The following is a 144,179-nucleotide window of genomic DNA, read 5'->3' as shown; positions in this document are numbered from 1 at the left end:
CTGCACAAACCGGGCCTCACTGATTGTGCAACCCGGCTCTGTAACTTTTGGGCCTTTTTAGTTTAGAAATAAGGCAGGTTGAGGGGGGAGATGTTAGAGGTGTATAAAACCATGCACAATGTGGATCAAATGGATAAAAATAAAATTTTCTCCTCTTTTAATATTAGAACCCAGGGTCATCCATTGAAGCTAAATCCTGGGAGATTCAGGACAGACAAAAGAAAGTACTTCTTTACACAACATTTAGGTGAACTATGGAATTTGCTACCAGATGTGATGATGGTGCCCAATCTAGATGGTTTTAAAAGATAAATTCATGGAGGATATGGCTACTAGTCTGGATAGCTGTATATTTCCATCAGGATCATAGCAGGCATGCCCCTGAACACCAGCCACTAGAGAACACCAGCAGTTACCCTTTTTTACTCACTTGCGGGCTTCCCTCCTGTACCTGGCTGGACACTGCATGAAGCAGGATGCTGCACTAGATGGCCCCTTGTGATCCTGAAGAGCTTTTCTTATGTGCTTATTTATTTATTTATTCAGTTTTTATACTGCCTTTCATAACGCATCTCAAGGCAGTTTACAAAAGTTAAAATACAATAAACTTATGTTAGAAGTATACAATACGTATAAGCTTCCTCCCAAACTCCTCCCAATATTTTGCACAACATGTTCTTGCTCCAATGATCAAATGTTGTTTGGGGCAATCATACCTGCCAACATGTCCCTATCTTTCCCATTCAGGATAAGGTGCAGATATGAGCAATTCCTGTATATCAAGACCAAGAAGAAGAGCGGGGTCGATGGCAACCTCAGGGTAGCCTGCCGCCAGTAGGCACTGGCAGAACAAATCACCAGATGGCAAATTCTGGAGTACCTTTAAAAAATATATCAAAATAAATAATAGACAGGCACCTATTGCTTATTTTATTCTTGTATTTGTACCAGGATGAAAGGGGCAACGTTTGGCTGTTTCCAAGACCTAAATGCCTGTGGACAAGTCTAGTTTTTTCACTAAAGTAATGTCTGCCATCGAGTCGATGCCAACTCCTGACGACCACAGAGCCCTGTGGTTGTCTTTGGTAGAATACAGGAGGGGTTTACCATTGCCATCTCCCACGCTATATGAGATAATGATGCCTTTCAGCATCTTCCTATATAGCGGGGATTCGAACCGGCAACCTCAGGCTGGCTAGGCAAGTCATTTCCCCGCTGCGCCACTAGGTGGGCCAATAAAACGCAGGGAGGGCCGTGACAGAACAATGGCCAAAGGCAGTGGGTCGGCGCGAGCATTGTTTTGTCAGGGCGCTTCCTTGGCCTATAGCAGCGGGCAAACCAGCCTTGCCCAGAGACGGCCCAAGAGCCGGTCTTTCTCTTGACAACCGCCGCTTGCGAGCGAGCGAGCCGCCTCCTTTCCTCTTCACAGTCGGCGGACGGGAGCAAGGGATGAGGCGGAGAGAGGAGTTGGGCGGCTCTCGGCGCGGCTGGGGCCAGGCTCCCTCCTCCCCGTCAGGTGACTGCAGGCGGCTGCCTGGTCCTTGGCTCTCTCTTGCACGCAGCTGCCGGGCCAGAAGCGAGCGGAGCCATGGAGCTGCTCGGAGCGCTGCTGCTGCTGTGGTTCTCCTTGCACCAAGTCCGCGCGCGCGAAGCCCCGCCTCAGCTGCTGCTCCAGAACGAGGAGGAGGCGCCCCTGGGCGAGTCGCCCCCCTTCGGCTCCCTCTGGCCCCTGCCCCGCTCGCTTTCCATCTCCCCAGCTCGACTGCAGCTGGCTCCCAAGCGGTTCCAGATCGTCCATGGCCCGGGATCCTCGGCGGGGTCGAATTGCTCCTTGCTGCAGGATGCCTTCCGCAGGTGAGCTGCGCCTTCTGCGGCCAGCGGGGCAGGAGACGCCCTTTCCTCCAAGCGGGAGTCCTCGCGGGCTGCTTGCCCTGCTGGGCAGGGCTGGGCAGCGAGAATGGACGGGTGGCTTTCCCTCCCCTGTGAATTACTACGGCGTGGTTGGCAGCTAAAAGGGAAGTATGTCTGCAGCTTGTCACTTGGAGCGCCTGCTGTTTCTTCTTCCCTTTCCCCGCCCAGGTCTCAGTCTTGTGCTTTCACAAATGACATTTGCGGAAGGCACAAGAACGGCTGTATGGTGGGAAGGGGCGGCTGCAGCGCGCATGCATGCAGAAGGTCCCAGGTTCAGTCCCTGGCATCTCCACTTAGAACTGGGGGGAGCCCTGGAGCGCCACTGACTGAATCAATGGCTTCTGAGCAGTCCTTCTGAAATCTAGCAGTTCATCTAGTAGTTCTTCGGAGTGATTTCTGGGTAATACTATTGAGTAATTTAGCTGTAAACGGTAACGATGACTCATCAAATTAATTATTTCAATTTTCATATTATATTCTGAAAAATTGTTCTTCTGTTTTAAACTTGTTTCGTACTGGCTTTTAGTCATGCACAATACAACTCCGGTGATGAGTCGCTTTGTTTGTTGTCGGCAACTGCCAGCAAGTTTTGACACAATACTAATCTAAAAATGCAACAGTGTTTTGACTCTGTATAAGGCCGCTGCGTGTCTTCATATATGAGATGCAGAAATTTGGCCATGGAGATGGCAGTGAAGGCTAAGAATGGTCTTGCTGGAGCAGACCAGCATTCTGTTTCCAGCTGCATGCCTCTGAGCACTCTCCACTACTGGAATGTATAGGAATTTATTTATTTATTTATTAAAATTTTCTTCTATACCACCTCCTCCCAAGACTCTAGGTGGTGAACAACAATACCAATAACAATTTTAAAATAAATAAATAAATAAATAAATAAATAAATAAATAAAAGGCCAATGCCTGGCGAAACAGGTAGGTCTGGAGAAGGGCCTTAAAAGCAGCTAAGGAGGGGGCTGAACGAATCTGGTGGGGGGAAAGAGTGTTCCAAAGAAGAGAGGTGGCCACAGAGAAGGCCCTCCTACTGGCCAAGGCACCATGCACTGCACCAGGGCCTGGGACACTCAGGAGGGCCAGCTGAGAAGACCTGACAGAACGGGATACAACCAGCCGAGAGAGGCGATCCTGGAGATATACAGGTGCTAAGCCCATAAGGGTATTGAAGGTGAAAACCAGCACTTTGAATTGGACCTGGAAGCGAACAGGCAAGCAGTGCAACGAGCATAAAAGAGGTGTGGCACGATCAAATCTACTGCCACCCATGAGGAGGTGGGCCGCGGCATTTTGGACTAGTTGAAGCTTCCAAGTTGTTTTCAAAGGCAACCCTAGGTAGAGAGCATTACAGTAATCCAAACGAAAGGTAACAGAGGCATGAGTTACTGTTGCCAGGGCCTACCGGTCGAGAAAAGGATGTAATGGGCGAACCAGCCAAAGCTGGGCAAAGGCACCCCTGGCCACAGCCTCCACCTGCTGTTCAAGCAGAAGCCACGAGTCCAGAAGGAACCTCAGATGGGGATGGCCTCCCCCTAGTGCTTATACCCAGCACCTGATATTCAGCATCTGGACCAATGTACATGGAAGCTCCTGGAACACTATTGTTGGTAGATCTGGTCTCCATAATCTTTTTGTTAAAGCTGTGGATAGAGGCTAATGGCCATCGCAACAACTCATGGTAAGCCAGCAGCCATCACTGATGGACTGTGTGGGAGAATCTTGGCCTGGGTGCTTTCCAGCATTGGTCCAGATTTGGGCAGGAACAGCTTTCCTCCCCACTGCAGTTCTCCCCATCCCTAGCAGAATTCACTTGTTTACCTAATTTTTAAAGGTACAAAGTCCTTGCCGGTTTTGAATCTGTGCAATCAGTAGGGCATTGTATCAATATGAACACACATAAGAACAGCCCTTCTGGATCAGGCCCAAGGCCTATCTAGTCCAGCATCCTGTTTTGCACAGTGAACCACCAGATGCCTCTGGGATGCCACAGGCAAGAGGTGAGGGCATGTTCTCTCTTCTACTGCTACTCCCCTGCAACTGGCATTTAGAGGCATCGTGCCTCTAACAGCTGGAGGTGGCCCACAGCCACCAGACTAGTAGCCAATGATAGAGCTGTCCTCCCTGAATTTGTTTATAATAACCTAAGAACTGGAGGATCTGTTCTCCAATGTTGAGTGCACTGAATGTTATGTAATTTCTCGTATCAAAGTATTAAAAAAAATTCATATGGAAATTAAACGTTGATGTTGAATAGAAGGTTTCCAGCTTCTTGAAGGGTTCATTAGAAGTGTCTTGTTCATGCTGCTTGTTTTCTTCCCTTTGAGTGAGTAATTATGCAATATTCTTTCCCTGGAGTAACCTGGGATCATAGGTTGAAATTGTCTGAGACTCAGTATCTTCTAGCAAGATCAAAGGTCTAAGCTCTTTCACCTTAGGATAAATGGTTATATAAACAATCATAGGATTGCCTGATTGGTGACATTACCCATTCTAGGGTTGTCTGGTTGGTGGAGTTCAGTGGTCACAATCTGGCTCTCAGGTATACTGTACCTAGGCACATTGATTAAGAGAGAGAGCCAGCGTGGTGTAGTGGTTAGAGTGCTGGACTAGGACCGGGGAAACCAGAGTTCAGATCCTTGCCAAATACTTGCTGGGTGACTCTGGGCCAGTCACCTCTCTCTCAGCCTAACCTACTTCACAAGGTTGTTGTGAGGAGAAACTTAAGTTTGTACTACACCGCTTTGGGCTCCTTGGAGGAAGAGCGGGATATAAATGTGATAAATAAAATAAATAAATAAATAAATAAGCATTCCTAATACTCTCTGAACTGTGGCGGGTGTCAGTGATCCAATGAGAGGGGACAGGTGTAGGAACATCCTGAAAAGTACACACACAAGGAGTTTATCATGTTACGATTCCAATCCTAAAATTATTATAATACTATATTTGGATCTTGATGGTATAAATTGAGCCAGTGTAGTGTAGTGTAGTGGTTAGAGTGTTGGACTAGGACCAGGAAGACCTGAGTTCGAATCCCCATTCAACCATGAAATTCACTGGGTGACTCTGGGCCAGTCATGTATCTCTCAGCCTAACCTACCTCACAGGGTTGCTGTGAGGATAAAAATAACCATGTACACTGCTCTGAGCTCCTCGGAGGAAGAGTGGGATATAAATGTAAACAAATAAACCAGGAACTTTCAAACTTTTGACCATTAAGGAGTGCTTGCCATATTGACTTGTCTGTTGTGGGACCTCTGTGCCATGTAGAAGGTTGTGAGGCATGTTCTTAGGGAGCATATCTGTTCAAATGAAGGGCAGCCGAGGCCTATGGGAACCACCTCATCAGCCTGTATGAATAAGAGTACATACTAGACCAGTAGCAGCTCATCTTAAGAAGGTGTGTGTGTGTGGTGGGGACAAGCTGCAGCTGTCTCCAGTTCCTGCGGCTCTGTTGCTCCTCTCTCTCTCATTCTGCCCCACCCCATAGCTAACAAGAACTGCACCGACTGCAGGCTGCCCATTCTTTAGGTAGAGTTGTGCATGCTGGCTAATGATTACAGCTCTACCTGATGAATGGGCCGCCTGCAGACAGCGCAGCTCTAATTAACTCCAGGGCGGAACAGAATGAGAGAGAGGAGCAATGGAGCTGCAGGATCTGGAGCCAGCTGCATCTTGTTTTAGTGCCCCCACTGACTCATTAAGATGAGCCACTACTAGACTACTAGTAGTACTAGACTACTTTCTCCTGTGAGTTGCTGGAGAAGCTTAGTAGTGGTGAATTTCTGTTCTTCAGAGAAGCTTGTCTGCTTTTCACCTTCTCATTGAGAGACCCATAATATGGTTAGAGGAAACCCCTGGGTTCCCCAGGACAGAGTTTGAGAGAACCACTAATCTAAGCAATCCTGCTTCCTCAAAATTTGTTTTTTAAAAGTTTTACTATTTTCATTGGACATATAGAACAAGATCCATCCATCCATTTCTACTCCAGGTCAGTGCACAGTGCAAGTTCATTTCAGCCCGAAGACCATCCCATCTGTCACTTCAGTTCAAAAACTACAAGCTGTCTGTGTTTCCTAGAAAACTCAGTGGAGAAGCATTCTTATAGTTGATACAATGGCAACACAATACACACGATGGATTAGCTACAATACTTCTGTGTTCTATGCCCCACCGTTTAAAATCCACACTCATATCCAAAACTTTCCCTAATCTGATTATATATCTAATTAGTACATAAGAGGAGGGGGATAATTCACAGCTGTGCCTGTTTAACACTGACATGGAGAGATAAAAACCAGGGAGAGGGTATGAAACAAAATGTTACTTGCACCCTTTAATGGCCTATGTACTTTAAGATTTCCTTCATTTTCTTCTTCACCACTGACTTCAGGCCATACCTTACCCAAATATAATGCTTCCCTTATCTTTCTTTTAAGTGTACAATGTTCAGATTCTAAAATGCTTATTTTGAGAGGCTTTGTTATTCCGTTATGTTTATTATTCATCTGTAAGGACCGTGGTCTTTCCCTGTTTATTATATTTAGAATCTGCTAGATGTTCTTTGACTCTGGTGACTAGATGTCTTCCTCTTTCCCCTATGTTATTTTCACCGTTATGTTTTAACTTATGCAATAAAAATAAGGTCTGGAGAGAAGTATTGTAGCATTCTTATAATTAAATGACAAAGGCTCTCTTTCTAGTTAATGTACCAGTCTGATTAGATGATATATAGAGGCACCCTATAGAACTGAGTCTATTCCAGGAAAACCTCTATTATCTCTGATATTGATAGAAGGCAAACATCTTATGGTGAATTTCTGTGCCTTTTGATTTGCTTTCAGGTATTACGAATACATCTTTGGGTATACCAAATGGAAGAATCAAGATGAAAAACCTCTCTGTGAACCTGAGCTATTCACACTTCAGGTCATTATCACTTCAGTGGATTCAGAATGTGATAAATATCCAAGCATTTCCTCAGATGAGGCCTGTAAGTATCTGATGAAGTATCTTAAATATGCATGTACCAGTAGAAACCTTCTCCTTCCCAACTGTTGTTCATTACGGCATCCTGTGAATTGCTTCTTTCCTTGAACTTGTTTATTATAAAGGGGACTGGTTTTTCAAGCATATAGGATTGACTAATAATCTCCTACTCATTTAACAGTATGTATTTGGAGATAATGGCTTGGCTCAACTTAAAAATAGCCTTGAATGTTACTTGGTGAGATTAATTGCTGTGTTTACCGTGATTTATTTTTATCAAGGAAACAGGATGGGTTGAAGTGCTAAAACACAGCAGTAGACACTGTCTTCTGAGTAAATTGTGTAACACTTGCCTTGCTCCATGATTCTGCATGTTAAACATAAACCTGGTACATTCAGATAAATCACATATCTGAATGTATTATGATACATAATACTTCTGATTATGTTGGTTTATGTGGATTGTTCTGGTGGTTCTAGCTTTTATTTTTAGGCTAGCTGATAAAAATCATTGTGTGTTTTATTTTGTAAGCCACTTTCAGGACTCTTTGACCGAAGTGGTATGTTGTGTTATTGACAGGCTGCTGTGTTGGTAGTGAAATCCTGAAAGCAGAGGCCATTTTGGCAAAATATCTTTGATATGAGAGCCATGAACTTTTTCACACCCGGTTTTTAGTTTGCATCTCCTTTATGGAATGGAGGTATGCGTTCACATGTAGCCCAAATTTACCCCAAAGTCACTGTGAGCTGTCTGGGAGCACTTCACACACAATTTGGGGTTTTCATCACTCATTAGAGTATAGCCCGATCTATAATTGGGGTTTAAAAAAATCTACTTTTTGCATCAGTTTTTGGGGCAACTTCGAACTCTCAGTAAAGCCTCACAGAAAACCTGTGGTAAAGCCTGCTCTCTGAGAAAGTGCCATTTCTCACCGTGCTGACCTCTGCACAGTACTGTGTTTTTCTCAGCACTGAAAAGGCCTTTTAAGGGAGAAGGAACTCTCTCTTAAGGAAAACACTGGGAAGGGCTACACTTCCCAGCACTCTGTGCATGCCTTCTAAGATGGTGCAGGAACTCAAAAGCAGAAGTGTTCTTATCCCTGGACCTTGGGGCCCCGGTCCGTGGCCTCCAAGGTCCGGGGGGCCTCTGCCGCTGCTGCAAGTTCTTTTGGCCGCTGCCACGAGGCCAAACCACCAATCTTGCCAGTAATTCTAGCCACCATGTGAGCAGCCAGGGGGTGGGGAGTGAGTCAAGCAGGCATCTGCCCCTGCTTTGTGGTGGCAGTGGTGTGAAGAGCAGGAGCAGCTGCTGGGCCTGGCTGTTTGGCCCAGCAGCCCTTGATTACTGCGAGGCATGGAGTGCAGAGCGCCTTGCAGTTCTCAAGGGCTCCTGGGCCAAATGGTCAGGCCCGGCGGCTGCTCCCGCTCTCCCCACCGCTGCCATGGGAGGAATGCCTGCTCGACTCACCCCCACGCACCCCCAGCCACATACATGGCGGCTAGAATTACTGGCAAGATCAGCGGCTCAGCCTCGCGATGGGGGTAGTCTGGGCGCCCAAACTACCTAGGTGCGCCACTTCTCAAGAGGGCTCTGTTTCCCGTAAAGGAGTCCCAGCTGTGCTGGGCAAAGCACAACACTGCACAGTGGGAATAGTTACCTGCATGGTGCCTGAGGGACTCTGCAAAGTCTTCAACTTTGGCTGAAGTTTCACAAAGGCCCAATAAACAATTGGGGAGTTGCAGTTAGGATTGATGGAGACTACCACTGGCCCCCGGGCCTTACCCCATGAAGAATGCTATCTAGGAGTAAGAGCAATTATTCCTCTAGTCACAGCTGCAGCCCTGCACACAGGATACTTGCCCCCTTGAGCCGGTGTGGTGTAGTGGTTAGAGTATTGGACTAGGACTAGGGAAACTGGAGTTCAAATCCCCATTCAGCCAGGAAACTCTTGCGACTAGTCACTTATCTCTCAACCTAACCTACCTTACCTTGTTGTGAGGATGTGCATAACCATGTACACGGCTCTGGGTTCTTTGGAGAAAGAGCAAGATATAAATGTAAAAGGAAAATAAATAGATATAAGTAGCATGTGTGCGGGCCTGAAGCCCAAAGTCATAACCATGTTCTTCGTAAGTGGATCACTTTATGTAATCCCTTTCAGTAATAATAACTATAGTTGTCATTTTCCCTTAAAGATCAGCTCCACGTAGCACAACCTGCAGCTGTGCTGAAGGCAGGCAAAGTTTGGGGAGCTTTAAGAGGTGAGTCGTGAGAACATAAGAAGAACCTCTAAGATCAGTCCATCCAGTTTCTAGATGCTTCTGGGAAGCCCACAAACAGGACCCACATCTTTCCTTGTTGCTTACCCCACAGTATTTTCTCATTCATTCATTCATTCATTCAGTTTCTATACCGTCCTTCCAAAATGGCTCAGGGCAGTTTACATTAAGCTATGCATTGTGTGAAGAAGTACTTCCCTTTTTCTATCCTGAATCTATTGTAGATTAATTTCATTGTCTGATCCTGAATGTGAGGGGGAAGAAAAATCTCTTCCCCACATCTTTAATAATTTTATCAACTTTTATCAAGTTCCCGCTTTTCTTGTCTTCTGATCAGGGTGCAGCTCACCCCAAAGTATTTGAGAAGCTTATTTTACTGATTAACCTCATTTTACTGACTTCTCCTCTGCTCAACTCCTCTTCCTTGGGGAGGAGAGCTGGTTTTGCGTTAGTGATCATGAATTGTTTCCTTTGCTACCCTGCTTTTTCCTAAGCAGGGTCTGCCCTGGTTTGTATTTGAATGGGTGACTCTATGTGAGCACTGCCTGCTGTAAGATATTTCCCTTAGGGGATGGGGCCATAATTCAGTGACAGAGCATCTGCTTTGCAAGCAGAAGGTCCCAGGTTTACTCCCTGGCATTTCCAAGTAGAACTGGGAGAGACTCTTGCCTGAAACCATAAAGAGCTGCTGCCAGTCAGTGTATAGACAATACTGAGCTAGATGGACCAATGGCCTCACTCATTATAAGGTAGCTTCTTATGTTCCTAACTCATATTTCTCCCAACAAAGTGTATTGCCAAAAAAATTTGAGAGAAGTTGTTCATCAAGCTTTCCCTCTGTCTGCACCCCTGCTTCTAATATGTTTTCACACGACACTTCCTTTTGTACAAAAGTTTTTAGTCTGTAGTCAGTCAAGCTGACTGTCTTTCAACACCGATCATGTGGGCACTCACTCATGCTTGTGCTGAGGGCTGTTTGAAGTTGGGCACATTCAGCTAGCACACACACACGCTGCCTACATTGATAAACAAACCCAAAATGTTGTTGTGTGAATCAGCCCTGAGTGCTTTGTGCATCAGTGAAATTAAGTAACGGGGTCAGGTTTTCAGATTCATCACGTCTCCCCCCGCTACTTCAGATATTCCAGGGAAGCATGACTACTTGTGCCTCATCATTCTGTGCTCCCTTGGCTCACCGCAAATAGAGAAGTGTGTGTATCTAGTGGGGAAATTATTATTCACAATATTGATATGCCACTTTTCAACAAAAAGTTCTAAAAGTGATTTGCATAGCAAAAAGTATGAAAAAATGGACTCTTGTCCCCAAAGGGCTCACAATCTTTTAAAAACAAAGCAATAGCCAACCACCCACCCTAGCAGGCACAAAGGAGATACCAGCAATAGCCACTGGAAAGACACTCTGCTGGGTTGAATAAAGACAGATGCTCTCGCTCTGCTAAATATAAGACCCAGCACTTTAAAGGTGCCTCTTTGCCTATTTCGCAGTCCTTGTGCTGGGACAGAATGTACATCTCCCCTCGTCAGATACACTCACCCTCCTTTTAATGACATTAATGAAACTTAGTGAAAGAAAGCACAAATAATTGGTTTCTTGGAACATCTAAAGTGGCTCGTGCATGACATGAGTGTTTCTTTGCCAAATGTGATTACAGTTCAGTCTGTTTGGCTTCCAGGTTTGGAAACATTCAGCCAGTTAGTATATGAGGATGATTATGGAAGTGTAAGTATTCTTCTCCATCGTACAGAGGACTACAGCTACCAGTTTGTTCTTTTCCTCAGGTTTGCACCAAGCAGGTGTGCTATTAATGTCTTTATAAACTTCAGATTTGGTTGTTCTTTGCTATGAAGTTGCTTCATAGACTGTTGGAAGGCTGCAGCCTTGCAGAGCTTCCTGAGGCAAGTTAAAACATGTTCCACGCAGAACCTGCACTGGCTTCCCATAGTCTTTCTTGCAAAACAGGGTTGCCTTGTTTTGATCAGAATTTTAACATGACTGCAGTTACTCTTCATCCCAGAAAACTTTGTTTCCAGTGTGACTTTCTGAATATTTGTAAGATCTCATTTTTAAAGAAATATGTCTTCACTTAATGTTAAGACGGGCTTCCAGAATTGTGGGGAGAAATCTCATAAAGACTCGGAGATTAAATAAATTCTGGGTAGAACCTAAACCTGCACTACAGGCATAGTTGAAAGTATCCCTTAAAGATCACTGCAGCATGTTGGAGTGGACATCAGTCTTGTGCACCTTTATTTACTGAAGCAAGAGGCTACAATAATGTACAAGCCAGGGTGTTTTTAATGGTTAAAGGTGTCTGCTTGATTATTTTCTTAATACCCACAAACATGAATATCTGCAGTGCAGTCTGTGGATTTCTTGAGAAAGACATCCACTTGTTTAATCTTCTGTACATTCCTAAAAACGCCTGGTTGGTTTTCTTCAAATTGCTTAAACCAACTGATGTTAAACTTTGTAAAATGATCTCTCCAAAGCATACGGCTGTGTCCCAAAGCACTGGGAAGAGCAGAAGGTTTCAAGTTCCCTCCCTGGCTTCTCCAAGATAGGGCTGAGAGAGATTCCTGCCTGCAACCTTGGAGAAGCCGCTGCCAGTCTGTGAAGACAATACTGAGCTAGATAGACCAATGGTCTGACTCAGTATATGGCAGTTTCCTATGTTTCCTATGTTCATTTTAAGAACTTAGCAGAAGTAGAATTACTCACTTAATTGATACTGAATGTTGCTGTGGTCTCTGCAACTTGAGCACTGGGTACCTTGGAGGCTTCCTCTGTCCTTATGGCCCATCTGTGTACCAAGACTGAACAGACAAACTAACATTTCCACCAGCTATTCCCCTGTTAGAGAGTTTTCTTCTGCTTGCATTTACCAAAGCTTAAGTATCTTCCAAACGTGACACGAGGGGCGGAGCCACCATTGTGCAAATGGGTTCAAAGAACCTGGGCCGCCAATAGAATGGGCCGCTGAAGCCCACAGCCAGGTGTGGCTTGGGCTCTGGAGAGCCCCGAGCAAGTTCTCCCTTGACAACCTTTCCCCCTCCCTTTCTAGATAAAGCGAAATAGATGATGTCAGGCAGCAAGCACTGCCTGAAATGACAGGGGAGAGCTTACTTGCTCAAGGCCATGCCCCCTTTGCATATGATGTCATGCGCAAATTGGGCATGGTCTCGAGTTCCAGAGAGCCTGAGCAAGCTCTCTCCAGAGAGAGAGAGGGGGGGGGGACATCTATTTCTCTTTCTCTCCATTGCTGGAGGGAGAGAAAGGGAAATAAAAGTCTGTCAGGCTGAAAAGGTCAGGGGAGAGCTCGCTTGGGGCTCTCCAGAGCCCGGGCATGAGTGGGGGGGAGTTCTCTAGGGTCTCTCATCTGGAGCCCGAGACTTGCCCCGTGCACGTGACGTCACATACACGGGACATTGCTAGAGGAGCTGCCGGGCGGGGCCGGACCCAGGTTGCCATTTGGCTGGTTCTGCGCCTGCGTGAAACATGGCCTTTATGTCTGAAATGGCATTGAGGACTAATCTGGTTGTATGTATTTGTTTAATCTCCTTTTAACCAACTTGTTGCCATTCTGGCCCTGTGGCATATGATGGTTCACAAGTTCCCTCTCTGCTCTGCCAAGCTTATATTTCTACTACTTTGCAAATACCCTGGCTGCCCAAACCATGTCTATACCTGGTTGCTACTTTTGGATGGAGACCTGGCCTTCATGTGTTCTGCATGGCAGCGTATAAGACCCACCAGCTCGTGACTGCCAGGCCGTTCCCTTGCATCAGCTCTGCATTTTAAATCGCTGACTGTTTTACCTTTTTTAGTGTTCCTATTTGGGTACCTTATTTTATATACCCCGTTTTAGCCACCACCTTTTGCATTTTATATATTTCACATTTTATATGTTCATATTTTTTAATACAGCTGTTTAATAATCCCATAGCTACCCTCTTTTCTGAGGATAGCAGCTTTATAGTATTATAATATAGCTTTATACTATTAGAGTAGTAATTTTAAAGTAATAAAGTTTTAAAGTTCCATAATTTGTTTTTAATCATGCTCTACTGTTCTATCTTATGCTAGTCTTGGACCAAAATAAAGATGATTGACTGATTGGTTCACAAGCTCAAATATAAATATTGGAAGAAGACATTGTTGCACATATTTCTTTGCTGTGACCATTGGTGATGGGTCATCACGGAAATATATGTAATACTTGAGTTTAGATATGGACTTGGTTTATGTTTGGGTCCATTGTATGCATTCGTTTTATTAGTATCTTACACAAAAGCTAATTTGACCACCTGTTAGACCATTTTCCCTTTCTCTCTTTTGTTTTAACAGTTTTTTATCAATGAATCTGAGATTATTGACTACCCAAGATTTGCTCATCGAGGGATCTTACTTGACACATCAAGGCATTTTCTGCCCTTGAAAACTATTCTAATCAATTTGGTGAGTTTGACAATTGAGTTAGATTTCCACCACTACCCGGTGTTGGGGGTAATTAATTACCCAGTGTTGGGGGTAATTAATTAATTATATAGCAGAATATTTCAGGAGCTCGCTCACTGCCATTACAGCAGAAGTTAACAGGGTCTCAGGGGCAGCAGCTTGTAAATCATGAGCATGGAAATTCATGTAAGATTAAACTAATCTACTTTATTCTGAAATACATGATGATAGGAAAAGACTTATATCTAACTTCTGGCTACATGTTGGTCAGAGAGAGACCTTATAGAAGTATGGTGCTCAGAGAGAGAAAGCTAAAAGCAATCTGGGAAGAAGAAGAAAGAAGTCACTCTCAGAAAGTTCCTGAGTACACTGTATCCATTGAGGGGGTCATAGAGGCAGAGATAAACAGGAAAGAGAAGGAGACTATCTCTACGGACTATCTCTACTCCTAATGCCCCTAGTGGTCATTAGGGTTACAGGTGCAAAAGATCGATGGCATGCCATCTAGAGTTGGATCTCCTACACCCTGCATCCCATCTTCTACTGTTGCTGTTGTAGAAGCATAGAATGTTAGAGCTGGAAGGACCCCGGAGGCCTTTTCGTCCAACCCTCTGCTCAGTGCAGGAAACTGCTCGAGCATCCTTAACAGATTACCATCTAGCCTCTGTTTGAAAACCGATAACTACAATGAATATTCAGTGAAGATGAGCAATTGCACGAGGCAAACTGTTCCATCGTCAGCTCCACCACAGCAAGTGTGATTTAAACCATCTGCTACCTTACTGAGAAAATATTAATGTTAACATCACTTGAAATACTTAACAGATATTTGTAAGCCCTGAAATGGTTGGATGTCCTACAATTCATAAGACTCCGATAGTCATCCAGCACATGATAGATCCTCATCACCCCACTGCTGATTATTATAACAGATGAAATTCTACAAATACATTGGGCTATTTCCCCTCTGTAGCTTGGGGCAGCTGTAGTGCACTGAAACAACAGGTCAAAGCCTCGTTACATTTCCTTCAGGCACAGGACATAACAGCTGAAATGTTGGGCTGGATGAGAAGAAATGTTATGCAAATCTGAGTACTTTCCAAATTCCCCCATCCTCAAAGCAGCAAAAGTTCATTTTCACATGTTAAATGTTCTGTCTTGCAGAAGTACGAATACAGGCATTTTGTAAGAAATGGTGAATCTGTCCTTATTGCTCAGTAGTTGTGGTTTGCGAATAATTGTTGCTGGGATCTCTTATCTGCTTTTCGGTCTTTGAATGAGCATTGGGCAACTGTTGTTGCAGTAACCTTGTATGTTAGGTTCTGGTACAGGTCTGGTTTTGTTGTGTTTTTTTAAAAACAGGAATCCTTCCTTAATCATTGTACAGTAAACCAGTCATGAGACAAAACTTTAGGAAGCCTTCCTGCTGTCACTTTGTAGGTCTGTTCAGTAAATTATCAGCCATTCTAGATGAAACCAGGTGAACTCTTTTGGGGTCTGGTTAATGAGGGCAGGTGGAGCCAGGGCCGGTACCAGACTATTTTGCACCCTAGGCAAGGCTAAGTACTTGCACCCCACCCCAACCCCTACACTCTGCACTTCTCTGAGGTCTGCGCCCTAGGCAGCTGCCTAGTTGGCCTAATGGTAGTACTGGACCTGGCTGGGGCTGTGCCCCCCTCTACCCCCCAAGGAAACAAATGCACTTGTTAAGAAGGGAAACTTGCAGCCTAATCAGAAGAAAGAGAGAGCCATTTTCTCTGAAAAGAAGGGAGCTCACTTCAACCCTCCTCCCTGCTGCTGGAGCCTCCTCTCTCCCATAATTGAACAGAAAAGGTGCCAATCAAGCTGTCCCATCTTCTGATTGTTTGGTGGCTCACCGAAACATCACCCACCCCCAAAGGAAAAATGCGCAGACAGATTGCAACAGCCTGTGGGTTGTTGTTTTTTAACATGCAACAGCCTGTGGGTTGGTGGTTTTTACATGCTCCTCCACAATGAAAAAAAAAAGTAAAAATAAATATGCAGACTGATTACCACAGCCTATGTATTATTTTTCCACCCGAGGATCAGGCCATGTATAATTATTTTTCCTCAGGTGGGATTAGACTGTAAGTTTTCCTTCTTCACAAGTACATTTGTTTGCTTGGTTGCACCCATCTTGCCTTTACTGACTGACTATTCCTGCCCAGTGGGGTTTTCTTTTCTTTTCTTTTCTTTGCAACCCCCCTCCCACTCTAAAGGTAAAGGTAAAGTGTGCTGTTGAGTTGGTATCGACTCCTGGAGACCACAGAGCCCTGTGGTTGTCTTTGGTAGAATACAGGAGGGGTTTACCATTGCCTCCTCCCACGCAGTACGAGATGATGCCTTTCAGCATCTTCCTATACTGCTGCTGCCCGATATTGGTGTTTCCCATAGTCTGAGAAACATACCAGCGGGGGTTCAAACTTGCAACCTCTGGCTTGCTAGTCAAGTCATTTCCCCGCTGCGCCCACTCTAGCTACTCTTTTTCCATTCCATTTCCCAATGGAGTTCAGTTTTTCTGCATCTCTCCCACTCTAGCTAGCCCTTTCCCCTTCTCTTACCCAGTGCCCAAACTCCAGCTACCCCTTTCCCCTTCTGCTGCCCAGTAGGGTTTTCTTTGTTTTATTTCCTTCTACCACCACCCACCACCCCTTCCACCTTCTCTTGGCCAGTGGGGTATTATTTTTTCTTCTTCTTTCATCCCCACCTCTCAGCCACTCCTTTTCCCTTCTCTTGCCTGGCTGGTAGTATTTCTGTGTGGAGATTTTGCTGTGTGTTTGCTGTAAGAACACATTCAGAGACTCAGGCTTGCTAGCCCGTCCAGCTGAGAACAGTTGTGCAGGTCAGTCTGCTATGAAAAAGTGTTTGCAATGGCACTGAATGGGGTGCTTTATGTTCCCAGGAAGTCCCAAGGGATTAATAGCTGGGATGTACTAAAATGCATGCCAAGATTGTCCACTGAAAACAGTGGGTGAAGGTCCATTGGCAATACTGGGAGCCATGAATACCAAGTGACATGCCTGGCCTCTCTAGAAGTAAAAGCATTAATTCGTAGTATATCCTTTCATAACAATGATAGGATAATCACAAAGTAAGGTCCATAAAACAATAAAAACTGAAGGTAGCAGAAAAGAGAGCCAGTATCTATTGCATGGCAAAGATTATACTGATATCTCTTCTCTTCTGAGAAGAGATACCTCCTAACGGAGCAAAAAGGCACCTTTTAAAAAGTGGTGATTCTCTTTATTTAGCAGAGGGAGAGCAACTGGCTCTACCCAACCCCAACACAGCACCCCTCTAGTGGCTGTCTGGTGTCTATCTTATGTTTCTTTTTTTAGATTGTGAGCTCTTTGGGGACAGGGAGCCTATATCTATCTATATCTATCTAAACTGCTTTGGGAACTTTTTAAGAAAAACACTACATAAATATTTTTTGTATTTGTATTCTGCCCTCCCTGCTCTGGTGACCACTGACCAGCAGTCGCCATGAAGTAGCTCTGGTTTCAGTGGCCTGTATCCTTGTCCCCAAAAATGAAAGTGTGGAAATTAATAATCTTGCCTTTGGTGGATAATATATCTCACCAACCCCAACTCCAGACTGTAGGAGATGTGCTCCAGCAATGGAGAGGGCACACAGCTACCAAAAGGCGGGGGGGGGGGAACCTGATTAAAAATCAAGATTTGTTTAAATGGCATTGGTGCTCAGGATATCATGGGTTGAAAGAGAGTCTTGTGATACATCTTGCAGTGATGTTATAGATACTGTCCACTAGGTGCCCATGATATTAGCTCAGCCATGATTCCCTCCCACAATGAAGCAAGTTTTATAGTGGTGGTTTTGGGCTTAACGGATAGCTATTTTCTAGAGAATGGATTTGCACGCACAAGGGAAGTGTTTGCTGGGAAGACATCTGGGGAACTCATTTATGGTTTTACCCTTCTATCCCAGCAAACCCACAGCATCTAGAAAGGCCTTTAAATGCTTGCTTTGGCATTTGTATTATTGTCAGTCCTCACTGTGATCATGTTCACTGGCTGCTTATAGAAATGGAACAATGTGTGTCGAGGGGATAAAAGCATCCTGAGGGCCTTCCTGAAAGGTAAGTTGCACTGAAATTAGTGTGACTTCTGTGTAAATGTGTTTGAGATTGAGTATAAAAGCTTGCTTTTGTTATGGCCTTCCAAGATCAGGAGGGGTTGGAAAAGCCATTATGAGATTTGTTTATATTTATTTATTTAAAATATTTGTATTCTGCTCCTCCAATTCAATACTGCTTAGACACACACACACACACACACACACACACATATATATACACACACACACACACACACACATATATATTATATATATATATAATATAATATATACATATATATTTTATATATATATAAAATGTCTGGCTCAAGGTGCTGCAAAAAACTACTTTGGTAATATGCCTCTTCAAGAGTTCACTTATGAATGAAAAGTGCCTAACCAAAATACCATCTTGCCTTCCATGTTGTAGGATGCCATGGCCTTTAACAAGTTCAATGTCCTGCATTGGCACATTGTTGATGACCAGTCCTTTCCTTACCAGAGTGTCACTTTTCCTGAGCTGAGTGCCCAGGTTAGTAAAACTGTAATGTGAAATCTTCTGATGATTCCCTGCCTTTATATTATATTATATTATATTTATTAATTGATTTAATTACTATCTTCTATCTATATATTTAATTCTCGAAGGCATACTCGTAGCTGCCGGATAGGCTAGCTACGGGATGGGTGGGAGTAGAAAAAATGGTGATAGTGTCAGCGGCTGGCTGGCCAGCTGGCCAATGGAGGGGAGGGAAGAGTGGTGAAAAAATAGTGGTGGCGACGGGCAAAAGAAGGTGGCGGGGATGGACAGGGATAGGGAAGAAGGAGACGGCAACAGACGGGGGGAGGAGAATGAGGCAGAAACGCATGGGTGGGGGAAGAAGGAGGAGGCAGTAGGCTGGGGGGAAGAAGGAGGCAGAAACGGGCGGGCGTGGGAAGAAGGAGGCAGAAAAACGGGCAGGAGACAAAACAACAATGGGAGGGGGCGCGGTGACAGGTGACAAACTAGAGGCGCAAATGCTCTGCGCCCGGCCCAACTAGTTATTGTTATTATGGTGGTTGTTTAAAAACTTTTGAGGAGCCATGGTTCACATAGTGTGCAATGCAACATGGACATTGCAATGCTGTGAGCACGCAGTTACACAGCTGCATGAATTGTGCAAAATGCATCCACACAACAGTAATCCTATTGGAAATAATAGCTGAAATGCATTTTGTGCAGTCCTTGTCTCTGTGCAACTGTGCACTTGCAACATGCACATTATGATGTGCAGTATATTGGCCATGAACGCTAATCATATATGTACTAGTAGAAGTTGTATTTAAAGGAAAGTTCCTTGATTGTTGCCCACTCTCCTTAAGAATGGCATTATCATAGTATTTGTAGGGATGCTGGTGACACTAGGTACAATCAAAGTGCCTCTTCTCACTCCCTAGTAGAGCAACACTATTGCAGCATGGCTCCCGGTGGATCACTGCAACAGAGTGGATGGTCTGTAAGCTCCCTACCAGTCAGTTGGTGGGCAACTCTGTCTACCATAGAAATGCTTTAATTTGTTAACAATGGCAAACCTATCAAGCAAGTCTAGTGAAAACATTTTTTCCTTAGGATATCTCCCAGCTGTCCTGAAGCCTTGATGTTTACCCTCATGACTGCCCCTTTTTAGTTAAAATGAGCCCTGCTGGATCACACCAAGGATCTTGCTCACCAGAGTGGCTAATCAGTTTAAGTTAAAGAATTCAGAAACATTGGCAATGTTGTTCTTAATATTTGCATGCTGTTCCAATCAACTTTGTAAAGTAGGCTGAGGTGGGCTTTAACTTTTAATTAGAGTCAAGGGCTCCAGACTGTTGTACAATCATTTCTTTCTAGCATTCAGACATGAACACGTGGGCCATATCCATTGCCTCATTATATCAAGTTGCATCTGCAAAACCAAAGTCTTATCCCCATGATAGGTGTCTGCTTGTCCTACTTCAGGCCTGGATAACTTGTAGCCCCCAAGGGCAAATGCAGATCATTGGCCATGAATGTTGACCACCAAGAGTAATGAAACTAGTCAGTACTTCTGGTTGCTTTCCAGACGGCAAAGTAACATTGCTTTGCAATGTATAGGCTTGGTGTGCGTGTGTAGGATCTGGGTTTTGACACCATCTTGCATATGGGAAGAATAAAGTGCTGATTGCACAGCCTGTATTTGGATCTTCTTTTAATGTTTCAGGTTTAAAGCGTTGTATGTGTGTTACCAAAAAAACACCCTGATTTTTTTAGTTTTGAGAACAGTTTGCAGGCTTCCTGGGTTTACTCATGATTCAGTTGAATATGCTTCCTCTCAAGTAAGAGTGTATAGGATTGCAGCTATGAAAATGTGGCTTGCACAGAGGCAGACTATTTTTCACGATTAAACATATATATATTTGCAAAAGTCTGATGCTCTTGCTCAAATCGTGATGCAGCATCGTGCACAAATTGGGGGTGAGATTCAGTGGGGTCCACTCAGCGACACAGCTATGGAAAGCGACTGTCAAGGTGAGGGGGCACCTCCTCACCCATGCCCGGCTGCAGCGGGGAGGCATGGTGGACAGTGAGCCCCTTAGTCAAGGAAAGATAGTGCACAAATTCACCAAGGGAAAGCCTTCAGTCACCTGCCCATCCTCCTCTTCTCTCTCTCTCTCTCATTGGGGAGGAAGTGGTGTTAAATCCAATAGTGGCTTCAAAATGTTAGGTCAAAAGCTGTGGGATTTTACACCACTTCCTCCTGCAATCTGGAAAGCACCCTGGAAATTCAAATTTACAGAGAGACATGGAATTCACTTGTGGCCATGAGCAAATCATTCTTTGTCAGCCAAAATGATTTCATAAGGTTGTTAGAATAAATAATAATCCCAGGGTATTTTTTTCCAGTTGGTCTAGAAATGGCAAATAACTAGCAATTCCTGATGGCTATAATATAATATGGCTCTATCAGCAGTTCACACTTATTGATGTTTTCCTGACATAATGTTAAATGTGGGCATTTTTCACAGGGGGCCTATTCATACCATCATGTTTACAACCCTGTTGATGTCCGTCTGGTGATAGAATATGCTCGGTCACGAGGAATTAGAGTCATCCCGGAGTTTGATACTCCAGGGCACACAAAGTCTTGGGGGAAAGGTAAGATGTGTATTATTCTGAAATGCCCCTGGTAACTGGGCAAAGAGCCACCTTTCAAAGTTGTGATTGATTGATTAAGTGCCATCAAGTCAGTGTCGACTCTTAGCGACCATATAGATAGATTCTCTCTAGGATGATCTGTCTTCAGTTTGGCCTTTAAGGTGGTGCATTCATTGCTTCGTAATTGAGTCCATCCACCTTGCTGCTGGTTGTCCTCTTCTTCTCTTGCCTTCAAGCTTTCCCAGAATTATGGACTTGTCAAGGTAGCTGGTTTTTTGCATAATGTGTCCAAAGTATGCTAGTTTGAGCCTGGTCATTTGTGCCTCGAGTGAAAATTCGGGATTGATTTGTTCTATGATCCATTTGTTTGTTTTCCTGGCTGTCCATGGTATCCTCAAAAGTCTTCTCCAGCACCAAAGTTCAGAAGTGTCTGTCTGTTTGTTTGTTTGTTTGTTTGTTTGTTTTTACATTTATATCCCGCTCTTCCTCCAAGGAGCCCAGAGCAGTGTACTACATTACTTGAGTTTCTTTTTCACAACAACCCTGTGAAGTAGGTTAGGCTGAGAGAGAAGTGACTGGCCCAGAGTCACCCAGCTAGTGTCATGGCTGAATGGGGATTTGAACTCAGGTCTCCCCAGTCCTAGTCCAGCACTCTAACCACTACAATGCTTTTTCTGTCTTGCTTCTTCAAAGTCCAGCTTCCGCATCCATAGACTGATTTTTCACGGGAAAAATCATTGTCCGACAATTCTAAACTTTGTAGGTGTAGACACGTCACCGCATCTAAATATCCAAGGTCTTCATTGCAACCCTACCAAGTGCTAGTCTGTGACATATTTCTTGACTGCTGGATCCTTTGCTGTTGATGGTCGATCCTAAAAGGCAGAAGCTATCCATCACTTCAGTGTCTTCAGGGTCAATTCTGAGGCTGGTTGCTGTACCCGTTTTCATTAGTTTAGTCTTCTTTACATTTAGTTGTAGTCCTATTTTTTCACTGTGCTCCTTGACTTCCATTACTAGAGCTGTAATGAAGTTGTTGTTGTAGCTTTCTTATATTTAGCAGGGGAAAGCAACTGTCCCTGGTCAGCCTCAGCATAGTTTTCCTCCTGTTACTGGTGTCTACTTTGTGTTTGTGAGTCCTTTGGGAACGATCAGCTTATTATTCTTTTTCTTTGTAAACCGCTTTGAGTGCTTTTTTGTTGAAAAGTGGTATAGAAATGATAAATGCTTATTGCTATTGAAAAGGCTGCAAGAATAATCCCGCAAGAGGACTGCATCCAAAGTGAAGGGGAAAAATCCAGTTACTAATGTACATTTATTGTGGAGTATATATCATTTAAATCTAAAACAGTACAGTTATCTATAGTTCACAGTTCTCTTCACACCACAGTTAAATGAACTGCTTCAGCTTTGTTTAGTTCTTGATTTAAATATCTCCTGATAGAGCTGAATGCAGCTGTGATATGGTTGAAGCTAATTAACACTGTTGCCCTAAATCTGCTTTTTCACTCTGTTACTTCATATTGATAAGAAACTCTGTCCTCTCCTATGCATATTTACTTTGAAGTAAGTTATTTCAGTGGGACTTAGTCCCTAGGAAGTGTGCCTAGATTCCAACCCCTGTTGGTTGGTAATAGCTTTGTTCTCCTAGCACACTTCACAGAATGAAGGCTCTGGAAACTCCCTAGCATGAATTAGTATAGACTACTTTTCTGCCAGTGCCAGTGATTACGGTTTAGGCAACTCAGAGAAATGGAATCGAGGCTTCAATAGCCTTGAATGCAGAATGCAGGGTACTAATCTGTGGGATAAAATGATTGTGTCAAGTGAACTCAAGCCTTTTGTGAGTCATAATTTCCCAGATCTAAAATTCTGTTGTAATTAGTCACTCTGTTGTGTGTATCTTTGAAAAGAAAAAACTAAGAAGCACTAGCCAACATCCAGGCTAATGCCTCATGCATGGAAGGATCTTTCACACGTACAACATGTGTTATATGCCGCGGTTCTTAGTGATTTTTGCAATTTTCCGTGATCCCTCCCCTTGCGTCTGTAGCCGACTGTGCCTCCCAAAACCTGCAGCCCTCAGCGACATATGTTTGGGAGATTCAGACAGCTGCAGAGGCAAGGGAGGATTGCTGAAAACTGCTCCTTTCCTGTTGTGCAAAATGTTCTTCTGAGCACATGACTTCAGCCTGGATGTTGTCCATTTTTTGAATTCTTGACCATATTGGGAAAAACCACTTGTATTAAGGTTACTGGAATTGTTTGTTTGTTTGTTTTTAACATGGGGTGTGCACCTTTTGTATTTTGTAAAATTACATGCATGTTCTGAGGGTGTCTCATGTGTATGTCATTTTGCTTTTGTTTAAGGTCAAAAAGATGTCCTCACACCATGCTACAATGGAGAACATCCAACTGGTACATACGGACCTGTAAATCCCATAGAGGATACAACTTATGCCTTCATGGCTAAATTGTTCAGTGAAATTAGCTATGTATTTCCTGATGACTACATCCACTTAGGAGGAGATGAAGTGGACTTCAGTTGTTGGTACAGTGTCGACATTTAAAAGTCCAAATGCCTAATACATCTTAAAGGAGTCTGGCTGGCAAACGCGACAATAGGATAGCAATATTGGGGAGGAGAGTTGGTCTTGTGGCAGTGAGCATGAATTGTCTCCTTTGCTAAGCAGGGTCTGCCCTGGTTTGCATTTAGATGGGTGACTTCATGTGACCCGTGTCTGCTGTAAAACATTCCCCTTAGGGGCCATAAGCTTAGCAGTAGAACACCTACTTGCATACAGAAGGTCACAGGTTCGATCCCTGGCAACTCCAGGTAGGGCTGGGAAAGACTCTTGCCTGAGACCATGGGGAAGACACAACCAGTCAATACTGAGACAATACTGAGATAGAAGGACCAAGGGTCTGACTTGGTATAAAGCAGCTTCCTGTGTTCCTAATATTATCAGTCAGGTTTTCTAAAGACGGTCCCTTAGGTGTGCACACCCTGGTTTCTTTTCCTGACTTGGACACATTACAGTGCATTGGAGGTCACTTGCAGAATTCTCCTCTGACTGTAGTTTGTTAGACAATGTGAGAAGCTGCTTTTAGAAAGAGCAGAGAAGCTCAGAAGCGTTGCCTGCCCTTTGGTGTGTAAGCATGGCCCTTTGAGCTCCTGGCTGTAATCTTCCCCACTGAACTAGGCTGTGGCTGAGGTTTCTTGGAAAAACCTTTGGGCCAATATAATAGCACCATAGGTATGTTTCTCTGAAAACAAACAAGTGCAGTGCAAGGCTATGCAAATTTACTCAATAAGTCCCACTGTGTTCATGCAATGAAGCATGTTTAAGATTGCAGCCTTAAAAATGAAGAAAATCACTGGGCCCTAAAGTGCTTTATTTTTGCTGACTCATGCCCTCAGTGTGTTTAGGAGGTGGTTAAGGCATTCAGTGACACATTTATGGATGGTAGTGGCCTGTACTATAAGTGCTTTAGATGATCCTAAAGTCACTTTAAGGATTCTTCCCCTTGGCAAACTCTATTAGGTTGCTGCAAAATGTCCAATTGCCACAGTTTAGGTACCAGATTCCAGGCCAAGCCTTCAGGTTGCCTGGCTGGTGCTTGATTCCAAGGGGCTGGTGCACTCTTACCCCTGGTAAGGCGCTCTTACCCCTGGACTTTGGGGCCAAAGTCCACACACCCCAGGGGGGCCCCAAATCCTCTTTACTGTCCTGGGTGGTGTGGTTTGCGAACTGGGCAATAACCCCTGCTAACTGGGCAAAGAGGCACCTTTTTAATGTGGTGATTCTCTTTATTGAGCAGGGGGAGAGTAACTGGCCCTATCCACCCCCAGCACAGCATCCTTCCAGTGACTGTTGCTGGTGTCTGTCTTATGTTTCTTTTTTAGAATCTGAGCCCTTTGGGGACAGGAAGCCATCTATCTATCTATCTATCTATCTATCTATCTATCTATCTATCTATGTAAACTGCTTTGGAAATGTTTGATGAAAAGCGGTATATAAATATTTGTCTTTGTTGTTTGTGCCCTCAAGAACCTACATGTTAAAAAATGTTTAACTTGCAACCGGGGGTGGGGCTCCAAAGGCCTTTAGGTCCAGGCTCCAAAATTACCTAGGTGCACCTCTGGGTGCATTGTGCTGATCTTGCATTTAAGTATGTGCACAAGGTTTGAGGGATGGTAACAGGAATGATTACAAGCCAGCCTAGTAGCATCCTGCCACAAGAATTGCAGAGCTAGGCAAGACCAGTGGTCCGTCTCACTCAGGAATCTCTCTACAGCTAGTGGTCAAAAGATACTCTGAGGAAATTCACAAGCAGGGGCAGGACTTAGTTCACCTCAAAGCACCTGACAGTCAGAGATGCAATTTCAAGAATTGGGGACAGCACGCAAGACCTGCAAAACATTTGACCCACTGAGCCAACTACCACTGACATGTTGTGGTCTGCCAGGTGCTTCACAGCCCTCTCTTTTTTGTGGCAATCGCAGGCAGCAAAGGTTTATGAAACCTCTGGTGCATTACCGTACATGGCTGGTAAGCTGTGTTTGGCTCCTTGGATCACAAGTGCGCCTACTACCATTGGCCGACATGCCACACTGTGTACCGTAGGGAGTTCTGCACCACCTGTGTTGCTGCAGGTATCTAAAGCAACACCAGTGCTGTTGCGCAAGGGCACGCTTGTGTTAAAATGTAAAATTGCGCATTCATGCTTATGTGACACTACGGCCATTGGAAATAAGCACAAGCGTGAAGAGTGCTCTTGCATAACGTCAGTGTTGTTTTAGACTCCTGCAGCAGTGTGGGTGATGCAGAGCTGCCCATGATATGCTGCATGGCATATCAGCCATTGTTTACAGCTACCGACATGCCTTTCCTCCATGCATTTATTATTCTCCAGGTGAACAGTCCCAGCATGCTAGAGCATATGAATGATATAGGCTGTTATGTGAAGTATTTCCTTTTCATTTGTCTTGTCTGTTTCACAGAGCGATCATAGCTACTTTTTCATTCTTCCCCACAACTCTTTTCTTCAACATCTGCCAGGGTTTTCCTGTTACAGGAATCTCATCCCTTATAACAAGGAAACCCTGGCAGATGTTGAAGAGTTTTTGCATGTACTTTTGCACAACACCTATGTGTATTGGAGGATTCTGAGGATTGGGGAAGTCATTTATAATGTGTGCTGGTTTATATACTGAGCACACTATTTATTAACTCAGAACCATCAATGCATAGTTCTTTAGCATGCTGTAGATTTTTGCAAGAAACATAGCTATGTTTCTCTTCTTTTTTTAAGGAGGTCCAACCCTAATGTGACAGAGTTCATGAAGAAACAAGGAATGTGGTTCAGCTATGCTAAGCTAGAATCCTATTATATTGAGAAGTGAGTTTCTCGCTTTCAAGCAAGACTTCTTATTATGTTCTTTCTGTTCTTCTTTACTTAACTCCCCTCCCTTTAAAAAAACATAAGAACAGCCCTGCTGGACCCGACCTTAGTCCAGCATCCTGTTTCCTACAGTGACCCAGCATATACCTCTGAGAAGCCCACAGGCAAAAGGTGAGGACATGCCCTCTTCTTTGCTGTTGCTGGTATTTAGAAGCATCTTGCTTCTGAGGCTGGAGCTGGAGGTGGATAACTGCAATGCTATTGTCAGCAATAAATGTTTGCAGGCTAAAGAGGGTTAAGAATGGGGATGTGCGAAACGTTTTCGGATACAAAACGTTTTGTACCCCAAACAGCCTGTTTCGGGTGTTTTGTAGACAAAACAAAACACCCATTTTCCAGATCCAAAAGTTTTGTATACAAAACAAAATGCCCCTGTTTTGGCTACAAAACGTTTTGTTGTTTCGGACCTCCATTTTGTAGTGATCTCTGAGTCAGTCTCGATTTTGTGTTTGACATCTCTTTGAATTTCCCACCCTTCCAGCCTTCTGATCGGTGACCTAAATCATGGGCTGACCTGCTGACAATTCCCTCCTTGTTCCCCATTGGCTCTTTTGCTTCTTGCCACTCTTTACTGACCCCACATTGCCCAGGGGAAGGGTTGCTAACCCATGGGGTGCTGGGTTCTGTTGTTTCTGTGGTGTTCTGAGTGTAGATTCTCTGGTAGCATATGAGAGTGGATTCTTGTTTTTCACTGAAAATCTCATATGCTACCAGAGAATCTACAATGAACACCTCAGAAACACAAAACCCAGTACCCCAAGGGCTTGTGGGTATGGAGGTGGTTGGCACCCTATGTGCACTACACAACCCCTCACTCTGGGAAACCCCAGTGCCCCCCAAGTGGAATTATGGGGCTGCTGAAACCTCTATTATTTCCTATGGGAGAAATCTTAAAAGGCACGTAAACTTCAACAATTCACAAAAGATCAGCCCTTTGCCCAATGGAGAGGAGAACTGGTCTTGTGGCTGAGCATGATTTGTCTCCATAGCTAAGCAGGATCTGCCCTGGTTGCATATGAATGGGAGACTTGATGTGTGAGCACTGCAAGATATTCCCCTCAGGTGATGAAGCCGCTCTGGGAAGAGCAGAAGGTTTCAAGTTCCCTCCCTGGCTTCTCCAAGATAGGGCTGAGAGAGATTCCTGCCTGCAATCTTGGAGAAGCCGCTGCCAGTCTGTGAAGACAATACTGAGCTAGATAGACCAATGGTCTGGCTCAGTATATGACAGTTTTCTATGTTCCTAATTCTTTTGAGATAATTCTGGAAGTTTCCTTGCCCCCATTGGGCACTACCATCCACTACACGCCGCTCTGGGTCATCCCTTTCCCCTTGATTTGAAGCGATACATTTGCTGGAATCCCCATTATTCCCTATGGGAAAATTCTTAAAGATGTGTAAACTTAAAAAATTCACAAAAAATCAGCCCTTTGCCTAATTCCTTTGAAATTTGGGTGGTAGCTTCCACCCATTGGACACTATCACCACCCCCCACTCTTTTTGCCCTGGGACCCTTTTTAAAAATCCAAATCGATTTGGATTCGGAAAATTCAGCTACAAAACAAAACAGGGCCGATTCGGATTCAGAAAATTTGGGTACAAAACAAAATGGGGGTGTTTCGATTCGGATACAAATCGAAACAAGAAAATTCCAAAATGCACACCCCTATTTAAGAATGTACTGTATCTTGTGAGCATCATGCATGTTAAATTTCAAATTGCAACTTCTCAATATTGTGCTGAGGCTCAGTCTGTTTATGTTCAGCATACACTGAACCTGAAGGCCACAATTTACCACAGAATTAGGATGCATGAAATCATTGAGATCCTTGGGCTTCATTCTGTTGGATTACATAGGAACGTACCACAGAATTAGGATGCATGAAATCATTGAGATCCTTGGGCTTCATTCTGTTGGATTACATAGGAACGTAGGAAGCTGCCATATATTGAGTCAGACCATTGGTCTATCTAGCTCAGTATTGAGCTTCACAGACTGGCAGCGGCTTCTCCAAGGTTGCAGGCAGGAATCTCTCTCAGCCCTATCTTGGAAAAGCCAGGGAGGGAGCTTGAAACCTTCTGCTCTTCCCAGAGTGGTGGCTCCATCCCCTAAGGGAATATCTTGCACTGTTCACACTTCTAGTCTCCCACTCATATACAACCAGGGTGGACCCTGCTTAGCTAAGGGGACAAGTCATGCTTGCTACCACCAGACCAGCTCTCCTCTGCCACAGAATTAGAATACATGAAATCATTGAGATCTTTGGGCTTAATGCTGTTAGATTATAGCCAAATTCTGGAATAAGATTATAGTGGGAAGGGGGTGGGGTTGTTGGGTCAACTAACGTCTCCCACACCCATGTTTTCTTCTTCATAAAGTTAAACTTAAAGTTATTTATTCTTAATGCAGTCTTTTGCAGTTTAGCAACAAGCATGATCACAGCTGTAATGGAGGGCTGTAAGGACCATTTGAGGGGGTAGGCAAGAAGGATAATGTGATTGGAAAAGGCATTTCCAGTGTTCAGAAAGAAGAGCTTGAGACTTTAGCAGACACCCTGTATGTCTGTAAAAAAAATATCACTGCCACAACTGCTAGTAACTTAAAAAGAGGTACCTTTTAAAAGTGGTGATTCTCATATATTTAACACGGAGAGAGCAAATGACCCTATCCAACCCCAACACAGTAGCCCTTCAATGGCTGTTGCTGGTGTCTACCATGTATATTTTAGATTGTGAGCCCTTTAGGGAGATGGTACCAGCTTATTTTTTTTCTACATGAACTGCCTTAAGAACTTTTGTTGAAAAGCAGTATATATAGGGGTGGAGCCACCGTTGGGTGAACAGGTTCCAAGAACCCAGGCCGCGCCCAATCAAGGGCCGTGCCTTGCGGCCTCAACACGCCCCCCGTGTCTGACATCAGACGCGGGGGTGCTGGTTTAGTTCCCGAGCTGGGGCTGTGCGCCCCCGTTTGGGAGTTAAATGGCCACTGCATTCACAGTGCAGCCAGGAGAGCAGCTCTTCCCTGCCTTTAAGGCAGGGAAGAGCTGCTCCTGGCTGTGCTGAGAATGCAGCGCCAGCCCAAATCTAGCTCCCGAAGGGGCTGTGCGGCGAACGCAGTGCCGGCTGGACTCCAACTCCCTAACGGAACTGTGCAGCTCCGCTCAGTAGCCAGACTACGCCCCCCACATCTGACATCAGATGCAGGGAGCGGAGTGAGTGGGGCCGACACCGCACACAGGCCACTGGCAGTCAGGCTCCGGTGCATATCCATAATAGTACTAACTTGCTTTTCTTAAAACAAAAGCTATAGCCCTTGCTCAGATTTCTTCATTCTTGTGTATGTAATGCAAACCTAATGTAGACCTTCTGAGAGTTCATAGGTTCTGGAAATAGCAACTTCTGCAAGGTGCATTTCTCAGTTTCTAATAGCAAAAGTTACAGTGACAAAAACCTGTGAGCTCACAGTTGAGTTTGGATGTAGGAAACACAGGTTCAAATTGGGGATTTCACAGGTGGCCTTGAGCAAGTCACTGCTTGTTACTCGGACTTCCTTCACAGATGTTTTTTGGTGGCTACACTTAGACCCTTGGAGAAAGGGTGGAATTCAGATGTGACAAAAAGACTGCCAAGAGTCATTCACTTGCATAAAGTGATGCAAAAATGCACCTGCTCACATACTGGCCTGGTTCAGATGATGACAAACAAATAAACAAAATATAGACTGTGAATAAAGAACAAGAAGCCCAAGCGCTCTCTCTTCTCACCCTTTCTCCTTCCTTCATGGGCCGGACTCAGTGGAAAGCTTCCTGGTTGTTGAATAATCTATGTCCATTAAAAGAAATCCAGACAATTTATAAATGGTACATATCTGGCTGAAGGCAAGAATTGGCCACTTTACGTTTCTAATGTAGTGGAGCAGCCAAGACATCTGTATGTCAAGATGTACACAGAGGAGTAGTTCCTAGAATTACTCCTAGTTTATTCTCTGCCCCTTTTTAGTGAAATTGCTCTATGAGTGTCCATTATTTGCATAACCAAGCCAAAAAGACAGTGTTGTCTTTCTAAATTCATGGTCATCTACTGGTGATCGAAAAATGTTATATACTTGTTAAATTATGTCTTTGAACCAGAATACTGGACATGGTGACCTCTGGTAAGAAGAAATCTATAGTCTGGCAGGAAGTCTTTGATGATGGAGTGAAGGTAAGGTCTAAGAGAGTGATCTGATGTGCAGTTTTCATATGCAAGAGCAATCCAGCTGGCTTCTGTAAGACTATCTGCAAATTAATTCTTTCCAGAATTGTGGTGTGATCTGATCTAGGGTTTGTGTTTGATAAAGTAATATAAGAAGTGAACCTAGGAAGCTGCCTTGTACTGAGTCATTGCTCCATCTAGCTCAGCACAGTGTTTCTCAACCTTTTTGGAGTCAAGGACCGCTAAATTCGTCATGCAGAGTTTCAAGGACAGCTACATTTTTTGTGTGCAGTTTCTAGTCCCAGACCAGCAGTTAGCAAAGGGGTTTCAAGTTTATCTGTTAGTACAGGCGTTCACAGGTGTTCACCACTCAAATGTCCTGATGGGCCAAAACTAACCGTGACTTGGCTCATGGGGGCCGAGGTCAATTTTTAGGGTGCTGATTATTAAAATAACACTTAATCAATCAATTAAATCAAAGTGAAATTAATGAAAATGAATTAAATCAATATATAACTTTTGAAGTTCTGGCTCAAAAGGGGGGAGGGAGGAAAGGATGAGACATCATGGCTCCCTGGCACCTGAGATTTGTCCAGTCCAGATTTAACATTACCATATTTTAAAAATAGGTTGCAACCTTACACTCCATTCTTCCAATTCTGTCTTTTCTTACTCCTCATCTATTTTGCATATAAACATGCAGGCAGGAACTTGTGTCAAGTTCCTGTATACATAATATCTTGCTTCTTAAATGCATAAAAATAGTAATTTAATATTGCTTTTAAAATAGTACTCTCTCTTACACACACAGTACTCCCCCTCCAGCTTTCCTCCTCTCTTCATTTGGTAATCACTGCCCTTGCTCTCCTTAGCAAATGGGACAATGCATGTTTGCTACCATAAAACCAGCTTATCAACTTAATTGATAGGATAGCTTAAAACATGACATCTCATATCATACTGGAAGTCTGTAACCAAACATCATCCAAAAAACCTCCAAGCAGTACACTCAGAACTAAAACACTCATTACCTTGAAAAGGTAATGTTATGGTAATGAACTTTACACATCAATATGGCATCCACATTAGGAAAGTAAACCACAGGGAATGGGGTGGGAGATTTAACCCTTCATACCACACATTCATATATATCCAGGTTTTTACAACTGTAATGATTTTTAGGCAGAGGTTTAAGGGAGGGGGGAGTACTATGTACTCACACATGAGTGGGAAGACTTTTAGTGGGTCTCTTCTTCATCCTTCTTTCCCTCCTTCTCTCTCCTCTATTCACCATTTCATACCTTGCTACACCCAGCCCCCACTCCATCCCCTTTCTCGTGATCTCTTTTTTCCACTGGTTTTCTCAGTTCACACACATTGCACTAGCTCTCTCTCCTGCCTGCATGTTTGCTTTTAAAAATCCCAGTTTGTTAGCTTCATCCCCTTTTTGGTAAGTCAGTAGCTCACCCTAGCCACCTCTTTCTTCATCTCCCTCATCCCCCCCGCCCACATTTTATTTCTCAGTTCACACAGATTGTACTTGTTCTCTCCTGTATGCTTGCTTTTAAAAATCCCATTTTATTTGATCTTCATCCCCTTTTGTTGAGTCAGTACATGATCAGCCCGCCCCTCACCCCCACCCCTTTCATTCTTCTTATCTTTCCCTTCTTTTTTCATTTGTTCAGCACTGTTGCTTACTTTTGTTTGTTTTCTTATCTTTTGCCTGCCTACCTTCCTCTGAAAGTCTGTTCCTCCTCTGTAGTAGTTCAGAACAGAGTTTATGCATGCAGAAGTTCAGAACAGAGTTTATGCATGCAGCACTCCAGCCAAGCCAAGCACTCCCTCTCACTCGCCCTGCTACCTGCCTCATGTGTGTTTCACCGGCTGCATACCAGTGACGTCACTCGCTCTCGCTATCTCCTCTCATCAAAGAGACTGGAGAGATTAACTGGGAGTGAGAAAAGGCTGTCTGGAACTCCGGAGGAAGACAGAGCCCTGCAGCGAAGGCTGCCTGTTTAAAGATTAGCTCCAGGGAGCTGATCTCCAGGGTGTTAAAGGACTGGCATGCTTGAAAAGGAGGGGGGTGTTAAAGGACTTTCAGGGGCCGGCACTCAACCCCCTGGGGACCGGCAGCGGTCTGGGGACCGGCGGTTGAGAAACTGTGGTCTACACTGTCTAGTGGTGGCTTTCCAAGAGTTTCAGTAGGAATCTTTCCCAGCCCTACCTGGAGATGCTAAGATATTCCCCTTTAGAGGATGGAGCCATAGCTCAGTGCTAGAGCAGCTGCTTTCCCTGCAGAATGTCCTAGATTCACTCCCTGAAGCAGACAGTGCTTATAGGTAGTCACCCATAGAAATACCAACCAAGGCAAGCCCTGCCTAGCAAAGGGGGCAATTCATGCTTGTTACAAGACTGACTGGCTTATCTCCATAATATCTGACTGATATCTAATGTGATTGTTCTGTGTATCTCAAAAGAGTATTGTACAATGTAGGAAAGGTCATACATACTGTGCAGCACCCTACCAATCAGAGCGGAGTGCTCATGCTAGTTCCATGCATCTCCACACCCCATCCACACTGCTGTTACGGTCCAGGCCTGATTTATATACTAAATATGCTCATTAGCTAGCATACAAATTAGGCCTGGCTCATAGTGTCACCAAGTGACCAAGTTCTTTTATATGGTGACCATGTAGGATCTGGGCGCATGGAAGAAAGGAGATCAAACCAATCCTCAAAGATTCAATGGGCTTTATTGAGTATAAAAGAATAACAACATCAATTCTAGTTGAGCAGAAAGCAGAACACTCTATCAATATTACCAACAGTATTTAAACAGAACATCCTAGCCAGTACCAATATTCAACCAAGTGTTCCTAACTAACATATGTGTGTGCATTAAATCTTCCTAGAGTCTAATACAATTCAGATATAGATGGAAAAGGGGGGGGGTGTAAGGAAAGCTGAGGGCTGGCATGGTTCAGGGATTAGTAGAGGAAAAGGGTGTGGGGAGGAGAAGGAGGGGAAAAGATGGAGGGACCCAAGGCTTGTAAGGAGCAGCATATTACCCAGGACCAGAGACTTGAGAGCGGTGGATCTCTTCAGCTGATGGAGCGAGGCTTCTTGGCTGGAGGCAGGAGCATTTGCAGTTGCTCAGATCACGGCTGAGAGCCAGAGCACCATGGCTGGGGAAGTCTTGACTTCTCACTGCACAGTAGAAGTCACAGACAGCTCCTGTCCATGGACAGAGTTCCTGCTTGTTGCCCCGCGGCTTAACAGCAAACTCTGGGATCCTTGTGAGCAGCTCTTACTGGAGGCAAAAGATTGCCCGTAGGCACAAGACTGCCTGTAGGCAAAAGACTGCTAATCTGCCATGTCCAGAGACTCCTTCTGATAGTGGTTCCATCCTTTGATGTCCATTTGAGTCTTCTGGATCACAAAAGGCATCTATTCCTGCTATCCTCTGAATATTGTCTTTTAATTACCAAAATTAGCTCAGGATATTTGGTCAGTCCAGAGAGATCTCAATCTCATCTTCTGTTAGCTGCTATCTTGAGGAGGGGAAATTGCCCAAAGCAAATCTGCATCCCAGATTTGCTAGCCTGGTCCCAAAAGGTGTTAAAAGTCAGGAGTTAGTGAGAGAGTTAGTTCTATTTGTGTGAGACAGCAATTACATTATATCTTGTGTACCTCTATCTAGTGTGTATTTATAACAAAAGAATATTCAAAGTAACATCAAAAACGGGCACATGTGTGAGGCGAGTTAATCAACACCTTTAACTAAGGCAGAAGCATCCTGTCAGTGAGGTAAGGGGATTACAGGACAGCAGGTTAATTTCAGCAATGTGAGAATGGTAATAAGCCTGACCCATTGTGTCTCAGTGAGTTTCCACAAACACTGATAACCAATGCTAGATTACCACAAACACTGATAACCACAAACACTGTTTACCAATGCTAGATTATGAGCCCCTGGTGGCGCAGTGGTAAAACTGCCGCCCTGTAACCAGAAGGTTACAAGTTCGATCCTGACCAGGGGCTCAAGGTTGACTCAGACTTCCATCCTTCTGAGGTCGGTAAAATGAGTACCCAGAATGTTGGGGGCAATATGCTAAATCATTGTAAACCGCTTAGAGAGCTTCGGCTATAAAGCGGTATATAAATGTAAGTGCTATTGCTATTGCTACCCCTGCCTTTACAAATCATTTACCAAGCATTACCCAGGCAGATCTGGGCATCATGTTCACCTCAAGTTCAGGCATTTAATTGAACTCTTAATATAAATGAAATCAGACACAGGTCTACATTCCATATACTTCTGGGCTGGTACCTCTGGTTCTAATATGTTGGGGTGGGCCGTCCTCAGCACTGCTAGCGTGATGACTAAGAATTCCATCAGCACTCTAGCAACGCTTCTCCCATAATTGTCACCAGAGTGCTAATGCAATTCTTACTCGCCATGGAGTCTCTCCATGCTCAGTAGTGGTGTAGATGGGGTTTGGAAATGCAAGGCTGTCCCTAGGGGAGGTGCAGGGCTGGGGGCAAATCAGCATGTGCTGGGCCCCATTTAATATGATTACATTTCATATGCTTGCAGAATCATATTGATTGATGGCATAAAATGTAAATAGTATGAGTAACTTGAGTAAGGTTTTTGGACATGTCCAACCTGGTTGCATATAGTACATTTGTAAAGAAAAAAAATAAAAATAAAAGCACAACACATGTCCCTTTCTTCACAGTTCTCACTTAGACCTTCTGGATTGAAAACCAACTTGAGCACAGTACCTTTATAAATAAATAAATAAATGTATATTCCAGATGCTTCTGTAATTTTTGGCCATGAAACAAGCCACTTGTAGGACTTTTTTGATGGGTTATTTTTAATGTTTAAAAAATATTAAAAACCCACAATTTGTTCAATCCACTTCAGATTCAATATGCAGAGCCCTCCCACCCTGTCCTATATCTGTGCTCCATACCAAAGCCCTATTCTGTCATTCCAGGTGATCTAAAGGCTGGGGCAGAAAGGGGAGGTGCTTTGCCCTTTTTTTTTATGAAGGCAAAGGGCAGATTCCTCCACATGGGGTGAAATGATGGCCTAAGGGGGGACTTCAGTTCCAGACATTTTTGTAATTTTCTGCCATTAAAAGTTCACTTATAAGACTTTTTTGATGGGTTTTTTTAAAATTCAAAAAAATATTTAAAATAAACAGATTGCCCAACCCATTTCAAATTAAATATCCAGAGCCTTCCCTATCTGCCCTCAATCTGTACCTGATATCAAAGTCCTATGGCAAGTTGTTCCATATATATGCGAAGGGGGGACAATAACCACAAAAAGGAAAATTGCAGTATACCACCATTACAAGGTCTGAGGAGTCTGACTATCAGCTGGCAAAGGCAAGGCAGCGCAGAGGAGGGTGTGCAAAGCACTGTGATGGGCATGGGCAGCCAGTGCAGGCCACTCTGTCTCCTTTCTTCCTTCCCTGCTGCCTGCAGCAGGCAGCCTGCCAGCCAGCACTGAAGAGCTTCAGGCTTAAGGGAGGCCAGCAGCGAGAGGTCTCTCCGGAAGTCCCACTCACCCACTGAACAGCTGAGAGGCGGCAGTGGAGAGGGAAGGAACTGTAGCAGCATATGTGCACCGTGTAGAGAGTCTTTCAATAGCAAGCCAGCCGGCCAGCCTGTGTGGTGCTAAAAAAAAGGTGGGCTCTCCTTGGCTGTGTTGTGGTGGGGGGAAAGACAAATTGTTGGGATTGGGATAGAGAGCAGGGCAGGCTGCAGTGTGCCCAGAGTGGGGCCTGTGCCAACACGGGGCTTGGGGCAATTGCCCAGATTGCCCCGCCCTAAGGATGGCTCTGTGGAGATGCACGGAACCAGTGTGCATGCCCTGCTCTTCAATTGGCAGGCACAAAACGTTATGTAAGCCATTGGTCTTTTAGTTGTCTTATCTAAAGGAGCTAGAAAGTAAACCTTAGGATTGTTACAGTAACTCCTAAAAGGAAGAATATCTAGGTTGTAGACTAGTATCTACTGGATCACTTGAAATTTTTAAACATTTGAGCTGCTGTTGCCTAAAATAAGGAACGAGGTTAAGAAAAAACAGGTGTTGTAAGCAGGTTGAATATTAACCTTCACACTGAAAACATTACTTAAATCGAAATTGCTTTGGTTTTGTTTTGTTTTTCTAAATCTCGTTTCTCAATTTTTTCAGCTGCAGCCAGACACAATAGTTGAAGTGTGGAAGCCGACTCTATATAAAGAAGAATTATGGCGAGTAACCAAAGAAGGGTACCAAGCCATCCTGGCAGCACCTTGGTACCTAGACCTCATAGGTTATGGCCAGGACTGGATGAAGTACTACAGTGTTGAACCACTCGAATTCCTTGGTTTGTTGAACTCTTAGTTATATGGGTATGATCCAATCCAAGTTAAACATATTTAAGGTATACTGCATGTCCTTGCTACTTTGGTTAGCCAAACAGAATTAATGAATGCATTGTTGAAATGCCTGTGTGCAACTAGTTACAGCCTGATTGCCCAAATTAACTCTCCAGTTACTGGAGAGAGAAGGGAAGAGACTGCATTCTACTCTGTTTTTAACTGGGCATAACAAACTTAGCTTTTTGATAATATCTGTGGTTTAAGAGAATTGTTTGCTATTCATATGGAATTTTTTGAACAGTCAATAATTTAACTCACACTAATGACTACTCCCACACAAATCAAGCCTGAGCTTTCCAGTTTTAGAACTGTATCAAGACACACCTTTATAGGTATGAAGTGAGCAAAAGGTTTACTTTTTCTTTAAACACAGGGTGGAAATTGAAGAAAGACCTGGTACTTGGTGGAGAAGCCTGTCTTTGGGGAGAATTTGTAGATGCAACTAACCTCACTCCAAGACTCTGGTATAACTCTTCACTTCATTCTTCCATCACAAATTTTAATGGTCCAGAGCAAATCTTTTTCAAGCGATTGGTTCGGCCCTTTCCAGGCCTTGCTCCTGTCGCGGCAGCCATTTTGGAGGCCGTTGCGCAATGGGCCCTGTGTGGCCCGTTGAGCTGAACGGGGCGGGGGGGGGTTGACTCAACATTAAGCCATCGAACTGAACCAGTTCAACTTCGAACAGGTTCAGAACTGAACCCGTTTGCACATCCCTAAGGAGGATGTGCAAACAAGGAGCTCTAGGAAACATACTATTGTGCCTCATGGAGCAGAGCAATACACTTACTGTATTGCAGTACTCCTATGTATGCTTCTACCTGCATTTTCATCAGGATCACTGTCTCAGGAAAAAAGGATTATTTAAGTTTTCTCACATTCAGATTTTCTCATTTTTATTTCCTGGACAAGCATGCTTATTAAATCAGTTACAACAAAGCATATTTATGTAACTAAATAAAAGCGTCTATAGCACCTAGAAGCATAACCCAAAACCTCTGGCCATACAGCCCATATGCCTTTTGTGCTACAGAATTTATGTCTGCTTAAAGGGGCAATTGTGAAATTAAGAATTTCTGCTTGGCGCTTTCTACACATATATAGAGACATTAAGCAAGATCTCTTACTTGAAACTGAAGTGCCCAGAACTTTCCAGAGGGCAAGGGCTGATGGTAACTGGGCAGAACACTGCTTTTTGTGATGTAGATAATTTAATGTCTGTGATGATTGACTGACAGTCTGACTATTCATAATTTGAAAAGAATTACTGAGTTCATGTAGCATATTTACAATGCTGGATCTTGGCACATTTTTGCCCCTGGTCTATTCTCTTACATGGAAAAGCAAGATTCAGTTCGGCGACTGACATAACTGTGCGGTGCTTTATCTGCCTTGCAGCGTGCAACAGAGGGCCATTATTTTCACTGGCCCTCTATCCTCTAGCCATGCTTGTGCAATTCTGCAGTCTTGTGCAACAGTGTTCTTGTGCAACCGCACAAATGCACGGATACAAGACAGAGTATTGTGCAATATGTCAGCCATTGTGTGATTTGGAGGCCATAGATTCAGTTTTAAGAGATGGAGTATGACCTTTAATCTGTTTGGATTGACTGTTTTGAAGTGATACTAACACAGAATTCTAAAATTAATTTTAATTCATTCATTCATTCATTCTTTTCATCCTCCTGTAACACAAGGCCTCGGGCAAGTGCTATTGGTGAGAGACTCTGGAGCAATAAAAATGTGACTGACATTGGCGATGCTTATAGGAGGCTTACTGAGCATCGTTGTCGCATGCTTAGGTAAGGAACTGATCAGCTAAATATTGTAGTCTTAGTTATTTTGTGAACCATCCCAAGCTGTAGTGTACTGGAGGGGTGGGGTCAAAATGATGGTGCGGCCACACTTGGAGTACTACGTACAATTCTGGTCACCACATCTAAACAAGGACATTGTAGAACTGGAAAAGGTGCAGAAGAGGGCAACCAAGATGATCAGGGGCCTAGAGCACCTTTCTTATGAGACAAGGCTACAACACTTGGGGCTTTTTAGTTTAGAAAAAAGACAACTGCAGGTAGATATGATAGAGGTCTATAAAATCATGCATGGAGTGGAAAAAGTGGATAGAGAGAAATTCTCCCTCTCACATAACACTAGAACCAGGGGCCATCCCATGAAATTGATTGCCGGGAAATCTAAGACCAACAAACAGAAGTACTTTTTCACACAACACATAATCCACTTGTGGAATTCTCTGCCATGAGATGTGGTGACAGCCAACAACCTGGATGGCTTTAAGATGGGTTTGGATAATTTCATGGAGGTCTATCATCGGCTACTAGTCAGAGGGGCTGTGGGACACCTCCAGCCTCAAAGGCAGGATGCCTCTGAGTACCAGTTGCAGGGGAGTAACATCAGGACAGAGGGCATGCCCTCAACTCCTGCCTGTAGGCTTCCAGCAGCATCTGGTGGGCCACAGTGTGAAACAAGATGCTGGTCTAGATGGGCCTTGCACCTGATCCAGCAGGGCTGTTCTTATGGGGTATAAATATTTTAGATAAATACTACTCTTCATATAGTAGTACACAGCTCTAAGCACTGGTTGTGACATTCTCCACAGAGTGAGTGTGTGCACAGGCACAATTTCTGCTGCTCTCTCCTTCCTCCAGAACAGTTTTTCTATTCAGCCGTATAAGTCCAAGCACATGGAGACTGTTCCACAGGAGCAATTTGGCTACATGGGCTCACGATACCTCTGTAAAGCATAGCTCACATGGCTTTACATTCAGCCTGAGAAGGATTGGAGGTTCCATCTAATGAACCATTACAAACAGCCCCCCCCCCGCCTCCCCACAATGGTGCATTCTCCATGTAGCTTGACTTACAAATCAGGCTGAAACTGAAATGCAACTATTTGAATATGTTAGACTTATTGGAGTGTCTGATCTATTGGTTTTGTGAGCTATCAAACTAATTTCAACTCTAATCTAAATCAGTTACATAAATCCACTGAAAGATTAGTTTCAAGGCTGCCATTGGGACATTGCTAAGGCTGCAGGGCTCTCATGGGGGATCCTGGGAGGAGGCAGTCATGCTAGAGGTTCCTTGCACCGCTGCAACGTTCCATTTGGGGACATCCCCATTTGCAGATTGGGAGCAGGTGCAAGGAGGCAGTAGTGCAAGAGATGGATGATGCCAGTGGCTCCTTTCTCCCAGCATCCTCCATAATTATGTAGGGGACTCTGGGAGGAAGGCCTATTCATGGGGTGATGTGGGGGATAGAGGAGCTATTGCCGAGACTCAGTAGCCACTTTTTCCTGTTGTCCTTCAGTGAACAGAGACACATGCACACGGTGGCTCCTCAAGGATGAGGAAGAGTGGCTGCCATGGCATCATCTGCCATGTCCCCTTCCTCCCCTTCAGAGCACCATGGGAGCCCTACTGTAGGGTTTTGCCCCAACAACAGTTGCCACCCCTTAGGAGTTAAATACTTGAATACTTCTTTGTAGAAATACAAATTGGTACATGGTGCTTTACAAAGAATAAGAGGGCAGGACCCAGCCCTAAGGGGCTTACTACTGAGACCAGGAGTAGGCAAACTTGGCCCTCCAGCTGTTCTTGAACTGCAGCTCTCATCATGCCCAGCCACAATGTGGCTGGGAGTAATGGGGGCTGTAGTTCAACAACAGCTGGAGGGCCAAGTTTGTCCACCCCTGATCTAGACAGACCCAAGGGGAACGTAGGCAAGGGAATGCTTGTTACGCATACTTGAGCATAGTTACAATAGGGAGTGAGGACTAAGGTGTTGTGCACACGGTTTAGTTAGCTGGTAGAATGAGACTCAAAAAACCTTAAGTCTCTCTAAGCATAGCTAAGACACAGTTCGCCTATCCCAGGGCTGCATAACCTTTGCCCTCGAGCTGTTCTTGGACTACAATTCCCATCATCCCCAGCCACAATGGCCAATAGTCAGGGAGTATGGTAGTTGTGATCAAACATCTGCAGGAGGGCCACAGATGTGCAGCCCTGGCCTAGCCATTCCCATTGTTACCTATGAACTAGAGATGCAAAGCTTTGGATCTTATTATTATTACATTTATATCCTGCTCTTCCTCCAAGGAGCCCAGAGCGGTGTACTACATACTTAAGTTTCTCTTTCACAACAACCCTGTGAAGTAGGCTAGGCTGAGAGAAAAGTGACTGGCCCAGAGTCACCCAGCTAGTATTATGGCTGAATGGGGATTTGAACTCAGGTCTCCCCGGTCCTAGTCCAGCACTCTAACCACTACACTACGCTGGCTCTCTTATTTCACAAGGCAGCTTAGCTAGTCTAGTAATTACTACTGTCCTGGATGATACTAGCTTTCTGGCCTTATCCACCCTCAGCATAGTACCTCCCGTGACTGTGGCTGGTGTCTATCTTATGTTTCTTTTTAGATTTGATCCCTTTGGGGACAGGGATCCATCTTATTTATTTATTATTTCTCTGTGTGGCCCTGAGCCATTTTTAGAAGTGTGGTATAAATAAAATCAATGTCTTTTTCTCTTCTACAGGCGTGGAATAGCAGCTCAGCCTCTGTTTGTTGGATTCTGCCGTTACGAAGCGAGAGGCCTGTAATAGCTGTAGCAATAGGACATCACCAGGAGTGCATTTCTGGAAGGAAAACCTCCATGTTCCTCATGGAGTATTTGCACTGAAACAATTTTAATTTTGAAATGCTGGAATTTTTACACTTAGAATTACATTTTGTACAAGTTTGACATTTTGCTTAGATGTTTCAAAATGGATTCTAATGGATTTTTAAAGAGAAATTAAAGATAGTTTTAATGAATCTGACAGATTCCTGTGTGATTAAACAGTATAAGAATACATCAGTTATTTAAAATATTAATACCCCACCCCTCCAGTGCACTATTGCTTGGGGCGGCTCACAACAATAATAGCTACAATGTAAAATAAAACTATATAATGAGCCAAATTAAGTAAACAAGTTAAGTAGAGGCTAAAACTACAACCAGAATTAAGTTTCAAATGAAGTTATATTAAAAGCTAAAAACTGAATTATAAAAACTAAAAAGAACCTACCAGATATAACCAAAGAGGGAGCATTAAAAACCTCTTTTAAACTATGTTTTTAGTTTTTTAAAAGCACTGAGGGAGGGAGCATGGCGAAGCTCTTCAGAGGGCATGCCAAAGCCAAGGGGCCACAACCGAGAAGGCCCTGTCTAATCCCCGCCAAACAGCTCTCTGTTAGTGGTGGGGCCATGAGCAGGGCCTGAGATGATGAGCCCTGGCAGCTTCATATGAGCGAATGCAGTCTGACAGGTAACCAGCTCCAAGCCATGTAGGTCAACACCAGCACCTAGAATATAGCCCAGAAGCGGCCCGGTAACCAATAAAGCTGCCGCAAGATGGGTGCGACACTTGTGAAGCGATTTGTGCCCACGAGCATCCTTGCAGAAGCATTCTGGACCAGCGGAAGCTTCCAACCCTTCTTCAAGGGTACAGAGTGCGTTGCAGTAGTCCAATCTGGATGTTACCAAAGCATGAATGAATGAACTTTCACTACTGAATGACCTGTTTAAGGGCCAGCTCCATGGCAGACCAGTAGAAAGAGACAGCATTTACTGAAGCCTCAAGTATGAAAAACTGCAAGGAACTCATTTCTGGTCTGATGTGGCCAGGACTCTAACCTGTGTACCTCAGGATGGAAGGCAGAGAGGGGGAGTCAATCAGTCAAGCTATCAACTGTATTAATAAAGAAACAGAAACTGAGTTATATTGAGTCAGACCGTTGATAAGGGATGTGCATGGAACTGGTTCCGTGCACCCCTGGGAGGGTGTAGGGTTGCTTTAAGATGCAGGGAGGGTGTCCTTACCTCCAGCGCTGCTGTCAAAATCACTGGCGTGGGGCAGCTGTATACCCTCTTGCTGCCCCAATCAGCATAATACCAGAAGTTACTGGTGCACATGCAGGGAAATACAGCGGGGGAGGTAAGGACACCCTCCCCACCTCCAAAACTGCTCCAACGGTGGTCTTTCAAACCGGTTTGGCGGTCTGTGAATAGACCACTGAACCGGTTCGTGCACATCCCTTCCATTGATCCATCTAGCTCAGTATTGTCTACACTAACTAGGGCTTTTTCCCAGCTCCAGCTGGGGATGTCAGAGATTGAACCTGGGACCTACTGTATGCAAAGCAGATGCGTTACGACTGAGCTACAGTTACCCCCATCCCAAGGGGGTGTATGCATTTATTCCAGGCTGAGCAGTAGAGCTGCAGGAGTAAAAAGGCAATATAGCTGGATGAAAGAATGCTACTGAATATGAAAGTAGGTGCAGCTTTGGTGAGGCCAGTGCCCTGCACCACAAACAAACAGGGTTACAGCTGTCACTTTACAAGGGATTATCCAGGCAACAGGCATAAAACAGGTACTTCTTCATTTAGATTACTGATTCCCAACCAGTATGCTATGGGACACTGGCCAATGTGCCATGCTCGCTTGCTCCAAGTCATCCCCCAAAGCCAGGAGTTTAAGCTTCTGCCTCAAGATGGTTTGCACCATAATGTACCAGAAATGCACCTGGTGCATAAGGGAGAAAACTAGCTCCAAAAGCCAGGAGTTGAAGCACCCTGCTTTTCAAGATGAAGTGCTCCCTTAGGGCTATGTGTGCCCAGCAGAAGGTAGAAAGCATAACTGTGCAGTGGCTTTGCCACCACTATAAGATCTGTCTATGCTGGGGGGAGAGGGGAGTGTGCTATAATTTTTTTGTTAATGCAAGTGTGCCTTGGGATGCAAAAGGTTGGGAAACTGATCTAGATAGCATAAGGAAACTATGGAGAGGACACTGAGTGAAAGATATACAACATGATAGTACTTTTATTTTCAGTGTCTGCATAATGCAAATCATGGCCGTCTTATCTCCAGTAGAGGCATGTGTTCAAATGCATTGTGCAAGACACTTGCCAGTTCTTGTAAACATACCCAAATGTTTCCACTGAATTAATGGTAGCAGACAGTTTCAGCCACACACGTTGATCTTGGCAAAATAGCAGATATCATTTGCTTCCTCATGCTAAAGCACACCTCCATTCAGCCACAAGGTTATGCCAAGCCACTCTTCTTGTTAAGCAGAGCCGTTTGCTCATGAAGGCTCATTGTTTGATAGCTTGCCAATGCCAGAGTAAAGGTGGCTGAGCCAGAAGTCAAAGAACGCAGAACTGTTGAGTAGCCCTAGGACAAAACCAAGAGATGGCGTCAGTAACATGCAAGGCAAAATTCATATAGAAAGCATAATCAAAGAATATTTCTGCATTATGCTACAGAAAGCATAATACAAAGGAAAATAAATCTATTCTACTATAACTATTAAGTAGTTCTTATCACTAAGTTGAGATAGGATAACTTGGTGGTGAAGCTTTGCGTAGAGCCAGCGAACAGGTTAAAGGCTCAGGTAGCACGACTGGGAAAGACTGAGGCCTTACAGGTACTGCCAGTTAAAACTGGACAGTATTCAGCTCAATGAACCAATGGTTTGGATGCATGATAATACGGCATCAAATGTTAAGGTGGTCACACCTACATACAAGTGTTTATTAGTTCTCCTTTCAGTGGGTTACATGAAGGGCAGTGTGATGACTCTGTGTAACACTGTGCCCCAGGGGGGCTGCAGTTTCCTGAGGCAGCCCCAACATCGCTCGGAAGCAGCATTTCTGCACGTTTCCCTATTTGCAACAGCCCCAAGGTGCAGCATTACAGAGCTGTAATGCTGCACATCATGACTGCCACCACTGTTCCCTCTAAGACATGCCCATGTGCATGTGCTCACACATTTTCTGATGCCCGCTCAGTTAATTTTAGATTCTGCTCGGGTTGAATCAGGAAGGCCCCACTCTGAATACATGTGCGTGCACACTGCCTTGATACTGCCATCCAGAACAAAACTCATTCCGCACAGAGATGAAAAAAATTAGAACACTGATCGCCCCTGCTAACAGTGCAGTATTGGCATCACAGAGTTCTCCTGCTGAGAAGAGGTAATCTCTGGCTGGATCCCCACTGCAGTAGTAGAATGGCATCAGCAAGTTTAGCCAGACAACATGCTGCTTTGCCTCTCTTCTTGAAGCCTGCCATCTTCTCATTAAGGGTTTTGGGCTGGTCCAGGAAGAATGCCTCTTCCAGATCAACCCTCTCCCACCTAAGATGTGAATGGGGAAGAGAAAAGGCTGCTGTTCCAGGTGGTCAGGCTCCTTACATAAGGAGGAGCCCAAGCAAACCCTGTCTTTCTCCTCACTGGGAGACATGTCCTGCCTTACTCAAACCTTAACTCCACCTCATGACTCATAATCTCCAGTGGAGATACTGCTGCAGCTGTGACTGAGCAGCCATTCACAGGAGCAACAGAGATCCACCTACACAGCAGCACAGGTCTGTTCCTTACTGTTCCTTGCAGGCAGTGCAGGTAGGGTCTGCTCCCATCCTCCATTCTCAGCACAGTATGGAACCCACTATAGTTCTCACATTTCTTCGGGGACAACCAAAGTTGTTACACTATTAATAAAGGAATGCCTTCGCTCAGTTGCCAGATTGGCTTTTTAAAAGCCAAATTTTGAACCTGAGTGGCAAGACGTCCCATACAGCAGAGATGCTGAGACCTCTACACTTATCATGCTCTCATTTCCACAAGCTTGAACACATACCATCATTTCTGCTAGTGGGACAGATGCAATCACAACTTTGTTATCTTGACGACTCTGAATTTCCTGAATGCTGCCTCTTCTCTGTGCAAGGTCACCAAGTACCACACCCAGGTGATCTTCACCCACAGTTATTTCCAGGTTCATGACAGGCTCCAACATTTGCTGATCTGCTTTCTTCAAAGCCTAAAAAAACCAGAAGTGACAGGATTCTTAAAACCCCAAAATCTTCAAGGCAGACGTCAATATGTTTTAACACCTTTGCTTGCCATGCATAAAGAGAAAGAATATCATACTCTATAAGAAACAGAACCCACTAAAGTTAAGTAAACAAACCAATGTAAATAAAAGGGAAAATGAGTAAACAGAAAATACAGATATAGTATACACACATCTTAAACGGGCAAATTAGGATCCAGAAGAAACAAAAGCCATGGTTTCAGAATTTTGAGGGACCACTCAAAATGACAGAGTTGTGAGCAACAAGCCTTTGAGTTCTCTAGAACTCTTTATCAGGCTGGAAGCCAAGCAAAGCCTGTAGTTAAGATGGAGTGCAAGAAAAGTTAATAGCCTCACATGGTGCTAGACACCCAATTCCAGAATGCACCTTAGGCTTCTGGGACAAAGGGACAATAATAGCTATTCTCCCATTTTTAGAAAAGATAAAGCCCAGCAGTAACCACCAAAAGCAAACTAACTTATAGGTACAGATGTCCCAGACAAGAGTATTTAGCTTCCCCTTGTACCTTTTGCACACAACGAGAAACACAAGCAGAAACCATTGTCGGAGATGTATCAGAGTGTGCCTCCAACGAAAGCACTGTCACAATTATATCTTGCACAGGGAAGCCTAGAAGTGGTCCTAGATGTAAAATACAAATAATGCATTCATATTTTAGATACTGAATTAACTTTTTTAGGTGAAGCATGAAGAGAACATTTCTTAACTGCCACATTAGTGTTTGACCACATCACCTATTTAATGTTACTTAGTACCACAGCATGCTATTTTAGAGATATCTGATGACGGCAGGTTGGAGAGGTCTCAAGAACAGCTGATCATCCCATGGTTTGGCAATTTACTGTTAATGTACTCTATCACAGTAAGGCTTTGCTTGAAGTCCACACAGACACCCACACACAAATGTCAACTCTCCTGTGTTCGTCTAAGCTCATTTGTGACATTAAAAAACTCCTAGTTTTTCTAAGAGTTGCTCTTTCATGCTACTCTCCTGCCTACAATGAGTTTTATAGGAAAAAGAGAAGGCGTATCTAAATGCAGCCTTAGTGACAACCAAAAAGCACAAGACTGCTATTCCAGAAATAAACATGGCCCAAATGGGAACTGGAGCAGAAAGCAAACTCTACTCTACTGACAGAATGATACCAGGGAAAATGACAACAATTCTCTCTCTAGCACAACTTCCCAGATCTCCATGTATGCTTCTATAAAGAAGCAGATATTTTGCAGATCACGGCTCTCCCGTGCACGACTTGTTGCCAAGCGTATTATTTTACAGTGTTAGAAAGATTTGTTTCAGCCCCTCAGTGTATCAGTGGATAGAAGACCTCTCTAATCTGGAAACTTTTGAACTGACAATTTACCGTCGTATGCTGAAAGAGGACTCCCATACCAGGATTTGGAAGGATTATTTAGAGTTATTTATGTAATTACCCTGTTTATTTCAAATGAATAACTGCGAACCCCTTCATCCTCTCCTTTCCACTCCCCACTTTTCTGTTTTTCTCTCTCTCATATCCCCACCTTTTTGTTGTAATTACTTTGTTATAACATGAAAAAAAAATTGAATAAAACTGTTAATTAGAAAGAAAAAGCAGAAGTTTTAACACAAGTTGCTTCCAATACAGTATGAAAGTATGCAATATTCTCAATGAATCATAGTACAAACTACTTCATCTGAATTTTATTTCACTAGTTGCTGGTTGTGCAATTGATAAGATGGGGTGGCCACAGCTCAGAAGTAGATAACTTAATTTCCTACATCTCTAATTTAAAAAAAAGAAGGAAGGATAAGATTAATTCTTTAACATCTTGAACAATGGCTGCCAAAGCAAGAAATTAGCCAAGGTCGACGGCTCTCACTCAGTATAAGCAGCCTTTAAAGTTTACTGTCTACTTGACTCTTTAGAACAAATACTAAAGATACTAGTCAAGTCAATCTGAAGGGGCATTTGCATGGTGGTGGTAGGTCAATTGTCTCATCTTGGCTAATCAGAGCTAGCTAGGGATTCCAGGCTTAAAAGACAGAAGGTAAGTCTTGTGATTGGAAAAGCTTACAGGGGAGGGAGTGTGTGTGTCCGCCCTTCCATGAGGCAAGCCAAGGCAGCTGCCTCACATGGCAAATTACGGGAGTGCCAGCGGGGTGGCAAAATATCCTTCGCTGCCTCACACACCTCCATGCTTCTGAGAGTCTTAAATGAATGACCTTACATGCAAAAAGTCTGGGGTTTTATCATTAGTCATGAAAAAAATAAAGCCCGTAGTAAAACGTCCCCAAATCTTGTAGGCAGAGTTTCAGCATTCAAGTCTGAGAAACTGCCTTTAACAAATAGATTTTAGCCTCTGAGAACTCAAGCCACAAAAAACTCTAAGGTAACAAAGGACTTTTGCTTTCTGATAAAATTTGTCTGTCATCTTCATTTTGTAATAAAGTTTCTTCAACAGGTAATTAAAATTGATACCTCTCTGGTCAAAATCCATACTTTCCACACATCATGGAGTTTGCACAAGAAAAACAACATGCTGTGTAATATATGGGTTTTTAATAAAGTTATATAAATACTAGCTGGGCCCAAAACCTATTGGTAGCCAATTTGATTGTTTTAAAACAGGCATAATATGGTCTCTCCGAGACACTCCGGAAAATGCCACTGCATTTTGAACCAATGGAAGATTCCCAGCTACACACAAAGAGCGTATTGCAGTAGTCAAGCCTAGAGGTTACCAGAGAGTGTACCACAGTTCTGCGATCACGATCTTCAAGGAACAGACACAGCTGCCATATCAACCAAAGCTGATAGAAAGCATTCCTGGCCATAGCCTCAACCCAGTGCTTCTGGCCTGGGTCCAGAAGCACTCCCAAGCTACGTACATGTTCCTTCAGGGGGAGTGCAACCCCATCCAGAACAGGAAGATCTATCAACGTTCCTTGAAGTATGACCCCTTAAGATTGATTCATAACAAGTAAATCAAGTTCATCTTTGTGAACCCTTGAATTTAAGGCAGCTCTAGATGTTCATATAAGAGTATCCTAGTCATGAGTCTGTCCACATCTGAGTGAAAATACATCAGTCCCATAACTATTGTATGCTTTACAAAGCTGACATGGAAATGTCTTTGTATACTTTACAAAGCTGACATTTTCTTTTGTGAAGGTAGGCAATTTTGGCTCAGGGCCCAGTATGAAGCTGTCCCACCAGTTTGAGCCATGAAACGTGCCTTTTAAGTCATGATTCAAATGTCAACATTATTAACACTTTGCCATTCAAAAGTATTGCAAATATTACAAAGCCATTCGCGTCTTGGCACTCAAATGAGACAGCAGGGCCCACTCCCTTATGGTGTTATGTGACACCAGCAAGCACACTACAGTGCATATGCTCAAAGCCGAGGGACTCATCAGACTGTATCTCCAGCCCATATGTCAGGGAAACCTGAGGGCAGCATTGTATGCTCATGTAACGCATACTGTTGTGGTCTTGGTGGAGATGGGAGGAATTGACACCCCCTAGTTATTATAGTCCATCTGGCCCACCCACTCAGCATCTGGAAACCTTCTGCCATTTGGACATTAATCAGGGGTGTGAAATATCAAACAGAACAAGACACACAGCATGAGAGCAGGTTCGTGCTTGGGGTTTTTTGGGGTGGTTTTTTTTTTTAAGGTCACATGAGGTAAGCTGTCATCGGTGATATTTCCAGTTATTTGGGAAGCTATGAAAAATCTTTTATCAACCGGGATGCTAGGGAAGGGGCTAAACACATCCATCCACTGTCTTCCCTGCCAAATTAGTCAGTTCCATCACAACACAGTACTAAAATACAATGGAAGATGGAAACTCTGCTGGGGGGCAGAACCTTAGCAGTCTCCTTCATAATATTTAATTATAATGTGGCTTATCTTTTATCTACTATAGAACTAAATGTGTATCACTCTTTTGCATCTCTTTAGATTCTAATTAACATAAGAAATGGTGTTGTGGCTCTTTTACCGTAAAGGTAGGAGGTATTAATTCCATTTTCTACAGCCTCACGAAAGTCTGGCCGGAGGGAATCGTGGATGTTTTCTGCATACTCAATGACTGGTGCCACTGGTGCCATTTCTCCTCCACCTGGTCTCACTTGCAGGTGGGCAGTCACCTGGTGCCGTTTCTCTCCTATAGTTCTGTCCAGCGTATCTGTGGTAAGATGAAGGAAATTTCAGGGTGCACACCAAGCATCATGTTTAAGAAAACTAAAATGTTAACTAACAGCAAATTATAACGAGCCCAGCTGCAGATTCAGGGCAACAGTTACCGTACCTGTAGCTTGAACTGAGTTTTGGATGGTTTCTCGGTAAGCCACCTGAAGAGGTCCAAGATAGGTCTCCAGTTTGTATTCTCGTTTGATTCGGTCATGAACGATCTCAATGTGTAGCTCCCCCATGCCACAAAGGACAGTCTAGGGAAAATGTGAATGCAAGGTGAAAGTATCCTTAATAGCTATATCAAGAGTGCTGGGTAAGTGGCTATGGTTTTTCAAAGTGTGTTACTCGATTCACTTTCAAACCAGTGTCATTAACTGAGGCTGCAACACAGCAGTAATCAGACTACATGACTTCAGTCTGCACTGGGTGAGCACCACCCATTTAACACGTAGGTTGACACCACCCAGAGACACAAGTTAGGGGAGGTATAGAAATAATAATAATAATAATAATAATAATAATAATTTTTAAAATAATAGTAACACAACTAAGAATCCTGGCAGTATTTTGCAAGACATATTACTTTGAATTATGTTGCTGCTATAGTCATCAAAGTATAGATGCTGTCAGTGATCTTGTCCTTAGAAAAGTACAATTCCCAGGGCAGTTAAACAAATTCAAGCCCTGAAAAATTGAAGATGCATCTATAAGCATGACATGGTTGTTGCAAGGGGCTTTGTTTTCATTTTGCTATTTAAAAAATGACTAATAAAAAATAAAAATAATTTAGAGGCACAGGTGGTGGCAGTGTGCAGAGGTGTTTTTTTTTTTGTTTTTTTTTACCAGCTACGGCTGGAGACCCTATCGGAGAAACTGGACCTGACCTCAGTCACTCATGATTTGGTGACATCCAGACTGGACTACTGCAACATCCTCTACATGGGGCTGCCCTTGAAGATGGTTCAGAAGCTTCAGTTGGCCCAGAATGCTACTGCAAGGATGCTCATGGGTGTAAGTCACTTTACACCCATCCTGCAGCAGCTTCACTGGTTACCAGGCCGCTTCAAGGTGCTGGTCTTGACCTTTAAAGCCTTACACAGCTTGAGGCCTAGTTACCTGCCGGACAGCATTTGCCCATACAAACCTGTAAGGACTCTCAGTTCAGCATCTCAGTTCCTGCTCATGGCCCTGCCACTAACAGAGATCTGGTTGACGGGGACTAGAGAAAGAGTATTTTCAGCTATGGCCCCTCGACTTTGAGACACTCTCCCAAAATTGCTTCACTATGCTCCCTCCATCAGTGTTTTTAAAAAACAATTAGAGACACATCTTTTTTAGAGAGGCTTTTTAATGTTTTACCTGCTGCTTATATCTGCTAAGTATTTAGCTCTTAGTTTTTAGTTTTTCAAAAATAACTTTTAATCTGAAACTCTTAAAATCTGTAACTTTAAATGTGGCTTTAGCTTTATATTGTATCTATTTTATGAATGGTGTGAGGCAGCCCAAGCAGTAGTGTATGGAGGGGTGGGGTATAAATATTTTAAATAATAAATAAATAATTGCTAACTGAACAAAGAAGCACCATTTAAAGTGGAGATTCTCTTATATTTAGCAGGGGGAGAGCAACTGGCCTTATACAACCCCAGCACAGCATCCCCCCCAGTGATTGTTGCTGGTGTCTACCTTAGGTTTCTTTTTAGAGTGTGAGCCCTTGGGGGACAGGGGACCATCTTGCTATTTATTATTATTTGTATGCTGCCTTGGAAACTTCTGAAAGAATATATAAACAGTAGTAATAGTATTAAAAATACTCAATGAAGGACAGATCTCAAAATTTGGAGAAAATCTTAGCAACAGACTTTCTAAACCTTACCTGCCCAGTATCAGTATCTATTTTGACTTTCAGACTTGGATCTTCACGCTGCAGACAAGCCAAGGCATAGTCTAGATCTGGAGTAAAAACAGTGACTTACGTTAGGTATAAAAAGTGAAGTTGTCGCTTATACAGACTATATTGTACATTTAAGTATTCTGAAGGATTCAAGGCAAGGGTGGGAGGAAGCGGTTCCCAAATAAAGGATACTGTAATCAATATATTATTCTTTCCTCTGCCCAACAAATCAAAGAAAGGTCAGAATAAGTAGCAATACACTGGATCAGTAAAATAAAAAGTGTTTTCCTAGCAAGGAGCACATAGGGACACAGGAAACTGCCTGTAACCGAGTCAGACCCTTGGTCCATCTAGCTCAGTACTGTCAATACTGACTGGCAGCGGCTTCTCCAAGGTTCTCTGGCAGGAGTCTCTCTCAGCCCTATCTTGGAGATGCCAGAGATTGAACCTGGGACCTTCTGGGTCTCCCCACCAGGGACTGAACCTGGGACCTCCTGGGTCCCTCACCCCATTCTCTAAGGCAGGCGTTCCAAACCTGTCACCCCATTCAATGCAAATCAAGTTGAACCCTGTTTTGCAAGGTGGACAATTGATACTTGCTACACAAGATCAGCTCTCCAGCCCAGCATATAATTTGCAACAGACATAATGCTGAAACTGAATTAGTATGCTGCCACAAGCTATGCGTGGCACAATTGCAGCTAAAGGGGTGTCATGGAATCACCTGTTTCTATACTGCTGTGTTTTAAAGAATCTATCTATACTGCTGTATTAAAAGAGTCAGATTTCCAGCCAAAGATTAAGGTAAACAGTTCAAAAACAGAGAAAAGGACTCTAAAGTGTTGCTTCGAGTTAGCTCAAGAATTTGCGATTTGCCAACAGAATTCTCCCCCTTTTCCAGCCTTTGAACAGCATGATATATCACAAGTTGCTTCTGGAACTTCTCTGAGTCAATGATAAGACTCAGCAGATCATGTCCAAAGTAGCCTTGGGTGAATGGAACTAGTTGAGCAAATCTTTTGTCTCAGCCCTAGAATCTGACCTTGCTATCTCAGCCAGTGGTTGAAAAGCCTTTATAGACTGGCAAACACACTCAGCACAACCAAGTTGGAATTGTCAAATTCCAAACGAGAACACTGGCATTTACAGTAAATCTCCATGACCTCACTGTGTAATACAAATTACACACCATGAAAAAACCAACTTCCTCAGGACTATGCAGAGATTAAAAGCATCAGCTGTTGCAGAATTCGCATCGCACCTGCTTGCCTGGCCATGGAAGGTGGCTCGATTGTACAAAAGAATACTGGCTCTGGGATCTCAATGCCTGCCAAGAGAAGGTTCTTTACTTCACTGGTTCGACCACGCTTTGACCCCACATCTCTTCCAGCTTGTTGGGCTGCAGCCTCCGCAGAAGCCTTTGATGAAACAATGGTGTCTCCAGTGGCACTCTAATGCATGCCAAACAGCAAATGACATATGGTATTGTCAGCATATAATGGGTTTTCATCGTTTAAAAAACACTAAAAACTAACCAATTAAGGAAGGTTGTCTTAAAAGGCAAGCCAATAAGGGATGACAGTAATTAGAGATCTTTTGTTTCGCATCAAACCAACTTCTCTAATAGTTTTTCTATGCCAGTATAAAAGACCATATTTAATGTTTAATAATTATAATTAAAAAACAAACTTCCTCAGAGAATGTATTGCTTCCGCATGTTATTTCTCACTACAGGACAAAGTCACAGTCTTTATAGCTATAAGCACACCAGCATACAGAAGGATTTCCTAACTGATCTAATGAGACAAATATACAATTAATATAACACAATCATTAGAAGCAGCCCATTTAACACTGGGGAAGCTGAAGTTAAATAAAATCAGAAAAATAGTGATAATTCTGCACATGAAATTTGATGCCATTGTATAAAAACAGATTTTTACAATTCACATTCTTTCTTTACCTGCTTCAACCCAACCGTCAGGGCAATGTTGCCGGCTGTCAGTGAAGAGATCTCTATCTGCTGATCCGCAAAAGGCAGTAGCAGGCGACTCATTCTCTCTCTGCAATGAAGGACCTGGGTTAGGCATTACTCCCATTAGAAAGCAGCCATCTTGGGACACTCACACATCCTTCAATTCTTTCACTTACGTGCAGTTTTTGTTAATATTATAGACAGCTGACTGAGGCTTCATTGTGCCAGAATAAATACGCAAGAAAACCAATGGCCCCCGCTGCTTGTCATGGAGAACTTTAAAGGCTAGAGCACACAAGTCGCCTTCATACCACTGGCTGAAAAACAAAGCCATGAGAGTGGCAGCAATATGGACAGAAAACATGCACTATTTAACTGATTCAGAATACCATTTTTGCTGAGAAGCTGAATGCTAAAATGAGATGTTTTAACTGGTTATCTGAATTTAATCAAGCTGATCTGAAAGACAACCGGTTAAGAGTAGAAACACATGCACGGCCACCTAGTGTACTGTTCTTCATTGCGCGCCCGCAGGCCAGAGGTGGCCCATGCAGACCCCAATGGAGGCCCCTGGCTTGCCTCTTCCTCCTCCTGCTGCCACCTCTAATTTCCTCAGCCCCCATGCACTCTCTATCTCTTGCTCTCTTCCTTCTGCTCCTGCCTCTGCACACTTGCTCTCTCTCTTCTGCTCCTGCCACCACACTCACACGGATGCGCGCTCTCTCTCACTCCCCTCTTCCTGCTTCCATATATGCTTTCTCTCTCTCTCTCTCTCTCTCTCTTTCCCACTCCACCACCACCACATTTGCAAAGGGGCCCTCTCTCCCAGGATCCTCTTCTCCTGCTTACGAACACAGGAAGCTGCCATATAGTGAGTCCGACCATAGGTCCATCTAGCTCAGTATTGTCTACACAGACTGGCAGCAGCTTCTCCAAGGTTGCAGGCAGGAGTCTCTGTCAGCCCTATCTTGGAGATGCCAGAGAGGGAACTTGGAACCTTCTGCTCTTCCCAGAGCGGCTCCATCCCCTGAGGGGAATATCTTGCAGTGCTCACACATCAAGTCTCCCATTCATATGCAACCAGGGTGGACCCTGCTTAGCTAAGGGGACAAGCCATGCTTGCTGCCACAAGACGAGCTCTCCTCTCCTGCTTCCACCTGCATGGTCTCCCTCTCTCTCTCCCCCACCTTACCTATACCAGCTCTCTCTCTTGCTCCCCTTCCCCTCCCGACCCTGCAGGTGTTGCCTCTTTTCCCCTGTCTTGCAGCCACTGCCTTTCTTCTCTCTCTCCCCGCCCTTTGCAGAAGAAGCCCTCTCAGTAACTACACACACACCACTTTAAAAATAGTGAAGGTCACTGACCTAGTTATTCAAGCTCCTCTGTAAGATGTCCCCTGTAAGTTGTTCATGGATTGTTTCAATTTTCTAGCTTTTCTAACTTACACTGAAACACATTAAAGTATGTCTTATCTTACTCACAGGAAATCATGGCTGCATTCATCTGCTGCCGGCAAATACATGGTGATCGCATCTAATAATGGCTGAACACCTTTATTTTTCAGTGCACTTCCACAGAACACAGGTACTGCTTTCTGGGCCAAGGTTACTCTTCGTATAGCAGAATGCAGCTGCAGAAGACCAAGGAAATTCAGTGTTATGACAGAGACCTACTTCCCATTCAATTTAACATGTAGAGAAGTTGGTTTGCTACAAAGATATGTATAGCTCAGACACCAACTCTGTCATCCATCAATTCAACATTCACTCTGATCACAAATCTGTCCTGACTCTATATATTAAAGCCACAGAGCAGTGCTACAGAATGAGTTCTCTGCCCATATTTATAATGCAGGCATTCAGAAAGCCTGAGAAAGGTTTTCTGAATATGCTTTAGCCTTATACACCTGACCTCAAGGTTCTATTAATGCTGCTCCTATGTTCCAGTTCCTGATTACTCCTACTATTCCTTTGTAACTAATACTTATTGCTGATTTGGTTGAACTGGATTTGTTTAGGATGCTTGTTTTGTAATAAACCTTAGCTGCTTTTAATTGAATATGATAACACAGACCATGCTTTTTACACATATTTTACTATCTATCATGTTCTTATAAAACTATACAGCTTCAAGAACAAACTGACTCCTTTATTTTATTGTTACATTTTTATACCGCCTTTCATGAAAATAATCTCAAGGCGGTTTACAAAATATTTAACACAATATAAAACCATAAAAACTGCACAATAAGAATTAAAATGGAATATTAAAATACAAATTAATTCAATTTTTTTTTAAAAAATGTAGACTATAACCATAAGATACAAAGCAGCAGCAAACAAAACACTCATTTAAAAGCCTGAGACAAGAGACAAGATTTTACTTGTGCCAAAACGCTTGGCAATTATTTTAAACACCAATACGACATACATGTTTACATTAGGCAGCCCAGTGCTGTTTATTAATTTTAATCCTTTAGGTTGAAATTTCAAGTGCTGCTCTAGGGAGGCCTAAAGCCTCAAGTGCACCCAACAGACCACCACTACCACCACCTCCTCTCATATCATAAACTGCTTCTGAAACGCCTCTCCATTTCAAAGGTCATGGGGGATGCAGCCATCTGAGAAAGCCAAAACCAAAAGTCCCCTTTGATGTGTGACATTAGCTACGTAGTTCTTAGAATCCTGGTTTGTGTCATTTTTATCTGGAATGAAATCCCAGTAATAGTGCAAACAAACCCCGATCTAATCAACCATCCCTTCCCCACCTTTTGCCATCAACTATAAATTAACAATTTCCAGTTACAGACAACATATCACGCACCCACTGATTTACAACCCCTCTATCTTTGTCTTACCCTCCAGCTTTCCACTATTCCTTTCCTTTATCAAAACACATCCTGAAATCCCGTTTGGCATAGTAACCTCAAATATCTATATGTTTATTTCTCCTAAGCGTACCTGTCGCTAATCCGACATGTGGCAGCTCTCGCGAGAGTCCGCGAGCAGCTGCCGATTAGCGACGGGGAGAAAATAGGGATGCCGGCTGTCAGCAGGCAGCAGGCTGGCCACCAGGAATTGGCAGGCAGGAGGAAGAAGTGGAGACCAGCCAGAAACCACAGGCGTATTCTCCGCGGGTAAAGAAGCGGGTGTGTGGGGGAGGGGGAAGCGGGTGGCCCAGATAGTAAGGAAATATTTCTTAATAACCATGAAGAATAGATTTGGTTGCATTACACTTGAGCTATAGAGGCAGCAAATATTCCACCCAGTTAAGGACAGATACATTTGATATCCAGTTCATATAATGATCCTCACAAGTCACATACCTTATCCGGTGGTAATAAGTCAAAACTCTCACTGAAATCCCCAAGGACCAGTTCAGCAAATTCATCATCCAGATCTGCAACCTTGCAAAAGAAAACATGTCTACATTACTACCATTATACACTATTCAACAGTCTGCCCCAAAACGTCTGTTTAACTAGCCCTCAATAATTTATTAGATTATAAAATATCAAAACTGTTATTCCCCAAGAGTATATTCCCCACAAAGCAAAAATGTGAACTCCCACAAATGCTAGCTAAAAACATACAGTACTACCAAATAAATACATTTCATATACTCTTCTGGATGGATCAAATACACACACACTGCCCTCTTTCAAAACTTCCTGGTTCCTGGCAGGATTCTATTTTTCAAGATTGTGACTGCATTTGACAAGCAGAGGAACCAAGGAACTAAGAAGTGAATTGGCTTCTGTTGCAACAGCTGATACTTTACAAAAGTCTTCCTTTATCATGACAGTAAAGTAGCTTTATGCTTCATGCACAGCTGTCTACCTATTTGAGTCATACTGGCCAAGATGACAAGCAGCCCTATGTCAGTGCAGTTAGGTACCTGCTGGGGCTACTGCACAATATGAAAGGCAGCCGGGTGGGGGAGCTGCAGAATGACTTAAAACTGCTTCCAGGCAGTTTTCCAGGCCACTGGTGGGAGGAGCACTGCACGACAGCCCAGAAGCCTCTTGGCAGAAGCAGTTTTAAGTCATTCTGCAGCTGCCCCATTGCAGTACGCCATCAGGGCTGCCTTTCAAGTTGCACAGCAGCCTCAGCCAATGCCTAGGAAGGGCTGCCCATCATGTCAGCCAGATGCCACATTACAATCTCTATTCCTGCAACAGGGCTTATCAACAAGGCTGCAGAAATCCACTAGTCCGTGATGAGTGAAAAAACGATGCCAGACGAGTGAAAAGAGTCCTGATGTGTAATGTATAACATAACTTGACAAGTAAAATATTTTGTCTGGCTAATTAACTGAGCCAACATTTCTTCACCCCTGCTTATGAATCTCGTACAGTTAACTGAAGTATTGCTATTTTTTAGGGTTTGATTTCTAGCCTGACTCAAAGCTATAAATATTTTAACAATTATCAATATATAAATATCCTATACCATAAAAGCCTTCGGTGTGCGGCCGTGCTGCCCGTGTCTTTTTGGGCCGCCCAGATACAGGCGGCCATGTTGCCCACAATTGCCAGCGCCCACCCGCCCGCCCTCCCAGCTGCCCGAGCCCTCCTCTCCCAGCTCCATCGCCCCAAAAAGCTGCTGCCGCGGCCACCGCCACCAACCGCCCGCCCGCCCCCCCCATGATTAAGGGCCAAAACGGCCCATGCCATTGCCCCCGCGGCCGCCGCCACCGACCACCCGCCCGCCCTCCCTTTCTCCCTCCCAGCTGCCCGATTCCTCCTTACTGAAATTGGCCTGCGTCAGTCGGGCAATAATAAAAGTCCGTATATTGTGAAGAAGAGAGGAGCTCGCAAGCAGAGCTCCTCTCTGTGCAAAGTCTCTGCCCGAACTGCCGCTATGGACGCAAAAGGCGTCCTTTGCGCCCAAAGCGCCAGTTCGGAAAGAGGCTTTAAAGAGAGAGGAGCTCTGCATGCGATCTCCTCTCTCCGGGGCTGTAGAGGTCTCGGCAGCTGGGAGGGCGGGCGGGCGGCGGCAGCGGGGGTAAGTGCATGGCCCGATTTGGCCCTTAAACATGGGGGGGGTTTGAAAAAGCGGGAGGGAGGGCTGGCGGCCGGTGGGGGGAATGCATGGGCTAGCGCCCGTTATTATAACGGGCTTCAAATTACTAGTTATATTAATAAATAGAATATTAATTTTTGAGATGAAAGTTCACTATCAAGCACAGCAGAGCAATTCCCCGCAGGGCTACTTCACTTCAATGGAGCAATTCCATATAGCAAATAACTGAAATGCCATCATTGAAGTTTCCTACTTTGAGAAGAACTTGGAGACTCCTCCTAATCAATATATAATACTTCAGAATGATGAATAAAATATTGGGTTTCATAAGTATCCTCAACTGATTTGAATTATCAGAATTCAAATATACTAGTGGGCACGGGCACAGAGCATGTGTGCCTCTAGCTGGCCCGCCGCGGCCTGGCCCACCGCCACTGCCGGGCCTGCCGCCAGGCCCGCCACTTCGCCTCTGCGCCCGGGCCTGCCGCCAGGCCCGCAACCTCGCCTCTGCGCCCGGGCCCGGCCAGGCCCGCCGCCCCGCCTCTGTGCCCGCCCCGCCGCCTCGCCTCTGTGGCCGGGCCTGCCGCCAGGCCCGCCGCCTCGCCCAGGCCTGGCCAGGCCCGCCGCCCCGCCTCCGCGGCCGGGCCCGCCCCGCCGCCTTGCCCCCACAGCCGGGCCCGCCCCGCCGCCTCGCCTCCGCGGCCGGGCCCACCTGGCTCCCCGGCCATGGCCGCCACTGTTCTCCTGGGTGCGCCAGCCAATCAGGCGCCCCCGCAGCCCAGCCAATCAGCTGGGCTGCCTGGACGCATTTTTGCCTGGCACACCCAGGAGAATTAAATATATAGATGATTCAAATATATTTGGTATGAAGATACCAAAGCAACTACTGAGTATTTTTTATTTATTCAAAATAAAGCACCACATTGTTTTTGAAGTTGAAAGTAGTGTTACATAAATGCAGAGTATTTTTTTTTAATTAAGGTTTCAAGTGTTTTATATATTTACTTTAGAACTTTACTTGTTCTATTAAGGCATTTCTTGCATCACGAGCATCCTGTAACAAGTCAGAGTCCCCCGTTTCTTTCAGTGGCTTCCGCTCAAAACTCTTTCCATCATCCAACGCAGTTGCAACTTTCCAAATAACCTGCTCCTTGGTCACCACATCAATTATTCCTCTAAAGGTCTTTGCCTCCCCAATTGGCAGCTGTATAAAGGGTTAAAAAAATAAGAATTTAGTAATTCACAGTAGTAGAAAGTGAACATTCAGTTTATAACTGAAGCATCACCGAAACATAAGAATCCATTAATTATTTAAAATGAATCACTTCTTGCATTACCTGTAATAGCAAAGGTTTCGCCTTCAACTTCTCCTTGATACTCTCAACAGCATCGATGAAACTAAAGACAAATTATCACCAGTTTAGTATAAAAAAATTCTTGCCTACCTTTGAGACACCCCTCCTCTCAAAACAAATTAAAAATCCAGAATCCTAGACAAGGAACTAAAAATACAAACATAGCACCTTCGCCAAGACATCCCAGGACGTATGCAATGATCTGAACTCCCACAATTCAACACCCCCCACTTACTGAACTACATTTCACCTATAGCAATGCACAAAAAATTTAGCCTGTTAATGAAACTGATACTGGTCAGTATAGTACTTCACTAAATTAAAACTAAAGCAAATACACACTTATACGTGAACTAGGGCTCACCACGCCACTAGCAAGCCCCACTGGACACAGCACATCCAGCACAATGTGTATGATTGCAAGAAGAGCTGAAGCAGGCCTCAGCCATGAGCATAAGAACGTAAGAACAACCCTGCTGGATCAGGCCCAAGGCCTATCTAGTCCAGCATCCCTGCTAACTGAGGCACCTTTTCAAAGTGGTGATTCTCTTTATTGAGCAGGGGAGAGCAACTGGCCCTATCCATCCCCAGCACAGCATCCCTCCAGTGGATGTTGATGGTGTCTAGCTTATGTTTCTTTTTTAGATTATAAGCCCTTTGGGGGACAGGGAGCCATTTTAATTAATTAATTAATTAATTAATTGTCTATGTAAACCGCTTTGGGAACTTTTGTTGAAAAACAGTATATAAATATTCGTCATATTTGTGTCCTGCTTCACACAGCCACAGGAGTAACTGCAGCCTCAGCCAAGTTTCTTCCTCTCAGCTCAGCGCTAGGGACACAAGAGCACATCCACAGAGCCAGCAGGCAAGAAACACCACACAACACAATGAGGGGAGGGGTGTGCTTTGGATGCCCCCCTTAGAGTATGTTCCATCCCAACATCTGAATGGTTGGCAAGCATGTAAGAAAATCCTACATATTGTTTTGCTGGTACCAACTAGAGTTTTCCATTGGGGCCACCGCTTGCTACAGAAAAGAGAATGAGGTGGTATAAACCAGGGATTCTCAACATTGGGTCCCCAGATGTTGTTGGACTTCCAACTCCCATAATCCCTAACCAAAGGCCACTGAGGCTGGGGATTATGGGAGTTGAAGTCCCAAAACATCTGGGGAGCTAACACTGAGAATCCCTGGTATAAACCACTATCTGAGTTACTACAGCCACAGCAGCAGAAGACTGGCATGCTAGGTTTAGTACCTATTTGCAGACATACATTTAGGCAATTATTTAACTTCTAAACTGAAAACTTCAAACAGTCTTGCAATTGTCCACACCGGTTCCTACCCTACAATATTCTTAACCTGTCTAGTCAAAACACACCAATGTATGTCATCTGTAATATCAAAGGAAAAAACCCAACTTTTGTGAAGTTATCCTGTCTGGTCACTAGGAGGCAATCAAGTGTTGGGAACCCCAATTTTAAAAGTATTTCAGCATTAACTTTAAGATTATCTTCCCCCTGTCATTAAATTATACAACTTTTTGGTAACTGGAAATTAACATCAACACAGCAGCCTTTCTGTGCTTGCTAAAATAATAGCCGCCATTGTACCTTGCTCCATTTTTGTCCATCTTGTTTAAAAAACAAATTCGTGGTATACAGTGTTTGTCTGCTTGCCTCCAGACTGTCAGGGTCTGTGCCTAAACAAAGATGGAAAGCATCAATCTTTTTAGCTTGTTGAATGCCTCCTGGCACCTACTACTATGAACATTTATTTATAAAATTATGGACAGGGTGGAGAGAGAGAGAGGAGAGAGAACATTTTCTGTCCTGCTGATGCAGAAACTTGGAGATGGAGCATAGCTCAGCAGTACATTATCTGCTTTGCAAGGGAAAAGGTCCCAAATTCAATTCCTGGCATCTCCAGATAGGGCTGGGAAAGACTCCTGCCTGAAACCTTGGAGAGCTGCTGCCAGCTGGACCGATGGTCTGACAGTATAAGACAGTTCCCTATGGCCACCCAGTGAAGCTGATTTGCAGGAGGTTCAGGACAGACAAAAAGTATCACGCTACAGGGATAGTCACAGGTAGTGTTTTTTTTAAACTCAGTGTCTATCAATGGGTCTGCTGTGCTAGTAGGATGAAACCTCCATGTTACAAAGCAATGCACCTCTGAATACTCGCTGGGGAGCAAACAATGCTCTCCCCTTCATGTCCTGTTTGCAAATTTCAACAAGCATCTGGCAGGCTGCCGTTGGAGACAAAATGTTGGACTAGACAGACTAGGATCAATTCACCTATGCAATTACTAGGCTATCATTACAGAAGATGCAGTGATGGATCTTCATGTAAACATTCCCTCCTGTGGCTATGCAGCAAGCACCTGGCAGAAATGGGAGCAGATTTGACATATGGACTTTTGCTCCCTCCATTGTGATTTATAGCTACATGAGATCCAAGATTTTTTAAATTTATATATATATATATATATATATATATATATATATATATATATATATATATATTACACACACACACAAACACACACACACACCCCTACCTCAAGATGTGATAGACACGTTTGTTGGTGCAAGTGAACATCTTTTGTGCCCCAGATTCTTATAGAGTAAGATCATGGGTACATAAATAGGATTAACATGAAACAAAGCCACTAAGGTTACACAAAGCCACTAAAAAGTCATGTTTACCTCCACACCAGCGGAGGCATCGAATACAGCCACTGCTCCATCCAGCACTCTCAGAGAACGCTCAACCTCCACTGTAAAGTCCACATGACCTAAAGTCCAGTTTACACAGAGAAGCAATTATATTCTAATGATATTAGAAAGGCAACATTTTGGGGGGCTAATAACGTTTAACTAGGCACTCAGCCTAAAACTACAATAGCAAGTGAATCAAATATTTGAGCTAAGTATCAGGACTTCCTCCACTCAAATCTGCCATGAACTCATTAAGTGACCTTAAAGAAGTCCCTTCCTCTCAGCTTCAGTCCCACCACCTGCAATAGGGGGGTGAGACTACCTTGCAGAGTTGTTGCATAACAAGATAATTTATGCAAAACTCTTGAAACACTATACAAATGCTAAGTCTAATTTTTATTTTTTATTATTATTATTAATAATAATATTTAAGAAGACTACACCCAAGAACAAGCAACAGTCCTTTAGAGTGCTGCATTATGAAATACAAACATAATTATGGAAGGTTTATTTCTGCCATATAATATTGCTTGTTGCTAATGGGATAATCTAGCAGGGATTTCTTCTGCACAAGCATTTTTGTGAAGCTCCTGCTTGTTCTAATGGAGCTTAAAGGTCCTAGAAGATTGTACCAAACACATAAATAAGTTCAAAGAAGGAATGTTCCAAGACCTCATCAGAACTTCTGAAATGATGTACGTTTTTTCACCACTACTTCCTTTAACTTGTCACATTCTTTAATAAGACAGAGAATTAGAAAGTCCACTCAGGCCAGCATACCTGGTGTGTCTATCAGGTTGATTCTATATCCCTTCCAATCAAAAGTCACAGCAGCAGACTGAATAGTAATGCCACGTTCTCGCTCCTGTGCCATGAAATCAGTTACAGTGTCCCCATCATCAACATCTGGTTAATAGGGAGAACATACACTTTCTCAGTTTGGTCAAGTAATTTTAATTCTTGAGTCACTTTGTCAGAATAAAATAAAATCTCTTATGGCACAACACACTAGAAAACAAAATGCCTGAGGCTCCAATCCTGTCTAATATCAAAGACTAGGCGAGCTAGATAAGATGCCAGTGACGTGGTCTTGCACTAGCCCAAAGGTACCAATCTCCTTGCACCAATGCAGGCAGCTTCCACCCCCTGCATTCGTGCTTTGGTGGTCAAGGTGCACAAGTACAACGAAACCATGCAAGACACTGCAAAGTCCCCAAATGTTCAGAGGGAGGGTGGATTGTGACATGACAAGATTAAACAGCATCATATACTCAGTGCTAGGATTGGGATCTTAGCTTGCATGTATTTTTATTTATTTCAAAAGTTTACAAAGAGAAATAATACACACACACACACACACACACACACACACACACACACACACACAGGCTCCCTGTTCCCAAAGGGCTCCCAATCTAACGTGCCTGCTTGCCCAGTCAGTAGGGGTAATTGCCAGATTTGGCTTTTTTAAAGCCAAACTTTGGGTTACGGCCCATTTGACCCACGAGTATACCCCTTAGGTTCTGGCAACAATAGAAATAGCACATATAATATAAACATAAACAGCAGATATCTTCTATATTATTAATTCCTGTAGACGGACCAGGGGGATGTGTGGGGATGTGACAAGCCACACCCCACTGAAGCATCTGATTGGGCAGTGGGGATTCCATATGAAGATAAGGAGAAGGAGCCTGTGAGAGCAGAAGCACCATGGTGATTGGGCAGTGGGGATTCTTCCAGGGAGAGGAGCCTGTGATGGTTAAGGTCAGTTGGAATGCAACTGTTACTGGTCGGAAGATGTTCTGTCAGCAGCCTGAGGGGAATGAGCGGCCATGGCAGCACTGGCAGCAAGGAAGGGCCCAATCAATCACTGCTGCTGTTCAGGGCTACCGAGGCCATTATCAGAGGGAGGCAGGCAGGCAAGGGACGGGCCTGAGCCTGTCAGCGGCCTGAGGGGAGCGAGCAGCCATGGTGGTGGCAGTAGCGAGGAACGGCCTAGTCAACCACTGCTGCTGCTCCTGTGGGGAGGAGCAGGAGCGGGGTTTGGGTAAGGAAGTCTCTGGGGCTGCAGCTTGGCCAATAGGTGGCAGCAATGCTGCAGCCACGACCAAGAGGGATGAGGGGGGTGGAAGAAACGGGGTGGAGAAGGAAGAAGAAGAGGAGCAAGAGTGCAGCTCAGGTGAGGGTGGAGAGATCTCTGAGGTGAGGGGAGCAATCAAGTATTAACGCGCAGATGCTCCAGAGTGCACGAGCGTTCCAGCATTGAAGTGGAGACAAATAATGGCGGCGGCCAGGAGGTGGAGGCAGAGGGCCAGTGGGCGAAGCCCCGCCAGCCGGAAGAAGCGGGCGGATGGCGGGCAAAGCCCCACTGGCCAGGAGAAGGAGGCGGGAGGCAGCGACGAGACAGCCAGGCCCTGGCCCGCCCGAGTGAGACGGTGGCGGGCCCTGGCCCTGCCGCATGGAGGAAGCAGCGGCAGGCCAGCCTAGCCTGGCCAGCAGCGGGACGGTCTGGCCCGAGGGGACAGTGGCGGGGGGGTGGCCAGTCGGCTAGCCAGAAAGCCAGGCATGCCGGCTGGGGGCGGCTGGGCCCAACTAGAGGTGCAGATGCTCTGCACCTGGGCCCACTAGTAAATATAAATGGGTGCCAACTTCCAAAGCCTTGTGAAAATAGCCAGGTCTTCCAGGGGCATCTGAAGGCAAGTAAAGAGGGTGCTGTATGTATTTCCCATGGGACAGAGTTCCAGTGTGGGGGCTATAAGCAAGATCACCCATTCACGTGTCCTCACCCAGAAAAGGTCTGACCAGAATGGGATGTGGAGAAGAGGATTATAGCAGAGGATTATAGTAGATTTTATGGGGCATGCAGATGTATATGCAAGAAGGTGGCCCAAGGTATTCAGGGCAGTGTTCCCTCTAAGGCATGCACATGTGCACACGCTTTTGATGTCCACTCAGTTAACTGTAGATCCCACTCAGGTTGAATCAGAAAGGCCCCTCTCTGAATGCACATGCACACACACTGCCTTGATACTGCTGCCCAGAACAAAAATCATTCCACACACAGATGAAAAAAAATTAGAGAGAACTCTGATCCAGGGCCTCAGCCATTTGGTTTGCAAGAGCAAAAACCACAACTGACAACTTAAGGCATCAAATCTAACACCAGTGCCGGGCCCAGTAGGAAAACAGCACACCAAACCTTCTTGACACACACACAAGGAGCAGAACTGTAAAGAACACACATCACAACACCACATCCCAAACAGAGCTCTGACACATTGTTTCCCATCAGCCCCTAGCCCAGGGTTTGACAATTCCCAGGTGCCAGCTTGCCATGGTGCTTGGAAATTTAAGTGTGGTGCCTGAGCCCAGGGATGGACGGATGCAACAAGGAAGGGGAGTGAGTAAGCAAGGTGGGGGCAGTTTGCTCCTTCCTCTTCCTGATCACATCGGCACATTGCTTCCCTGGGTCAGACAGATACAAGCAGGAAGAAGAGAGGAAAAACCCTGCCCCCACCACCTTGCTTGCTTCCTCCTCTTCCGCGGCACTTTACATCATCTGCCTGATCCAGTCAGACGCAACCGGGAAGAGGAGAGAGCAAGCCCATCCTGCCTTGCTTGCTCTCTCCTCTTCCTGGTAGCATCCGTCTGGCTCAGGCAAGCAATTGGCTAACATGACCATAAGAAGAGGGCAACCTGCCCCCACTTTGCTTGCTCACTTCTCCTCTTGGATGCATCGGTCCATCACCTGCCTGAGCCAGATGGATGTGACCAGGAACATACACACTCCCACAGAGTAAAGGGCACTGCTGCGGGCAAACAGTGTGTCTGTCTCCTTATGGCTCTTAAATCTTTGGACTGGCCCCTAGAGGCAAAGAAAATTTGTCAGGGCCTGTTCTAGCCGACACGCTACACATCCATCCTGTGCCAAATATGGGGCACAAGAGCAGACAGACTTCACTGAGCTAGAGCAGAACAAAGACAATACAAGTCCAGCATCACTGCAAAAAGACCACATACAGTGAAGGATAGGACAATAACTAGACATTCTGAAGGAGAGAAGACTGCCTTGTTTGTATCAATGGAAGCAGAAGTGTAGTGGCAAGAATCTTAGCTGGGGCATAGGCTTGGGCTGCAAGATATTTTATAGAAAATGAGTAAATTAAGAGGATAAATCAAATGTTGAACCATCTCAAATTTTAAAAATTATTTCATTTAAAACTTCACAAAAATACATACATACAAACACTAACCTCCAAGCGTTCTTGTATACCCAGAGTAATACAACATTCTCTCTGTGGTAGTAGTTTTTCCTGCATCTATATGAGCCATGATACCAATATTACGGATTCTGTGCAAGAAAACCAAAGGCTTTTCAATCAACATCTAAGTTATTTTATCTAGTGAGATTTGTATATATAATTTAACATACGACATACAAATAAAGCAAATCTGCTCTTACGTGCAACCTTGCTCCTGTGTAAAATCCTTGGAGGTGGTGGTGGGGGGGAGACCTTGCTATTCATAATTACCATGAAGAGTATAAGGATTCAGGAGCTTCTTCTGGCAGAGGAGATGCCAGGAATGCCTTGGCTGTCCAGCATCAAAATGATCAGCTCCCATCTTCCTCTCCAGTCCGGAGCTAGTGAATGAGATGGAGCGCTGTGCCTTCCAAAGCTCAGCACAACTGTGGGAATAATCACTACCCCTTCTCAGCTCCGAGCAGTGTCCCCTCTCCCAGATGTTGTTGACTACAACTCCCATAATCTCCAGCCAAAAGCCATTGCAGTTGGGGATGCTGGGAGTTGTAGTCAACAACATCTGGGAATCCCTGTTAGAGAGAACACTGGCTCCAAGCCAGAGAGAAAAACTAGGTGTCCTCTTTTCACCCTCACAAGAGGGTGATGGAACACTTGTGATGGTGAATGGCTATATCACTATTGCTTAATGTCTTTGGATATGTTCTGAGAGAGCCAAACTAAAAGCAATTCGTATTCTTAAGTGGTTGTAATGCAGTAGTGTGAATGTCATCTCGGTGGCATCAAAGATTCTGGATTTGGATGGCTAGTATAAAAGGCTCTACTTCATTATAAACCTAAATATTTTTATTGTTACAGTAACCAATTAGTATACACGCTTTTTTAGGAAGTGTATTAAGTAAGAAACTGGATTTTCTGTATTGGAAAAAACGTAGTAATCATGTTAATATGGAGGTATTAAAACTACTGATATACCCAAAACTACTGATATAACATGATACACAGCATTCTTCTGGTCTCACAACAATTACACCTATCAAGCAAGACTTGAATAGATATCTGTCAACAGAGCAGAATACAGCATTTATCAACATGAATGGAAATATTTCCATTTCACAATCCAGCTTCCAACATTAACATTGCTTCCTCCCTACTTATATTTTTCCATCTGTACAATTGTAAATATAAATCTGTGGCTCATCAATCTTACATCCAAATAACTATTACTACATTCTACATATAGAAAACAGGAATTACTTACTTGGATACTGGTGGAGTGATGATAGAGCGCAAAGATTTTGCATCATCTGCCAAAAAGAATGGCCAGAACTTACATTTGTAATTATTTCAATGGCAATTGATACAATGATAATTTCTACAACAAACATGGGATCAGCCCAAGAACCTTTGCATAACAGCATGCCAATGAATACAAGGATCCGCCCCCCCTACGTTAACAGATGTGGAACTCTGTCACCTTTAAGAGACACAACTACCTGTTGGGAAGGAAGGAAAGGAGAAGCTTACATTTGCTCTCCTCCTTCAAAAAAAGGTGACAGCACTGTCAAAGCTGACAGCAATAATTATCACAATGGCTACATGCAGGCTGCTTTCCCTGACAGCAGCACATGTGTAAACAGACCACAAAGGGTGGTTTTTGCATGGAAATCTGTTTCAGTAAAGCCACTGCTCTTATCAGATTGAATAAATTCATTTTTTTAAATATGTGCTACAGTATACTCAGAAAAGAGTAATTTCAAATTGTCCTGAAAATCCCTTAGATGTTTAATGTTCTATCAACTCATTCATATACTAAACATGCTTTAATATGAGAAAAAGATTGCACAAGGAACAGAGAAAAGTCCCATAGAGAGTAACTCTTACACATTAAACAATCTAAATATTTTCTTAATCAATGTTTTCATAAACATCTTGTAGTTATCCCCAGCTACAAAATAATTCAGGGTTTTGTTTTCAGTTGTATCAAATGCTACATATGATATCTGTTATTCTAGGATGTACTTTTCACGGATTTTTCTATAGTTATGGATCTACATAGACAATGCAAGTTGAGGGATACTTTTAAAACTTACCTGGCAAAGAACTGTAATTCCTTCTAAGATACAAACAGCTAAAGTTGTTTATAGCTAGAGCTCTTGTTTTTCTGCAACACAAACACTTTAAAAATAAAAATATCATTAGCATTAGTAATAACTCTGGCAAACTTTTGTAAACTTATTTTTGAAAAGTAAAATGCACATTACATTAAGTTACACAACATAGTCAGATATGACAAAGATTTTTTTTTCTAGATTGCAGTATACTGGCTGGTTCCAGGTACCCTAAAATACCACAAACACATCCTAAATAAACCAAACGTAATACTTTAACGGTATCTACTAAGACAATTCATAGCAATACAGACATTTCTCTTGCAACTCCGCACTATTAGTTGCGAAATCCTTTCTATATTAAAAGTCTGTTGAAGAGATTACCTCACTGTGCAAATATACCACTTTGAGGGGACCCAGTAACAACTTTCTCGTATTTCGTAGCATCTTCACCCAGCACCCTGACAATGCAAGCCGATGTTATACAAGAGGGTGCATCGTTAAGGAACATTCCATTGAAGTAAATTATAATATTCCCTTTAACACAAACTGGCGCCGAATTAAGCCGTAATTTATGCAGAAATCGTCGAAATTTTATTTTTTAAAAAATACTATCCAGCAGCCAAAATAACGCCTCCTCTGAGTCGTTATTTCCTATACATGAAATCCCGCCGGGCCGTCGGGAAGAACCACTAAAGAGAAGCCCAGAAAACTCAAACCTAACGAGTGCCTAGCAACTTCCGGTCCACTTTCAGCGTGGAATACACACGACTTCCGCCGAGAGTATCACCTTTCTGGTCCCCCACCCCTTTACTAATTCGTACAGGGAATGTGTAGGGAGGAATGCAGAACATCCGGGCTTGTTCACAAGGACGCGGAACAACAGAAAGAGGAAGCAGTTGCGACTCGGAGCATTTTCACAGCAGAACCCGCCTTTTCCTTTCGAGATCGGCTCCTTCAGCGGAGGGGCCTGAGTGGGTAGCCGGAGCAGAAGAAGTTGGTTCCAAGGCGCTAGTCCATCATGGTGAGTGGGTTCAGGCTTTGGATCTGGGATCTAGGTGAAGCTGCTCATTTGCCCTGGGTGTCTTCAGAGGAGGGCGTCGTCGTCGTCTCAAGGGGCCACTGAGATTCCTCATGGAGGAAGAGGAGGACGGGAGACCAACCAGCAATTATCCTTCTCCCATCCGCACTTTTCGTGTTGCGGCTGAGCCGCCTGCGGGTTTCCTTCTGAAATTGCTAGAAGCACCGTATATACTCGCTATGAATTTTCATCATATATCACATTTCTGTCCCGCCCATCCTTGAGGAGGCTCAAGGCAATGCAGCGCACGTGGTCCCTCCTGGCCCCCTGTTTTGCCCTCATAGCAACTCTATAGGTAGCCTAAGGTAGGCTAGGCTGAGAGAGAGCGACTGGCTCGAGGCAGCCTGTGAGCTTCATAGATGATCTTTGGTTTGAACCCATATCTTCACAGCCCTCACCCAATAGTTCCTTCATCAAATTGCCTCTCTCTGTGTGTGTGGGAGGGACTCTTTCTTTGTTCAGGTGCTTTTTGTTTTGTGGTGAAATCAACACTCCAAAACAAACCAACTCGTGCTCTGCGATCATTATGTTGTTATCTAGCGGCTAGCTTGTAAATGAACACTTACTTGGGACACTTACCTATTGAGCTCAGCGGGACTTACTTCTGAGTAAACATGCATGGGTCATGGCTGACTGTTGAGACTCTGGCTCTTGTGTTTGAGTCACAGCATCTGCAACAAAATCACAAGGAGATTGCCATGTTTGCGTGGTCAACTGAAAGAATATGTGGTAGCACAGGTATGGCCGGCAGTAACTGGATGCCGTTATCCTTTAAAGAACTGTGCACTTCTATTAGTTGAACTGCTAAATGGACCAAACCACATATCTTAAAGTATGAGAGAAAAAGCAATCAGTGTGATTTGTTTCAATGTTCACAAAGTATTCCTTAAATGGGATGATGTGGTGGTGGTTGTTCTTGCCATATCTTAAAATGAAGGCCTAGCAAACATCTATTTTTGGCATCCTTATTTTAAAAAACTTAAATTCATTTCCTTACACTTAACAGCCTCAGAACGAGTACATAGAGTTACACCGTAAGCGATATGGCTATCGCTTGGATTACCATGAGAAGAAGAGAAAGAAAGAGGGCCGTGAGGCTCATGAGCGCTCAAAGAAAGCCAAGAAAATGATTGGATTAAAAGCTAAGCTTTACCATAAACAACGTCATGCAGAGAAGATACAGATGAAGAAGACGTGAGTGGGTTTTTTTATTCTGTAATTGAACTATTTTGATATGGTGAATCATGGGTATTGTACAGGCCTGGAACATACAATCTTGGAAACATTTTGTCCATTACTGAAACCTTGTAAAGCTATGTTAGAATCAGTATACTTTTATTTGGCTTTATGTAGCTATTTCAAGAAAAATGAAACAAGTTAGTAGTTTGCCATTCATATTGCTTTGTTTCATGAGGATGATTCAGGCACTCCCTCATTAGTGTAAAAAAAAAAACCAAACAACTTCAAACATTGTGATGAAACTCTTCTCAGTTTGCTTTGATTCCAAACTTTACAAATATCGAGCTGAAAGGCAAAAATTACCTTAATATATATATACACAATATTTTCTTCCAGTATTAAGATGCATGAAAAAAGAAATACCAAGCAGAAGAATGATGAGAAAACCCCAGGAGGAGCTGTACCAGCATATCTGCTGGACAGAGAAGGCCAATCCCGAGCTAAAGTGCTTTCCAATATGATTAAACAGAAGCGAAAAGAGAAAGCTGTAAGTAACAGTATAGTGTTCAGGTTCTACCTGCTAAAGATTTACTTTAAATGTTAAAATAATGGATTGCAAGCCAGTAGTTCTGGTGTTCATTCAGAACATGAGGCCCTTTGTTTTTGTTTTCTTTAAAAGACCAGGAGAACATCATGGGGAAACAATGGGGAACCACTAGGCTTGAAAAAGGGACAAAACTGTAGTTTTGGAGCATTCAGAAGGAAAGAGATGTGCTGCTTCTGCCTGCTCCAAAATCCCAACACATTATGAGACCCAGTCTCCCATGTCCTCTAGCATACTCGGAGGAGTGAGGGTGTCTCATGCCACACTGAACTTTGGAGCAGCTAAAAATAATGCATTTCATCTACCTGTTTCAAAGCCCAGCATTGTATGAGAGAGACCCCTTGCTCCCCAGCAGTTCCTCTGGCATGCACAAAGAACTTAAGGGAGGACTGAGCTTAGCCAAAAACTGTGGATTGGTGAACACTATGCTAACACTTCCATTTTTATTTCACTGACAAACTACCAATCCCACTTTTAAAATTAGCCACTCTGGCACTCTTACAAAGGATACATGAATAGGACGTGGTTCTTACTGGTTAAAACTTAATTGTTATCTCCATCTTTCAGCATTAGAACTGTAACAGTACTCTAACCACTTTTTGTAGGGAAAATGGGAGGTTCCTGTTCCCAAAGTCCGTGCTCAGGGAGAGACAGAAGTGCTCAAGGTGCTCCGTACAGGAAAGAGAAAGAAGAAGGCATGGAAGAGAATGGTCACGAAAGTGTGTTTTGTTGGGGATGGCTTCACTAGAAAACCTCCAAAATATGAGCGATTCATCCGGCCTATGGTAAATGCTTCAAAAATATTGGTGAATCAGTATGTAAGCATTGTATGTTTTCATGATTAACAGCCTTCAGTAAAACATTTTACTGGCAATTTCAGCAATAGTACAGTTAGACTGTCTTCTTTGTAATGATGTAAATAACTTTTGGAAATGGTATTTAAGTAGCTCAGAGGTAAAACTATAGAATATTAATTACCAGGCATTGGTTTTTAAAATAACTTGCAGTAGAATAGTATATCCAAGAAAAGGCTAGAGTTTAATAGTAACCACTTTAGAGATCAAGCTTCTGATTTTGTGTTGGATCATAATCATTTGACTGCTTAGAATTGCAATTCAAGAAGGCTAGTTTTCAACAGACGTAGTCATAGAAAGAAGGCAGTGTAACTAATATTATTTTGTTATATAACAGGGTTTGCGATTCAAGAAGGCCCATGTAACACATCCTGAACTCAAGGCCACTTTTTGTCTGCCTATCCTTGGTGTAAAAAAGAATCCCTCTTCTCCTCTGTATACATCTTTGGGGGTCATTACGAAAGGTACCGTCATCGAGGTCAATGTGAGTGAACTTGGGCTCGTGACTCAAGGGGGCAAAGTAGTTTGGGGTAAGTATCCAAAAACTGTTTGCAAGCTGTAAGCAGTCTTGAATGCTACCAAGTGGAAAACTTGTCTAAAACGCTTGTATACAATAGTGTACGTATGATACTGCCATTCTTACTTTGATATGCATCCTAAAAATGTGACCAGAATCCAACAAATTACCAAAAAAGCCACAATTTTACAAAATATTCACAGGTTTGCCCCCTCGCCATCTTCTTAAGCGGGATTAATAGCACAGTAACATATTTTAGTGGAATTAGGCATGTCTAACTCTACATAGGGAATCTTTTTCTCTCCCATAAGAGATGACTCTTGCTCATGTGGCTTCTCCCTAAATATACAATTATCTGGACCATGGCCCAAATCAATAGATATTTAGCACTGTAAATATCTGTGGTGGTGTCCTGATAGCTTGCCTTGGTTTTACTTTATTTCTAGTCCTCCTAGTAGTCTTGGAGAAATTAAGCACCCTGCTAGATGAGTGTCCATCCCACAGTCCAGCCAGATGCCCCAGGAAAGCCTGCAAGTAGGGCTTTAAGATAATAGCACTCTCCCACTATTGCTCAGAGGCACCTAGTATTTAGTGGCTCTATATAGCCATTATGACCAAGACTACCAACAGGACACTTGTTTTTCTTCTCTAAAACAAAAAAGAATATAGCACTGTGCTTTTTTTATTATGCCTAATGCGTTTCAGAAGAGTCAATCAGAAAGCTATCTGGATGGCTCAAACTCTGCTGGAATCTTATGGCTATATTCTTAAGTAATTGTCCTGACCCATTTCTTTTGATGACCCCAAGGTCTACTATTATGAGGAAAAGAAAAACTCTCTCCAAATGCATATTTTTACAATCCTCTATCCTGTCCTCCATTATCTTAATAAATAATAGCTTAGTATTGTTACTAGAAAGAAGGCCTAATGCTTTTGCCTCTTTCCAGCTTTACATGCTGAGAATTATGCACAATAGTTCTTTTAGATTGTGAGCCCTTTGGGGACAGGGATCCATCTTATTTATTATTTCTCTGTGTAAACCGCCCTGAGCCATTTTTGGAAGATATTTGGAAATTTGTAAGATATTCCCCTGAGGGGATGGAGCCGCTCTGGGAAGACTCAGTATATGGCAGCTTCCTATGTTCCTATGATGTCCTAACTTGGCATAAGGCAGCTTCCTATTCCCCTGAGGGGATGGAGCCGCTCTGGGAAGAGCATCTAGGTTCCAAGTTCCCTCCCTGGCAGGATCTCCAAGATAGGGCTGAGAGAGATTCCTGCCTGCGACCTTGGAGAAGCCACTGCCAGTCTGAAGACAATACTGAGCTAGATGGATCTATGGTCTGACTCAGTATATGGCAGCTTTCTATGTTCCTTTGTTGGAAGGGCAGTGTAGAAATCGAATAAATAAATAATAGTATTCCAGGTGTAGCCATACCATGGACATGTATAAGGGTATTACAATGCTGGCAGTTCTTTTCAGCATGAAACTTTCCCTTCTCACAACTGCAGCACACAGAATTTTTGTTGTTAGTCATTGCTAGATCAAACCCCAGCAGGTTATGTGTAAAGCTAGGATTCTTTGTCCTAATCTCAGTTACTATTCTCCATACTTAAATTGTTCTTCACTAGTCCAGTACTCTGGGGTGCTCTCTGGTCCATTTTGTTGCCCACTCACCCAAGTTATTTCTAGAGCGCTTTACAGTCTGCTTGGGTTTTTACCATTCTAAGTGTCATTCCCCAAACTTGGTCACTGTACTGCTCACCTCTACTCCAGATCACTTAAGCTAAACAGCCTCAGTCTCAAGTGTAAGAAGAAATTTTACATGTTACCCCCAAATATAGTAGCTTGATACCCTCCCTATGTGGTCCTAGGAAGTTTCTCCGATGAGGAAGGAAGAGGAGAGACAATAGATTTGAGACTTTCTTCCTCTAAAGCAGAGCTACACAATTTTGACCCCCCAGTTTTCATCCAGTAGCTTAGTCATGGCTGACGGGAGTTGTAGTTCATTTGCAGGAGGGCCAAAGTTGTGCAGCCTTGGTCTAGAAGCAGGTTGACTAGTTCATTCTCTGATGCTATGTGTAGCGGGGTAGAACTCTGACAGACTGTAATAAGTGTCTGGACAAGCTTTATCAGTTTGTGTCTGTTACAAGACTTAAGTTCCACTTCACAGTTCTTATGCAGATTCTGTTTTCCTCCTTTAGGAAAGTATGCACAAGTAACCAACAATCCAGAAAACGATGGGTGCATTAATGCAGTTCTTCTGGTATAGCTGTCATATTACGTTCAGCTTTCCACAGTGACTTTTGCAAGTAGTGCCTCCAACTATTTGCTGCTAAAGAACTTTTGCCGAAGCATCAATCAACACCTGAAGACAAAACTGTTTGAGAACTGTTTTTCCATTTATCGTTGCCAATAATAAGGGGAACCAACTTGGATTAAAGCTTATTGGATCTTGATTATTCTAAGCATTTTTGATTTATTTGAAGTGACACTAGATCTGAACTACTACTACTAAAAATACTGGGAGGCAACCTCTTTGGCAGGTAGGAAGTGTAGTCAGTCAGTGGAATGAGGGAGGAGACTGCTGCTAATTGGGTAAAAAGGGAAGCAGAGAGCCCTAAAGCAGGAAATAAAGCTGATATTTCATGGAGACAGTCATTGCTTGTTCTAAGGAAACAGAATTCTGTATCTAACTTCAAAATATCTGCTTATAGGAGCAAAAACAGACTTCTGAAAGCTTCATTACAAGTACAAGCATTGTGTATTCAGCTGTGACCCAGTAAAGAAATGAAACATTACCACAGATGGCTAAAGAAGTTTAGAGATGTGCTCGAAACACATTTTGTATTTATGTTTCCAGCTCGTAATACAGATGGCCGAACCGTTTCGACAAACAGCAGTCGACTGGCTGTTTTGATGGAACAAAACTCAAAAGGTTTCAAGTGTTTTGGACATAGAGAACAATTGAGAAACTCCCACTCCATTGTTCCCCATGGGTAGCTCTTAACCAAAGTCGGCTGTGTGGTAGGGCATGATGGGTGCCACCTACTACCCAACCTGCAAAAGTAAGGGGCAAGCAGGCAATTTAACATTTTAAAAAAATTGTTACATTTTAAAATCCTATGGGGGTTTGGGGAAAAGGTTAAAAATTTGTTTAGAAAGTGCCTGCTCATCCATTTCTTTTGTGGGTTGGGTGGTAGGTTGCACATATCATGCCCTACCACACAACTGACTTTGCCTTGTAGCTACCCATGGGTAACAATGGAGTGTTGAGTTTCCTGATTGTTCCCTATGGCCAGAACAAGCTGCACTTGGAGTGTGCACAGACGTTTTGAATTGCAATTTGGAATGCATTTTGCAACCCTTCCTTGAAAAACACTGTTGAAGCACACAGTAGAAGGAAATCTGTCTCTCCCAGCACAAAACACACATTTCAAATACTCCAAAAATGCCCCCCCCCCAAAATAAAATCACTAACTTAGAATCCACTGCCTACCACAGTGCCTGTGCTAAAGTAACATCACTGGCACAAGTTGCTCTCACACACAATTGATGCCTTATGTTACTTCTTAGCATTGCAGCAGCACTCTTAGCAGCAAGCATAACCATGACCTCAACTAGAGCAGTGAGTCTCAAGCACAAGTAGTCTCAAGGCCAGACATGATGCTCATCACAGCAATCACTGAGAAATACTACACACACACACACACACACACACAGAGCTGCCACACTCCTTTTCTTGCCACAACACTATACAAGCAAATCAAACCACAAGTCAAGGCAGGCACGCACCCAAGTTCTGCCTTTGTCAATCTGAGATCCAGCAAAACCAAGATAGTTATAGCAGCAATAGCACAGCTTATTATACTCAGTGCTGGGAAGAGAAAACTATAAAATCAAACTTTCCCCTCCTCCTCCTCCTGATGTACCCTCTTCAAAGAAAGACACACAGGCTCTCTCTGTCTCCCAGTCCCTTTGACTACATTTTGAAACTCCCTCTTTTGGGGCTTCCACCCCACAGCCAATGTGGGTACAGTTGCCCATGATAAGCTAACCAAGAAAGAGATTGCAAGCTGATCTGAAGCCAATACTGGAAAACCAATCAGCAAGGGGAAAACAGGCCTCCAACATGGCACTCAAAACATTTTGATTGAAATGGGGTGGTTTTGTTCCCAGCTCAAAACTGCCTATTTTGAGTTGAAATGTTTTGATGTCGAAATGTTTTGCACTTCTCTAGCCACCTAATAGTGCCGTGGGGAAGTAACTTGCCTAGGGAGCAAGAGTTTGCTGGTTCAAATCCCCAACACCTATACTGGGCAGCAGCAATATAGGAAGATGCTGAAAGGCATCATCTCATACTGTGTGGGAGATGGAAATAGTAAACCCCTCCTGTATTCTACAAAAAAACCCCACATGGCTCTGTGGTCACTAGGAGTTGACTACAATTTGATGGCACAACTTTACCTTTCGTTCTAAATACTTATTTACGTGCCAATTTAAATTTGGCCTAACATTAAGCTTCTGTCATGAGTTAATCTTGTACATTAAAGTTGAAGTGTTACCATGTTTGCTCTGAAGTGTGGCTGTTACCACCCTTTGTGATTATGTTTTGGTTTTGATGTGGGGTAATTAAGCTTGGTGCAAACCTGCATACAGCCAAACTATAAACTAAGTTACAGGGAAAGATGATCATGGGTAGGAGAACAGAAATTTACAAGTCAAAAGCAGTGAGTGCTTTTGACTTGTAAAAAAGAAGTTGCTGGCAATGGACTCCCATAAGGGAGTTAATGTGCTGAGAACGGCACTCCATTACCTCCAATGTACATTCAATAGTGCTAAGAGGTGTGTGTGTGTGTATATATATATATATGTATAGAGAGAGAGAGAGAGAGAGACCCCCCCATCTATAGCTACCTTTTCTAGGCCAATGGCTACATTTGAGAGTCACAGCTACATGTTTCCTTTGTGAAAAGGAGATGTAACCCATTAATTGCAAGGAGCTTAGTCAGGGCAGCTCCAGTCCACGAAGAAAGGCAGTGTGTCTACCAAGGGGCCAGTCAGGGAAGCACACCAAAGGATCTCCTGGTGGGGCAGGAAGGAGAGAAAGCAAAGATGTCCTGTGCAAGAAACCAGTTCTTTTTGTGCACATATAAAGTGAGAGGCCTTGGGGCCAGTGGCAAATGTGGAGGGCGGGGAGGAAACCCTATGTGTTGACAGACAAAAGACAGCAAGGTGGCTGGGGGGGGCATGGTCAGGGGTGTGCCCATTGTGCTGTGGACAGAGGAGTTTTAACAGGTAGGGCAGTGTGGTGGGGCTGCAGGAATAGTAAGTTCCTTTGGGTGCTCTGGGTATTTCTCTGAAGACAAAAGGAAGCACAAGGGCTATTTCTATACAGATCACTTGGGTAAAAGAAACAATTTCCAGTATGACTTGTCCTGATTAACTCTAGGTTCCTTATCTAGAGGAGGCAAGCATTGACCTTGCATTCCTTAGCTCTCTCAGTACTTGCTTATTAAAAGAAAGTTTATTCCATGTCTAATGGCAAGAGCTCTCTTCTGACAAACCTTGTATACCCCCACAGGCACGAAGAACCCACTGCGGCATTTCCCCATGCCCTGTGATCACACTGACCATCTGGGGGCATTAGAAATATACCCAATCAGAATGATTACTCTCTCCATTGACTGAGCAGAGTCTCAGCAGACATAACAATATTATGGAAAGCCAAAATTAGGTCTCGGAGGCACAGGGTGCAACCGAGCCAGATGGGCATGGCTTGAATACAGATATAAATATAACAAATAATAAATAAACCAAACCACAGTAGCTTATGCAGGAGATACAAAACTCATTGTTACAAAAGCATTTTTCTACTCCTTAGTGCCAAATAGATGTGTGAACCATAACCTAATGTTTTGTTTAGTCAGTGTAGTTTAAAGGTTTGAAATAAAAGTGAGATTTTCCCAGAAGGCATCTTGTAGAGATAGTCTGACTTAAAAAGTAAACTGAGTGGCTCACATACTGCACAGAGATCCATTGGCGAGAGAGGTGCATATGATGCTTGCAAAGCACTCTACAGCCAACCTGCACTGCTTGTGAGGGTGGAACGGATCCATGCCTACTAAGTAGTGTGTCATCACACTTGTGGTGCTACTCCCATAGCAAATAAGGACAGTAGTGTCACAAGTGCTACGATGCACCAGCACTGAGCCACCCCACCCTTACAGGCAGTGTGCGTGAGCCTCTTTGGCTAGATCTCTGTGTCGCATGTGAATGAACCACTATTCTAAACAGCCTAGCCTTTTACCCTATAAAATATGGTAAGTGGCAAGGGTAACTGAAGCAGCTTGCACCGATGATACTATAGCCATATCTTTTACCTCTTAACTCCTCTTTTCCAGAAAAGGGATGTATGAAGCATTTAGATGTGGCTCTGCAATATTGAAAATAACATTATAAATCTACAGCCAAATAAGGGATGGAGAGCCAGTCCAGTATAATAAAGGAGGCAAGCTACTACAAAGCAACTGAATCCGTTTGAGCATCGCTTCTGTGCTCAGAGCTGCAGCCCACACATGCTTTTTTTGCTGTTAATACAGTAGTTTATAGATGTGTTTAATTTTGCTACAGAAAACAAAAGTTAAGTGAAACTCTCATGAGACGGTGTAGGAGAGACTAGAAATTAAATATTTCCAGTATTCAAGATTCATTAGAACGATGTCTTTGAGTAGATGTTCCTCCAATCTTCAAATCATCCATTAGAGGCAGTGTTCCCTCTAACAGAGATTCCCAGATGTTGTTGACTACAACTCCCAGCATCTCCAGCTGCAATCGCCTTTCGCTGGGGATTATGGGAGTTGTAGTCAACAACATCTGGGAATTCCGGTTAGAGGGAACACTAATTAGAGGGGAACTTCAGTCTGCAGGTAACTTGATCAACTGAATTTAGAGATTGGTTGTGTCCCCTTAGACCCTCACTAAGAAGTGTCTAAGAAGTGAACAGTTCAAGTTGCAGTCAAGAAAGTCATCCAAGACCAGTTGTGTTACATAGCTACCCTGGGTTTTTGGAAAGCAATACAGAATATCAAAATAGATTACATGTTTGGAAGAAGAGACTTCAAATCACTGAAACCAGAGAGAAAAATTACAAAATAACTTTAATGACTGTTCTGAAATACATCAGAAACAATGTGCTAAAAATGGACAAATGAAAGGTAGTGTAGTGTCAGACAGTATCACACTGAGAGATTCAAACACAGTTCTACATGTCCACAAAACATCTAGTGCCATATTTGTGACAAATTCTGTTACTGAAGGCTGAGTGCTGTAACAATACTGAATATGGAATATGGAACTGAAACCTGAACTATTTATTGCTTACGTTTGCGTAGCAACAAAAATCGCATTAGTGACTAGGGAATGTTTCACTGGCAAAGGAGGACTGCAGCAGCGTTTCAGCTAAAGATCGAATGAGTTTTTCCTAAATCAAGATGAGGTCCTACTTATTTCATGCGGTAAGATTCACTAACAGTTCAGCATGAAATAAAACCTTTGAAAAAAGGTAACATGAGTATGGGATGGAAAGTACATCTTGACAACATCAGAAGCAGATACTTTAAGTGAGACATCTGAACAAGGAGCAAGATCTGGAAGAACCACACATCTAAAAGCAAGTTTGAGTTCACCAAACATTCTTTAGATCCTGACCTTCACCTTAAAAGGCCAATGAGAATACTTCTTTTTGTATGTACCACAGTATATTTTAATCTCATATGCTATGAACCCCACTCAAGAACTGGTCTATTTTCTTCCCTTGCTGGCATAATAGACCTTTTACACCACCTCAAATACAATGCTAAGTAGTAACAGTTAAAACTGATTTCTTCCTCTACAAAGCTGCAAAATCCTTCAATGGCATAGTCTTGTTCTTTTCCACTCTTGTTTTTACTTGATCATTCAGCATAATATTGACAGGTCATTCTGTTCCCAGCAATTTGAAGTTACAGGCGGAACTCTGCAGGGGTTCTGCAGGAGTCCCATTCTTGGCTACAGCCGTGGCTAACAGAACCACAGATAATGAGACATTGAGGCTATCGAGAAGCGCCTTTTAAAGTGGTGATTCTCTTATATTTAGTAGGGGGAGAGCAACTGACCCTATCTAACCACAGCACAGCATCCTCCAGTGGCTGTTACTGGTGTCTACCTTGTTTCATTTTAGATCAGGCCTGCTCAACTTAGGCCCTCCCCAGCTGTTTTTGGACTACAACTCCCACAATCCTCAGCCACAGTGGCCAATAGCCAGGAATTATGGGAGTCGTAGGCCAGCATCTGTAGGAGGGTCAAAGTTGAGCAGCCCTGTTTTAGACAGAGTTCTTTGGGGACAGGGAACCATCTTATTCACTTTATTTTTCTATGTAAACCGCTTTGAGAACTTCTGTTGAAAAGCGGTATATAAATTTTAGTACTAGTAGCAGCAGCTATGGAAATTGGGGAGTTGGGTTCCTGGAGGTGAAAAATGGCAGAAATACAAGAATTAAAGTGCCATACCATGCTCTGTGGGTCTCCAGCTGCCCTGCAATGCCCCTCCAAACTTCAAATTTTGGCAATTTACCATGAAAAATCACAGGGGACTCCCCCCGAAAAAAGAGCCACAAAATGGCTCCTTTCAGCAAATGACCTTGAAGGTCACTTCCAGCCACCTAGGAACAGTGGGTACTTGGAATTTAGCCTTTTTGCACCCGCATATACTTCGGTTGGGTCTCTATTGCCCAACCGTGGATACGTGGATCGGCAACTATTGGGACCGTGTGTGATGAGGTCCACCTGTACTAGAACCACAGTAAGACCTGCATTTTTGAAAAGTTAACACAAAGAGCTAGTGAATAAGAACAAATATTTAATTGGAGTAACATCATCCAGCAATAAACCTTACATTTTGCAAGCTACACATATCAGTAATACGGATCTTCGTAGCTTATAGATCAGTATTTACTTTAACACTTCTCGGCTTCATTGAGGGTCAGAGGTTACATTTTTGTAGACAAAACATGATTTGAGGCACGTTCTGATTTGGATGAAATGCATGTGAACTAGAACAACTCACATGTTTAGGTTTTTCCTGACTACAAAGTCCTTCTCCTATAACTTCCATGTGAATTATCCCAGTTTATACAGACAAACTGCTCCTGGAGTTACTGGTGTTTATAGACATCACTATAGTACAAACCCCTAGAAGAATTGAGACACTGAACTCTTAGTGAAGGAACAAATCCTGAAATGAGATGCCAGTACTGAATAGTCAAATTCAAGTTACAGGTGAATCGACTCTACTCACAAAGTTCTGTGGTATTAAATGCAGCAAGACAGACACATGACTTGAGAAAAACACAGATTTAAACACAATGTAGTATTAGGATCACCAATCCAGAAGCCATCATAGGAATACAAACTTGAGTCACCCCACAAAATGTAGTTTTAATTTACAGAACACGAATCGAAGTCCCATGAAATATTTACTCTTTATTAAAGCTTAGCCCAAATACACCTAACATCCATATCCTATATTGTTAAAACACTGTACACAAAATCTTTTCAATCTAACCCTCTCAAAAATTCCAGTCCTAATGATATAGCAAAAACTGTAGACTTTTTAAATTGTCAAGGTGTCTTATTTTACAAAAGTGGGGGTGGGGATTCTCAGTACTACAAGAGATAAGCTACAGGTATTCATAACTGGTTGTTATGCACTTTGTAGAAAGTGTTTAATCAATTTAGAAATGCTGAAGGTTCACTTGAATACTTTTTTCTTATAAACAACTCACAGTTTTCCACTCTTCATCCACAATATACAATGTACATTGGTGGGGGGGAAGTGCAACATTTTGGAAAATCTAGACAACTCGACAATTCCATACACTTCAAATCCAAAGCTTCTTATGACATGCCTTTTGAAAAATGAGCAGCACTTTCCTCCCTCCAAGACAACCAAAGAGTTTTTAAAAAGCAGTCCCTTATCAACTTCGCTATTAGAAAATATCAGAAAGTTTGTACAAACCAAAAAGCCAAAGCAGACTGGTTCTTAGCAGATTAAAATAAAATCTTTGAAAGCTATCCAAGTGAACCTTTTTAGTAATATACACTAAAAAGAAGAAGTTAACACTATTTAAGACATTCTTCATGAACCTTGCTAATTGCTGCTACTTAGAAAATATGTAACCATACAAATCTGAAGTTCTTATCTGTGCCCATCACTCATTATTTGTTTAAATTATGCCCAATTTTCTAGCCATTATATTAGGAGATTCATCTGTGCAAAGAAATAAGCTATCCACTTTATTCATAGGTGAGAGAACCGGATGTCTAGCATAAACCATGAATTAACTGATCCTTACTTGGGAGCATATAGAGTTGTTTGGGGGAATTCTTGGAATGGAGTAGCCATGAAGAACTGAAGTGGAAGGACGCACCCATCTAAGCACCAATACCTTTATTTTGCTGCTTGAATGTAGCAGCTATGAAGAACAGAAGTAGTAATGTGGAAAGGTGAGGTGCTCACAACTAAGCACAAATACTTTTATTTTGTATTTTTGTTTTTGCAAAAAATGGGGTTAAAGTTTACTTTTTCATTCAAATAATTTAATTATATTGGGTTTTGAAAATAACTATAATTATAGCTTCTGTCCCTGGTAAAACTCTGTGAAGTTATCATTCATCAAGGACAGGGAGTGTGTTTAATCCCTCCACAGCATGTCGATGAATGATATGTTAGGCTGAGATACCATTGATGTCCATGACACACAATAAATATATATTCAACGATGGCTATCACTCAGTCCACTTCTAGAGGGATAATTATTGTATATAATGGCTTGCAAATCAAGAGCCACACCAGAGGGCTTTATAATTGCAACGCCAGATGAAATGCGTTTGGCTTCTTTAAACACCTCTAATGTGGGTGATGAAAGGTTGTTACGCCTAACAACATACTATGCTAAGTTGGTTCCTCTACTTTATTATTGAGCAAGACTGGACTTTTGCTTTCAGGCCCGATTTGCATCTCCTTATATAGTGGTCAAGAACACAAAATGAGTAACTGAGCAGGAAAAAGGGCGCCATTCCAGTGTCTGAATACATGTGTGTCCTGGTGTTTTGTGTAGGTTTTTTTGTTTGTTTGTTTGTTTTTTAATAGCTTACTTAAAAAAAGAAAACAAACAGTAAATTGTTCCAACTGGGTGTCAACAGCTCAGTTTTTAAATTAGCTTTCCTTTTTTCTTGGGTGGCCCTTTGTATCCTTTGGCCTTTCTTCGTAAGGTCCGCCTGTCTACTATGGGTACTTCGATTTCCGCTTCCTCTGAACTGCTATCTGCTGCTCTCTCAGATGCTGGCTCGGCCGACTCTTCAGACTGTTCATCCAGTTGGTTCTTTTGCCCCTCTGTGTGCTGCTGGTATGAGATGTCCTCCAGTTCAACCATCACCAGAGAACCCTGGCCCAGAGCAACAGCAGCCTCTGGCGAGTCAGACCCGCCCTCCTCACTTTGCTCCTCTAGGGAAGAGGTTGTGTTGGGCGACACGTTCTCAGAAATTGAATCTTCTGGAGCCTCCGTTGTGACAGAGTTTGAAAGGCCATTATTGGAGGGCTCTTCCTTGTCTGTGGGTGCGAGAAGGCCTGCATTGTGAACCAGAGCCCTTTTCCTCTGTGTTGCTTGTTGTTCCTCTTGTGGTGGCACTTCTAAATCTGCCATGTTCTCAACCTGAGGGATAAAACCCAAAATAATCAGAAGTCATGTTATCAGTGGATACTTCTGCTCCTCCTCACAATAACCCTTCAACCAAGGTCAATATATGGCTGTTCTATGGATAGAAAAAACTCATGTTCTGCAATCATAACTACCTGGCAGTGTAGCAATCTCTCACCCCAAACAAGCAAGAGCCAGATCATTTTCTCTTGGCCATGGCATGCCTGGGCCACAAAACCTTTATATTTGTCCCATGATTAAAGAGCTAAGAAAGATACCACTGCTACCTAAATATTCTACATTTGTTTACATTACCATAACCGCTCCTCCCCAGAAGCCTCCAAACATTTCATATGAGGAGTTTGGGGTAGGGGGAAAACAACAATATAATCCCCGCTAACTGAGCAAAGAGTGGGGGTGGGGGAGAACGGGATGTTTTGAGATTTTTAAAATCTCAAATTGATTCTCTTATATTTAACAGGGGGAGAACAACTGGCCCTATCCAACCCAACACAGGATCTTTGCAGGGTGTGTTTCTTTCTTTTTTTTTTAATCGTGAGCCCTTTCAGGACAGGGAACAGTTGTATTGCTCTATGTAAAGTGCTTTAAGAAGGTTTTTTTGTTGTTGAAAAGTTTTTTAAAAGAAACAATTCATAAAGAACCTACGTCAAAGATGCTATCATGAATATTAATCATAATTTCTAATTATATTCTATGAACATGTCAACAGCAGCATATGGAAATGAGAGATAACAGACCTGATCAATCCTATTCTGCAGCACACCCACAGAGTCAAGCCCTTGCCCACCTCTCTCTCTCTAAAAGCGCAAAGACAAAGAAGGTCAATAAATGAATAGGGGGTGGTGGTGGAGTAGATTGAGCAGGGAGGAGGAGTCTGGAATAAATGCAAGAGACAGAGGAGGGGAACAGAAAGTGAAACCCACAATGAACAGAACATATTCATGCAGTCCTGAGGACACTTTTTCCAAGTGTATCCTCAGGTGTTTCCCTTCTACAACAGAAGTGTATCCTCAGGTGTTTCCCTTCTATCACAGCTTTTATCAAGGAAACAGAGCATTCTGCCCCCACAAGCAGGGCAGGCATGCTTTAAACAGCAGCAAGGATGCATCTCTGAAGGCTGAAATACTGCTACAAATCTTGGGTTAATGGTTATACGCACTAATGCTTTGGTAAAGTAGAGTATGCTGCCGAGTTGGTGTCGACTCCTGGCGACCACAGAGCCCTGTGGTTGTCTTTAGTAGAATACAGGAGGAGTTTACCATTGCCATCTCCCGTACAGTATGAGATGATGCCTTTCAGCATCTTTGCTATATCGCTGCTGCCTTGGCAAAGAGGCACCTTTTAATGTGGCGGTTCTCTTTATTTAGCAGCAGGAGAGTAACTGGCCCTACCCACCCCCAGCACAGTATCTCCAGTGACTGTTGCTGGTATCTATCTTATGTTTCTTTTTAGATTGTGAGCCCTTTGGGGAGAGGGTTCCATCTTATTTGTTTATTTCTCCGTGTAAACCGCCTTGAGCCATTTTTGGAAGGGCGGTAAATAAATTGAATAATAATAAATAATAATAACAATATAGGTGTTTCCCAAAGTCTGTGAAACATACCAGCGGGGATTCAAACCAGCAACCTCTTGCTCCCTAGGCAAGCTGCGCCATTAGGCGGCATTGCATATTAATAGGGTGCAGTGCTTTTTTGCATTTTGTCTTTTTGTTTATGATGATGTACTCGTATATCTTATCAACCTTAACAAGAAACTGTGTCAGCACCATGGAAAAATTTTCACATTTCTCTCACCTTATCTGACACATTGTCATCACTGTCTTCAGCAGATTTTACTGAAGAATCAAGGATTAGTGGAACAAGTAAGGTTAAAGTTGTTTCCTCTGGACTATCGGACTGCAGCTTTGATTCTCCATCTTCGCTTGCCATTTCCCCTTCAGTTACTATCGACACTTTGATAGCATCTTCCGTTAGTTCTCCATTGAGTGGCTCTATATCCGTTTCCTGAAATGATATTGATACATCAAAATGGTGCATGGCTTTGGATTCTTGTGTAATTATTTAAAGAATTCTGTTCGCAGGAACAAGAGCCACATGTCTAACAGAAAAGGCTATAATTTCCTGGTCAAATCCAAGTGGAAGTAGTCAGAAACCTTGTTCAAATGAACCATTTCTACTTAAGATGAGAGTAAAGCCTACAGACAAGGCTTGGGCACAACTTTAGCCTTGTCCAGAGTACAAAGTAACTGTGGGTCCATCTAAACCTATCAAGCTGCCTTATATAGGCCAGGTTCAGATGTAATGGCAACTCCAGTAGTACATGCTCCATCCATCCCCACCTGAGCCTCTGCTTCCGTTGTAGATTCCGATATGCCAAGATGGACCATGTTGTCCAGACCCACCAGTCTTGGCATATCCTGCTGTACTTCCCTCAGGAAACCAGACACCTGTCACTTACTTGAAGTCTCAGTGTGAGATGCTGGGTTCCCTGAGGGAAACAGGGCAGGATATGCCGAGCCTGGAGGGTTCCAAAGATACAGCCCATCTTGACACATTGGAACCTAGAGCAGAAATAGAGGCTCGTGTGGGAACAGGGAGGAGCACATGCTCCTGGGGTGGCAACGGTGGCAACCTCAGGTGCTGCCATTATATCTGAACATGGTCACAGAGTAAAGTCACTGGTCTACCTAGGTCAGTACTGTCTACTCCAACTGGCTTTCCAGCGTTTCAGACAGGAGCAGTGTTCCTTCTAACAGGGATTCCCAGATGTTGTTGACTACAACTCCCAGCATCCCCAGCTGCAATAGCCTTTGCTTGGGGATTATGGGAGGTGTAGTCAACCACACCTGGGAATCCATGTTAGAGGAAACACTGGACAGGAGTCTTTTCTAGTTGTTCTTGGAGATGGCAGGTAAGGAACTTGGGGCCTTCTGCATCCAAAGCATGTGCTTTCCTTTGATCTGTGGCCTCATCTGTCTGAATCCTTTTCACAGCATATACACTACTTTGCAACTGAACCGAAAAGAGCAAGGCAATGACATTCGTAGACTCCCAAGCTTGCATCTCTCACACATTGGGTTAAAAAAAAAAAAAAAAGAATTGCCAGAACAGGGGTTCATTGAAATAAATAGTCTCTTTAATCAAAGTTCACCGCTTTGTCATCTTGCTTCTCAGATGGAGAACATAGCTGTGGTGTGTCTTCTGCTGGTAGTTTTTGATTTTCCACAAACGTCTCTTGCTCATGTTCAGTCACATTCTCTTCCATCTCATCTATCAGCTCTTCTGAACTTTCAGACACACGTATAATTGGTTCCAGTCTGTGCAGCAGAAAAGGAGTATATGCAATATTTAATAAGCAAAAAACAAGACAACAGATAGTGTTATGTCCAGACAAGCCCAATGCACCAGAAGTCTTCAATTCCATTTTTTTTCTCCTGCTTTGGCATTTAACTTCTTAGAATGATGTCTAGCTCTCATCCCATGAAGGCCTGCAACAGAATTTATACTAGTTCTGATATATCTTGGCTGTCTCCTAAACCTATTGCTTAGATTACTTTGGTTGTAGAGCTGAGGACCACACACTCAATGAGACACTAAAGAAGTGTGATCAGATTTCCCATCTTTTTCCATTTCTTTTAGAAGCAGCTGTTGGGGTGTAGGTTAACGTGGATCAGAGAGGGGGATCAACACCCCCCCCTGCTGCCCCATTTGGGATTTGTTCCCAAACAGAGCAAATGACAGGCTGGAGAGGGCAAATTTATATGGGGGTGGGGGGTGACACAAGGAAAAGGATTGGCTCCCTGCCCCCACTTCCCCAGTGCTGCAGTCCCAATCCAATTCAATCTCTTTGTCTACTATTAATTTAAAAAACAAGAAGGGAGATCCTAATCTCAGGTCAGGTCAGATCTAGCTGCAGTCTTACTGCAAGATGGAACAGAAGGCTAAAGGCGGTCTTGTCTTCTAACACTTAGCAGTAGTGTTTAGCCCTATTCAGACATTATGTTGTGTGAGTTTACAGAGGTCTGTGCGCTCATAGATGTTTTTGTGTGCATGACTGTATAGTACTTGCATTCATTTTAAAAGTGGACCTGGATACATATCCGGCAAGTCCTCAGTAAAGACAGGAAGTATACTGCTGTACCTGTGTTCAATATAATATGTGAATAACTGTACCTGGGTACAGATCTGAACGTGTATACACTGTACACATGTACAAGTGTTCGTACTATCCTATTAGGGCTTTTCTTTATTAGGTTCTCATACTTCCTTTCAATGTCTCAAAAAGGCACATATTTAAATATATTTGGCTATCACTAAAATTAATCATCATCTAAACCAAATTAAATCAACTAAAAAAATATTGACTTAAGTTACCAGCCTTAGTGGAAATACAGCAAGATAATGAGAAGTTAACAAGAACAAACATGAACACAAGAAAAACAATCACTGGAGAAGTCTGATGCGAGCTCCACATTAGTTGTTGGTTAATTTCTTTGCTGTGTGAAGCTCAGTTCCACAACTTATTGAAGAATATTTCAATACCTAATCCACAACTATGTGAGTGTGTAAACAATGCTTTTGAATAAGTCATTCCTAAAACCGCTGAGCAATATGAGACCTATGACATTTCAAGGACTCCACATTTCTGATATCACTGGAAAATATAAAATCAACAGCATACCTGTTTTCTGATATTTGCAGAACATTTACATCTTCACTTTCAGGAATGTCAGATTCTTGGATTCTCTTCCCCAACTTGGGACGTTTCAGATGATTACTTCGTGTTCGAGTAGAAGGTGGCATAGCATTAAGTTCTAGGGACCAGGAGCAAGGAGAAAAGAATCAGCAAACATTGTATTCAAATACTGTAAATGTAACAGAACTTGAACAAAGTCCTACACAGCTGAATGGCCTAAATATGTAACATTGGGCCCTAGGCATTAGAACTATTTAATTGTATGCTGAATCCTACAAATGTGCATTAACTACCTACAGTTTTATTTCAATCATACTTCTTTAGGTTTTGTCTAGAACACCTTCTTCTTCAGCAACATGACCAGAAACATAGGACTTCAAAACATGCAATTGCATGTCCAATGGAGAGCACCAAAAAGAACTGTGAACTCCAATATGTGAAATGCATTTGTGAAGCTGCCCCTATTCTCTGAAAAAAGTGTAATAACGAGACCTACGGAAATGCCAGGGAGTCAGCTTGTCCTCCAAGTAAAATTATCACCTGGCATGCTGTATAGGAATAGACAGGTCATAAAAGCAGGCACTATATTAAATTTATTTTGCTCTTCTAAAACAAATTTGGAACTACTTCTTGCCCCTTATCTTTAGCTGTTGTGAAACACTTCTGTTTGGTATTGCGAATCACAGAAAGATTAGAAGATGACAGTGAAAGTGGATAAAATTTAACAGAGGTGCTAATTGGACTGATTACCTTCAGAAGTGCCTTCACATACATCTGACCCATCTTTGTTTCTATGAGAGTCAACCTAGAAAAAGGATTACCAACATATGAAAGACACACAGAACTGATAGCATCACTATTCTACTGCATATCCCCCCATTATTAATGGGTTCACTTCCCAATTACTACCCAATTGTACACATTCCGTCTGGATTATTTTTATAAAATTAAACCTCTTTCATTGCCTGCATGAAAGGTATTTGCCTGCACCTTAAGATATTTACCTTAAATGCTACTTTCACTGTTTTCATACATGATCAAAGGAATGCCACTCAGCTTTAGTTCATCTGGAATCTCCACATAATGAGAACAATTAGGAAGCAAAGTGAAGAATGCCGAGACTGAGAGGCAAAGTTGTGGGGGGGGGTGGAGGCAAAAAAAAAAGATGCCCACAGCACAAGCTCCTCCCACCTACACACAGCCAGTCTGCACATGAGGCCAAGTGAGGTGGTTGCCTCAAACAGCAGTTTGCTGCTTCCGACTCACTGCCTCTGACTGCCTCAAACCCTGAACTTACCAGTCCCAAAAATGATTATATTGTAGCTGCCACCACTGCCATCTCTGGCAGCAGAAAAGGGCGTGCAAGGAAGTGGATTAAGAACAGTAGAATAGGGATGTGCACAAACCGATTCAGGGGCACTTTTACGGTCTGGTGGTTTGGCCGATTCGACGGCGGGGGAGCTACCTTTAAGGAGCAGGGAAGCTGCTCTTACCCCACCCCCCGGGCCACATTCCCACCGCCGGCACTGTGCTTAAAAACGGTCCTGCAAGGCAGCAGTGTACCTCCTTGCCACTCTGGTACACGTAGGACTGGAAGTGCTTGGTGCGTGCATGCCTACAGTAGAGTTCTGGCCTAGAGCGTCTCTGTGGTGCTCCACACACACCCTTCCACACCTCCGCTTCTCAGAAGCTAGAGCAGGAGTGGAGGGGAACAAAACAGATAAGGTAGGCCCCCACCAAGATGCGGGGCCCGTGGGGGCAGCCTAGCCGTGATGATAGGCACTTTGTACACCAAGAGGCTTAGGAAGCAGGACTGGGGCTTGGGCGGGGTTGAAATAGCTGTTCAGCACACTTTGCGCCCCAGAGGGGCAGCATGGTTCCTTTGTGAACCAAATTCCCAACACAAGTGTTTAATTATAGAATATCTCCAAAAGGAGTTTAAGGTGGTGGAGAGGGAGAAACTTAAGCAAAATCACTTTTTAAAAAAATCCCCTTATATTTCCATTTCAGTTAAAAAAAAAAAATCCTTAGGCATTAAAAATGGGGATGGGGGAGACAACTGGAGGTACATGGCACACACACAAAAATATACACAATACAGAAAGCATGTTGTGTACCTACACTTGGTTGTGTTTCAGGGAACTCAGGTGCTTGTTCATTTGGCACGCTGTGGTCTATCACAGTTTTCAGAAAGTTCTCTTCTGTCTGGGAACTGTTGGTCTCTTGTTGTGAGCCTTCTGTTCTTAGAAAAAATCAAGAAATTGTTTTTTAAAGGCGAATATGCCTGTTTAAATATCTATTATCTCCAGCAATCATTAGATACCAACAATATCTACCTGAGGCCAACCTGAGGCTCTTCAGACATTGTTGGACTATAGCTCCCATCATCCCTAGCCACAATGTGACTAGGGATGATGGGAGCTGTAGTCCAACAACAGTTGAAGAGCCTCGGATAGGCCCTCTGGTATATGGTTTTCAGAACTTTCCGCCCTCCCTGCAGTTATGCCCAAAGCCCTCATACCTATGGATTTGAAACTTTCTCTTTGCAATATACTAGCAACACGGGCTCTCTGGTGCCAATGTCCTACTCCTTCAACTTCCCATAGAAGGTCATGATCCCCTGGATACCTTTCAAAGTACTTCTGGCAAGCTGAGGAGGGAAACACATAGAACAGATTCCATACATGCATAACACAACATTTTTACTTTTATTTTCAACTTTAAGACATGGCATTGTTACCTAACACACTGCTTTCTTGAAGGGGAGTGAACAGAAGACCACCTTTGCTGGATCAAGCTGAAGGTCTACCTATTCCACCATCCCTTTTCCCATAGAGGTCCACCAGATGTCTCTAAGAAGACCCCCAAGCAGGAAATGAAGGCATGCCCCCTCTTCTGCCACCACTCCCTTGCACTCCCTTGCACCACTCCCTTGCAACTCCCTTCAGAAGCACATTGGGAGTAGCATACAGCTGTCAGGGCAAGTAGGCATTGGTAGGTTTGTCTTCCATGGATTGGGAGGTTCTTTCAGAAACCTGTTCACTATCTTGCATCAGAATATTTGGGAGCCTTTTAATAGTCTGTAAGACAACACCACTTTCTCATGGTAAATAACCACAATGCATTTTATGACAAAAATTTAAAGACCTGAGTTAGCTTACATGTATGCACACAACCAATCATTTTTGCCCACGTGCAGACTATGTGTAATATACCAACAAATGCAAAACTGCAGCAAGATGAGTTTGTAACACCACAGAAACACTGTTATAGGTATAGGAAGCTGCCTTATACAGAGTCAGATCATTGGTCCATACAGCTCAGTACTGTCTACACAGACTAGTAGCAGTTTCTCCAAGGTTGCAGCCTGGAGTCTTCCTCAGCCCTATCTTGGATATGCCAGGGAGGGAACTTGGCACCCTCTGCATGCAAGCATACAGCAGCCCCACCCCCTATGGGCAATATCTTAGCGCAAACACACGTCATCTCCCACTCAAATGCAAATCCTGCTTAGCAAAGGGGACAATTCGTGCTTGCTACCACAAGACCAGCTCTCCTCCCATAGCTAGGGAAGTGATAACTAGGGTCTCCAGGAGTGGAGAATGATCAGCAGATCAGCAGTTCTTTCCTCTTCCAGTCCCACACCCTAGAGATAAACATCTCAGAAAACCTAACAAACAAAAAGGACATACATTTAGCCTGCTACTCCTAAAAGACACATGTCAGAATTTGAAAAAGCTCCTTTGGACACATACATGTCTCACAGAACACACTGAGATTTCTGTCCATTTTGTTCTTCCCATAAATAACTCCTCATAGCGAACTGTGGATATTCCCCATGCTTCACTATATGTGTGCATAATGGCAAGTCAATAAGTCAGTCTAAATACGTAAAGTTAACAGGAATGCAAAGGAAGCCTAGTGAGACCCGAGGTGTGAAACATCTATATAAAAATGCCTACCACTCCACTCCTGTTCCCAAGTTGTATGCAGATACCTTTTGACGTGTCTACCAGGTTCTGACACACTTGGTTCCCAATTTGCAAGGAAGCTCAGAGAGAAGCAAAAAAACTTATGCAAAGCAAAACTGATATTTACATACCAAAAATATACCCCACCAAACCTCTCCCAAACTTGCTGCTGAGGCTCTACAGTAGGGGAACAAAAATTGGAGCCCCATATGCTGTTGGACCACAACTCCCATCATCCTCAGCCACAATGGCCAGAGACAAAGGATGTTGTAGGTGGAGATGAAGGGAGTTGTGATCCAACAATATTGGAGGATCAAAAATTGGGAAGCCCCCCTCTGGAGATGAAATCCAGATATACCTGCAGATGTGGGGGCGGGGGAGGAAAAGGAGAGAGTTGAGGACTCAGCTGGTTTTAGAGAACATGTAGTATATGTTTTATTTACCCACACAGATTGCTTCCTGCCTTCTTCCCTCTTTCTGACTGTATTTATTTATTTGATTTATATACCGCCCTTCCAAAAATGGCTCAGGGCGGGTTACATCAAAATAAAAACAAATAATTGATTTTAACAATTAAAATAAAAACTAAATCAATTAAACAATTAAAATCATTGATGATGAGATCCTGATGATCTCAATGGGTGGTGTGGTTCATAGCGAAGACAATGTTTTGTTTAATTTATTAATTTATTTGATTTATAAATAAATCAAAAATGGTTCAGGTCAGTTTACCTCAAAATAAAAACAAAACTATAGAAAACAAGACTAAATAAATTAAAATCATTTAAACAAAAATCATTAACATTAAAATCATTTTAAACCAACATTAAAAATTTAAAACCATATATCTAATTAAAAAATGTTTGATCTAAGATCGTAAATAAACAACTAAACAACTAAACAATCTAATTAAAAGCCTGGGTGAAAAAATGCAGCTTCAGTGCCTTTTTAAAAGTTGCCAGAGATGAGGAGGCTCTTATTTCAACAGGGAGCACATTCCAAAGTCCAGGGGCACAACAGAGAAGGCTCGTTTCCAAGTAGCCACCAGACGAGTTGGCAGCAACCACAGACGAACCTCTCCAGATGATCTTAACAGGTGGTGGGGCTCATGGCAAAGAAGATGTTTTCTTAAATACCTTGTCAAAAATACTTCCCCCTCCTCTCCAAATTATCCACCTCTAGTGCCGCAGGAGGGAAATGCTTGACTAACAAGCAGAAGGTTGCCGGTTCAAATCCCCACTGCTACTATATCGGGCCAGCAGCAATACAGGAAGATGCTGAAAGGCATCGTCTCATACTGCGTGGGAGGAGGCAGTGGTAAACCCCTCCTGTATGCTACCAAAGACAACCACAGGTTGTCCGTGGTCGCCAGGAGTCGAAATCGACTTGATGGCACACTTTACCTTTACCTCTCTAAATTGCACCCTCCAAGCTTCTAGAGTCTAGAAAATCGGCTGAAGTCAAATTCTTCAAAGAAAGCTCATTATTCACCATCACAACCTGGTGCTTGAGTGAGAGAATGCACACACTTATAGGGTTCTAGTGTTAAAATAAATGTCAATTCTTTTAAGAAATTAAAAGAAATGCAAATTATTAAACATGATTTGCGCATATGCGGTCAGGCGAAGTGAAAGGCTTACCCGCATGCATAAAAGAGGTCAGTGGGAACCGCAGGCCAAGTGTGTCTTCGGTAAAAGAATCTACAAAATCTTCAAGCATCAGGAGTCCAAAATCTTTCCCTCTATGTTTCTTCCTTACAAACATGGTGTCCAGGACTGGAAGCTGGTAGCTCTGGGTAAGAAAGGCACTACATATGCTTCCTGCAAGAGTAACAGCAGCTCTGATTAGCACACCTAGAGTGAATTCATCATTTTGTTACACACACACACACCACAAGTCCAGACAATCCCTTCCCCTGCCATTCATACTTTTTGGCAGTCTTCTATAACCTTCTAAATTCATTATCTGGGTAACACAGTGTGATACATTTTTGGTTATGCAGTTCAAGTTTCTTCCTAAACCATCTTCTCTAACAACTTCATTGTTCCTCAAGAACTAAATCTCTGCATTGTCTTTTTGGCTTCTGGAGTAAAGTTGCATCAGTGTGGTGTAGTGGTGAGAGTGTTGAACCAGGACCGGGGAGTTCAAATCCCCATTCAGCCATGAAACTCACGGGGTGACTCTGGGCCAGTCATGTCTCTCTCAGCTTCATCTACCTCACAGGTTTGCTGTGAGGATAAACATAACCATGCATTCTGGGCTCCTTGGAGGAAGTGCGGGATATATATGTAAATATAAAATAAAAAATTTAAAAAATATATTTCTCTCTCAGATTTGCCTTGGCATCTTTTGCCTTTCCACTCCTACTACAAACACTCCAAATCAAGAAAAACAGGGCTGATTGCAGCAGCCAGGTGATCAGCTAGCAAATTTGGGGTACAATTAGCAGTAGCAAACGTTGGACAAACGCTATCCAAAAAGGTCGTATCTCTGAGCTTTAATTTCACCACTTCCAGACTTTTGCATTGATGAGAGAGAATGCTAATAGAGTTGTTAATTCACCTGGGATAACTTTATGAGAATCACTTCTCTTGCCTTGAAGGAGAATCATTAAATACCCCAAATGGACAAGAGCTCCTGAAACTGCATACAGACTGTAAACTGCATAGACCGGAAACTGGATACTGTACTTTGAAATGGTCTTCAATTCACAAGGCCAATATGTCAAAAGGGAATCCTCCCACCACTTAAAGAGCGAAAACCCCAAACTAACTCGAGTACCATCTGCTTATCAGTTTCCCACAAGACCTGGCAAGACAGAGGCCCATCTGGCCAAATATCAAGTTTCCAACGGTCGTCAAGGCCATATAATAAGTGGCGCTTATCAGCCAGTTGCCCTAGAAATTAATCCACTGCGTCCAAAGAGAGCAACTACTATGACTCCACCAGGTTTCTGCAGACATGCATTAAACACTTATCTGTGGAGGAAGATTGTCAGCACATCTAAATAAATCTTTAAAGAACTACTATATGCTTAAACTGAACAGGGGACTCTGCTGTTAGGTTGTTTATAAAAAGAGAGTTCAAGAATATTTCTGCACTGAATCCATTGGTTATACTTTATTTTATTTGCCCATCATTTGTCCTTTTACAGGAAAAACGTGCAAGTAGCAGCAGAGACGCAATTGAAACGGCAAACTGCCATACCTACCAGCAATACATTTATTTGCTGATGGGCAGACCAACTTGCCATTTCAGCCAACAAGCTTGAAGGGGACAAGGGCTGACAACCAGATGAGTGTTGCACTAGTGCAATGAGAGAAGCTGTGTGCACTTAAGAGATTTTGGAGCTGCACAAAATGCTCTGTGATGTTACACAACCACTAGGGGAAAGATCTTCTCAGGGACACAAACAAGGTTGTGCAACATTCTCCACTAGCACAAGAGCGAGACTGGAACCAACACCCCCAGCTTCGTGCAACGTCACTGTGCTACGTGCCTGCACTAATGCAACGCTCGTCTGTATGTTGTGTCAAGATTCCACACCAGATAATTCCTAATAAGGAACAGTCTTTCCTGAAACATTTTCCTGAAATGAGGACTTGAGTCCCCAGATGTTGTTGGACTTCAACGCCCATTATTCCAGCCACAGTGGCCAAGCTGAAGTCCAACAACATCTGGGAGATCCAAGAGAACCCCAGAAACACACTAGCCACAATGAGTTAAAGGCTGCAATAGGAACATAGGAAGCTGCCTTATACCAAGTCAGACCATTAGTGCATCTAGTTCACTATTCTCTATACTTGCAACAGCTCTCTAAGCCCTACCAGACGATGCCAGGGAGTGAACCTGGAAGCTTTCTGCATGCAAGCATGCAGATTATCTTCCTCTGAGCTATGGCCGCATATCCTAAGGGGAATATCTTACAGTGCTCACATGTAGTAACCCATCCAAATGAAAACCAAGGTGGGCCTTCCTCAGCAAAGGGAACAACTCATACTTGCTATCACAAGACCAGCTCTTCTTCCCAAGGAATATATGTTATGTCTGAAGATAAACCCCCAAACAAATAACTCTTACAGATATTCCACAAGTGACAGGGTGAAGATTTTCCCCTAAAACATTTGAGGAGTCTCCCCCTCAGCAAACCTAATAACCAATATCTTCAATCCCCAAAACATATATTCTTCTCCCCTGTCCCAAACATTCAAGTGAGGAGTTGCTCCTCAACCTTCTCCTCTGACTGGAACCACTCCCGAGTGAACTGAACAGCTCAGCCTTTCCCAAAGGGCAGCCAAGAACTATGGCGAGAAGCTATTTGAGTACTTAGAATGGTGGAATCTAGAGAGAAGATGAGACATGTACGCATCCCTCATGCCCCATGGATGTCAACAAGTTCAATGAAGACTGTCAAGTACATGCAGCTGTCCCACCATTACGACCTGGAAAAGAAACCTTCTGCCACCCAAAACATAAAAATGCAGGAGACCATGTGCAGAGTACTTCTCAAATGGTGTAATAGATCGACTCCCACCCCCACCCTCACAATAAATACCTTATGCAGCTTTATTTCAAGGGCAGCCTTACCTGGAAGCTTAACAGAATAAAAGCCAACGGCCTCTCCTTTCTTCCACAGAATCTTAGCATAATCATGGCTACCATGACAGAGGAATGGAAACTCGTTTTTCTCAATTTCTTGTTTGCGATAAATTATTCTGTTTAGCACATAAAGAACCACTCTCTCCCCAATGGACTTCACCTATATAAAACATGCAAAAGAGCATGACAGACACAATTATTAAAGAAGAAAACTTCTCATTCCAAAATGGCCATGTATTGTCCCCTACTAACTGGGCAAAGAGCCACCTTCGGAAATGGTGGCCCTCTTCTATTTAGCAGGGGAAGAGCACTGCCCTTAATCATCTGAGCAGAGCATCCCAACCAGTGGTTGTTTGCTGGTGCCTCCCCTTGTCTCTCATTTTAGATTGGGGGCCCCCTTGGGACAGAGAACCACCTTCCCTTCCTCTGCTATGTAAACTGCTGTAATAAAACGTCTTTTGTTGAAACACAATACATAAACAATCAAAATAATAATGCAAACACCACAGTTAGGAAGCCACTGCCCAGACATGGAAGCAGAGCTGTGCAGCACAAATGCCCTTTTAAAAAGATATAAAATTAGGCACTGGGTGAAACCCAATAGGACATACCTACACTAGGAAGAGGATCTGAAGTGGTTTCATTATTGTAACTTCTCCCAAGAAACTACATGAGCTATACTTTGGGAAGGAGCTAACAGTTCTGCTAGAGAGTCCAATCACTCACACACAACTCAAGAGCCCAAGGTTCTTTGACAGGAAGCCATCCCAGGAAAGCCATCCGAAATCTGCTTCACCCTTAAACCATTGGTCCATCTAGCTGAATATTGTCTACACTGACTGGCAACAGCCCTACAGGGTTTCAAATGAATGTTTCCAATCCCAGCCTTAACTGGAGAGGTCAGGATATGAACCTGGGACTTTCTGCATGCAATACCACTGCATGCAAGTACAGCCCTTCCCCAAACATTTTGCTGCAGAACAAACATTCAAATACAAGATGCTTGTAGCACAAACAGAAGTTCTAATCAGAGTTACATAAACACAGCATGCATATGCAACATACAACTCCTATTCCAAGGAAATTGGAACTTTACACTCAGAATACACTATGCAATCTCTCCATTTGGGATAAATAGCCCCCAGAGTCAGAGAGCGGCTTTCGAAAACATATTTAATGGAGTAGCAACATGATTTTACCTGCCGAAGTCCTTCTCTAGAAGGAACAGTTGTTCTCACAATATCATCAATAGTCCACCACTGATCAGCAAGGAACAGAGCAACAGCTTGAATGAGAAAAGTGGGGTATGAAGTTAGTGTATTAAACACGTTAACTTAGTTATGTTGTAACAAACATACTTGGTTACATGGATGCACTTCCGTATAAGTTATCAATGAATACTTGCTAAATGCATGTGCGCGTGTACGTACACACAGACACCCCCTTGCACAACTCTGACCCTCCAGCTGTTTTTGGACTATGCAAGCACAGTGGCCAATAGCCAGATTATGGGAGTTGTAGTCCAACATCCACAGGAGGGTGAAGGTTGTGTAGCCCTGCAGTAATATTTCTCCCTTAGGAAGCAGCCGTTCCGTCCCTATTTCATATATTGTCATCACATCTTAAGAAGCTGAGGTGTGGTTTGTTCCTTGCCATCCACATTTTCATAGCATATTCTCTTTGGAATATTCATGGGTATTGTCTCTAAAGGGCACTGTTTCCTCTGAACTGAAAGCAAGCTGGGGACAGAATAGAGTTTATTCCCCAATCAAACAAACCAACAAAACTTGGAATAAAATACAGGAGACCACATTCTCTGGGTCTTACCTAGAGGTAGGTTCCTGGGACAAGGGAAGTCATTTTTTCATATTTATCAACACAACTAAAAATAGCTTGGTGGGGTAGGGGAGGAGGAGAGCCTTTGGAGTACCACTGATAAGCAATGACTCTTGGCTCCCATTCGAAGGTAGAGATGTGAACGAACCAGTTCACATCATTTTATGGAGCACCAAAGCGGCTCATTTTACAGAGCACAGAACCGGTTTGGAAGTCCGGTGTTTGAGCTGGTTCAGAGGCAGGGGGGCCTTTAAGGGGCAAGGGAAGTGTGCTCTTACTTGTCCTGCTGCTTTCCTCCTGCTGGCACCCTCCCCAAAACCACTGGTGTGGGGCTGCAGCGTACCTCCTTGCAGACCCAGTCAGCGTCGTACCAGAAGTGGCCGATGCATATTCATGCCATGAGCACACGCAGCTACTTCTGGTACAACGCTGACCAGGTCTGCAAGAAGGTATGCCGCAGCCCTGCTCCAGCGGCTTTGGGGAGAGCTTCGGCAGGGGGAAAGTGGCAGGGCAGGTAAGAGCACCCTCCCTGCCCCTTAAAGCCGCCCCTCCCCTGGCCTCCTGGGAGTGCACAAACCAGTTCATGCACATCCCTATTCGAGGGTAACAGACCGATTCTAGTGCCAACGTTCTGGGAAAGGACAGTACCAGAGATGTTCTCTGGGACCAACATTAAGGAGAATTGTGTCATCCACGGCTGTGCACAGCCACAGGGCCACCTTTGTGACACTGACAGAGAGGCAGGAGGTAGACTAGTTCCTTGCCTAGTGGCCCAAACATTAGAAAACGTTCCTGGGCTGGAAGGAGCCAACTCTTCTCCTAGCAACTAGGGGTGTACACAAGACGTGTGTGCGCACTCCCTTGTGGGGCGGGGAGGGTTAAGGAATTCCTCACTTGCCCGCCCCTCCCCACCACTTTCCTCCCACCAGCACTTCTTTTAGAAACAGCATCAGTACGCAAATGACCATTGTGTGTGCGCCCCAGTAATTTGCATGCGGACGCCAATCAGGGCTGCAAGAAGGAACGCTGCAGCCCCACACGGTTGTTTCTAAAACAAGCACCAGTGTGGGGGAAAGTGGCAGGGAGGGGGACGGGCAGGTAAGGAGCTCCTTACTTGTTTGTTAAAGGCGCCCCCACCACCCATCGAGCCAGCTCCAACGCCAGAGTCCGAACAGGTTTGGCACTCCAGAAGCCTGTTGGTACACGTCCCCTACCAGTAGCTGCTCATATTTTATGGTTCAAGGGCCATGACAGCTAGAGACACAACTGAAGCTAGGGCATCGTTACATTCGATCTTTGGTTCAAGGACAAAAAGATAGGCACAGTGGAAGGATGACTGAGCAGAACGCTACAACACGGAGATTAAAAGGTTAAAGCAAAACCTGCAAGTGAATCCTCCGGCGCAAACAAAGCCAGGACTTTGTGCCCCTCTTCACCACCATAAAGAGGAACAAAGCCTACTGTTGATAAACGAATTGGAACCTAAGAGGGGAGGAAAAAGTTTGTCATGTTTCAGTGTACTTACTTGTTGCTATAACTTGTTAATACAGTAACACGTTAAAATATGCTACAGAGGAAACCGGTTCAGTTGTTCAGCTCCAGCATTCAAAGAGTAAGAGAGAGCAGGAGCAGTACATGTTGGCCTTCCCATTGTTTTGCTGCCTATCAGTTTACCAAGCACTCATGGCTGAAATCCAAGAGGCATTTTAGCATTGTCATCATTTAATAAAATGCCTACTGGTAGGATTACTGAATATGTTTAGGTGGCCACTAGTGATTTGCTTTGCTCCTACAAGTCCATTTAAGTTTATTTTGAAATTGTTTGTACTGTACAGGTAGGTACCTGATATAGCTGTATTGTTATAATGTTTAGCAGTCCCATAATAGTTTGTCATTGCCTTTTCCATTATTTTCAGACTGAATTTGTGAAATTGGGGAAAAATAAATACAAAATGGGCTTTAAAATAAGTGGGGGCATTACTAGCCACCTATGAAAGAAGAGCAAGCAATAAGCTGGAAACAGCTAGCAATGGGATCAAGAAACCCTGGACTTTAGCGGGGATGAGTGTGTCCTCATTTTATTTACTCTCCTGTGATGGGGTGTTTGAAAACTTTTCTAGGAGAAGACAACAAAGTTATCAGTACTCAAGAACTCAGGGCATCTTCCAGATCTTTAGCAAAGAGGTGCTCCATCAGTGCAAATTCCTTCTGTGAATGAAAGGAGAGTTCCGTTCCATGCAAGGGGTCCTTGCAGAAATGAAACTCTCCTTTTCACAGTAGAAGCTTCCTCTGACACAATGCTGTTCCAACAGAGGTCTGAATGCAACCCACAGTGCCTATGCCCCATGCCGAATATCCTCACCACCAATCTGGCAAATGCTAGGGAGAACAGGAGGCTTTGGAGATGGAATTTTGAGTGCCATCAAGCCTACTGCTGGCAAAAAGAAAGCGTATCAGGACACTAAATTATAAGCCTTACTTTGACGTTATTGACAAGAGACAGGAACTCTGGGTTTTCTGGATCCCCACACCTAAGGTCAGACAGATAATCTTCTGCAGAACTCTCCAGATCTTCATGACGGTAGTTATCCAGCAGGTCCACAGGGAATGCCATCCCCTTAAAAGAGATCACACACAAGATTACTGCTGCAGGTACACTAAATCACTAGAATCCAATATTTATTTTTGAAGTCCATACACTTCTGGGACTGTATCAAATTTGGAGGAGTACTGGAAATCAGTCCCAATTCTTCCTCCTTACGTATGCCAAGCAGAACAAACATTATTACTTACTTACTTACTTACTTACTTACTTACTTACTTACTTACTTACTTACACACACACACACACACACACACACACCCCTCACTATCACTGGAGGAAAGACTGGCTTTTGAAGAAGCCCCCACCCCCAGGGCAGCACGAGCCATGCCTTTCTACATGGATGGAGCCTTTTGGGGTCACATTCCTGCACCAGAGAAGCTGGGTCAGCTAGGATATGCTGGATTCTGCTGGCAAAGGAAGACGAGAGCAGAGCTTTAGATTCCAGTAGCAAAGTTGATGAATATCAGCATTATAAATAGAACAATATAGGAACAGGAATTCAATATTGTAGGTTTTAAAATGTTGTGCCTATTAACTTACCACCATCACTGGTTTTCACTGCCAAGACACACTATTAAGTTTCATTGATAAAGAGGAATATATGGATCTTTCCAACACAAATATTTAGCAAATTAGTACTAACATTAATTAATATATATTTGGAAGCAAGCTTCATTAAAAAGGTAGACTATTACTCATGTTAAAAACTTATCCCAAGTGTTCTCTTAACCAGCAAGCTATTCAAAAAATATGAATCTGAATGGTTGACTATCCTGCCTTTCTACTTAATAAGGAAGATATACAACAAAGAAGAATGCAACACACTGATGCAAAGCCCTAACTATAGGTCACTGGAAGAGCAGAAAGAAAAGTAGATCCTCTGCTAATTTCAAGTATGTTCTCTACTTCAGCCTCTCCACTTATATCCCCCTTAAGGGTGTGACCTTCAAACTAGGGATGTGCAGAATGTTTCAATAATGAATTGTTTTGACTCGAAATGGGGCGTTTCAAGCTCAAAACAAAAAGCCTTCTAAATAAAGGGCCTGTTTTGAGCTCAAAACAAAACAATCCTGTTTTGATCAAAATGTTTTGATGTTTCAAATGCCATTTTGGGAGGCCTGTTTTTCCCAACTGATCAAGTGTTGTCATGGGCAACTGTGCCTCCATTGGCTGGGAGGAGGAACACAAAAAGGAGGGAGTTTCAAATTCAAAATATATTCAAAGGGAATAGGAGACATAGAGAGCGTGCACCCATAGTGCGCCTCTCTTGAAGAGGATACATCAGGAGGAAGGAATCAAGGAAGGTTTGACTTTGTTGTTTTCTTTTCTCAGCACTGAGTATAATATGCGGTACTATTTGCTGCTATAACTATCTGGTTTTGCTGGATCTCAGATTGGTAAAGGCAGAACTTTAGTTCTTCCTTGAGTTGTGGTCTGTTTGTTTTTTGAGATTGTGTTGCGGCAAGAAATGGACAGTGGCAGCTCTGTGTAATATTTATTGGTGATTGCTGTGATGAGCTCCACGTCTGGCCTTGAGACTAACTTGTGCTTCACTCACTGCTCTGGTCTGCTCTGCAATCTGCATTGCAAGGTGCTGTACGCAGCAAAAATGTGGCTGAAGTTGATCTAGTTGAGGTCATGGCTATAACTGCTGCTAAATACAAGCAAACCTCGATATCCGTGGATTCACATATCTGCTGTTGGGAAAAAGACACCTGACCTTGGCATACGTCGGGGGGGGGGGGCCACCCCACTATGTCGACTTTGCATATCTACGGGTCAGAGGTGTCCAGAAATGACCACGGAGGTTATTTCCAACCCTCATTTTGTTTCTTGGAGCCACAAGATGGCTCCCATTTTTAAAATAAAAACCCAAAATGGTGATTTTCAGGCATTCTGGGGGCACAGTGTGATGCAGGGGTAGCAGCAAAGCATTATAAGACACTTCCCCCGCATCCCCCCCCCGCACTTGGCTGAAAATCAGCATTTTTTCCTCATTTTCCCAGCAAGCGGGAACTTAACCCCCAATTCCCCATTCACTCAATGCCTCGATATTCACAGTTTCCGTATCTGCGGTACAACCACGGAACAGAACCCCCGTGAATATCAAAGTCCTCCTGTAAGGCTGTTGCTGTGGCAGCAGTTGCAATGCTAGGAAGTAATGTAAGATGTCATAATTATGTGAGAGCACAACTTGTGCCAATGATACTACAAAAGCGCAGGCAGTGTGTCTGGCAATGGATTCTGGGTCAGGGATTCCTTTTTGGCCATTTTTTGTACTGTGTTTGAAATGTGTTCTGTGTTGGGAGGAACAGATACCCTTTTACTTCTAATGGGGAACCAAAGAGCCAATGGGGGTTTGGGGAAAAGGTTAAAATTTTATTTAAAATAGACTGCTTGAACTGTTCCCTCTAAGGCATGCGCATGCGCATGTGCGCGTGCGCACACATTTTCTGATGTCCACTCAGTTAATTTTAGATCCCGCTCAGGTTGAATCAGGAAGGCCCCACTCTGAATGCATATGCACAAACACTGCCTTGATACTTCTGCTCAGAAGAAAACTCATCCCACACACAAACGAGAAAAATTAGAGAGAACACTGCCTGCCTGCCCATTGCTTTTGTGGGTTGGGTAGTAGGTAGCACTCATCATGCCCAATTGCCCAACCCACTTTGGTCTACCTAGGAGCTATCCATGGGGAATGATGGAGTGTTTCGAGTTTCCCCATTGTTCCCTCTGGCCGAAACAGTCTAGAAGTTTTGAGTTGTTTTATCAAAACAGACAGCTTGACCGCTGTTTTCGACAAAACGTTTTGGCTGCTTTCATTTCGTTTGGAGCTTGAAACAAGAAGCAACATCAGTTTTGTGCAAATCCAAACCAATACCATTTACCAACACTCACTCAATAGTCAAGACTTAATAATTTTTTATTATATTTGTACGCCATTCCAAACCTCCGTCTCAGGGAGGTTTACAGAAAATAATAGTCAGCAGTGTCCTCTTATTTGTGACTTAGTTTTCAGTTTTATAACTCTGGCCTTTCCAAAAAACCAAAAAAGAACACACCCCATGTTTAATAGAAATGTGGGCAGGGTTTGGTTTCTGTGTCATCTTTCTAGGTCAGGAGTGGGCAGAAAGTAGACTGCCCACAATATACCACCAGCTAATTGGGTGGGGGGGCGCTATCTAGCTGCCTGCAGGGGTTCTTAGACTGCTGGACTAGATGGTCCTTGGATTTCATATGGCACTACTTACTGTATATTGTTATGCTATCAAACGTACACGGAATCACCTACTTAACTCCTTAACTGCACACCCCAGGTATGCACTATTACTCTGTAAATTCAACTCCACAGGTGGAGCACAGAGATTCTAGTGGGGGAAAAGTAGACCATCCCAGACCAAAGTCAACCCACTCCTGTTCTGGGTCAAGGCCTTGTAGCCAGCCAATGGCCCAAACAAGGTAACAATCCCTTGCAATGGAATAGCTCTTCAGAACAATTCTATGTCATTTCTCACATTCATTGGGGCCAAATGTGCTGCTATTATACACAGGAAAAAACTCCACAACCCTCCCTCTGTGAACCAGACAACATACAGTTGCAATAGATGCTTTACTGAATGTCTGTCCTCACATGTGGCAAATTAAAGCAGGAAAGTTTGTTCTTCAAAGTGATAATTGGGGTTAATGCTTCATTCACATAGATACCATGTGTTATCACAGTACAGAAGCACATCACAAGTCAGCATGATCTCATAGTAAACAGCTAACGTCATAAGGCCCTATATATTAGCAGCTGGAACAAATGATGCACTCAAGAGCTTTAAAGAATTCTACAGCTAGCTTTTTCAGCCGTCCAAGGTAAACTTCCTAACAATTAAACTGGCAAACGAAGCTTCTGGGGATGATGTAGAACTACTAAGGGACCATTACTTAAAGGCAATTAGGAAAGGATTAAGGAGGAAATCATTTGTATTACATGGTGCTGGGAACAACTGATTGGATGAGGCTTCAGAGGCGGATTAGCAGCTTCCTGTGATTTATTTGTCACACTTATACCATGTTCTTCCTCCAAACAGATTGGAGGCTTCCATGTGGTTCTCAAATGGGACCCTATCCAAGCAACTTGCCATAACCCCTGCTAACTGGGCAAAGAGGCTCCTTTTGCTGTGGTGATTCTCTTTATTTAGCAGGGGGAGAGTAACTGGCCCTATTCACTCCCAGCACAGTACTTCCAGTAACTGTTGCTGATGTCTATCTTGTTTCTTTTTAGAATGTGAGCCCTTTGAGGACAGGGATCCATCTTATTTGTTTGTTATTTCTCTGTGTAAACCGCCCTAAGCCATTTTTGGAAGGGCGGTATAGAAATCAAATTTAATAAATAATAATGATGATGATGATGATGATCCAGACCTGCTCAGCATGCACAGAACTACATCATGTGCCTTCAGACAGTTCCCTGGACCTGGAACTCCAAGACACAAAGTATGAAATTTCACTCAAGGCTACAAAGAAACTGGAAGGCAGTGCAGCCCAAGGCATTTTGCTGCCAGAGGTGAAGAACAATATGACACACAAACTCCTGCAGTGGGAACTCAGCATTCTCAGACCATGCTGCCGAGGTCCAGCAGTAACACCCTAGCTCTCAGACTATGCCAACAAGTCAGGCAGTGGTTCATAAGAACAGCCCTGCTGGATCAGGCCCTAGGCTCATCTAGTCTAGCATCCTGTTTCGCACAGTGGTCCACCAGATGCTGTGGGAAGCCCATAGGCAGGAATTGAGGGCAAGCCCTCTCTCCTGCTGTTACTCCCTTGCAACTGGTATTCAGAGGCATCCTGACTCTAAGGCTGGAGGTAGCCTATAGCCCTCCGACTAGTAGCCGATGACAGACCTCTCCTCCATGAAGTTATCCAAACCCTTCTTAAAGCCATCCAGGTTGTTGGCTGTCACATCTTGTGGCAGAGAATTCCACAAGTTGATTATGCGTTGTGTGAAAAAGTACTTCTGTTTGTTGGTCCTAAATTTCCTGGCAATCAATTTCATGGGATGGCCTCTGGTTCTAGTGTATGTAAGAGGGAGAAAAATTTCTCTCTAGCCACTTTCTCCACACCATTCACGGTTTTATAGACCTCTATCATGTCTCCCCATAGTCATCTTTTTTCTAAACTCAACAGCCCCAGGTGTTGTAGTCTTGCATCATTAGGAAGATGCTCTAGGCCCCTGATCATCTTGGTTGCCCTCTTCTGTACCTTCTCCAGTTCAACAATGTCCTTCTTTAGTTTTGGTGACCAGAATTGTATGCAGTACTCCAAGTGTGGCTGCACCATAGATTTGTATAAGGGCATTATGATATTATGTTTTTAATCCCGTTCCTAATGATCCCTAGCATGGAATTGGCCTTTTTCACAGCTGCCACACATCAAGTTGACACTTTTAATGAGCGTTCTACCACGACCCCAATATCCCTCCCCTGGACGCTTTCCAGATTACACCCTGCAACGGGGGCACAGGAGATCTCTGAAGTGTGCTTCCACACTTCCTGTGTTGTGACACTGCAGTCCCTAAGTGGACAACAGGATGCCGTTCAAATTTCTGATGCCTTGTTTTGAATTTAATTGCTATGATATAGTGCTATGACATCGTGTATCCGGCGTAAAAAGGTTGCTGTTTTTTCGGGTTGTTAGTTTCCCCGGGACTGCTCTCCCTGCTGTTTACGTTTCAAATGTGATTCGCCTGAAGAGAAACATTTCGCTGCTGTTAAGCAGCTAATCTGGGAAGCACCCAGGTGAGTCACCGACAGTTCAGATCCCATCAGCATATACATGAAGCTGGAGTTTTTCGTTCCAATGTGCATTACTTTACACTTGCCAACACTGAACCGCATTTGCCATTTTGTCACCCACTCACTCAGTTTGGAGAGATACTTTTGGAGCTCCTCACACTCTTTTATGGATTTCACTACCCCATATAATTTGGTGTCATCTGCAAGTTTGGCAACCTCTCTGCTTATCCCAACTTCTAGATCAGGGATTCTCAAACTTGGGTCCTCAGGTGTTATTGGACTTCAGCTCCCATAATCCCCAGCCTCAGTGGTCTTTGGTTGGGGATTATGGGAGCTGAAGTCCAATAACACCTGAGGACCCAAGTTTGAGAATCACTGTTCTAGATCATTTATAATAAATTAAAAAGCACAGGTCCGAGTACAGATCCCTGGAGGACCCCACTTCTTACTTCCCTCCATTGCGAAAACTCTCCATTTATAACTACCCTCTGTTTCCTGTCCTTCAACCAGTTACCAATCCACACATGCACTTGTCCCCTTATCTCATGACTGCTAAGTTTTTTCAAGAGTCTTTGATGAGGAACTTTGTTGAAGGCTTTTTGGAAGTCCAGATATCAACCAGATCACCTTTATCCACACACCTGCTGACACTCTCAAAGAACTCCAAGAGGTTAGTGAGGCAAGATTTACCTTTGCAGAAGCCATGCTAGTTCTCCTGTTCTTCTATGTGGTTTACAATTTTATCTTTGAGAATGCTTTCCATCAATTTGCCTGGAATAGATAAGTAACCAGCCTGTAAATTTCCAGGATCACCCCTGGATGTGTCATCAGTGTTACGTTGGCTACTTTCCAGTCCTCCAGTACAGAACCTGATTATAGGGATAAGTTATATATTTTTGCAAGGAGGTCTGCAATATCACATTTCAGTTCTTTAAGGACTTTTGGATGGATGCCATCTGGCCCTGGCAATTTGCTAGTTTTTGATTTTTTCAGAAAGTTCAGAAGATCATCTCTTGTCACCTCTATATGACTCAGTTCTTTAGCCTCCGTGCCTAAGAAGTTTGGTTCAGGAACAGATATATGCTCAGTATCCTCTGCCATTAAGACAGATGCAAAGAACTCATATAGCTTCTCTGCAACCTCCATATCATCCTTAATAAATCCCTTCCACTCCCTAATGGTCCAACGGCCTCCGTGGCAGGTTTCCTGCTTCTGATGTATTTAAAGAAGTTTTTGTTCTTTTGTTCTTGATGCTTTTAGCTAAATGTTCCTCAAACTCTCCTTTCTCCTCCCTTATTGCCACCTTGCATTTCTTTTGCCAGAGTTTGTGTTCCTTTCTGTTCTCTTCATTTTGGCAGGATTTGAGGGAAATCCCTAGTTTCAAACATAGGAAGTGGTGACAAAGTGGAACAAACAATAGTATACACCCAGTTATCACAGTTTCTGGTCTTTCAGTTCCATTATTTGCCAAGTTAAAGCACAAACACACCCATGATAGGAACAGCCGTTGCTTCTCTTAACACAGTTTGAGACTGTTGCCACTTCCTAGGTTCAAACTTCCTAGTTTTGAACCTAGGGGGGGAATTGCTAGGGAAATTCCTAGACACATAGTACGCTCTAGTGGGGAGCGGAGAGAAAAAATGAACACTGTGCCCAAGTGAGGTGAGGAAGGACATTAGCTGAGGATGGCAAAGTAGTGCCTGTGGTGGTAGGGTCTTGGCACTTGTGCTCCCATGCCGCTCCCCACACTCATACTGGAGCCGACTGCCTCAACCTGCCTCATAGAAGGGCTATCCCTCCTGGAAGGAAACAGCCATCAGTTTATAAATAGGAATGTTTTTGCTTTTTAAAAAAAGCAGCAGAGAAATAACCACATATTTTTACAAGGTGTCACACACAGCATGTTGGAATGCCAGCCTGCATCATGCTTGCACAATACTAAGATATGCACAGCACCTGCCACAACCAAAAAAACATAACTTCTGGTCATCATTCCTGACATGTTTCAAATAAAGGAGAATCAAGCAGAAAAGCAGCAGCAACCGGAGCTTAGCTGCTCTCTGGCTTGCTTACCAAAAACATTCAGGAAGATGACAAATAATGGTAGTAACCTTCTTAATTTGTGTGTACATAACGAACCAGGATGAATCAGTTTGCATTTCAGGAACTCAACTCAGAAATTCTTCCACTGCTGTTGTTTCATCCACACACAAAAGAACTAAGTCTTTACTGCTTCTGTCTTTAGGTTTTGATACTTTCAGCAATAATTGGTTTAAGAAACGTACATTATATTTCAGCCCTTCACAGTACTCAAATCAAAAACATTTTTTCCTTCCAGGATTCTGTAGGACAAACTATTTTCACACACAGCCCAAAAGAGAGAGATGGCAAAACAAAAAACAAGCCAGTAAATGCCTTTCTAGGAAGAATGCCCCCTTTCCCTCCTCCACCAAAACTGCATGCCTACTGCTGCATTTTAAATATGGCTTAGAATGTTTTTAGTTCTGATCCTATCCTCTACAACATAAGCAAGCAAGTTCATTCATAAGAACATCCCTGCTAGATCAGGCCCTAGGCTCATCTGGACCAGCATTCAGTTTCCCACAGTGTCCCACTAGATGCCTCCAGGAAGCCCACAAGTAGGAGATGAAGGCATGCTCCCTCCCCCATGGTTGCTCCCCTGCAACTGGTATTCAGAAGCATCCTGCCTTCAAGCCTGAAGGCAGCCTGTAGCTATCAACACCAGTAGTCACTGATAGATCTGTACTCCATGAATTTGTCCTTTTAAAGCCATCCAAGCAGATGGCCATTACCACATCCCATGGCAGAGAATCCCACAGATCAGGGATCCTCAACGTTGGGCCCCCAGATGTTATTGGACTTCAACTCCCATAATCCCCAACCAAAGGCCACTGGGGCTGGGGATTATGGGAGTTGAAGTCCACTAACATCTGGGGGCCCAACGTTGAGGATCCCTGCCATAGATTAATTCTGCACTGTGTGAAAAAGCACTTCCTTTTGTTGGTCTTAAATTTCCTGGTAGTCAGTTTCATGCGATGACAACTGGTTCTAGTACTGAGAGGAAGAAAAACTTGCTCTCCACTCTATACTCTGGTTTCTCTTCAGATCATATAAATCTTTTGCCTTGCTCTCCACTCTCCGTGGATAATTTTGCATAAAAATAAAATTTTGCATACATAATTTTATTCAGTAATCCAAAAACCTTTGGCTCAGGATGAGAGTTAAGATGCTCTACATTTTTCACTCATACTTTAAAAAGAATGGAAATTGCAAGTTGATGTGCCCCTCTTAACATCTGTGCCATGTAAGCCATAAAGACTTTAGGCAGAAATTAATCAGGGGCATATCTAGGAAGTGATTAGGGAAACCACACCTGAAAATGTCTGCTTGGATGCATCCCTCCCCAGCCCAATGTCCAAAGACCAAAGCAAAGCATGGGTGCATGGAGCCTCATTTCTAAAACTATCATCATATACCAAACTTAGATAGATGCAATAACGTTGGGGGTTCCTTACAAGTCAAAGATAGTTTCCTAATCCTACAGAGCTTGAACCTTGTGGTTATTCACCCAGAAGAGCAGTCTAGATTGTCAACCAAAAAGGGTGGAGGATACGCCTTGTAACAGAAGACAGGAAGAATGGTAATAAAATTAATTTTAGTCCAGTGTTCAATTATATAATAAACTGTTGGAATAGCAAGGACAGCATATTATTTCCATTTAGAAAGCGAAGGCAGACCCTGGAGGGAGTGGGGGCGGGGGATGGAAGAATACACAACTGCATCCCTGGTTGTCCCTTCAGCACGACACCACTGATATTGTGGCTCTACTTTTTAAAAACTAAGCAATAAAGCCTTTAAAAACTGGCGTGTATTGAAATGAATGAGCATATCTATGTCGTGGAGCAAGACAGAAGCAGCTGTTAGTGCTGGCAAGGGCCTTGTGTCTTCTAGGACAACGTTCAGGGCTTTGTGGGGAGGAGAGAATCTGAGACAGCACAGCTTCCCCCGATGATGAGTCTGCTTCCTCCTTCCTCTCCTTTTAAGCCTCTGCACATTGCATGACAGTAAAACTGTCAGGTCAAATCCTCGTCATGAATTCCAGAGCTGTGCTCCGTTCATGAGAGAACCACCTGATTGGTCAGTGGTTATTCTGGCTGACTGAGCAAACTCGATGTAGCCTTAAGCAACCCAAGTTGTTATGAGCATCCATGCAAAGCGGAAATTAAAAGCGAAAGGGGAGGGGGGGGGAGGATTCCAAATAATTGTTTTTTAATTAGGAAGAGTACTGCACTGCACTTCTTTCTGTGGCTGAAATAAACACGCACTCATTCCCTCAAAAGATGCTTACCTAATCGCGTTAAAAGGCTCTTTGTACTAAGACCCAGTATAAGTGGTGCCTGCTTCACTCTGTAATAGTGACAGACTTTCCACCCGCCCTGTGACCCTGCAAAAGTGACTATGCTACCAACAGCACGTCCTTTACTAACAGTGCTTCATTGTTGCCGCTTCTTACACTGAATTCAAAGGCAGCACAAGATAAATGACTATAGGTCTCCTGATATTTTTGTTGCCAATACAGTCGATAGTACAATCTCACCTATTTCCAAGATGAGCAGCTAAAAATACTGACCTAGGAGAGAGGAAACACACCACAGAGCTGTGAGATTCTTCAGGAGAACAGAAAAAGCCCAGAATGGGTTTCCTGACCAGCTCGGTTTTTTAAAAATAAGAGACAAGTTTCTAGCTCCTGCAGTGGCAAAAATATGCTTCTAAGCGTGCATGGGCAATGCTTGCTGAAGTTGCAAATACCAGAGAAGTAGCTGAATGACATTTGCAGTGGGTGAGGGACAGTGTTCTCTTTAAATGTTTTCATCTGTGTGTGGAATGAATTTTGTTCTGGGTGGCACTATCAGGGCAGTGTGTGCACACGTGCATTCAGAGTGGGGCCTTCCTGATTCAACCTGAGTGGGATCTAAATTAACTGAGCAGACATTAAAAAAAAAAGAAAAACTTGTGAGCGCACACACCTTAGAAGGAACACTGGTGAGGGCAGAGCTAAAATGTCCTTGCCCCAATATAACTGGCAAAACCAGAATTAGACATACAGTAACTTATTGTATTCAGTTCGCAAACTTATAGCCATGTTGTTGGTCTATTAAAACCAGCCAACAGTCAACACAGAAATACCTTTTATAGGGCCAAAGTGCCAAAGTTTTGAGCAGCGAGTTTTCACCTTTGGGTAATTTTGGCTAATCAAGTTATCATCAGGCTGTGGCTTTTGAATGCACTTAAGTTCCAGAAGAACTGAAAATCAGGAAACAATGCAAGAGATTTTGTTTTTTTGTTTTTAAGGGTGGGGGGGACTATGAGGAACAGAACTGAAGGATATGAAGAGAATGTGGGACAGAGGACTGAGGCAAGTTACGCTGCTGCTTTGAAAACTTCTCTGTTTATTTGCTGGACTCTATGCAGGTATGTGTTTTTGGTGAACCTGGAGTTGCAGGGAGCATGTTCACTGTCGCTGGGGTGATTCCAGTGGTGGTGGGAAATAGAGGAAGGTGCGGCGATTGCAGGATAGCAGGCCATTACAGGGGAAGGGAGTAGTGGTGTGCACGGAACCGCACCTCCGCGGTCCGGCACTGGGGAGGGTGGATCTTTAAGGGTGTACTTACCCCTCCCGCCACTTTCCCCCCTCCAGCACTCCCCGTTTTGTAAGCATTTGGGGAGGCAAGGTACCTTTGTGCCGACCCTACAACCGTTCCTCTCCAAATGGCTTCAAAAGCCTCACTGCACGTGCACACGTCACACACATCATGTCCGTGTGTCGCACATGTGCACACGCACGACATGATGCGCATGTATGACATGAGCATGCACCTTGAGGCTTTTGAAGCCATTTGGCGAGGAACGGGGGTAGGGACGGCAGGAAGGTACCCTGCCGCCCCAAATGCTTACAAAATGGGGAGTGTTGGAGGGGGGAAAGTGGCAGGAGGGGTAAGCACACTCTCCCCTGCCCTTAAAGATCCACCCTCCCCAGTGCCGGACTGGCCCAGAGGCCCTTAGAATGGGCTCTGGACTGGCCCGTGCACATCCCTAGAAGAGAAATCAGAAATTTAATAGCTGTTACCCCTTCCAGCTTCCTTGCCAGTTCTATGACTGGAGAGAGGAGAGCTGGTCTTGTGGTAGCAAGCATGATGTCCCCATAGCTAAGCAGGGTCTGCCCTGGTTGCATCTGAATGGGAGACGATGTGTGAGCACTGGAAGATCTTCCCCTCAGGGGATGAAGCCGCTCTGGGAAGAGCAGAAGGTTTCAAGTTCCCTCCCTGTCTTCTCCAAGATAGGGCTGAGAAAGATTCCTGACTGCAATCATGGAGAAGCCGCTGCCAGTCAGTGAAGACAATACTGAGCTAGATAGACCAATGGTCTGACTCAGTATATGGCAGTTTCCTATGTTTCTATGACCTTGGGCAGTACCAAACCCCCACAGAACCTCACCTTGCTTCTCTGTAATGCCAGGTCCGTTCAAAATAAAACAGAAATCATCCATGATTTGACTGTGGATAATGGAGCTGACTTCATATGTATTACAGAGACCAGGGTTCCTGTTAGGGAATTGGCCTATATTGAATGTGTGTACCTATGTCTGGAGACCAAGGATCGACTGGGCCTTCTATTCGTGTACCATTCAACCCGCTGCCCAACAGAGTCCTTGAGCTGGCTGATGATTGAAGAGGTGGTGTTGGAGTCTCCCAGACTAGTAGTTCTGGGGGACTTTAATGTTCACTTCGTAACCAATTTTTCAGGATCAGGAGTCCACAGCAGCCATGACAACTATGGGCGTATCCCAGGTGGTTTTGGGACCAACACACATTGTTGGTCACACTCTCGATTTGGTTTATTGCTCTGATCAGGAAGGAGTTCCATGGGTTGAGATTTCCTCATTGTCATGGACAGACAGACCACCATCCAGTTAAGGTTGGATTTACAGCCTCAACCCTCCTCCGCAGGGGTGAAGGACCTATTAGGATGGTCCACCCAAAAGGGCTATTGGATCCCATAGGATTCCAAGAAGCCTTAGAAGGCTTTAAGGTTGGTTCTGCCAGTGATTCTTTTGATGCCCTGGTTCAGACTTGGAATAATGAACTCACTAGGGCAATAGATATAATTGCTCCTAAGTGCCCTCTCTGACCTGCTTCTAAATTAGCCCCTTGGTATTCAGAAGAGTTATGGTGGCTGAAGTGGCAAGGTAAACGGCTCGAGTACAAGTGGAGAAAGACTCTGCTCAAATCTGACAGATTACAACACAGAGCACATTTGAAGATCTATGCTCTGGCAATGCGTGCAGCAAAGAAGCAGTTCTTTTCTGTCCACATTGCTTCTGCAGGCTCATGTCCAGTGAAATTGTCTAGGATTGTGAGAGAGCTGCCCCTCCTCCCCTGAATGAGTATTTGGATCCATCAGTTGCCTATTGTGACATTTTTAATGAGTTTTTTGCAGATAAAATCTCTCATATTCGAGCTGAACTAGATGCCACAGTTACTGCAGAGTCTATTTTGGAGGTGTCCAGCAGCTCCTTTTGTGTGGTTAAATTGGCTCAATTTCGGTTTGTGACTCCCGAAGATGTGGACAAGATACTTGGGACACTGTGCCTTACCATCTGTTCTCTCGATCTTTGCCCAACATGGCTTATACGATCTAGCAGTGATATTATTGGAGAGGGCCTTGTTAAGATCATTAATGTTTCTCTGAAGGAGAGCAAGATGCCTCCTTGTCCACTCTTGAAGAGGCCTGCATTGGAACCCTCAGAATTAGGCAACTATAGGCCTGTCTCCAACCTCCCATGGTTTGGTAAGGTGATTTAAGAGAATGGTGGCATCTCAGCTCCAGGCTACCTTGGAGGAAGTAAATTATCTGGATCCATTTCAAACTGGCTTTCGGGCAGGCTATGAGGTTGAGACGGCCTTGGTCAGCTTGTTGGATGATCTCAAATTGGGAATTGATTGGTGGAGTGTGACTCTGTTGATCCTTCTGGATCTCTGGGAGGCTTTCAATACCATCGACCATGGTATCCTTCTGGGACGCCTGAAGGGGTTGGGAGCAGGAGGCACGGATTTGCAGTGGTTCTGCTCCGACCTCTCAGGTAGGTTCTAGATGGTGTTGCTTGGAGAACGTTGCTCTTCAGAACAAGAGCTCCGGTATAGAGTCCCACAAGGCTCCATACTGTCTCCAATGCTTTTTAACATCTACATGAAACTGCTGGGAGAGATCATCAGAGGATTTGGTGCAGGGTGTTATCAGTATGCTGACAACACCCAAATCCATTTCTTCATGTCAACTTCATCAGGAAATGGCCTAACCTCCCTAAATGCTTGCCTTGAGGAGGTAATGGCCTGGATGAGGGAGAACAAACTGAGGCTGAATCCAATCAAGATGGAGGTACTCATTGTGGGAGGTCGAGACTAAGGAGGTGGTTTAGATCTGCTTGTTCTGGACAGGGTTGCACTGCCCCCAGGAAGAGCAGGTACATAGTCTGGGAGTACTTCTGGACCCAAACCTCTTCCTGATTTCTCAGGTTGAGGCAGTAGCCAGCTATGTCCATTTCTGGAAATAAACTACCTTGAAACAGTGGTGCATATGCTGGTAACATCCAGGATTGACTACTGCAATGCACTCTACATTGGGCTGCCTTTGTATGTAGTTCAGAAACTGCAGTTAGTATAGAATGCAGCAGCCAGGTTGGTATCTGGGGTTGCCTGAAGAGATCATATTACACTTATTTTAAAAAGAACTACACTGGCTCCCAAGAGGTTTCCAAGCAAAATACAAAGTGCTGGTTATTACCTATAAAGCCCTAAATGGTCTGGGTACAAGGTATTTAAGGAACACCTTCTTCTTCATCAACCCCACTGCCTGGTAAGATCATCTGGGGAGGTCCAGTTGCGGTTGCCACCGGCTTGGTTGGTGGTGACTCAAAAACGGGCCTTTTCTAGATTTGCCCTGGGATTCTGGAACGTGCTTCCTAATGAAATTAGAGATCCCCTTCACTGAGTATTTTTAAGAAGGACCTAGAAACACCTGTATTGGGCTGTAGCGATATAGGAAGATGCTGAGAGGCATAATCTCATACTGCGTGGAAGATGGCAATGGGAAACCCCTCTTGTATTCTACCAAAGACAACCACAGGGCTCTGTGGTCACCAGGTCAACTTGACGGCACACTTTACCTTTACCTAAAACATACCTCTTTAGTATGGCTTTTAGTTTATAGTTTTAAAGCTTCGATTTTTTTAGTTTTTATAGTATTTTAAATTGTTTTATTTATTATTTATTTACTTAAATATTTTTTAAGTAACTTATGTCTCTGGGCGGTTTACAACAGATAAAAACATTAAAACATTAGTTAAAAACAAAAACAAGAAATTTAAAACACAACAATATAAAGATTTTTTAAAACAATGCTCTAAAACATTAAAGACAATCAAAACAGTATCAGTTAAAAAGCCTGAGTGAACAGATGTGTCTTTAAAGACCTTTAAAAAGTTATCAGAGATGGGGAGGCTCTTATTTCACTAGGGAGCGCATTCCAAAGCTTCGGGGCAGCAACGGAGAAGGCCCATCCCTGAGTAGCCACCAGATGAGCCGGTGGCAAATGCAGATGGACCTCTCCTGATGATCTCAATGGGCAGTGGGGTTCATAATTATATTAATTTTTTAATGGTTTTATATTGTGAACCGCCCAGGGAAATTTTTGTATAGGGCAGTATATAAATGTACCAAATAAATAAATAAAATGTGTCTAACCTAGAACAGTGCTTCTGAAGCTATGTTTCAGAAAACTGAGGTTCCTCAGATATTATTAAAAATATGTATGTATATTTGAGAACAAAGCAGTTCTAAAAGTGGTTTACATTCCACCACCACCACCATCCAAAAAACCTCACCACAGAGGATGATTCCCTGCCCCAAAGGGGCTCAGAATCTAAACAGAACACACCGCGGACACTAGCAACAGCCATAGGAAGGACACTATGCCGAGGCTGAATATGAACAGCTAAATATTAGAGAACCACAACTTGAATGTGCCTCTTTGTCCAGTTAGCAGGGGTAGAGATCAGTCATAAAGGAGGACAACTCCCTGAAAGAGCACTTGGTCAAATACTATCAGTCCTCCACTGCAACATGCACCTCAGGGCAGCTTTTGGTGTGTCTTTTTGGTGTGTTTTGGTGTGGTGTGATATATATATAGGCCTTGTTGACACTGAGGTAAACTAGTGTTTGAGCAGGGGTAATTTAGACTGTAAGTGGGGGCTGATATGACAGAATGCTTTTTATGCACAATCAGTTCTAAGCAGAATGAATGGAACCTACTTTCTGCTATGCAATGCTTTTTATTAGCTTTGACTGGTACACCAACTGCAACAAGGACCTTAATAATACTGTTCCACATGCTCCTGTAACCTCTCAGCTTGACTGCTGTAATGTGCTTTATGTGGTACAGGTGGCCCTTATCCACAGTTTTGCGTATCTGCAGTCAAGCAATGGAGACCTGACCTCGTTATTTGTAGATATTAAAGGATATAATTCACCTGTCCACAGCTCCTAGGTGACCAGAAATGACCTCCGAGGCAATTTCCAGCCACCATTTTGCTAACAGAGCCATTCTGTGGCTCTTTTTTAAAAAATTCCCTTGTGATTTTTCATGGAAAAAATGGCAGAATTGGGGGGTTTGGCGGGGGGAGACATTGCTGGACAGCTGGAGACTTGCAGAGCATGGCACGGTATGTTATTCACCATTTCCTGCTTCTTTGTTACTTTTTTGTCCTCCAGGAACCTAACCTCCCAATTGCCATTGACCAATGGTGCTGTCATCTGCATTTCCATTATCTAAAGAAATCAGCGGGAACAACACCCCCGCGGATAACAAGGGCCGCCCATATTGCCCTTGAAAACAACTTCAGATGGTCCAGAACACATTGACCTGGCTTCTGTCTAGGCAAGTTGCACAAAGCATGTGGCATCAGTTTTGCAAGAGCGTCTCTGGTTGGTTACCATTTTTGTTTCTTGCACAAATTATTAAGAAAGATTTTAACTTTGAAAGCCTTACTTGGCCATAAAGCCATCTGGGTTAAGTGGTAGAACATCAAATAAAGCCAGTATCTACTAGACACCTGTTCATCTACAGTCATCCCTCATCAACCGTTAGGGTTATATTCCTACAAAACCCCATGGTTGGCAAATGTGTGGTTCATGAGACATAGGAATGAATGGGAGACAGGAGGTTAGGGGAACTGTGATTGTAAAAACACCTCAAAATAAAGGAAGAAATGCTCAAAAATAGCTAAAAATCACCAAAAAACACACCTTAATATCACCAGGAGCCACCAAGAGGAATGAGCAGATTGAACCACTGGAAATTGTTTGAACTCCCCAAAATCACTCAAATGCACTTAAAATAATCAAGAGTCACCAGGAGTCAGCAAGGGTTACCAAACTGAAGCAGACTGAAACTCTGAACCCCCCAAATCACTAAAATACCCTAAAAATCACTAAAATGTCTCACCAACTGTGGATACTTGGGTCGTGGTCAGCGTTCCCTCAAAGGCATGCACATGCTCACAAGTGTTTTGATGTCTTCTCAGTTAATTCTAGATCCCGCTCAGATTGAATCAGGAAGGCCCCATTCCGAATGCATGCGTGCGCACACTGCCTTGATACTGCTGCCCAGAACAAAATTCATCCCGCACACAGATAAGAAAAATTAGAGAGAACACTGGTCGTGGTTGGCAAGACCAGTCACAATTTCCCATTCGTGGATACTTAAAACTATGATTGGCAAGGGATGACTATATATGGGCAGCCTATACCAATACATATACACATGATGTAAGTAAGTCTTCATATACAAGATTGCTGCCAACATTTCTTTCCCTCCAACCTTGTGAACTGACATTTTCCTTCCCCTCTTGCTATTGGTTTATCTGTTCTGTGTTGGAATTATGTTAAATGTCAGAGAAAATATACTAAAACTATAATTTTGATAAATCCACAGACTGATTAGGGTAATATGCAACATTAGGTTTATAAATTAGGATATCAGGAACTTCAGGCATTCAAAGATACCTCTTTTCTTGTTCCTCTAAATCTAGTTAACAAATTTAGGAGAGACAAAATACACACTTGCATATTTACAAGTTTCCAGAAGTTATACCGTATATACTCGAGCATAAGCCGATCCGAATATAAGCCGAGGTACCTAATTTTACCTAAGAAACAAAAAAACTGATTGACTCGAGTATAAGTCTAGGGTGTGAAATGCAGCAGCTACTGGTGAGTAGTACTGGAGCAGCGGGACGAATGGAGCCCACTGTGATCAGTATGTACTTTATTACAGGGGGACATTTTAGCACGGGCAGATAGATGACTCGAGTATAAGCCAAGGCTAATTTTTTCAGCACATTTTGGGTGCTGAAAAATTCAGCTTATACTCGAGTATATACAGGTAAGTCCATTTTCAAAAGACAGTTGTGAAGCCTTAGAGGCAAACAGTAGAACAGAATTTCCAAAAAAGAATTTTGCCTTTTCCAAAACAAAAATAGCTATGTCAAGCTAGCCAAACTTTAGAACCGATGGCAATGATGTCATGTTCACCACACATATTCCTTTAAGAGGATTGTGATCCCATCCAGGACAGGCAGAACCTCTCAAGCCAATGAGCCACTGCCATAGCCGTCTCCAAGGTTTGGACCATTCACTCTCACCCAGACCATTACTGACTTCAGGCAGACATTTAGAGGTACCGTCTAACCTGGCTCAGCTGCAAGAGGGGAATAAACAGACCTGGGTTATCAGCATATTTTTGTTACCTCTCTCCAACCTCTCCCGCAATTTCATGCAGATGACAAAACAGGAACAGGATCTTAGTACATCCAGCCCTACACTGAGACTACAGTCTTATTGTCCAATTTAAAAATAGGTTGTCAACATCCACCAAGCAACCAAGATTAATGCACCCACCATATTATTTGTAATCTCTCAGAAGCAGCTTATGCTGGTCTGGATTAGTAAAAGAGACAAATCATACATTTCAATCTGAATGCAAGCAGGAGGGGGCAAAAGCCATTCCTCCTCCTCAGTCATCAGAAGTCCAAATGGATTTTAACCGATTCCTATTAAAAACGCATTATTTCTTCAAAAGCACAGCTGCAAAACATTTTGAATTTCTGAGAAACATCACAGTGCTGACATGCTTATAGCACTTGCAGAAGGGTTTCATTTTTGCTTTTAGCATTGATCTGAAAAATAAAGTTAGCCTGAAAAAACATCTTCAATCTGCAGTGCTACAAAGATATGCCACAACGAAGGGGCGGGGGGAGGGTAAACAACTTGTTTAGAATGAACAACCACAATGCAGCTAGATCATGAACCAGCTAACTGGCATGTTTCAGGGTCAAACTGGATGATACATTGGGAAATCTGTGAGCAGTCTGCTTTGGTTTTTAAGTTAAAAGCCAGAGAGCAGCAGCAGTCTGGATGCTGGGAAAGGGGATAAAACTGTTATATGGACCTGGGGGGGTGGAGAGATACAGATATGTATTTGTGAGTTGCCCCTGCAGGGCAAGAACCAACTTCAAGAGGGCAAGAATTTTAGTTGGGGGGAAAGGCATGAGGGGAGGAAGATTAACCCTCCCTCTCCCCCAGCACATGGCCCTGATCTGGCCATTAAGGTCCCTGCAGATGCTTCCAAAGACACAGATTTGCTAAGAGCTCATGCAGTTTGGCCCTCTGGTGCAGGACTAACATGTCACCAATGACAAAATACCACCTAGGGAACACACAGTTACAACATTACATGATTATTATATCAACATACAGAGGAGTCAAACAGGGCTGTCTATTGGTTCCTTTTTATATAATATTTATATCAATGGTATAGTACAGGCCATGGAGTCTCAGAAATTCTTCTCCCCCTCACTTAATGGGCACAAAGTCTTGATCCTGATGGATGCTCATGATATGGCACTTATATCCTCTGTTGAGTTTGGGCTTAGAAAAATGCTTGTCAGATTGGCAAATTATTTATTATTATTATTAATTGTATTTCTATACCGCCTGATATAGAAATCTCCAGGCGGTGTACAGATTACTGCAAGGAGGAGAAGTTTAGGATCAACTATGACAAAAGAAAAGTTTTAGTTTTTGGTACTAGTAGAATCAAATACAGACAGACAACACTCAGCAAACAGAATAATGCCTCTCCTTCAAATATTTGTGTGTCTCCTTTCAGAAAGCTTTATCTTGGTCAGTCCATCTTAACTTTAGTTATTTATTACATTTTATATCCCACTTTTCCTTCAAGGAGCCCAGAGTGGTATACTACATAATTATGTTTCTCCTCACAACATCCCTGTGAAGTAGGTTAGGCTGAGAGAGAAGTGACTGGCCGAGTCACCCAGCAAGTCTCATGGCTGAATGGGGATTTGAACTGGGGTCTCCCCGGTCCTAGTCCAGCACTCTAACCACTACACCACACTGGCTCTCAGTTGGTTAATGCAGCCCTATTAACCACACAACATATAGTGGGGATTATTTTAAAATTCTTCTCCTCCAGCGGGGGTGGGTGGGGTGTCAATTAATAGCTCCTCCAGTCAAAATATTTCAGGGCAAAGTAATTCCACGACTTTTATATGGGGCGGAGATTTGGGGGTAGAATGTGAAAGTGAGAGAGAAATTAGAAATCGTCAAGAATAATTGCCTGAGGAAAATTCTGGGCCTTCTCCTGGGCACCCTTGCTGCTGCGCATCGAAGAATTGAGGCGGGACAGCCCTTAATCTCTGTTAAGAGTCCATCTGATACTGCTAAAATATTTTAAGAAACTTGACAACCTTCCAGAACAAAAGAGCATCTAGTTAAATCATGCTATTGGCACTACCAAGAGGGGAATCAGTAGGCAGAAAACACTATCTCATATTCTGCAAATGTACTCTCTGCTTTCACTCGGGGAACTTAAGTCCTGGGGTAGGGGGAAACTCCGTGATTGCTTCCTTGAGCAAGATGCTAGCCAAGATGCTGGTTTGGTCCAACATTTACAGTTCTCCCTAGGAACACAGGAAGCTGCCGTATACTGAGTCAGACCATTGGTCTATCTAGCTCAGTATTGTCTACACCATGGATTCTCAACGTTGGGTCCCCAGATATTATTGGACTTCAACTCCCATAATCCCCAGCCCCAGTGGCCTTTGGTTGGAGATTATGGGAGTTGAAGTCCAGTAACATCTGGGGACCCAACGTTGAGAATCCCTGGTCTATCCCTGTCAGCGGCTTCTCCAAGGCTGCAAGCAGGAATCTCTCTCAGCCCTATCTTGGAGATGCCAGGGAGGGAACTTGAAACCTTCTGCTCTTCCCAGAGAGGCTCCATCCCCTGAGGGTGCTTAGAGTGCTCACACTTCTAGTCTCCCTTTCATAGGCAACCAGGGCAGACTCTGCATAGCTTAGGGGACAAGTCATGTTTGCTTTGGTATCTAAGAAAAACAGATCCACTTCACAGTACCTACTTAACTTCACCAGGGAGCTCTCCACACAGCAGGCTTTACCTTAGGTTTTCTGGGAAACTTTACTGCGAACTCAAAAGTTGTCCAAAAAACCTGACACAAAAAGTGTATTTTTTTACTCCAATATAAGTTTACCCACTCTAATGGGCAGCAAAAAACCTGAATTGTATATGAAGTGCTCCCCGATAGCTCATAGGGACTTTGGGGTAAATCTGCCCGATATGTGAAAGCACACCCTCCATTCCGGAGATGTGAGCTAAAAGGCTTTAAAAGCCCCATGTGAAAACATCCTTTCTCGTCACCTCAAATTGGCCCAGTTCTTCAGCCTCCAAGCCTGAGAAGCTCAGTTCTAGAGTGAGTATATGGTCAGTATCCTCTGCCGTGAAAACAGATGCAAAGAACTCATTCAGCTTCTCTGCAATCTCCTTATCCTCCTTAATAACTCCTTTCACACCCTCATCATATAAGGGTCCAACTGCCTCCCTGGCAGATTTTCTTCTTCCAATATGTTTTATGTCATTTTATTATGCTTTAATGTGTGTGTTATGAACTGTAGTTACAGCAATAAACTTACTTACTATCAACAGCCTTGAATGGGAGCTAGTTCTGGGAAAATTCAGATATGTTCCATATACATACCCTGCAAAAAAAACCTTGAGTTGAAAATCAACAGACTAAAACACCTTAGTTGCTTCATTGCTCCGATTCTCACATTTTCAAATTTCTCTCTGCTGCTATAGGAGCTAGCAATTAACGTATGCTTACGATGACTCATGCAAGCATGTGCACGCACACACAGAGAGCAAGAGTTCCCAGGACAAGCTTCAACAGCCCACACAAAACTGCAGGAAATCCATCCTTGAAATAGTATAAAAATTTCAAGCAGGAAACACATGGGTCAAAAGAAAGATTGTTCTGCTTGCACTGCAAAGATGTCAATGACCTGTCAAGTCACTGTGAATCACCCAGAATACAATTTGTTATGGGGCAACTAAAATTATTTATTTATTATTGTTGTTGTTGTTGTTTTTATTAAGTCAAAGTCTAGCCCAAGGCAACTGGGCCATGGACTGCTCTTGTTAAAAATCATCATGTTTGTCAGAGGAATCAACAATGGCATGAGCCACTGTTAAGATCTACCAGCTCATGTTATCAGTTAAGTATTCTGCTAGAAATTTTAATATTATTACAAAAAGGGCTTGACAAATCCCGGGAGCCATGGCACCTAGAAATTTAACTGTGGCTCCTAGACTAGGATATCCAGAGGTAGAGTTATTTAATAAAATATTTATTCATCTCAGCCAGCCTTATTTCTGTCCTGTTACTTGTAAAAGTAGACAAAGAGAATCCCATTTATCCTCCCCTTCCACAACGGCCATCACTAAGTCCAGTAATTTTGGCAAGAGTCCATTGTCTGGCTCTTAAACTTTGGGGCTGTCTCTTAGATCCGAAAGAGCATAATCTCATAACACCTCACTCAAGAATATTTTTTCGTCAGTTGTCCAAAAAGATAGTATCAATTGGATTCCACATATTCCAAAACTACATCAAACGGGCACAACTCGCCCCAAAACTTGAAGAGTCAAGTGTGATTTCAATGGGAACTGCAATCCATTTGACACACAGAAGACACTCTTGACCTTAAAAGAAAGTAAGCCCAGAGGTGGCTGTGAACTGTACATACAGATACCTAGCAACCTCAAAGCAGAGTTCCCAACTTCTCTGGATTTGGAAAAATTCCTGAGTCAAGAAGCACATGCTATATCAGTGAGTAACTGATAAAAATCACTATAACAGTGAGTTATTACTATTCTATGCTAAACAAACAGAGAGGCATTTAATATCCACAGCAATCACTTGCAAGTACAGAGCCCCCAGTTTCTGCTGTTCACTGTTAATACCTCATTTTCCCTCCAATTTGCAAACCAAAGCACAATCACATGTCTATCCTCAGCTTGTCAAATGAAACTTGGTTAGTGTGCAGCATTATCTATAGTTGTTTAAAGAATGCCTGGCAATGGCCATTATGAAGATCATTACAATGCCATTAGTATTTCCACATAAGGTAGTATCTCAAGAAGGTTTCAAGATTCCTAGATATCTGAAGAAACACAGTATGTTTAGACTTGAGAAGAGACGATTAAAGACTATGTGATTTCCTCCATAAAATATCTGAAAGGTGGTCACATAGGAGAAGCAGACTCGTTCCACTGCTCCTGAAGGCAGGACGAGCAATGAGCTGAAACTTCGTTACAAGAGAGCTGATCTAGGCTAGATATTAGGAAGAATTTCCTAACTGTAAGAGCTGGTTGACAGTGGAACAGTCTATGATGGACAGTGAGGAACTCACCATCTCCAGAGGCTTTCAAACAGAGGCAGGATATCAGGGATGCTGCAGCATACGGTTTCTTAACCTTGGACCCCCAGATGCTGTTGGACTACAACTCCCATAATCCCCAAGCAAAAGCCATTGCAGTTGAGGATTCTGGGAGTTGTAGACAAGCAACATCTGGGGGCCCAAGGTTAAGAAACCCTGCTGTAACAGTTTCCTGCTCCGAGCTAGGGATTGGGCTAGAAGACCCCCAAGGTCCCTTCCAACTCTAAAATTATATTATTTGTCCAATGGATCTCTGGCGAGAGATGTACTGGTAGGATTTATCAATGGGATGGCATGTCAACATTCCATATAGATTCCTGAAAGATAAATCCTTACAAAAACTCTCTAAGGTAGGTCATGTTGCAGGAGAGTAGTTTATGAATGTACGTCCAGGGAAACCAAAAGCCACCCAGCAAGTTCTTGACAGAAGCAAGATCTGAACTAGGGCTTTCCACTCACAGCTCATTCTTATAACCACTGCATGTAAATGTGTGGCTTGAGGTACTGTCCTTTATTTATGTTTTTTGCAAACCGCTTTGGGAGCATCTGTTAGAAACAAGGTTTATTTTCTGCGGTGGCTTCAGCACTTTGGAACTCCCTCCCACTGGAGACCTGTCTGATCCCACACACACCACTCTTCTTCCGGCATTTGGTAGAGACTTAAGGCCCAGTCACACCCTATGTTCAACACTTGTACAAGTTACAGAGTACACATGTACAGATCTGTACACAGGTACAGTCATTCACATGTTATGCTGAATACAGGTACAGCAATATACTTCCTATCTGTACCATGCATTTGAAGGGCCTGTATCAATGTCCTTTTAAAATGAACACAGGTACAGCCATTCACACAGACACATGTACGAGTGCACATCTGTGCACTTGTACAGCACAATGTCTGAATTGGGCTTTAGCTTTTTCAGAAGGTGTGGGATGAGGTTGCTGCTGCCTAATGTGTATTTCTTCTCTTATTCTGTACAACTGTAGTTTTCTTATGACCATGAATATTTATACAGTGCTTTTCAACAAACAAACAAAAATCACAAATGCAGTTTACATGGCAAAAGGAATGAGAAGATGGGTTCCCTGTCCCAGGGGACTCACAATCTAAAAAGAAATAGCAGCAACAGCCACTGGGAGGGATGCTACGCTGGGTGGCACAGGAGACAGTTGCTCTACTCCTACTAAATGTAAAAAACCTACCACTTTCAAAAGGTGCTTCTTGGCCCAGTTGGCAGGGTTATTTACCACCTTTTCCTCCTGCTCTTTCTCCAAGAAACTCAGGGTTGCTTACCATTAGTATTCAATTGCTGCTATACCATTTTCAGTTCTGATTGGTTATGTTTTATTTCCTGTTGTATACTGCTTTGCATTTTTAAGATTGTACACTGCTTACAGCCACCATTTGCAGAGAAATTTTCAATTTTATTGAAAAGCAGCACATAAATATCCTTAACAACAACAAAATAAAATATAGGGGTCAGTATGACAAGGTCCAAATTTTCAAACCCAAGGATGAGGGGCAGATATCTCCGGGCCTTCACACTGCAAGTCAGGCTTCAGGCAGGTTCTAAGATTGGTAGGCCTACCTTAAAAAAGAAGAAGAAGAAGAAGAAGCCAGTTCCACAATACTGTTCAAGTGGCAGCCCATCACATGAGAAAAAGCAAGAATGCATCTCTCCAGTCAAGCCCACCTGGCATGCTGGCCCCACATCTGCATTATCACATTAGACTGGAACATCCAAGCCAGTCCCTCTTTACAGAGTTTAACTATTCCTTTAAATGCAGCATTTAACCCAAGCAATTAGGCAGGGATCCACAAACTTAGACTTAGCTCACTAGCCAGCCATTATTTCTGGTTGCCACCAATCCGCTCTCTCCCCTCGAATCCTTTTCTGGCACACTGGCAGAGAGGACTTAAGAGACTAGTTGGTCTTCTGTCATTGTGATGTGGTATAGAGATGGTAAGAAACAGTGGAAGCCTTCTCCTACGGCTCAGAAAGGATTCCTGCCATTTCTTTCTTCTCAAAAGGCAGTTAGGGCATATTTGTTCACAGATTTTAACACGGTTTTAAATTTTCCATTATTTTAATGTTTCAACTTTAATTTTGTTTTTATTTTGTGTTTTATTGTAAACTGCCCAGAGACATATGTTTTGGGTAGTATATAAACGTGTTGAATGAATGAATTAATGAATAAAACAAACTGGAGAGAGAAATGAGAACTTTGGGAAGGAGATTTGTGAGGTGTTTGGTGTCCTGCTCATGAAAGGGCTGAGGTGCTACTGGCAAGCGGTTGGGTAGCTGCCAGTTCAGACATTCAGACCCCATGTGATCATGCACGTGAGGGGTCAGAGTGGCATGCCCCTACTTTCCCTCACACAACAAGCAACATCTGAACCAGCCCAAAGAAAAGAGAAAGTGCTCTCACAGCATCTCTCTCAGCTACAGGGTGGGCCTACCTGTCAGGGATGTGCATGAACCAGTCCAGAGGCCATTATCGAGGCCTCCAAACCGGTTCAAATGTGGCCTAGTCTGGCGGTCCGGCGCCCCAATGCCAGGGGGTTTATTTCAGGGCGGAGGCGTTGCACTTACCCCTCCTGCCGCTTTCCCCCCGCCGGCGCTCCATTTTTTAGAAATGTTTTTGAGGCGGCAACGCCCCTGCCCCTGTTATTGGCCAGAAATACCAGAAGTAGCAATCACACGTGCCCCTGCCACCTACGCATGTGTGCCCGCCATGCACATCACACGTTGCGTGCACACGTTGTGTGCGTGACATGCAGTGGTGGTGGGCACATGCGCGATCGCTACTTCCGGTATTCCCAGCCCACAACAGCGGGAAGGATGGCAGGGAGGAATGCTGCTGTTCCAAAAACATTTCAAAAAAACGGAGTGCCAGCAGGGGAAATGCAGCGGGAGGGTAAGTGCAACCCCCCCGCCCTTAAATGGAGACCCCCGCCAGCACCAGACCAGGCCTCTGCGGTTCCTTGCACATCCCTACTACCCGTCTCCAAAGTTCTCTATTTGCTCAAAAGACACAGCAGCAAACTGAATGCTGGACCAACTGTAGGTCTTACACTTCTCTCTTCCACTCTTCAAGCAGCAGCTGGCCCGCACTGTTTTTACGTTTATTCTCCACTTATCGATTTGTCGCATTTATATACCACCCTATATAACATCTCAGGGCAGGTTACAATCTAGTCAAACCACTACTAAAACCTAAAAATCATATAAACAGATTAAAACTGCCATAAGTAAAACTTCAGAACTTTAACACATCATAAACTAAAAGCTTGACAAAACAAGTATGTTTTCAAAAGTCACTGAAAAACAACCAGAGATGGGGAGATTCTGATTTCATTTGGGAGTGTATTCAAGAACCTCGGGGCAACCCTAGAGAAGGCCCGGTTTCGGATCACTACCAAGCAAGCCAGTGTCAACTCCAACTGGACTTCCACCAATGATAACCCCTGCTAACTTGGCGAAGAGGCACTTTTAACATGGTGATGCTCTTTATTTAGCAGGGAGAGAGTAACTGGCCCTATCTACCCCCAGCACAGTACCTCCAGTGACTGTTGCTGGTGTCTGTCATATGTATCTTTTTAGATTATGAGCCCTTTGGGGACAGGGATCCATCTTATTTGTTTGTTATTTCTCTGTGTAAACAGCCCCGAGCCATTTTTGGAAGGGCGGAATAGAAATCGAATAAATAAATAATCTTAATAGGCAGCGGGGTTCATGAAGAAGGCAGCACTCTCTTAAATACTCTGGGCCCAAGCTGTTCAGGGCTTTATAGGTAATAACCAGGACTTTGTATTTTGCCCAAAAACTAACTGGCAGCCAGTGTAGTTCTTTTAAAATAGGAGTAATGTGGTCTCTAAAGGTGGCCCCAGAGACCAACCTGGCGGACGCATTCTGCACCAGTTGCAGTTTCCGAACTATGTAAAAAGGCAGCCCAACGTAGTATACATTTCAGTAGTCAAGCCTGGATGTTACCAGCACATGCACCACAGTTTTAAGGTCATTTGTCTTGAGAAATAAACGTAGCTGGCACATCAGCACAAGCTAATAAAATTATTTTATGTTATTTGTCACCAAATGAAAAGCTGTTTGATTTGGGTGAGCTATGGGGGACTGGGTGAATGAAATGAGGCTTCGTGCCAACTTCAGGAAGCACTAGCCCTGGGGTGGCCAACCTGTGGCTCTCTAGCTGTTGTAGTCCAACAACAGCTGGAGAGTCTTGGAATGGCTAGCCCAGGAGCGGACAGTCAGAGGTGCATAAAGCCAGCTTCCTGGCAGATCCAATTTTGCAGAACTTTTCTGCAGATTTCCTGTTTGAATTACACTCCATGAGGGCACTTCCAAATCCATCTCACTGCTCTTAAAAATAAAGAAAGATGTCCATATTCACTGAAAGCATCCCATCTCCAGACTGCTACAGGGGAAAGTCCCAGCAGCACTCAAAAGTGCTAACAAGGAGAAAGCCAAATGGAGATATAGTTACTAGCACTCACATATGGGACTCCAAATAGCTCCAAATGGAACAGATGCATGAAAATGCTGTTGAGCCGCAAACTGCAATCCTCAGCCTACAAGGAAGCAAACCCCAGTGGACTCAGAAGGATTCACTTCCAAATAAGCATGTTTTGGACTGAACCAACAGTCACTTGTGCAAGTAAATCCTTTGTGCATGAGAACTGTTATCTTAATTATTTTTATCTTTTTTATTTATTTCTATACCGCCCCGAACTTGTGTCTCTGGGCAGTTTACAATTAAATTCGTTTAAAACATCAGATCAATTAACAATTAAAATCATTTAAAACATTTAAAATCCAATATTAAAATCAAAACTATAAATCGAATTAAAAGCCTGGGTGAATAAATGTGTCTTTAGTGCCTTTTTAAAAGTTGCCAGAGATGGAGAGGCTATTTCAACAGAGAACGCACTCCAAAGTCCAGGGGCAGCAACAGAGAAGGCCCGTTCCCAAGTAGCCCCCAAACAAGTTGGCAGCAACTGCAGAAGAACCTCTCCAGATGATTTTAACAGGCTGTGGGGCTCATGGCAAAGAAGACGTTCTCGTAAGTATCTTATGTTTGGGAGCCAACATAGTGTAGTGGTTAGAGTGTTGGACTAGGACCAGAAACACCTGAGTTCGAATCCCCATTCAATCATGAAACTCACTGGGTGACTCTGGGCCAGTCATGTATCTTTCAGCCTAACCTACCTCACAGAATTGTTGTGAGGGTAAAAATAAGTATGTACACTGCTCTGAGCTCCTCGGAGGAAGAGCGGGATATAATTGTAATAAAATAAATAAATGTAGAGCTTAGGCAGATTTTGTACAAGCACCTGTTACCTTCCAGTTGCATGAACAAATGGCCAACATTTTACAGTATGCTTGCTATTCTAGCTGTGAATAGCTTGCTATTCTAGCAGTCATGGACGGGGATACCTCCGTTACACAACATTTCCCAGCAATTTTTGTTCTGCACACAATAGAAGCTGGATATAGCTAGATCAGATCAAATAAGAGAGGACTCCATGCAACAAACAACTCCCAGTGTCTGGGGATTTGATGTGGTCAAGCAATTTATGCAAGAAAAGTTGTTGTTTTTTAAAAGTAGTTACGATATTTTGTTAGACTCTGCCAAGCTCAATGAAAGCACAATTCAACTCTGCCAGGCCTAATAAGGCTACAGATAAATTTGCATTTACTAATTATTTGCTTGGCTTCCTGACTCATGGTTTCCACAGTTCCAAATATCGCCCAGGATTCCACAGAAGATTATCAGACTAGCAGCCAGCTTGTCCACCAATAGTGATCCTCCCTTGCAACACAAAGCCAGATAAGAGCACAGGAGCATTCTAGGGTGCACTTCGAATTTGCACTGCTAGACTTAAGAGGCCTCTTCAGCACTCCCATGCAACCTGAGAATGCACTCGAGAACATGTCCCCAGAATACTTTCCAGCATACAGGGTTTCTGCAGCAGGTAAGTCTATGTGGAAAGAATTCCTCAAAAAGCACATATTTGGATTCCACTATTCAGTAAATTCCATTGTTCATCTTAAATGAAAAGGTTTGGATTCTGCAGAAACTGAAGAGGCCTTCAGGAAAAAAATAATGCTTCGGTCAAGGGCAAAATGCAGTTCTAAAAAGCAATACTCTCCATTTCCAAAAGAAGGGGCTTCGAGATGACAGATTTAAAGAGCTCACCAGCATCTCTAACACTTATCCAAGGAATGAATTGCCACTAAACAACTGAGTGAAAATTCCTCTGGTCAGTGTGATTTTAGATGACAAAAAGCAGCAAAGTGGCTCTTGCTTACACACACAGCCGTGCTCTCCCTTTATACTTAATGTCTGTTAGCTGAAGGTTCATGTTTTAAGAAGGAGAAGAGTTTCCCCTCTGAATAACAATTTTTAATAAGAGTGCTTGTATTCCATTTGAATAAGAATACCATTTACTTAAGAGGAGTGTTAGCAGAAGTGGCAGCTGGTGGTTCCTGGGATTCGGGGGGAGGGGGCGCTAGGCAGGGCAGGCAATGGGTGGAGCCACAGGAAGTGAGGGGTGGACCCGGGATTAGGTGGGTGCCTTAGTAATAACTTGGCAAAGTGTAGATTTGTAGCTAACGAGTAGGATCAAAATACAAACACACACACACCACACAAATCTCAATTGATCATCATCAGAGAAATATGAAAAACATCAGTTGCTTTGTAGTGATTAACTGGACCACAGTAGTGTGTAGATTTGTATCTAATACAGCAGGATCAAAACACAAGCAAGCGCGCGCACACACACACACACACACACACACAAAGAACTGTACAAACCACAAAAACATAGAGCAGCTACAAAGTGGAGAACAAATGCATTCTGAAATTACAAGGGCAGCTCCGCCTCCCTAGTTCAAAAATGCATAAATAAATAATAGAAAAATCACAGGTTTTTCAATTATGCTTGCTGCAGCAAGGAACCATCTCCTGTAACTTAGGAAGACACCATGAGTAACAAAGATGCATGGGGACATCCTTTCGCTACTCCATGCCTGCCAAACAGCTGGGTGCCACTCTCTTCCCACTTTGGGTACCCACCACTTAGCCTGGGTGTCTGTCCTAGCAAGTGACAAATATTTTTGTTAAAACATTTCACTTCCTCAATCCTTGTCCAATGAACCATAACCACCAGTGGACATATTCCTGTTACAGATAGTGGCCATAATCCAGAGAAAAACCTGGATAGTTCTCTGCATAGCAAATGGATTTTTAAAATTATTTCCCTTCCAACAGAATCCATTCCTTCTCTACACTACACTGGGCTTGAGCCCGAAACCTTTCGGAGGCCATTATAAACGCCTCCGAATTGTTTCAGCTCTGGGGCAGGGTGTGTTTCGGCACCAGAGGGGGTGGTTCTTTAAGGGCAGGGGAGGGTACACTCAACCCTCCCGCTGCATTTCCCCTGCTGGTGCTCCATTATTTTCAAACCCCTTGGGGCAGCAGCATTCCACCCTGCCGCCCTGTTGCCCTCATCGGCCGGTGGGAGGGGTGAGTGCACCCTCCCCCGCCCTTCAAGAACCACCCCTGCCAGCGCTGAAGCACTTTCGGGCTCATCCCTATACCACACCCACATGGAAAGTCACTACTGCAGTTTGGAAATCCATGCATATCCCTGCAGAAATCCTAAAACATCCATGCAGAAATGCCCTAAAATAACTTTCTGACTTCTTATGCTTGTTTCTAATCTAATTAGTCCAGACTTACAGTTTGCTGCTCCTTCCAATGTTTTATGGCATGTCATTTTGGGAATGGGCTATAATGCTTTGCATACAGGTCAGAATGCAAGGGAGAGAAAGCAGAAATTGCAACACTCCCCTCCAAACAAACACAAAGAAGCCAGCAAAAGATCAATCAAACTTACCAACAGCCAACCAGCCTACCTGCTCTAACCAGAATGGTAATTGGATTCTTCCGAGTAGCTAGAAGAAAAAGCCTTCCACACTCTTGGGCATTCTGATTGGCTGCCTGAGAAGTCAATCAGCCTAGTCCCTCTCCGATTGGTTTATAGGGTGGTCCCAAGACTGCTCACTTTGCAAAACAAACATGAGCATGCTTATTGGCTCCTACCTTATTAATATTAATATTTTAAAAGTTCTGGGGCTTTTCATTTGTTCTTTAAGGTTGGTGCTATTGTCGCCACCTCACAACTCTTAAAGGAGCAGCAGGATGCAAGCAAGAGCAGCAGGGAACAACCCATGGAGGCAGTAGGCACACAAAATGGAGGCAGAGACAATATGGCTGACTAAGAAACTTAAGGTGAGTGCTGCCCATAGATAAGATCCACCCCTGGTTAGCAACTAGTGGTGATATTATAGCACCATAAGTGTGCATGGTGCTTCCCAAAGTACAAGACATATATTCCACTGCAACTAAGAACAGCAGAAGCTCCCCCCCACCCAACCCATTAAATCAATCTGCATAAACCACCATTCCACCAAAGTTCAGGGGGAATCTGTTATGCCTAAACCTGGAGCCACCGTTATTTTTTGCATGTGAATTCAATTCTGCAACAGAGTGGATGATCTCCAACTTTGTCACAGAGAGTCAGTCACCTAAGGCAATTACAATTAGGACTCCCCTCAACTATAGCAGAGACAAAATGCAAAGCAGGTGGTTTGCCTCAGCCCTAGGGTAAGTAGACAAAAGGAAGAAAAAGAATACAGAAGATCCATGGGTCCAAACTATGCAACAATAGGAAAGGTTTTAAGGCATCAAAATGCTTGTAGAAAATAGTTGCTTGCCCTTGATATCAATTCAAGACAAGGGACACAAATCTTCTGGTAGTGGAGAGACTGTAAGTAGCAGAGCACATAAATCAAGCAGCTGAGCTCAGGGGAGGGCAATTTTGGACATGCATTCCTAATTTATTGTGCCTCGGCATGGTGTTCTCCACTGCATTGAGATCCACAGGTGCAAAGAGGGGGAGGGAAACACCACAATGTGACAACAACTACTACAACAGAAGAGCCTGTAGTGGCTAGAGTGCTGGACTAAGACTGGGGAGACCTGAGTTCATGATACTAGCTGGGTGACTTTGGGCCAGTCACCTCTCTCTACCTAACCTACTTCACAGGGTTGTTGTGAGGAGAAACCTAAGTATGTAGTACACTGCTCTGGGCTCCTTGGAGGAAGAGCGGGATATAAAATGTGAAAATAAATAAAAATATTTATATACTGCTTTTCAACAATAGTTTCCAAAGTGGTTTACACAGAGAAATAATAAGATGGCTCCCTGGCTCCAAAGGGCTCACAATCTAAAAAGAAACATAAGACAGACACCAGCAAGAGTCACTAGAAGTACTGTGCTGGAGATGGATAGGGCCAGTTACTCTCCCCCTGCTCAATAAAGAGCATCACCATGTTAAAAAGATGCCTCTTTGCCCAGTTAGCAGGGGATACATCCAATTTTTAGCAACCCTCCACCATTTACAACACCAGCCAAAGCAGTACAGTATAACAAAGGCATGCCATTAGAAACAGGTATGAAATCTCTCACCACTAGCAACCACAGCAGACATACAGTTCATGGAAGAGCTTGTGTGGGTGGGGGTTGGGGGGGAGGGGGAAGCAACCTCAAAGGACCAACTCTGGAGTGAGAGAGCTGTTCCACCACTATCACAAAAGCTATGGGCACAAAAGTGATCTTGAGGGTTGGCAGTGGGCTCTTCAGGAGTTCTTGTGCCCTCAGTGCCTGCCCAATGATGCCAAGCCCTGCTTCAAAAATCTCACACTTTCAGGATCACAATAATAGGCATTTCCTTCACCCCTGACCACATCTTACCTAAATCAGGGTTCCCAACCTTGAGAGCCCAGATGTTGCTGGACTACAACTCCCATGGCTGTAGGCAATTCTAGCTGGGGATGATGAAAATTTTAGTCTAGCAACATCTATACAAGAAGGGAAAGACCAATTTCCATCTACTGTGAGCCCGATTCCACTTTGATGTAAACATGTACAACCACATGCCTTTCAACAAGTCCTCCCACTTACAAAGTTAACCCATTACAGGTTACAAGCCCTTGCCTAATGCTTTTGAGTGTGCAAACAGTTCACTACAGGAAAAGCAGGACACACGTTTCTGATACCAATAACTGAATATACTTGGGAAATACATCTTCCGAGCAAAGAGGCACCTTTTAAAAGTTGTGACTGTTTGTTTAGTAGGTGGAGAGCAACTGGACCTATCCAACCCCAGCACAGCATCCCTCCAGTCACTGTTACCTAATTTGTGGGGGATTTTTTAGATTGTGAGCCCTATGGGGGACAGGGAGCCATTTTATTTATTCATTTACATCTATGTAAACCGCTTTGGGAACTTTGTTGAAAAGCGGTATATAAACATTTGTCGTATTCGTATCCACATACCACTGGGGTCCCCCCTCCCCGCATCTGCAACAGCTCAAAACGAACTCCACACAATAAGAGACATCACCCCATTCACCACAATGCTTGGCCTGTGCAAATGGCACAAGAAGGGAAAGCAAAGGAGATGAAAGCGGGAACCCACCACAACAGAAGCCTGCTCTTCACAATAAAGAATTTATCTGCAATGCATTACACTGACAATCATTTTACCACCGTCTTCTCTGGGTTTGTTTAGAACGCTACCACCATCTCGGCCTGCTGCTCCGCCTGGAGAGGGGATTTAATTCATCCAGCACAGCTGAGGCCGGCATAAAAGGGCTGCGCGCACGCGGCATTCCTCACGCTACCCGGAGAACCCGCTGACCGAAGAGGTGGGCGTGCAAACAAAATAACGCAAGGAGATGGCGGTGGGAGCGGAGAAGCGTACTTGGCTCGCTTCCTGGGCAAGATCCCATACGTACAGCCAGCTTCCCGGAGGCACACCAGGGATGCCGACGCTGGCAGCGTGCGCACACACACCCCTACCTGGCTGGCGCAGAAAGGCCTAGCGGACATGGAGAGGGTGGCTGGGTGGGCGTGTGTGCGCCGTGAAACAAGGGCCGGCATCCCCTGCGCCTAGGTGCCGAAACGCGGGCGCCCGCGCTTTCCACCTACCGGTCTTGCAAAACGAGAAAGCATCGGCTATGTACTACCCCGCAAGGAGAAGCATCAGGGCCCTGGCTGACTCCTTCGCGCCTTCCTCCCCTAGGGATCCCTAGCAAGCAAGATAGGTCTCCCTACCACCACCACCTCCCCTCGCCTGGGCGATGTGACGCTCCCCAGCCTCTGAGCCAGGCCCAGATTAGCAGCGGGGGTGCAGGGGGCTGGAATTCAGCAGGAGAAGCCGCGCCAGCAGGTTGTCATCAGGCAAAAGCTGCCCCATCGCCTCGGAGACCCCAATCTCTCACTCACCTCGGCCAAATCTATCCTCGGGAGCTGCCAGCAAAAGTGCAGCCAAGGTGGGCACGGGGGTGGTCGCGCGTGGCCGGGGGGGGCGACGTTGCTTCAGAGTCTACCTAGGCTCACCTCCTGCCTCCCTCAGTGTTGCTGCCCGGCGCCTGATCTCATCACCGCCGTCCCTCCCCTCTCCTCTCCTCCCCTGCTCCCCTCTCCTCTCTCCGTTTCTGACGCACTCATTCTGCAACGTCTCCAGCCATCGGCAGCACCCACTCCCTTCTCTCTTGCTGCTTCCCCAGTGCGACTCCCCAGCCAGCCAGCAAGAAGCTGCTTGCTGCTGCTACAACAAAGGAAATCCGGGCACAAAAATCAAGCCTTTGGCCCCAAATCAATCCAAGCCCTCCTTCTGAATTGCTCCAAAGAGAGCGCCCAGGATGAATGGTTTATAAATGAAAAATGAAGGGAAATCCTGGGACAACACACCTCCTTGTGTTTCTAATAAAATGGGGAGGGGGTGTTGGGGGAGGGGTGATTCTTTTGATCAGCAAGGCAGCGATGGCTGCAAAATATTATAGAAAACAGGATGACTGATGGGTGCCGATAATGTGTAAGCAGCACTTCACGCTGCAAAGAAACGAGGCGATGGAGGAAGAGGATGGGGCTTTTTCCCTCTTGTTATGGTGGAGCCATCATACGCTAATGGCCCAGCCTTTGTACTAAGCCGTGTAACAGAAAATGCATCTCAAATTGATTAGAGGGTTAGAGGAAACATAAAAGAAGGTTGGATCCTTGAGAAAAGGATATATTCTATTGCTTTCTCTCTCAAAAACTTAAAGTGCATGTAGGCTTTGTTTTGGTATAATTTGTGACTGCAATGACCAAAATAAGAGGGAATGTGCTTGTGTTAATGGCAGTTAATAATTTCCACTTATAGAAACTATCCATAAAACTGTTCAGAATAATATAGGGGAAATTAAGTCTCCATTTAACAAGAAACGAAGTGTGCTGAATAACGTTAGAATATGAATTATATTTTAGCAGACCAATCTAATTAGCAGTGCAAGCCTATGCATGTTTACTCAGAAGTAAGTCCCATTGAGCTTTTCTAGACTGCCAACTTAAAGTGGCTTAACTTAGCAGGAGTTAGTCTGAGAGTATATGAACCGCCTTATGTGTATGTAAGCCTAAATAAGCAAAAACTGAAGCTAATCTGGGCTGTTCACATTGCTGCCGCCTTCTCTTTCCCTGTCTCCTCCTCCACCTCCAGGGCATACTCTGTCATTTCTAATAGACTTTCCTTGCTCCTTTAAAAATAAAAATTAAAAAATGCTGCTCAGTGGTAGAGCACCATGCCTCCAATGATTCCGTCTGGTTTAAAACACCAAGGTGTTTTTAAACGTGCACCTTTTAAAGGACACATTTACTACACATTAAGGACAAATTGTCAATCAAGAAGCTGACTAACGCTGCTGGCTGTATGAATGACACCTTGCTGTTTGTCATACGGATGTTACCTGCAGCGGGGCAGTTCGAAGGCAACATGGGTGCCTCTTTAAGAGTGGTGGAGGGTGCGCTTACCCCTCCCGCCGCTTTCTCCCTGCTGGCGTCCTTTGTTTAGAACATGAATCGGCGCAGCAGCGTACCTCCCTGCCACCCCGTTGGCTGGATATTAGCTTTCGAAACAATGGACGCCAGCGGGCAGAAAGCGGCAGGAGGGGTGAGTGCACCTTCCCCCACTCTTAAAGCAGCACCCTGGCTGCCTTCGAACCAGCAGAACCGCCAGTTCTTCGAACCAGTTCCGTGCACATCCCAAGCTTAATCTGCATATATGTTTTAGGCTCCATTTTCTTTCTAGTTCTAGTGTTGTGCTTCCAAAATGTAAAATAAATTTTAACTATAGAGACAATTTTAGGAAGCTTGCTTTTTCACAAAAGAAATATATGTTTGGTGCAAAGTGTGAGTACTCTTTACTGTGCACTTCATGGGAATGCCCCATGGTAAGTTCCATCTGTCCAGTTTTGATCCAAATGAGGACCCAGAAGTGCATTTCCCTGATGCTTAGAAATACAGAAAGTACACTGTATGTGCATGTATGCACACTTACCCACTCACCTGTTTCATTTTGCCATCTGATATCCATACTGCTGTTGTTCTAGAGCAGAGCTGCACAACTTCGGTCCTCCAGCTGTTTTTGGACTACAGCTCCCATCATCCCCAGCCATAGTGGCCAATCACCAGGAATTATAGAAGCTGCAGTCCAACATCTGCAGAAGGGCCAAAGTTGTGCAGCCCTGTACTCAAGAGAAGTACTACTACCCAGTGATGTAGTTGCAAATTCAGAAGTACATGCGCTTTCCATGGTGGTCCCCATGGCCATGCCCACCCCAACAGCCAGAGAAGCTGTTGAGGAGAGAGGACATGCCCTCAACTCCTGCCTGTGGCTTCCAGCAGCATCAGGTGGGCCACTGTGCGAAACAGGATGCTGGATTAGATGGGCCTTGGGCCTAATCCAGTAGGGCTGTTCTTATGTTCTAGAAGCCAAGAAGTACCTGCGCTCCATCCCTGTGCATCCACCCCCACACTACACCCCTGCTACTACTACAGATATTTATATACTGCTTTTCAACAACGTGTTCTAAGCAGTTTACGCAGAAAAATAAACAAGTAGTGTACAGTTAAGAAGTTTGCTGAGCTGCCTGAAGCTGTGATGCTCCATGATATTGCACAGCCTCTAGTGGAAGACCTTCTGTGGGACATATTGAAGGAGGCACTACAAGGTGGCACAATATGCAATGTAACTGGTTGTGCCACTTGTCAACATCTTCTGCTAATGCAAGAACCAGTCTGGGGGAAAATGTCCTTTTTTGTATCACATTCCTTCCTTGTGCTAGTGCAACAGCATTAGTCTGTAGGCTAGTGACTGTGCGTCTGCTGATTAGGAAAACCTGTTTCTGGGTTAGCATTTTCAAAGAGAAGGATTTGGTAATTTATAACTTTAATATGTTTTATTTATTGTTACTAATGTTGTTGCAATAAACCTCAAAGTGTATTTGCTTCAGATCAACTGTATGAATTTCCAGTTACATATGAAGCTACCTTATATTCAATAGTTTGAGTTTTCATATGCAGTTTTAAAGGATGTGTTTACGGATCTAAGTGTTTGATGCTACCAGCCACATTCATTATTATAACATCCTCATCCATTCCTCTGAATAATGCATGTATAGTCACATAGTTCATTTTCTGTGAAGGAAAGTAGCTGTTCCACCAACCTGTTATAGAAGTGAATGAATGATATCGTTTCACTGCACTGTTTACTACTCTTTAACAATATTCTGTCAAGCTGTGGAGAAAGATGCCTGCCAAAGGAGAATATCAAAGGATCTTTTGGTCAAATTAACGAGAGGACTAACTATCCTGTGATAGCAATTAGTGGTCCATTAAATAGTTCAAATGGACAATTGCAAAATATTCAAAAAGGCTTGCTTTAGAAGGCTATCCGCTTTTTAAATATCGTTTCCCACTGCTATGGTAGGCCCTTATTCACATTCACACTATTAACCTTTCAGATCTTCCCCATGTGCACATATTACCACAATTCCAAAACCAGAAGTAACTCCATTACATGCTTCTTCCCATGTGCAGGAAAAAGACTTTGGATGTTGTGTGACTTTGGATGCCACACAACATCCATCCATCTCAGGATCACAGCAATTTGGAACACCTAACAAAGTGTATTTTAAAAAATAAATCACATTCTGTGTTCATTTGGCCACAAGATGGAGCTATCAGATAACCATTTTCTTTCACAGCCAGCTGTGACATGTTTTAAATGACCTGCACACCTGGGATTCTTTTTGGTTTATATTAATTGGCATTGAATCAGTCTCGGTGAATTAACCTCAGTGTGCCACAGCACTTTTTGAAAGCTGATCCAAGAGCTAATTGATATATGTTACCCCTGCGTAGTAGTGTGGTTGCTACTTCTGCAGGATTGACACACTATTAGCATCTGTAGATTTATTGCCGCATAACCTGTGGAAGACTAGAACCCACGTCATCATCAGCAGGATGAAGTGGCCACTTTAAGTTCCATACCAATAAAGGCTTTGTACAGTCTTTTATATCACCGTGGCTTTACATATTAGGCTCTGTGCCCCCACACTTTTCCTTGGTCTCTCAGCTCGACATTGCCCTAAGGAGGAATGCACCCCAGCAGAAACTCAACAGGTGCAGACTTCCCAGTCACTTGCCCCTCAGTGCTTCTCCAAAATGTCACCTATTATGGTAAATGTCCAAGCAGAAATTCAGCTCATGCTTCAACCTTGCCCACCACTCTTCCAGCCCTAATCTTTTGCCTGTGAACTTCCCAGAGGCATCTGGTGGGACACTGTGTGAGAGCCAGGATGCTGGACTAAATAGGTCTTGGGCCTGAACCAGCAGGGCTGTTCTTACGTTCTTATGTGCCCAAAGCAGCTTCCCTTCCAGGCAAAGGGGCAACTAGGTAATTTTGTACGCTGGAACGAATCCCCCCAAACCTACACACTATCTGGCTAATTTCTTTTTTGGATATGCACATTTTAGACATCATGAAAGCACCTGCTGAATAAACAAGGTAGCAAGCAAAGTCGCAGGAGACTTTTGTTTCCTGGAAGTTTTTCATACCAGCTTTTAGTTTGCATCTCCTCCAGAATGGAGGGGGTGCATTCACATATCAGCTAAATTTACCTCAAAGTCCCCAAGAGCTATCGGGAAGCACTTCACACACGATTTGGGTTTTTTATTGCACATTAGAGTGTTGCCCGATTTATATCCGGGGTAAAAAAAATCAACTTTTCCCATCATTTGGGGGGGCAACTTCAAACTCACAGTAAACCCACAGTAAAGTCTGTTGTCTGGAAAAGCTCCTGCTTTCCCACCAGCTACATAGTCTTTAGAGCACCTTACAATAGCTCATTAAATAAGCAGATAACAATAAAAATCAATGTTGTATGTAGCCATGCTAGCTGAGGATAAGCAATAATGTTTTATTCCCTTCTATCTTTAGCCCCTTGTTATAAGGTTATCCAAACTTCATTGTGGCCTTGAAACTAACATCATGTCATTCCATTATATCATACCACAGGCACCACGCATATTGCAATATTCACACGTTTTTGTGAAAACACTTGTGAAAAAGTTGTGAAAAAACTTTCAAAAGTTTTTGTGAAAACAGAGGCATTTACCATCATTGTTTCTGCCAATATTTAAATAGCAGTGACAAACACAGATCCAAGTATCAGAATGTGTAACTTTTCACAGCAAAATATGCTCAGGGAAAGATTGGGAATTTTTTTAAAAGAAGAAATTCTGAATGAAGTATTTCCCACTGACCTGCAGCTATCACATTCTGTATAGACAATCCTGCCACTTATTAGCTGAATGCACTACTTTTCTCACCAGAATATGCTCAGGGAAGGTTGGAACTTTTTGTGGGGGGAGGGATATTTTTTGAAGGAATTCTGAATCAGACGCTTCCCACTGACCTGCAGATGCCAAATTGTGCATGGACAGTCCAGTCACTCTCCTCTCTGTCTGGATCCTGGAAGCAGGAAGAAACTAGCCCCAGCAAGGGCCAAGTGATGGGAATCAGCACACAATGGTGATGGGAATCAATCCCAGAGTGGGAAGGAACACGATCTCTTTGGTGGGTGCAAACAGTGGAGGGCAGAGATAAACTCTGCAGCAACGGCAGTGGCAAGGCACATGCAGGCATGCTGGGTCTGCAGCCTGCTGCATTGCCTCTGGAAAAGAGCCACACTTGGCCTCCTGGCAGGACTGAAAAGGATTCCTGCTGGGCACGCAGCAGTGGGGCAGTGGGAGATGGAGAGTTGGTGGGGGCAGAGACTGTGGACA

The 144,179-nt window shown here is 43.6% G+C and overlaps 4 protein-coding genes across 18 annotated transcripts; 2 read left to right on the top strand and 2 right to left on the bottom strand.

The window, feature by feature from the left end:
* Positions 1-1,274: 1,274 nt before the first annotated feature.
* On the top strand, positions 1,275-41,857 carry HEXB (hexosaminidase subunit beta). Of its 3 annotated transcripts, none has more exons than XM_053292637.1 (14): positions 1,275-1,854; positions 6,768-6,916; positions 9,109-9,174; positions 10,887-10,933; positions 13,559-13,669; positions 18,199-18,300; positions 20,796-20,925; positions 23,296-23,476; positions 26,242-26,328; positions 30,519-30,591; positions 36,799-36,973; positions 37,402-37,492; positions 38,723-38,827; positions 41,580-41,857. In XM_053292637.1, exons 1-14 carry the CDS (start codon positions 1,589-1,591, stop codon positions 41,641-41,643), a joined length of 1,647 nt encoding a protein of 548 aa, XP_053148612.1. In that variant the 5' UTR covers positions 1,275-1,588; the 3' UTR covers positions 41,644-41,857. The 3 variants fall into 3 exon arrangements, with proteins under 3 accessions (XP_053148612.1, XP_053148614.1, XP_053148615.1); XM_053292639.1 differs by lacking the exon at positions 26,242-26,328 and adding an exon at positions 26,421-26,502 and having other exon boundaries at positions 1,280-1,854; positions 23,296-23,343; XM_053292640.1 differs by lacking the exon at positions 1,275-1,854 and adding an exon at positions 1,943-2,019.
* A 2,023-nt stretch (positions 41,858-43,880) lies between these two features.
* On the bottom strand, positions 43,881-70,291 carry GFM2 (GTP dependent ribosome recycling factor mitochondrial 2). Of its 2 annotated transcripts, XM_053292636.1 has the most exons (20): positions 69,878-70,291; positions 69,476-69,560; positions 68,644-68,689; positions 67,377-67,474; positions 63,901-64,026; positions 63,109-63,197; positions 62,012-62,100; positions 60,377-60,437; positions 60,058-60,243; positions 57,341-57,421; positions 55,497-55,645; positions 54,194-54,334; positions 54,006-54,105; positions 53,304-53,493; positions 52,025-52,101; positions 50,267-50,405; positions 49,958-50,143; positions 46,471-46,586; positions 45,728-45,910; positions 43,881-44,261 (listed from the first exon to the last, which is right to left on the bottom strand). In XM_053292636.1, the coding sequence occupies exons 1-20, from the start codon at positions 69,938-69,940 to the stop codon at positions 44,133-44,135; spliced, it is 2,334 nt and encodes a 777-aa protein (XP_053148611.1). In that variant the 5' UTR covers positions 69,941-70,291; the 3' UTR covers positions 43,881-44,132. The 2 variants fall into 2 exon arrangements, 1 of the variants encoding a protein (XP_053148611.1); XR_008315567.1 differs by lacking the exon at positions 46,471-46,586 and having other exon boundaries at positions 44,123-44,261.
* Positions 70,292-70,358: 67 nt separating this feature from the next.
* Positions 70,359-76,185, top strand: NSA2 (NSA2 ribosome biogenesis factor). Its single transcript, XM_053292641.1, has 6 exons — positions 70,359-70,517; positions 71,581-71,768; positions 72,150-72,300; positions 72,963-73,142; positions 73,549-73,741; positions 75,931-76,185. The coding sequence occupies exons 1-6, from the start codon at positions 70,515-70,517 to the stop codon at positions 75,996-75,998; spliced, it is 783 nt and encodes a 260-aa protein (XP_053148616.1). The 5' UTR covers positions 70,359-70,514; the 3' UTR covers positions 75,999-76,185.
* Positions 76,186-82,605: 6,420 nt separating this feature from the next.
* Positions 82,606-138,499, bottom strand: FAM169A (family with sequence similarity 169 member A). Of its 12 annotated transcripts, none has more exons than XM_053299320.1 (14): positions 138,300-138,499; positions 103,066-103,203; positions 101,969-102,068; positions 99,950-100,035; positions 98,739-98,910; positions 95,792-95,971; positions 92,702-92,830; positions 92,302-92,417; positions 90,931-90,985; positions 90,166-90,298; positions 88,636-88,801; positions 87,279-87,488; positions 86,223-86,282; positions 82,606-85,479 (listed from the first exon to the last, which is right to left on the bottom strand). In XM_053299320.1, exons 2-14 carry the CDS (start codon positions 103,198-103,200, stop codon positions 84,979-84,981), a joined length of 2,043 nt encoding a protein of 680 aa, XP_053155295.1. In that variant the 5' UTR covers positions 103,201-103,203; positions 138,300-138,499; the 3' UTR covers positions 82,606-84,978. The 12 variants fall into 12 exon arrangements, with proteins under 12 accessions (XP_053155295.1, XP_053155289.1, XP_053155288.1 ...); XM_053299314.1 differs by lacking the exon at positions 138,300-138,499 and adding an exon at positions 138,003-138,135; XM_053299313.1 differs by lacking the exon at positions 138,300-138,499 and adding an exon at positions 137,874-137,982.
* Between the last annotated feature and the right edge of the window lie 5,680 nt (positions 138,500-144,179).

This window comes from Hemicordylus capensis, chromosome 2, assembly GCF_027244095.1.
Source record: "Hemicordylus capensis ecotype Gifberg chromosome 2, rHemCap1.1.pri, whole genome shotgun sequence".
Taxonomy (NCBI): Eukaryota; Metazoa; Chordata; class Lepidosauria; order Squamata; family Cordylidae; genus Hemicordylus; species Hemicordylus capensis.
Note: the sequence above shows the minus strand (reverse complement) of the source record. Positions and strands in the feature narration are given on the sequence as shown.

Coding starts and splice junctions, on each gene's coding strand:
- HEXB (XM_053292637.1), top strand. CDS start 1,589: ATGGAGCTGCTCGGAGCGCTGCTGCTGCTGTGGTTCTCCTTGCACCAA. Junction 1,855..6,767: donor CTGCAGGATGCCTTCCGCAG/GTGAGCTGCGCC, acceptor ATTTGCTTTCAG/GTATTACGAATACATCTTTG. Junction 13,670..18,198: donor AAACTATTCTAATCAATTTG/GTGAGTTTGACA, acceptor TCCATGTTGTAG/GATGCCATGGCCTTTAACAA.
- GFM2 (XM_053292636.1), bottom strand. CDS start 69,940: ATGCTACGAAATACGAGAAAGTTGTTACTGGGTCCCCTCAAAGTGGTA. Junction 62,101..63,108: donor ATGCCTCCGCTGGTGTGGAG/GTAAACATGACT, acceptor ATCTTTGTTTAG/GCACAGACCCTGACAGTCTG. Junction 55,646..57,340: donor ACTTATTACCACCGGATAAG/GTATGTGACTTG, acceptor GGTCTTCTGCAG/CTGCATTCTGCTATACGAAG.
- NSA2 (XM_053292641.1), top strand. Junction 72,301..72,962: donor AGAAGCGAAAAGAGAAAGCT/GTAAGTAACAGT, acceptor CACTTTTTGTAG/GGAAAATGGGAGGTTCCTGT. Junction 73,143..73,548: donor AGCGATTCATCCGGCCTATG/GTAAATGCTTCA, acceptor GTTATATAACAG/GGTTTGCGATTCAAGAAGGC.
- FAM169A (XM_053299313.1), bottom strand. CDS start 137,954: ATGCCGGCCCTTGTTTCACGGCGCACACACGCCCACCCAGCCACCCTC. Junction 92,418..92,701: donor AGAAAGTTTCAAATCCATAG/GTATGAGGGCTT, acceptor TTCTAAGAACAG/AAGGCTCACAACAAGAGACC. Junction 85,480..86,222: donor TGCAGAATAGGATTGATCAG/GTCTGTTATCTC, acceptor TTTATCCCTCAG/GTTGAGAACATGGCAGATTT.